The 131,500-nt window shown below is 46.9% G+C and overlaps 4 protein-coding genes and 1 long non-coding RNA gene across 17 annotated transcripts in view; 3 read left to right on the forward strand and 2 right to left on the reverse strand.

Annotated features, from left to right (window-relative positions):
• Positions 1-327, forward strand: part of PLA2G3 (phospholipase A2 group III) — a 5,252-nt gene extending 4,925 nt beyond the window's left edge. The window contains exon 7 of the mRNA XM_047827249.1: positions 1-327. This exon is cut by the window's left edge and continues 185 nt beyond it. Coding sequence (XP_047683205.1) covers positions 1-20 — 20 coding nt within the window. The 3' untranslated portion in view covers positions 21-327.
• Positions 328-1,152: 825 nt separating this feature from the next.
• On the reverse strand, positions 1,153-10,033 carry INPP5J (inositol polyphosphate-5-phosphatase J). 2 transcript variants are annotated; one of them, XM_047827239.1, is made up of 13 exons: positions 9,901-10,033; positions 7,109-8,262; positions 6,647-6,763; positions 6,407-6,515; positions 6,081-6,197; positions 5,570-5,745; positions 5,046-5,157; positions 4,796-4,905; positions 4,474-4,657; positions 2,427-2,564; positions 2,188-2,265; positions 1,967-2,071; positions 1,153-1,768 (listed from the first exon to the last, which is right to left on the reverse strand). In XM_047827239.1, the coding sequence occupies exons 1-13, from the start codon at positions 10,003-10,005 to the stop codon at positions 1,262-1,264; spliced, it is 3,012 nt and encodes a 1,003-aa protein (XP_047683195.1). In that variant the 5' UTR covers positions 10,006-10,033; the 3' UTR covers positions 1,153-1,261. The 2 variants fall into 2 exon arrangements, with proteins under 2 accessions (XP_047683195.1, XP_047683196.1); XM_047827240.1 differs by lacking the exon at positions 2,427-2,564.
• Positions 10,034-19,201: 9,168 nt separating this feature from the next.
• SELENOM (selenoprotein M) lies at positions 19,202-21,834 on the forward strand. Its single transcript, XM_047826585.1, has 5 exons — positions 19,202-19,520; positions 20,723-20,758; positions 20,942-20,976; positions 21,329-21,407; positions 21,485-21,834. Exons 1-5 carry the CDS (start codon positions 19,401-19,403, stop codon positions 21,641-21,643), a joined length of 429 nt encoding a protein of 142 aa, XP_047682541.1. The 5' UTR covers positions 19,202-19,400; the 3' UTR covers positions 21,644-21,834.
• Positions 21,835-21,989: 155 nt separating this feature from the next.
• On the reverse strand, positions 21,990-47,420 carry SMTN (smoothelin). Of its 10 annotated transcripts, none has more exons than XM_047827562.1 (21): positions 47,361-47,420; positions 45,802-45,905; positions 42,275-42,404; positions 37,591-37,739; positions 37,108-37,201; positions 36,943-37,021; positions 36,750-36,847; positions 35,521-35,841; positions 35,360-35,432; positions 34,678-34,770; positions 34,076-34,597; positions 33,714-33,886; positions 30,412-30,564; positions 30,249-30,324; positions 28,996-29,160; positions 28,836-28,898; positions 28,547-28,613; positions 27,441-27,614; positions 27,140-27,257; positions 26,399-26,550; positions 21,990-22,293 (listed from the first exon to the last, which is right to left on the reverse strand). In XM_047827562.1, exons 3-21 carry the CDS (start codon positions 42,326-42,328, stop codon positions 22,143-22,145), a joined length of 2,775 nt encoding a protein of 924 aa, XP_047683518.1. In that variant the 5' UTR covers positions 42,329-42,404; positions 45,802-45,905; positions 47,361-47,420; the 3' UTR covers positions 21,990-22,142. The 10 variants fall into 10 exon arrangements, with proteins under 10 accessions (XP_047683518.1, XP_047683521.1, XP_047683517.1 ...); XM_047827566.1 differs by lacking the exons at positions 45,802-45,905; positions 47,361-47,420 and adding exons at positions 25,288-25,453; positions 44,102-44,238 and having other exon boundaries at positions 22,150-22,438; positions 34,678-34,749; XM_047827563.1 differs by lacking the exons at positions 45,802-45,905; positions 47,361-47,420 and adding exons at positions 25,288-25,453; positions 44,102-44,238 and having other exon boundaries at positions 22,150-22,438.
• LOC125149033 (uncharacterized) lies at positions 44,265-118,687 on the forward strand. Of its 3 annotated transcripts, none has more exons than XR_007145786.1 (4): positions 44,265-44,514; positions 61,109-61,329; positions 67,302-67,420; positions 118,206-118,687. It is a non-coding gene; the product is annotated as an uncharacterized LOC125149033 (long non-coding RNA). The 3 variants fall into 3 exon arrangements; XR_007145784.1 differs by lacking the exon at positions 118,206-118,687 and adding an exon at positions 74,233-74,708; XR_007145785.1 differs by lacking the exon at positions 67,302-67,420.
• The last annotated feature ends 12,813 nt before the right edge of the window (positions 118,688-131,500 follow it).

The following is a 131,500-nucleotide window of genomic DNA, read 5'->3' on the forward strand; positions in this document are numbered from 1 at the left end:
ACAGGCAGCAGAAATCCTAGAACCACTGACCTCAGTTCCAGCTCTCCTGGGCACCAAACTGGACCTTGCTCCTGGCTCTGCTAGGCCCTGGGGGTCTTGGCCTACTCTCCATGTGTTAGATTGAAGCATAGCACAGGCCCTTGTGGACAGCTGGGAGGCTGGATGGGGGGAAGAGGGAGCAAGGCTGAAATGCTGGACCACGTCTCCTACTGTGCTGAGCAATCTTGAGCTGGTGATACAACCCCTCTGTGCTTGGATGTGGTGTTCAAGAGGCTCATTCTGGGGAATGGGGAAAGGGTAACCTACTACAGCAGCCTCAGGAGGTACTAGTAAGAGGTACATGTATCTTCAGGTCGCAAAATTAATACGTGTCTCAAGACCCTGCTCAGAGGAACCCCAGCACCTATCTGCTGAGGCCTGAGGCAGTAGGTCAGAGGATGGGATATCACAGAAGTGCCTGTGTCTGAATCCAGGAAAGAGGAGGGTGGCTAGAGAGGGCTTCCTAACTCTTATCCCTGGGGGATCCCTTCTCTTAACAGCTGCCATGCCCTTCCTGGCCCAGCCCTGGCCCAAATCTCTGTGTCCTTGAGCAAGGGGCCTCCCTGACTCTGAGCCTTAGTTTCCTCCTCTGAAAAAGCAGGGTGTAATCAGGACCTACCTCATAGGATTGTTGAGGATTAAGTAAACCAATACATGAACAGTGCTTAGCACCTTGTAAATGTTCCCTCCCTGTAACATAGAGCCAAACTGTGGTTAGGTGTCTGATTAGGAGAGGTTCACCTCCTGGAGGCCTCAGTTTGCCCATCTGTGAAAGGGGTCTAAGAATTGCACTGAACTCAATACCACAACTCAGGGTTGTGGTGCAGATTAAAAGAGATGGCATGTGTAATGTATATATACAGCTTGTGCCTGGTAATTGTCAGATCTGTCATCGTCTTCCTCTTTAGTCTGATCCTCTGACTACCCCGACCCCCAGACTGCTAACAAGTTAGGAAGGAGTCAGGAGTGATGCTGGAGAATTTAATTTCTAATTGATGACCTCCAGGATTGCCCCCCCCATCCCAGATGGGGGCCAATAGGGCTTTGCTGATTGTCACAGTTGAGGTGCCGGGACTCAGTTTGGGGGACCCCAGATGGCCACCCCTGGCCAAGACAGTGGCAGGTGCGGATAAAGCTGGAGCAGCAGCAAGAGGGACACAGGTGGGTTTGCAGAAGATTGGGGCACAGTGGGGACTGCCTGGGCCCATCTGCCCATCCATCCTCAGGGCCCCAGGCCCCCTTCCTCTAGCCCCTGCCGGCCCTGGGGACTGGGAGACAGGCTATGAGGGGCTGGGGCTTCCCGATTAGGTCCCCAGGAACCACCACCACCAGGGTCAACAGTCTCCAGGCGCAAGGCAGGCAGCAAGCCCAGGCTTCGAGGCACAGGTGGTGGGAAGGCCCAGGGACCAGGCAGCCCAGAGGGCCCCTCCTCACTACTGCCCCGGCTGCTACCATCATTGCCCCTGTCAGGGGCCATCCGAGGCAGGCGGCGGCTCTGGGGTGAGGGGCTGCGGCTGGCACCGCGGCGTTCACGGGACGAAGGCCGCAGGGCAAGGCCGGGGAAGCGGGCCAGGCCCGGGCTGCGGCTACGGTGTCTCTTGGACTTGCCAGGGCTGGGGCTACGGGACTTGGGTGCAAGCAGCTCCAGGGTACTGTCATCCTCGTCCTCTGAGCTGGCACTTGAGCTATCTGTGCTGCTGCTGGCCAACTCCGAGGTAGGCAGCGAGATCTGGGAGGAAGGTTGGTTACTGGTTTGTCTCACTCCCCAACCAGCCACTCAAGGCGTCTTGGAACCACTCCAACCCTGCCCATTGGCAGACCCAGGAAGGTTAGGCTACTTGTAGGAGATCATGGAGCAGAATGTGGAAACTGTGACATTTGAACAGGGGCTTTTAGTACCCCTGGTCCTTCAGTCTGACCTACTCACCTGGAAGGGCTCAGTGACACCGATGAGGATGCTGTGGGTGTGGCTATAATAGCCCAGTATGAAATCTCCATGGCCCTTGGGAAGTGACTCCTCACTGAAGGTCACCTGATGGGCCCAGGGCATAGGCCCAGGTTGGGGTCAGCCTCAAAGACTGACCAAGCCAAGTCCTGAGCCCAAGGGCCACAGGGACTTCCTCCCACTCTTCCCCTCCCCTTAAGTACCTGGTAGATGTTCCCATCCACATCCTCATGTTTGGCCCAGACATAAGCCACGTAGTCCTTACAGTGGCGGAAACCCACCTGGGGCAAGAGGAATCAGGGTTATGACTCCTATCACCTTACTCCAGTGGCCCCCCAGTGTAGCAACAAACTCTGGAGAAGCCAGTAATTCCCCCTGGGTACCCAGCTGCTCTTCCAGGCCCTCCCTTCCCTGAGTCACTGACCATCCCTGCCCTTCTCACCCGGTACAAGCCGATCCAGTCCCAAGAGCTGCGGGCGAACACTGTTTCTATGCGGTACCTCACCACAGCCTGCTCTGGCCGCACCCACTCATCTGCCACCTCCAGCCGCACTAGCGGCACGTCGTCCCTGTAGGCAAACTGCCCAGGGGCAGGGGGAACATCAGGGGAGACCCTCGAGTATCCCATGTACCTAGGGCCCTTGGGCCTGAGTCAGCAAAAATAGGCTGAGATAAAGGGCCTTTGAAACCACCTTACAGACTGGGAAACTGAGGCAAAACAGGTCTAGGATAGGGACGCCTGGGTGGCTCAGTCAGTTAAGCATCTGCCTCTTGATTTCGGCTTAGGTCATGATCTCATGGTTCATGGTTCAAGCCCTGCAGCGGGCTCTGTGCTGACAATGTTGAGTCTGTTTGGGATTCTCGGTCTCTTATTCTCTCTCTCTGCCCCTTCTCCCCGCCTCTCAAAATAAATAAACTTAAAAAAAAAAAAAAAAGAATAGGTCTAGGATAAATGCCGGGCTTTGTACCCTCCAGCCCAGGGCTCTTCATGCCCATAGCCTCGTAAGGGAGTAAGAATACAGCTTTGAAGTGAATAGTGTAGCCCTGTTTCTGTCATTGCTCTTTCTCTGTCCCTCAGGACTCAGATGGTGTGTCAGCCTCCAGCTTTTGTTTGCTCCCTTGTTTATGTGGTTTCAGGTTTCCCTCACTCCTCAGTTTTTGAGCCAGGCTGTTCCAGAAGAAACCAGCACATCTTCTCCCTGTCCCTAGGTTCCTAACAGAAGGTTTGCCTGGGGTGGCCTCTTAGAAACGCTCTCCAGGGCCTTGTAGGTCAAAACTCCCACTAAGCCCCGTTCTGATTGTGTTGCTTTGGATGAGAGACTTAAGTTCTCTGAGCCTCATTTTCCTCACCAGTAAAACTAGGAGGAGAATTTAGATATCTCAGGGCCTACTAAGGCATTCAAAGGGATGACAAAGCCACAGGGACTAGCACGTATTAGGTGCTTGACAGGTAACATTCTGCAAGTGTCAGAGTCCTTGATGAGGAGGGGAGGTCAGGGTACCCAAAAGGAGTGGCACTCAAAAGTCACCCAGAAGGAGTGGTTCTGAAGGTGAGGCTCCTGACTGAAGGTTAAACTTCATACCCAAGTCTCTTACCAAAGATTATGGGAGGCCAGATGTGGGCAGATTTGCATTCCCAGCTGAGGATACTGGCCAATGGCCCACTGACTGACCACATGACAAAGTTACCAGGGAAAACATTCTCTGGTCTGCAGGGTTCGCTCTTATCAGATCAAGGGAATCGGAGAGCCCAGAGTTGGGTTTCAGGACTGGACAGGCGGGATCTACCCTCCTTTGCTGCTGAGAGTATGTGCAGCTTGGGGTACATGCCTACCCCACTGGAAGGCCTCAGTTTCCCCCATAGAAAAACAGAGTGTTGGACTACATGGTCTCTCAGGTCCCATTCTGACATTCTAGCATTTCTCCTTTTGACTTTGCCAACCAGAGACCTCAACCCTAAACACAATGTTAAATTATAGTAACTAGAATTTTGCTTTGTATTTTTCATGTCTCTACTCCTCCTCCCCATTACTACCTCACTTATAGCACCTGGCACATAGTAAAATGATAAACAAATAATGAATAAATATGAATGAAAACTATATGGAGTCTGAATAAACATTTTGATTTTGCTGGTCTTATTATATGAATATATAAAGCAAATTTTAGCATAAATTGCCCTAATCCTTTCTCAGAACAGAGTTAGGGATTAGTGGAAAAGGCATAGACTCTGAAATTAGGCTAGCTTGGGTTCAAATCCTAATTCTTCTGTTTATCAGCTGTGTGACCCTGGTATGATGCTGTGTCTCTGAGCCTCAGTTTCCTCATCTGAAAATGGAGATCATAACCCACTCCCACTCTGCTATGATGAATGGATGCTGCTGAAGGCAGGTGCAAGGGATTACTGGTGGGCCATGGGGATGTCCCCATGAAGGGATGCTGAGCTGGACCTGGGGATGTCATGAGGGGAACATGAAGCCAGGACTCACCTGCAGGATGAACTGAGCAGCCACGGGCTTGTGATCGCTGACTGTGTATTCCATGTGGCTACGGTAGCTGTACTGGGTCACCTTGAGCCGGTGGCTTTCCCGTCCTGAAGGGCTGGGACCCACACTTGGAGCCTTGACCTTCCACAGGATACGGTCTGTCCAGGCTGGCTTCCGCTTCTTGGCACTGCAGTGAGCAGGGGTGACCCAAGTTTCAGGGGATAGGGTTTGAGGCATAGCCCCCAGCCTTACTTCTTGCCCTGCTTTCTTCCCTATCCAGACGACTTCAGCCCACGTGTCCACCTCGTCCCAGTGCTGAGCTCACCTGGTATCATATTTGTTAGTACCCACATCAAACTTGAAGGTGGGTGCAAAGTTGAGGGGCCCCTCCTGGAAGCCCTTCAGAATGGGCCAGGTGTTCTTGGCCATGTTGAGCTGTGAAGGTCCAAAAGGGCAGAATTGGACAACAGCTTGGACAGGGTAGGTGAAGGCAAGGGCAAGAGCTGAGGATACAAAAGTGTGTCCAGTCATGCTCTGTGTGCTTGGTGTTTAGGGTGTGGGCTGGGATTCTATACCTGGTCCTTCTCCCAGAGCTGGTGGAGCTGATCACTGTCAATGGCAAACTTGACAAAGTGCAGGTCATAGCTCTCAATGCGGAAGTTGAGGTCCCCAAACCAGAACACGAGGCTGTTCAGGGGTGGGGGTCAGGAGGGTCCATGGGGTGAAAGATCCTTCTCTACCCCCATCCAACGACAGCACTGGATGCCCCTAGTGATGATGCAGTGGGTGGAGTGGGTGGCAGCAGATCTACCCTGCCAAGGAGCAGCAGGGGGATGTGGATCTAGAACAAAGTTAGGTTCTGGGGCCTTCAGCAAGGCCCCACCCCTCACCAAAGCTCCACCCAGCAGGCTCTGCCCCACCATCAAACTTACCAGCATTCGTGTTCCTAGATGTAGTTTAGGTGGTCACCCACCCCCATAGGCTCTGCCTCTCCCCCACAAGGTCCACCCAGGCTGGCCCTCAGGTTCCTGTGGCCAAGTATTTGTACTCTGTCTTCTGAGACCCACCCTTCCTTCACCAGCCCCGCCAGCGCCCATACTCGTGATCCAGGATGCCATGTGCCCCGGGCCCCTGGAACTGCTGGAGGCTAAGGATGGTTTGGAAGTTGTCCTTGCGCTGCTCTGCCTTGTCCATGTGCGCTGGCAAGTGGCAGTTCAGGAAGCAGAGCATGTGCCCGAAGGCCGCCAGTCGCACGCTCACTCCACCCTTGTTGCCCTTGGGAGACAGGGTGGAGTGAGTCAAGGGTGGGGCCTAGGCAAATAGAAGAGGCACTGAGCGGGGCAAGAGAGGGGTGAGGCCAGCCAGCCCTTAGAAAAGGCTTAGAGAGGGGTGGGTTCTAGGAAAGGATCGGAACACTGGGATGGGTCAGGAACAGAAAGAGGGCTGGGTCTAGAAAATGGTGTGGGGTGTTGGGCGGGGTTGGGGAGAAGTAAACCTCAGGGTAAGAGGTGGACAAAGGGGAGGGGACCTTGCCTATGCTTGGGGGACCAGGGAACTAATCTATAGACCCCTTGGGGCCTTGTCCCCTCCAGGGCTGTTCCCATGCTCACCCAATAGCCTCCCAGGCCAGTGCGTGTGCAATCAGTCTGCACATCTCTCAGGAAAGGCAAGTGGTAGTACTTGGCGAACAGCAGCAGGATGACGCCCTGCATCCGCACAGTACTCACCTGCGGCGAGAGGCAACGTGGCTGAAGGACCCCACACAACTCTCCCGCCCTACTGTGCCCTTTCCCCAAGTCTTTCAGATCTGCTCCTCCATCCTCCTATTTCACAGACCTGGCAACAGAGGCCCAGCAGGCCCCACGGTGAGTCCAGACAGAGCAAGGGCCAGGAGTCCAGGGGTCTCCACCCTTCCAGGGGCTGAGGGAAACATTACCAGCACGAAGTTGAAGGGTGCCAGCGCGTCCATGAAGAGCTCACTCCACTGGTCTGTGAAGAGTGCGTCCTTGAGCCGCTTGTTGATCATGGAATTCACTTCCTGCAACCTGGTGGTGGGGTCAGGGTGGGAGATGAGGTCGCTATGGGTCTGGGAGTGCCCTAGAATACCCTCCCATGGGCAAAGCTCTGGGAGGCATAAGGGGTTCAGGAGCGGGGTCCACATGCCCTGCCCCCTCACCCAATGGCAATCATGTCCGACCCTTCACTGTCATCGCCACCGCTGCCCAGGTGGAGGAGGGATGTGACGTCGTCAGGGGGCATGGCGGTGCCCACGTTCCACGTGACCACAGTGATCCTGGGGGTGTAGGAGGGGTTATCACTGGGCACCACTCCCTCATCTTCAACCTCCCTCCCACAGGGCTCTTTCTGGGGAAATAAACTGAGGCAGGTGTGGGTGTAAGCTCTCAGAAGACTGTGGGCCCAATATCCCTCCTATTAGATTCTCCCGGAGGGAGGCAGGGGTGGGCAAGTCCCTTAGCAGGAGATGCTGTCTTCTAAAGATCCCACAGTAGGCACAGCACCCGCAAGGAGTCTTCCTCAGGGAAATAAACTGGGGCAGTGTAGGGTAAGCCACCCTAGAAGAATGGCTAATTTTGGAGCTCAAGCCCCACCAACCCTCCTCGGGAGAGGGCCCCCTCACCAGAAGCCAGGGTCGCTCTTGCAGGTAGGCCGAGCTGACCAAGAGGATGATGAGGTGGATGTAGAAGGGGAGGTGGTGACCGGAGCTGGAGTTTCTTGGGGCTGAACACTGGGGCTCAAGTGTCCACTAGGTCCTGCCCCCTGGGTGCTAGGCCTGGGGAGGGCCATCTCAGGGGCTGGGGGCACACAAGGGGAGCGGTTGGGAGAGCGGCTGGGGGAACGACTGGGAGACCTGGGTGGCTTGGGCAGAGGTGGGGGCACAGTCTGTGCCGAGGAGGCCCCTGGCCGGAAGGTGGGGGATAGAAGTCCTGGGGAACGGGTAGTAGGCTCTGGAGGGCTCTGGCTCACATCCAGAGGCAGGGTCTGGGGTGGCCGGGACAGGACAGGATCCTCAGGGCTGCTGCGGGGGGCCTCAGGACGGGCTCTGAATGAGGGGGAGATTCGGGGGTCTGGGGGTGTTTGGATCAAGGATGTGGAGCCCGAAGGACCAGATGTCTGAGCTGAAGGCTGGAGATGCCCTTCAGAAGAGGGGAGAGGTTTAGGGGCTGGGGCATCCCTCTGTTTAGCGGGTGTCCATCCCACAGAGGCTGGGGTTGGTATCACAGATGCTGGAGCCAGGGCCTGTTCCTGAGAAGATGACAAAACTGGGGAAGAGTTGGAGGGGGGCTGTGGTGTCTGCTCCTCAGATGCCAGGACCAGGCTCAGGCCCGAAGCAGCGAGTGCTGGCTTGGGTCCCACGGAGGCAGGTGGCACCTGCTTCTGGTCCCTGGATGTTGGAGCCAGCCTGGGCCCCAGAGTGGCTGTGGGAGGCCTTGGCCCTGCTGAAGCAGACATTACCAGCTGCCCCAGGGATGTTGGAGGCAGGACTGAGCCTGAGGTCACTGGAGGAGGCTTCGGCCCAGCTGGGGCAGACATGACTAACTGACCCACAGACGTTGGAGCCAGGTTGGAACTGTGGCGGGCAGGAGCTGTTTTCTGCCTGCTAGGGGTAGACAGCGGAGCCAGGATGGGTCGGGGAGACACCAGAGCCAGCCTTGGCCCCTCTGTGGAAGGTGGATTAGCTGCTCGTGGCCCCACAGGTGCTAGAGCCAATCTTGGTTCGGAGGGTACTGGGGCTGCATTCTCCTTCGCTGGGAGCTGAAAACTTGAGTCCACCTTGCAGAAGACAAGTCAAAGACTTAGGGTAGCCCTAACCAGGGGCTTGGGCCCCAACTTCCATAGAGACCCCGGTCAACTCCATCTAGCTAAGAAACGCACATCTTTGCAAGGAAGTTCTTCCTAATTTCTCACCTCAATCCATTCTGCTGTGAATCACCTTCATTTTCGGAGGAAAGAGGATGCAGAAACTTATCCCCTCCCTCAAGTCTGACACCTCTCCTAGATGGGGAAACTAAGACCCCAACTCAAAGGAGGCAAGGTGTGAGCCTGAACCTAAGGGTTATCTCCTTGCCTTCCTGGCTGACACCAACTCCCTGGTCATGCTGGAGCGTTGGATGGCTGAAGCCATCTTCCCTTGGCAATGCTCCTTGCATTTCCTGCTGCTCTCCTGGCTAAGGGGTACTGACCTGACACCCCAGATCTGTCCTCTCTGGACACTTCGGGTCTAGCTTATTAAATACCCCTCCTTCCCTTCACAGCACCCAGGAACCCTCAGGTTCATCGCTGCCAAGCATCCCAAACTCCTCGGTCGTGCTCCTGTTTGTCCTCCTCATCAGTACCCATAGTTCCATGTAGGAGCAAGACCCCAGGACTAAGACTGGCCATGTCAATTCCAAGCCCAGCTCTGTGTGACCTTAGGCAAGCACCTCTCTGCCCAAGACCTCAGTTTTTGTCTGTAAAATGAAGGAATTTGGTGAAGGATCTCTGCCCACACCTTGTTCCTGAGAAGCCTTGGTCTCATAGTCTCTGCATTTATGACCCCAACATTTGCTAGGGTTTCATTTGAGCCCATGGAATCATCCATTCTCATCAAGTGTGATTCTAACATTCAAAGTCCAGGATTCTGTTGATCCTGGCATTGCACTTCTCTGTGCCCAAATTGTACCTTCTCCCCATCTCCCCTACCTTTGAGGACAGGCAAGCATGTACCCTCTTTTTGTCTGGCAGGTGGAGTGGGGGGACATGAGGCCCTGCTGGGACCTTCTCCCCCTTCCCATCTGTCCTCTGTTTCTGATGCCCCTGTCTCCAGAAGACGGGATGAAACGTCCTTTGCCAGGGAGAGCAGAAGGTTTACACTCGCCCTGAGGTGGCCCCATTCCTGCCTCCAGACATGCAGCTTTGTCTGTGTCCAGTGTCCTTCTCGGTTCAGAGAACCTGAAACTCTGCCTCCACCTTCCTCCCCAAACTTAGCTCTTTGAGGCTGCATTTTGGGCATCCTCCTTGGCTCCAAGTGTCCCCCCAACCACCACACCGCCTCCAGCACTAACAACTTAGACATCCCAGATGTCACCGTTTTAGTCTTCAGGGACAAAGACAAACCTCCTCATTTTGCATTGCTTCAGAGAGAACAAGCAACTTGCCCAAGGTCACACAGCAAAGCTGGAGCACAGCTGGATTCCCTGACACCCAGTCTAGGGCTCTCCTGGGGGCTCCTAGCTATGGCTAACTCCATCTCTCTCTGGGTGTCCCACCACTGCCCTCTCAGCCCCCAAAGTGTCCTGTTTGCCTAGCCCCTGCTTGGTGGGCAAAGGAGAGTGCCAGCCCCTCAGCCAGGGGCACCAGGGTGCCTGCGGTGTGTGGGGGTGTGTGGGACCAAGGATCAGGGATGGGAGGGCTAGGTTTTAGGGGTCTTACCTTGGAAGGTGCCTCAGTTTGAGAAACCCCATGGGGCATGGGCAGGGGGCGCAGGCCAGCCCGGGTGCCTGGCCTCTTGCTGCCACTGCTGCTCTGGCCCTCCATGTCTGCAGCCCCTAGCAGCCCGGGCTCCCTCGGGCTCTGGCTCTAGCTCCTCCGCTCCCGGGAACCAGTGATGTCATCAGCCGTTTCAACCTGCTGAGAATTTAAAGACACAGGCACCCACTTCCCAGCCTAGAGGTGGCCTACCTTCTGGGAACCCTTCAGGCTGACTGCTGAGGCTGCAATGGCCATGGGGCAGGGTGGAGAGTGTGCCCATTGGCCTGGCTTGGTTCCCAACTGGCAGCATGGAGGGGGCTGTCTGTCTGCCCCGTTCTCCTGCCAGTAGGTCTGGTTGGCCCTTATTCAAGAGTAGGATATTGACACACCTGAGGATAAGGTAGAGACAGGTAGCTCAGAGGTCAGCACCCATTTCAGGATGGCAGAGGCACCTGAATCCCTGCCATGATCCTGCAACCTTCTTGACTCCCTGCCAGCCCAGAGCTTGCCTTGGCCCCCACCTTTGCCCCATTTTCGGGCCTTGGTGCCCTCCCCAGCCTGGCTTGATCCTTTCCATCCCAGAGCCAGACACTCAGGCTCCAGCCACTGGAGTCCCCTCCCATTTCAGCCTCAGCACCACCCCCTGCTATCCTGCAAACACTTTGTCACCAGCCCAGGTTGCCTCCACAGGCCAGCCCCTCTCATCTTTCTTCTCAGGCACTCACTGGGTGTGGTTTGGGTGAGGGACTAGCTCAAGGTCACCTGGTGAGCTGGGGAGGTCTTGGGAGTTTCAGTGAGGAAAGGGAGTTTTCTCAGTGACCCAAGACCCGCAGGAACCAATTGGGGTATCTGGGGGTAGGGAACTAGGGTGGAGAAAGGCCCAGCAGTGGGGGAACAGACTGGCAGGTCAAATATAGGCTTGGGAAACTTAGAAGGCCAAGACCCAGCACGGGGTCTGGGGAAGTGTTTGCTGAATGAGCGGTTGACTCAATCACTGAGAAGAGTGAATGCGTGACAGGGCTCGGAGGTGGCCAGGGAGGATGGTGGGCCCTCTGCTTCTGCCTCTTTCCCTCTCTCACTTTTATCTGCTAAGCAGCCCCTGAAATCCTGATTCCTCTGGAATTGCTCGACTGTTCCAAGAGGAGTGATCTCACTCAGTTTAGGAAGAAAAGGTGCAGCGTTTTGTACCCAGAGCTCTCTGTTGGTCAACAGTCACCTCTGTATCCCCATGGGACTACGTGGCCCCTGTGTGAAAGCCATGTGGACAGATGCCTCATCCCCTTCTCCTGGATGGGCTTCCCACCTCTGCTTGACAGTCTCTGGGTCTAGTCTGTGTTGCCAGACCAGCGTCTCTGTGAGGCTGGGATTGCAGCAGCAGAGGCCCGGGTCACGTTAGGGCCCTGGAGTAGAAAGGATCTGGGGGTGATGAAGGGTGGTGGAAGTGATGGTTACCGGGGAGGTGGCTGTAGTGGTGGAGATAGTGATGTACATAATTATGATGTTGGAAGTGGAGGACTGACACGGATGATGGAGATTGTGGCGATGGTTCATATAAATGGAGGTGGTGGAGGTGATAAGGGTTATAGATGTTGGCAATGGTTGAGGTAGTAGAATGAAGGGAGGGTGGTGATGGTGATGAGGGTGATAGTAATGGGTGAAGGAGAGGTAGGGGCAGGGAGACAGTGGGGGGTGTTATGTTGATGGAGGAGGAGATGGTGGTAGAGCTGAAAGTGAAGGTGGAGGGGGTGGTGAAGGAAGAGGTGAGAGTGGACATGGTGGTGGTGCTCAAGCCACTAAAGAGGGAAGGACAATTTGAACTTAACCCTGCCCGGTCCTCTGACTCCTATTGTACAGAAAAGAAAGCTGAGGCCCCCATGAGTACTAGCCTCGGATATAATCCCGGAAGCAGGGCGGGGGCAGGGACTGGGATCTGTCATAGGGCTCAGCCATCCAGGGGTAGGACAGGGGCATCAATGTCCTTCGGAAGCCAGGCAAATATCATGCAAATGAGCAAGCAGAGCGTTCCTGCACACTGTGGGACAGCCCAGGATTTTCTATCATCTTCTCTCCCTGAAGTCAGATCCCATAGGGGATTTTGTTTCTGGCCCTGCCACTGACTTACCTGGGGAGGTCACTCCGGTTTCTGATTTGTGTAAGGGAGATAAAAATGATAGATACCACCTAAGATTGCTGTGAAGATACAAGATAACAACATATGAAGTGTTTAGCATGGAGCCCGGCACAAGCAAGCTCTCAGTAAGGGCAGCTGCTCTGAAGTTATCATCACCAGTGCCATCATCGTCATCAATATCACCATCATTATCTGCTCCAACCTGCCCATTTGGTTGATCTGAAACTGATCACTGGTGGCCCAGTGTTAGTTACATTCCTGGGGGGAAGGGAAAGGGGCTCTGAGACCCAGATGTGGCTTTACCAGGGGAAGGAGGCGGGGGGGGGGGGGGGGGGGGGCGGACCCTGGGTGAGAAGGGAGCAGGGTGAGAGCTATATTTGAGCTCCTGGTGTGATGACTCAGGAGGTTGATAACAGGCTCTGGGGCTCCAGGCGGCAGGCTGGGGGCAGCTGCCAGGGAGAACCGCCCCCCTGGAGACGGCTGTCTCCAAAGGCCCCTCCTGGCTCCCTCCTTTCACTCTAGGGAGTCGGGGTGGGGGGTGTACTAAGGCAGAGGGTACATCTTGTCCAACCCCCTCTTGGAAACTCTTAGTGCTACACTTCAGGCTGTTTAGGTCAGGAATAGGAAAGGAGGGAGCTGATGATTGACAAATTATCTCACTTACTCTCCATAGTAACCCTGTGAGGTTGGTAATAAGATCCCCATTCACAGAGGAAGAAACTGAGCTCTAGGGATTACACAGCCAGTAGGGGTCAAAGAGTAAGGTTCCTGGGGAGGGAGTGACTTCCTCCTGGGGAGGGAGTCACTTCCGTAGAAGTGACTGTTGAACACCTTCATTGAAGGAGAGTCAGTATTGCCAAATTGGAAAAAGGAGAAGTGTCCTGGGAAGCAGAGGGAGGAGCAGGGACAAAAGAATGGAGTATGGAAGGTCTGGGCTATGAAAGCGTGCAAAATTTGGATATGTGCCCTCATAGTCCTTTGGCTCAGAGTAAATCCACCATAAGCAGGGAAGGCAGACTTTCTCTTTCCTATTCCTTTTCCTTGAGCCACCTCTCAAGGGCACCTGAGGATGGTAATGGTACAAAAGGTGTGCCCTCCTTCCTTTTGCTCCCTGACCACCCTGACTGAGACCCACAGTAAGGGAAGTCACACTGTGGCCACTAGCTGATAAATCTCTGGAGATGTACAGTGTGCCATAGGGTATTATAGGAAGGTGGAAGAGGTAAGCATTAAGGAGGTCTTCCCTGAGAAGGAAGTATACAGGGCACAGAAGAACATTTCTCCTCCCTTCACTCCAAGGTTCCTTACTGGTACTGAGTGCCACATGTTATGTCATTGTCTCCTCATTCTCACCCTCTCGAGAGCACAGGTGTCATCCTCACCTCCCATTCTGCCCCACAGGCAATGGGTTCAAGGAGAAGGAGTGACTTTCCCAAGGTCACACAGCTGGAGCTGAGCTCAGGCATCCCTCCTCCCTCTCTTTAGCTCCCCCTCCTCCCAGACAGCCCAGCACCCGCTGTCAGCTGCTCTGAAGTGAGTGGCTATTTTTATTCTGGTGCGAGGGGATCTTGGGCAGCAGAGCCATGTAGGTTAGAAGGCTCTAGGACACCGGCTTCGGCAAGGAAGGGGAGGCTTACTGCAAGAATATAAACTTGCTTGGGGGCTGTTGTTTCCTGCAGGCTGACCTGCCCTGGGCTCCCATGTATCCAGAAATTGCTTTTCTGGAGTTCAGAACTGTGCATAGAGCCAGACTAAACCCTGGCCCTGATCCCAGATCCAATTTGAACCCTAATTTTGGTGTTAACTGAGCCCTGATCCCATGCCAAGACTAAGCCTATACCTTACCTTGACCAAAGTCTTAGATTGAACCGTGACTCTACACATGTACTAAACCCAATTGGGGCCCAAGCCTGATCCAACCCCTAAGGCTGATCCCAGTTTGAGACCTTGATTCTAGACCCAGGTTAAGCCTTGATCCTCGCCTAAGACTGAGCCATCGTCACAGACTGAATTCTAACCCCAGTCTAGACTAACCCTTGATTTAAGACTGAGCCCCAACCCCAGGTCTAGACTGAGCTCTGAGTCTAGTCATTAACTAACCCCTGAACCTGGTGGCAGATTGAGCTATGGTCTCAGACACAGACTGAGCATGGAGCAAAATCATTGATTGAATCCTGACCTCAAAATGAGCTCTGACCCCAGGTCACACAACTCTGGTGGCACACTAAGCCCTGGATTCAGACTGTGCATGGAATGTGGTCAAAGGCTGAGCCCTGAGTGTAGTCATAGACTGAGCCTTGATCCTGGTCACTGACTGAGGCCCAAGCCCAGTTATTGACTGAGCCCTGCCCTGACTCCAGTCCCAGATTCAGTTCTAAACTTGGCCTTAGGCTAAGGGCTGCCCAGACCCTGAGTCTGACCCCATCAGAGACAAAACCCCAAACCCAGACCCATCTGAGGAAAGCTGCTAGCCTAGATTACAAAATGCCACTTAAGGGCATGGTTTACAAGCAGAGATCTGTTCTGGGAGATCCTGGGCCTCCCATGGGTACTGATGCCAGAATGTTCCCGGTACTGTTATGGCCAGTGTCTCTACCACTGGTTCTACTGGCTGGCTAGTCAACCCTCAGCAGCCCAGGCTGTGGCCCTTCTAGGCCACAGCATCTAGGCTAATGCAATGAGAGTGGTTTGGTGGCATCTGTCCAGTGAACAACATGGGCCCATGAGGCACTGAGGTTTGGCTCTGTCAGCAGAAAAGCCACAGGCTCCATGGGACCACTGGCTTCAGCCACTCTGAGGCTCTTGCTGAGGTATGGGGTAAGGTTGAGGGAACCCATGGCATTTGTCCCATTATTTTTGTAAACAATGTTTACTGTTTATATTTAGCTAATACATATTTATTATGGAAAATATGGGGAAAAGTATAAAGGAGGAAAAATTCACCCTGTAATTTCGTCTACCAAGAGATGACCATTTTGACTTCTTGGGGTGTTTCCTTCTAAATTCTGTTATTCGGTCTAGGCATATGTATCTTTATATGTGTATTTTATAAAATTGGTTGGCTACTCTGTTGATGCTACAACATCCATTGGAGCCCATATCCTTTTTTTTTTTTTAATTTTTTTTTAACGTTTATTTATTTTTGAGACAGAGAGAGAGAGCATGAACAGGGGAGGGTCAGAGAGAGGGAGACACAGAATCTGAAACAGGCTCCAGGTTCTGAGCTGTCAGCACAGAGCCAGACGCGGGGCTCGAACTCACGGACCGCGAGATCATGACCTGAGCCGAAGTCGGCTGCTTAACCGACTGAGCCACCCAGGCGCCCCGCGGAGCCCATATCCTTGATAGGCTTCTGGAATGGGTCTCAACTGGTTAAGCCAATGAGCGATTTCCATTCCCCTAGCCATATGATTGGATCATGTATGGACTAGTGAGATATAAGGAGACTTTTGCTAAGGGAAAGAAAGCTTGCTTTCTCTCCTGAGAAGTTTACCAAAAAATATCATCTTCCCTTAATTAGATATGAATAAAGAAGCCTGTGGTCCTGTTGGCAGCCATCTTGACACCATGCAGGTAACTGGCCTAATGACAAGCTGACACTATGGAAAGCAGAATGGAGAGAGATCAGGTCTTGGTGACTTTATCAACAGGATCAAAACTCACCTGAAGCCCTCCTTGCCATTAAATTTTTTTGTTATTTGACCCAACAGATTTCATTTATTGTTTAAGTCAGTTTAACTTGGGGTTTCAATGACTTGCAGCCCAGAGCATCACAACTCCCAACTGATATTACTGTGTTATAGCTTGATTTTTTTAATACCATAACTATGAACATTCTCCATGTCATTCAACACTATGCTGCATCATTTATTTTTTTATTTTTTTTAATGAAATTTATTGACAAATTGGTTTCCATACAACACCCAGTGCTCATCCCAAAAGGTGCCCTCCTCAATACCCATCACCCACCCTCTCCTCCCTCCCACCCCCCATCAACCCTCAGTTTGTTCTCAGTTTTTAACAGTCTCTTATGCTTTGGCTCTCTCCCATTCTAACCTCTTTTTTTTTTTTTTTTCCTTCCCCTCCCCCATGGGTTCCTGTTAAGTTTCTCAGGATCCACATAAGAGTGAAACCATATGGTATCTGTCTTTCTCTGTATGGCTTATTTCACTTAGCATCACACTCTCCAGTTCCATCCACGTTGCTACAAAAGGCCATATTTCATTTTTTCTCATTGCCACGTAATATTCCATTGTGTATATAAACCACAATTTCTTTATCCATTCATCAGTTGATGGACATTTAGGCTCTTTCCATAATTTGGCTATTGTTGAGAGTGCTGCTATGAACATTGGGGTACAAGTGGCCCTATGCATCAGTACTCCTGTATCCCTTGGATAAATTCCTAGCAGTGCTATTGCTGGGTCATAGGGTAGGTCTATTTTTAATTTTCTGAGGAACCTCCACACTGCTTTCCAGAGCGGCTGCACCAATTTGCATTCCCACCAACAGTGCAAGAGGGTTCCCGTTTCTCCACATCCTCTCCAGCATCTATACTCTCCTGATTTGTTCATTTTGGCCACTCTGACTGGCGTGAGGTGATACCTGAGTGTGGTTTTGATTTGTATTTCCCTGATGAGGAGCGATGCTGAACATCTTTTCATGTGCCTGTTGGCCATCCGGATGTCTTCTTTAGAGAAGTGTCTATTCATGTTTTCTGCCCATTTCTTCACTGGGTTATTTGTTTTTCGGGTGTAGAGTTTGGTGAGCTCTTTATAGATTTTGGATACTAGCCCTTTGTCCGATATGTCATTTGCGAATATCTTTTCCCATTCCGTTGGTTGCCTTTTAGTTTTGTTGGTTGTTTCCTTTGCTGTGCAGAAGCTTTTTATCTTCATAAGGTCCCAGTAATTCACTTTTGCTTTTAATTCCCTTGCCTTTGGGGATGTGTCGAGTAAGAGATTGCTACGGCTGAGGTCAGAGAGGTCTTTTCCTGCTTTCTCCTCTAAGGTTTTGATGGTTTCCTGTCTCACATTTAGGTCCTTTATCCATTTTGAGTTTATTTTTGTGAATGGTGTGAGGAAGTGGTCTAGTTTCAACCTTCTGCATGTTGCTGTCCAGTTCTCCCAGCACCATTTGTTAAAGAGGCTGTCTTTTTTCCATTGGATGTTCTTTCCTGCTTTGTCAAAGATGAGTTGGCCATACGTTTGTGGGTCTAGTTCTGGGGTTTCTATTCTATTCCATTGGTCTATGTGTCTGTTTTTGTGCCATATGCTGCATCATTTAAAACAACTGTATGATTTTCTATCCTTTGGAGGTAGCATCACTTATTTAACTCATTCCTTGATGTGACATGCTTAGGTTGTGACTCCAGTTTTTCACTATTATAAACAGTGGTTTTGTGTTTTTTTTAAATAATATATATTTTTAATATTTTAATTTTATTTTTAAGTAGTCTCCACAGCCAATGTGGGGCTCGAACTCATGACCCAAAGATCAAGAGTTGCATGCTCTACTGACTAAACCAGCTGGGTTCCCTTGCTTGTTTGTTTGTTTGTTTTTCATACATTAAGAGATTTATTGCAAAAAACTGGCTTATACAACTGTAGAGGTGGGTATGGCACACCTGAAATCTGTAGGACATGCCAGTAGTCTAGAAACTTCTGGGCAGGAGGAGCTGCTGCAGTCCATGGGTGGAACTTTCTCGTCCTCAGGGAAACTCCAGTTTTGCTTTTTGTTCCATAAATCCATGCCTCAAAACGCGAAAGCCGGAAGGTACAGGGAATCCAGTGCCCAGCGACACTCAGCAGCTCCTCCCACAGACACCACTGCCCATGCCTTGGGCACCAGAATTTGAGCCAGAGCATGGACCCCAAAGTCCACAGCTGGGTAAACAATGTTTTGATAACCTAACAATTGGTCCCTTCTCTGATGATTACTTTGGGCCAAATTCTGACAAGTGGAATGACTGGGTAGAAGAAATGCTTTTAGGGTTTTGATTTGTTGAGTCAAATTGCCCCTCGGAAAACTTGGATGAATTCACATTTCCACAGCAGTAAATAGAGTGTTAGACATAGCTTATCATGTCAATAGTCTGGACAAAACTAATTATATTTACAGCCCCTAATGTATTTACAAAGAATGGGTATTAAATAACAACTCTAATCCTATTATTATTATATCTTTACAATCAATTCAATGAATGTGAAATAGCAGGGTATAAGCAAAGAAACCTGACTTCATCCATTAGGCTCAGTGTCTAGGGCCCATGACACTTTTAGAGATTATGAATATGTTTTAATTTTCATTTCTTTTAAAATTAAAAGAAAAAAACATATAATTAATCCAGTCAAGATTGTATTCATTTTTTAAAATCAAAGCAGTTGTAAAATGCAATATTTAATGGATATTTATTTATTTATTTATTTTAATGGACGAAAAGGCCCAGGAAAGCAGAAATGCCTAAGGGTCTATGAAAGTCATCATGCAGCTTTGGCTTGATGTTGAGAAGGATTCTGATTCCCAGTATAGATTTAACAAGAAAGAGCACGGTGATTAATTTGCTGTATCTGCCTCAGGCTTAAAGAGGGGAGGTGGTGTCCTTATCCAGTCATCTTTGGTTTGATGAGATGAGTACAGGGATGTTTCAGGTTCAAATCCCAGATCCACAACCTCATCGCTCTACTTTTCTAAGCCTGTCTCTCAACTTGCAAAACAGAGTGCACAGGACCTTTATGAGGTAAAAAATGAAATAATGAAAGCTAACAAACAATGTTCCCGGTACTGTTCTAAAGAGCTTTATGTGTATTAACACTTTTATCCTCCCAGCCCCTACAAAGTACGTAACATTGCACAGTCCGCCATCATGTGTACTCCAGGGGCTTGAAACCTAGATCAGAATTTCATCCAAAGCAATAAAAGACACAAACAAGAATTCCTCAAGCCTCAGTTTCCCCCATCTTCGAGTCGAGTGGTTGGCCCAGAAACTCCCTTGTCTACATCCCTCCCGCGCCCCCTGCCGGTGTAAGGGAGCATTGTCTGGCCTCATCCTGCCGTAGCTTCTACTCTCTCGGCAGGCAGAGGGAGCGTGGACACTCTTGGGGCTGGAAAATTAGAGGCCTGAGGGCCAGAGGAGATTTCGGACCAGAGAAGACCCAGAACCTCGCTGGGAGAGAGCTAGAGGCCCCTGGGGAGGAGACCGACAGCTAGGGGCGTGGTCCCTAGCTGGGTGGGGCCTTGAGTGGGGGCGGGGCCAGCCGGTGGACCCAGACGTGGCGCCGGAGCCCAGCGGTTCGCCTCGTTCTTGCGGATCATCTTCGGCCCGGTTCCGATGCACCTCCCGCTTCCTCCACCGCCCCTGCTACTGCTTCTTGCGGCTCTTGCGGCTGCCATCACCACCTTCCGGCCCGACTGGAACCGCTTGCACGGCCTGGCCCGAGCCCGGGTAGAGGTAAGTGCGCTGGTCCCTAGCTCAGGGACCACTACCCACAACCCTGTGGCCTTTTAGCCTTGGAATCACCGCTCATTTTGACCCGACGACCCTCCCGACTCCCAAATTCCCCTCAGGGCCAGAACCATCCCTCCCCTCTCCCCAGCCTCAGGACGCCCCAGCACCCACCGTGGCAGCCCCCAGACATGCGATCTTGCGGCCTGGAAATACGAACTCCTCCCCAGTTTCCCATCCGGCCGGCCGGACAGCGGGTCCCCAGACACACTGGCCCTGTCCCCTAACTCTACTCCGGGCCTGTGACTCTTCTAAACTTACCCTCTGGAGCCCAACTTTACATCCTCCCATTATTCCAGTTTTTACTGGAATTCCTCCCCCACCCCAGTTCCGGTTGTCTCTCCCTTGCCTGAGGGAAGGAAGACTCTGGGCGCTTGCCCCACCACGCAAAAGCCAACTGCATTACCAACACTTAACTCAGCAGTAGTCCCTCATCCTCCTCTGTGGGGAAATTACCCGTCAGAGCCCCTGTTTTGTGTGTGACTTGAATCATCACAGATCCTCTACGGGCCTTAGTTTACTGTCTGACAAAAGGAGGGGGAGGAGGAGGGAAGACTAGAATGGGTGTTCCTGGGGTCTGGCCTCCTGCTGGGAGGTGGCACTCTCCCTCTGGGAGTGCTGGGGGAGAGCACCCACCCTCCCATGTTGGGGAAGCAACCAAATGGAGGGGCAGTTCTTCATGGGGTTAGATAGGGACCAGATGGCAGGTATCTCTAATGGGATCTCCCAGGGCAATTCTGAGCTGTTTACTTCTGGTCTGCCTTCACCCTGAGGCTTTAGGGGCCAAAGACCAGGCCCCGGTCTCTACTGCCTGAAAGAAGTAGAGTAATCATTTCTTTTGGGCATTGATTGGGAGTGAGTCAACAGTCAGTAAGGTGTGCAGGCAACAGCCCCAAGGCCGGTAAGTGCCCTTTGGGTCTCTGGTCTTGCTCTTCTCTCTCCTGATGTTCATAAGCCTCAGTTTTCCCCTCTTTACAGAGTTCCCCCTTTTGCCCCTAAGGAACCTCCATGTCCATACCTTGGGAGCTGCTGTTCCAGGGGTAATCCATAGCCCCACCCAACTCTGGGACGAGGGTAAAATGGTCTGGAGGGTGTGGTTGGGGCAGACATGAAGGACTTCTGACCTATCCCTTTTTGTCTCCCTCCAGACCTGTGGGGGATGACAGCTGAATCGCCTGAAGGAGGTAAGTTTGAAGGAAGGGGTCTCCAGCTCTGTCACCACTGAACTTGAGGGGAGGGTAACATCCTAAAGATTGGGTGGGGGAAGTTCCCTGGGATGGGAGTCAAGGGCATGTGACCTTAGCAGGCTTCAGTTTCCTGTTGGTGTTTGAAGGTGGTTGGGGTCTGATGCTCTGGTTCTTCCCCAGGTGAAGGCCTTCGTCACCCAGGATATCCCTTTATAGTATCCTTTTCTCCGTTCTGGGGGAGGGAGAATGGGGAGGAGGATCTGGGAGAATCTCCTTCCACTTAACTTTACAGATAGGGACGACAAATGGTTTTCATCTGACAGGTGGAATTGATTGATAGTGACTGGCCAGAGAATTTCTAGGTGGTAGGCAAGAGAAATTGACTAGTGATGGTTGCCACTGACACAGAAAAAGAGGGCCCTTTGCTGCTTTGAACTCTAATTTCCTCACATGTAAATGTGGATCCCTACCCTACCTGGGCTAAAGAGGCAGCGCTATTCACTTTCTGTTCGTAGGTGGGAGACCCCACCTGCCTCAGGTCACCACAACCTACCTTAACAACTCCAGTCACAACATGGTAATGAAACATCTCCCAGGGGCAGACCCAGAGCTCGTCCTGCTGGGCCACCGCTACGAAGAACTGGAGGTGAGGCCTTGGAAGCCAGATGGGGGGCGGGGCTAAGGGCGGGGCGAGGTGCACTGACCTCCCTCTTCTACTTTAAGCGAATCCCACTCAGCGAAATGACCCGCGAGGAGATTAATGAGCTTGTGCAGGAGCTCGGCTTCTACCGCAAGGCGGCGCCTGACGAACCTGTTCCCCCAGAGTACCTGCGGGCGCCTGCCAGGCCCGACGAAGGCGCTCCGGCCCGCGCTGACCTTTAGGTCCCGGTATGCGGGCCCGCTCCCTCCCTCGCCTGAGCCCTGGGGACAGAATGAAGCGCTCAGCGTCCCGGGAACACCTCCCTCGCTGAGGGCCGACGCCCCGTCCCAGAGCCGGCAGAGATGGAGTTGGGGGTTCTTGCTAACCCCCCTTTCTTCCCTCCCCAGCTCAATTAAATCCTCTTCAGCCTTAACTGAGACTCCTTCTTTGTTGCGGGAGGGTGGGGAATAGGAGCCCCCCTAAGACTCCCAGCATCCCCAAATACTTGGCTGCTGGAGTGGGGATGTGTGCACACCTTGCCAAGCTACCCTCCATTCAACCCCCAAGACAGGCTGAGAGGAGTCAGGGTCGTTGAAAACCAATAATTTATCAAAACGCAGCGTGTGTATGCGGGGCAAGGTGTCGCGACAGACAGGGCAGCAGTGGGCAGGCGCAGAGGGAGGGGATGGTGCCTGGATGGTGGGGTCATCTTGCCGTAGGCTGGCTGTGCCGGCAGGGAGGCTAGACATTCTTGCCGCGCAGGCGCAGCTCGTGGCGCCTCAGGTGGTTGTAGAGCGACTGCACATAGGTGAAGACGCACTTGGGGTCGGGCTTCTTGCCCATGATCATCATGTCCTCCACCTCCACCAGGGGCACGCAGTCCACCAGCATCCTGCAGGAAGGGGGCACGGGGGTACTTGTCAGCGCTGGCCCCGTTTCCTGTGGCTACCTTCTATCCGGAGGTCTTTTCACTGCTTGCAGCCTGTTGGTCTTCCATAAACTCCAGATTCTCGATTGAGTGAAGGGATAAAAGCTTTCTGGGAAGACAGGAAACCCCAGGGCCCACTGACCCAAGCCTAGAAGTATCACCATGGGGAGCTAGGCCTAGCAGGTGTGGGTGGAGATGGGAGGAGAGCCATGCCCCATCCCACTCCGGGCAGGGTCCGGGTCTCTACCCCTAGCCCTGGAGGTTCCTGACTCCAGACCTCACCGGTCTCTCTGGAGGGCCACCTCCTGCATACCCTCAATGGCACACTCCAGCTGGCAAAAGCCTCTGCGTTGGGCCATTGAATCCAGAGGGGCCTTACCAATGGCACATCTTTCTCTGCAGCCAGGACCCGCCCCAGTGACCCTCTGGGCATCTCTCAGATGCCTGGCCTGGTACCTCCTGTAGAGAGGCCTGGGAACCCCTGTCCTTGCCCCAGGGGACAATCCTGCTACAGGAGATAGAAGACAGTGTGTGTGTGTGTGTGTGTGTGTGTAGTTCTTTAACCCTTACCCCCCTCCTTGGGTAGAGCAGGAGAAGCAGATGAGGGTCCCAAGCAATACAGACAGGACACCTACAACACGCTCAAGAGTGGGACCATCCATCTGTCATCCTCCAGAGTTCCAGCCATACTTTACAGAGGGAGACTGAGTCACAGAGCAGAATTCATTTGTTTCAGTTCCCATAGCTTGGTAGGTACAAGGCTCGGCCTCCTGGGGCTTAAGTGCCCCAGCCCTGGGTGTTGACACCTGTCTGGAGCCTCTCTTCCCTACTGAAGAGTCATCTCCCCACTCTGGGGTGAATGGACTGCAGCTACTAAGCAACTGACAGCCCCAGAACTCTAAAGCTAGAGTTTGCTCTCTGGCTCCATTTCCCCTCCTCTCCCAGAGCAAGTCCTCTTCTGCCTTGCCCACTCCCATAAGTCCACGTTAACTGAGTTTCCTTTGGCAGGGAAAGCATACAGGGAAGAACAGCTCCTATCGGTAACACACCAATGGGCCCAGGACTACCTTCCATCTTGTGCCTTCAAGGTCAAACCTGGGACCATGGTAGGACTGGAGCCTACTCCTAGCTCACCTGGACTCCTTCATAAAGAAGCTTGGGAGGCAGAAGACCTCTGTTTCAGTCCACACTGTACCCTTGATCACCTGTGTGTGCTAGATAAAGCCCTGCCCTGTTCTGTGACTCAACTTTCCCATCTTTATAGCAACAAGTTCTCTGCCTCATTTGAGACCTTGGGAGCACTTAGATGAGTGAGGGGGTTTCTGACTCTGTTGCCGATGTGCTATGTGCCATTGGCGTCTTTGCCCCAGACCGGACTTATTTTCCCAGCTATACTATGGTGAAGAAGGCAGCCTCTCTGTGCAGTTTCTTCAAACTGTGGCTATCTCTTCAGGGATCCTGGGCTCCCCAGCGTGGAGCTCCCTCCCACCTCTGGTGTCTTCCCTGGAGACCTTATAAAGCCATTGTTTACACTGGGGCTCACAGCTCAGGGCTTCAGCTGCCCCAGTGACAGGCCAAACAGAGGGCAATTCGAGCAACAGCACGGCTGAGTCACACTTTCCAACTGGATCAGGGCTGGGCTGGGCCCCTTTCCCTCCAGGCCAGTCTGCTGGGCAGCAGCTTGTAAGTCCATATATGACCTGGAGACAAAACCAAACCCATCCTCCTCTCACCTGCACGGCTTATCTATGGGTGGATGTGTACACATGTGGGCTACCCCCCACATGGCTCCAGGCCCTGAGGGGCATCTGAGTACATTCCTAGCTCTGTCCCTGACTCATTTGGGGAATCCCCTCCCTCTGGGCCTTTGACTTTTCTTCTCTCTGAACAATGGGTGGGAAAAGTGATGGGGTAGAGAAAAGAGCCTCTAAGTGGGGAATATGGAGTTCTAGTTTCCAGCAGTCTCTTGACCTAAAACCTCCAAGACTCTGAGCCACCTCTCTCCCTTCTCTGAGCAACTTGTCTGGAATGGACAGTTAGCCCAGGACCTGAATTCCTACTGTAGACATGAGGTAAGGTAACTAGAGAGAAAATGTCATAGCTGATTTGAAGACCCAGAACCCTAACCAGAAACATCTTCCTGTTATACTGGCCCTGCTCTTGAGCTCTCCAAGGAGTGTGGCACCACCAATTCCCCAGTGACCAAACCTGAGGCCTAGTAGGCTTTCTTGAGCCTCCTTCTCCCCCTACCCCCAATCTGAATCCATCAGTCAGCCTCTCCTACTTCTAAGTTGCTCCAGCTATCTAGCACATTCCTTCACCACCCCCATCCCTCATCCAGACATTGTTCTAGAATGCTAACCAGACCCCTTCTCTGTTTGGAAATCTTTTATGACTCCTGTCTTTAGGAGGAAGTTCAAACTCCTGTGGCCCCTTCTCCTCTTCAAGCCCAGACTAAACTTCCTTCCCTTCTGCCCTTCATATGCAGACTAAACTTCCTTCTCTTCTCCCTTCAAACCCAGACTAAACTTCCTTCCCTTCCTGAGTATGTATGCTACGCTCTCCATCTCTCTCGCCCCCAGCCCTGTACATAGACTCACCCTGCTGCCTGGGACTCCCTCTCCCTCCTCTGGCCTGAACTTGTTATTCAGATCCTAGCTTGGTTTGCACTTTTTTCAGATAGCTATCCTGGACCTGTAGGCTGGGTCAGGTACCTCCTCTGGGCTTCCTTCCTGGGCTTCCTCCATCTCAGTCCTGCTCATGTGGGTCATCACTGCCCCATTAAAAGAATGGTCTTGCCTGCTAGGCCCTGAACTACCAGAAGACAGGGCCATGTCTGGCTCCTTCTGGCTCTTCTCGGGGTCCCCTTGCTTCTCCCACCCACCTCCCAGTCTCTCTCTGGGCCCCTCTGAGCAGATTCCAGCATACAGTGCAGGTAGGCGAGGAGGCGTTTCTCACCGTGGGGCCCCTGAGCAGGGGTTAGGACTTTTTGGTTTTTACCAGCCCCTTCTGGACCAGACAGCGGTAGAACTCCTGGATGTACGTGTACACGCACTTCCAGTCAGGCTCTCGAAGCCGCACCATGTCCTCTGTGTCCAGGAGCTGCGGGCAGTCCGCATGGGTCCTGGGGAGGGTAGGGGGCCGGGAAGGGGCAGGGAGGCAGGGCCCAGGAGAGGAGAGGGGGAAGAGGCAGAGAAGAGAAAGGGGAGAACACAGAGACACACACATACACATACACACAGAGACAAGAGTTCAGTTACGTTCTCAGTGCTGCAGTCTGCCAGCCCCCCCCGCATGCCTCTTTCCCATTGTGGATGTGCCGCTCACTACCCATCACTAATGGTGTGCAATGCAGACAGGGGTGGGGGGCCAGACCAGTCACAGGTGCAGAGAACTCTTGGGGAAAGCGGGAATGGGGTGGGGGGCAATGGCGTTGGCACTGAGGTTGGAGAGGAGGGCTGTGCCCCAGGGAGGGGAGGTGAGGGAGGCGTGAAAGGAGGTGGGGGAGGAGGAAGAGGAAGAAATCTGGGGGAACCAGAAAGAGAAAAGGAGAGAAGGAAAGACAGATGGAGGGTGCTGAGGGTGAGGTGAGCAGACGGGGCAACGATTCCAAAGTGGAGGGCTTGCTAATGTCCTATATAAGCCTTTGGCAACACCTATATAGGCTGGACGGGCACGGTGCCCAGGCCAGGAGCCTCCTTTTGGAATCTCCAGCCGGGATCCCGTGGGAGCAGGAAGCTCTGGTGATAGTGGGAGGACAGAGAAAGGGAGAGAGAGAGGGAGTAAGGGGCAGAGGGAGGATGGAGGGGATATGGACAGGGCCACCTGGTGGGCCTTGGCCGGGGCTGGTAGGCGGGCCGGCGGCTCCTTCGTTCCGGCGGGCACCTGGCACACTCAGCAGCAGGTGGGCAGGGTGGAGAGGACAGGGGCTTTCTGGGGAAGGGGGTCTCAGCCGCTGTCTGACAGTGCAGCTGGCCAGCTTCAAGGGGCCTTGGGGCAGCTGGGCCTGGCCCAGATGCCCAGTCCCAGATGCCCAGCTGACACCAGCAGGACTGGGGCCCACACTTACTCAGCAGATGAGAAGGCCACCTCAAAGTTCTGACGCCGGTTCTGTGGGCTGAGCTGCCCATAGTCGAATGCCTCAGGGAAGAAGTTGTGCACCAGGGCACAGAAGGCCATCCCATCACTCCAACTTGAGGAGAAGTTCTGGATATCCACGTGCTACGTATGGGTGGTGGGAGGACTGGTCAGCTTCCCTATGAGTTCTCTGCCCCCAGCATTTGGCATTCCAGGCATAGGGCAACTGGGGTCAGAGAGGCCCTATAGCTTGCCCAAGGCTGCACAGGGGATGGGCAGTGGGAACATGAGCATCCTTTAATTAAGTTTGTCAACTCCCTTGTCTACTACTTACAGTCACAGAGCAACCAGGAGACCCAGCACCACCCAGCTAAGACCATGGTTATGTCTCCTTCACTCCTTTCCTTACTTACAGGAATTTACCAAGCCCCCTCACCTCCACCCCTACCCCCAAGAGCAATGAGGGGGGACTCGGAGGGTGAGGTCTGGCTCTGAACTAGGCCCTCATTAGGCCCTCCCACTTAATCACTTATTCTTGGATCTAGGGTACGTTGTATGTCTTCCTTTGAGCCTGTTTCCTCATCCCAAAAGAGGGCTTCCATCGTCCCTGCCAGGTATGGGGACTATGAAAAGCACAGGGGGTGAGGAGTTCTGTAAGAGGGAGGTGCGGAGCTGCAGGGTGGGGGTTGGGGGTAGGAGAAAGAAGCCGGCTGCCTGGCCTTGTAGAGCTCACCTCATAACCACGTGTCTTTGCTCGGCACCAGTCCAGCAACATCTGCTTGATGCTGTTGGCATTGGGGACCCCAAAGCTGGTGGAACGCTGCACGGCTGCACGGGGTCCACCAGGGCTGCTGCAGGGGCACGTCAGGCAGGTCACAAGGCGTGCTGCCTTGGTGGCCAACCCAGTAGGTTCCAGGCCCCGCCTTCCCTGTCCTTCAGGCCCCTCCCAGCTCTGCTCCCACAGCGCTTTCCCGTTTCTGGCCCCGCCCCATGCACTAATTAGGCCCCGCCCAGCCCTGCCCACTGTCGCTCACCCAGAGGCGCCTTCCTTCTCCAGCTTCTCAATCATGGCCTTGCGCGCCTGGGAGGCTGAGGTCTTGGGCAGGCTCTGCGCCTTCATCAGCTCTTTCTTTTTCTCTGCTTGGCGTTTCTCGAGTGCGGCCAGGCTGCCGGGCCGTGGGCTGGCCTCATCCTCGCGGTCGAAGATACTGGGGAGGATAGGGGGGCGACTGTTAGGCCGCTCCTGAGCCTCAACCCCCAATTGCCAAGGGAAGGGACTTGTCGTACTCCAGACTCTACACTCTGTGGTATATCCACAACCCACAACCGGTCCTCAAGGGAGTCGTCCTTATCACGTCTATTTTACAGGGTAGACTGAGGCTCAAAGGTGAAGAAGGTGGGAGCCACTCTTTTCCTTCAACAGACTTGGCCCTGGGGGCAGTTCTCTGAGAAGGCTCACTGCATGATCAAGTTACAGATGAGTTCAGATTCTGGGCACTAGCAACTAATAATACCTACCAGCATAATCATCATCATCATCATCATCTTATGTCTATCGAGCCTTTCCTATGTGCCATTTTAAATTTCACAAGGAGGGAGGGACCCTTATTTCCACCAAAGATGAGGAAACAGGCCCCTGGCCTCAGGTTTCAGAGGGCATGGAGGGCAGTGCACGAACACAGGTCTTTCTGAGTCAGAGTTCTTGGACGCCTGTGGTTTCCAGTATGAATTCTGCTCCTAACAGCCTTGATACACTCTGTATGATAGAGGTGTACTCCTCCCTCATGGGGCTAAAGTGCAAAGGTGCTCTGTGACATGGGATGTGGTCTGCAGACACTGAGAAGTGGCAGTGCCACCAGGCAGCTCATTGGCAGGCAAGCCTCTCTAAGGGCTCAACGCTATCACTGCCACTAAGAGCTGTGAGACCCTGAGCAAATCTCTGGCCTCCTCAGTGGTGTGGCTGAGGAATAGGTGAGATCATAAGGGGAGCAGGAGTGGTCTGACTCCTACTCTGACTCTCCCTGGCTGTATGCTTATCACCTTAAAGCACCTTGGTCTACCCCTCTGCAGAATGGGTATATAGTGAGGTCCCACGTGGCACTGACTCCTCTGTGGTCTAGGGATGGGTACCTATGCTCACCTGCCCATCTTCTTGGATGATGAAGAGGAGAAAGTCTTGGTTTGCACCATAGTATGGCCACCACCATCTGCAATAAAGGGGAAGAGGAGCAGGGTGAGGGCTTGGGCCTGGACATCAGGAGATGGGGCAGGGGGCTATTGTGGGGGGGATGGTGGTAGCCTCAGGCAGAGAAGAGAAAGTGACTGCTGGACAGAGAGACACACAGATGAAGGTACGGAGAGAGAGCTTGAGGATGAGTCTGAGGAGGTGGGCAGGCAGTCAGGCACAGGGCGACACCAGGCGGCCTTACTCTCCGAGCGCCTCACAAAACTCGACTCCACCGTGGTGGTGCGGGCCGTCCGTGTGCCATCATCTGGAGGGGCAGGGGATGAGAGGAAGAATATGAGCCATGGGGCCAGTGGGGTGGATATATTCCCACCTGGAGCCCTGAGCCTTGCTTGGCCTCTTACTGGAGTGGACGAGCCGCTCAGTCTTGGTGACAGTGCTGACAGCTGAGCCATCGGCTGCCCGCTGACTGTGCCTCGTGGTGGTCTCAGTAGCTGTGTTGCCACGGCCCTCCCCTGGCCGGGCCCGTGCCTCTTGTAGCCGCCGTTCCCGTTCCTTGTCCCGCTGGTCTGGGTGGGGGATGCCCCATGCATGCCCAGAAGGGCCACCCATCACCCACAGAGCACATATGCACGGGCACACAAGATGGGGTGGGGGGGGGCAACTTGTTAGAAATATTGAAGACACAGGGGACAAGGGCCCTCTCTAGGAGTAGCTGAGGGTAAAGGGATAGCTATAACTTGGCAGGGGGTGGGGGAGAGGTGGTGTGTGGCAATGGACTCAGGCAGAAACAAAGGGATATGGAGGAGCTGAACTCAAAGGGGGAGTATTTGGATCCAAGAAGGGAATTTCTATGGGAATGAGTAGCTTCCAGAGTGAATATGCAGATCCAGCGAGGAAGTAGCAGAATTCAGGGAGGGAGAAGCTGAGTGAGGCTAGTAGCTGAGTGGGTCTTTAAATGAGTCTTAGGTGGGAGAAGAGCAGCTAGAAGAAGAAATATCTAGATCCAAGGAAGGAGTAATTGGAGGTACCTGAGAAGTAATTCAATCCGGGGAAAGAGTAGTTGAGAGAGAAGCTGGCAAAAGGGGTGACTGGGCCTAAAGAAGTAGGTAGGCGGGCATAGGAGCCAGGTGGCCATCAATGGGGCTTGGAGGAAGCAGTTAGATTCAGAGAGTATCTAGAGAAGGAAATAAATCTAGAATCCAAGCAAATGAATAGCTGGGTCCATGGAGGAAGTAGCTGGGCTCAGAGAAGGGGAAGCTGGGTAGGGGCAGAGCTACAGTGGTCATCAGTGGAACTCAAGGAGAGAAAAGCAGCTGCTGGGAGGAGTATCTGGATTCAGGGAAGGAGTAGTTGGCAGTATGTGGAGAAGCAATGGGATCCAAGAAGGAGTAGCTAGGAGAGGGAGTACCTGGGTCTGGGAAGGAGAAGAGAAGCTGGTTGGGGACAGTATAACTGGGGTGGTCAGGGGGAGAGATGTAGCTAGGGAAGGGAGAAGCTGGATCCAGGGAGAAGGAGGCAAGGGAACATTTGGGTCTAGAGAAGAAGCTGGGTAGGGCAGGTACTGAACTAGCATGTCCATGAATGGACCCCAGAGTAAAGGGAGCAGCTGGGGAATGGAGCAACTGGATCTAGGGTGGGGCCACAGGCTCTCTACCTCTCTTCTTTTGTCGGAGCTCACGTAGCGCAGCCCGGATGAGCTTCCGCTCCTCAAAGTCTGTAGTCTGATCCAGCTGCAGATAGAACCCCTGTCATTACCCACCTGGTGCCTGCTGGTCCCTGCCCCCTGCCAACCCCTAGTCCACCAGATCTGGCCATACCATCTTGTCCAGGATGCTTTCATCCTCGATGGCCATCAGCTCCTCAGTGTTCAGGGGACTCCGCGTCTCTGGTGCTTGGTCTACCCGGGTCTGCTCAGCACCGTTAGCCACTTCCACTTCTGCAGACGGGGGCTCTGCTGGCTCTGGCTCCATCTGTAGGGTGGGGAGTGGGCATGGACTTTAAGGAGGGGTATGGACAAAACCAACCATGCCCATGCCAATGGTTAGGGGACCAGGCCCTGGGTCTGCTGGCACAGCCTTGGAAATAACTACTAACCAGTCAGACTGCCTGTGCAAAGATGGTCGTCTGGTGTCAGACTCAGAGAAGAGGCACTGACAGCCTTGTTGTAGGGCTTCCCGTGTACGTGGAATTGCATTAATATAATTAACAGTGTCAATAACGGTGATTTTCATTTGGTAGTAAGCATTGTATAAGCACTAGGGATTTTACTGTCCTTATTTAACACAAGGGAAAACTGAGGCTCAGGGTAGCTGCATGACTTGCCCACAGTCCTAGAAGTGTGATGTAGCCTGGGGTCTGAGCTGAGCTTATCTCCTAAACCTGAGTTCTTTCTGCTGCTTCATTCCCAGCCTCCTCCCAAGCAGGCTGTGCTCTGTCCTGGAAGTTCCCAAGGCCTGAGCCCTCCTGGGCCAGTGCCCAGGCAGCACATGCCACACACACATACACACACACACACACACACACACACACACACACACACACACACCCCAAAGGGGCTGGACCAGGGCCCTTGGGCTCCTGACCAGGTGTCTGACTGGGACTGCCCAGAGCCAAATCCTCTCTGAAGCTTGCTCCTGCTCCCTGCTCCATACTGGGAACTACCCTCTAAAGGGCCTGTGGCCCCAACCTAGCACCCTACCCCTCCCAGGACATCTTCTAAGCACTTGCAGACAAGCCCCCAGCCCAACTATCACAGCCCCTCTCCTCCTGGCAGGGCCTCTCAGTCTGCTGTAAGGGTAAGGAGAGCTGAGGTGGCAGCTGCTCTAGGGAGACTCAACCTGACTGGGGCATAGTAGGGGTGGGGGTGGGGACTGGGCCCTGGCCAGGGGCTGCTAGGGCAGCCACCATGCATGCCTCAGGGCCAGGAGCCTGGCACTCTCTTGCCTGAGTGTTAGAGCACTAGCACTCCAGTCCCCTCTGCAGATATGTAAACTGAGGCTCAGAGAAGGTAGTGGCACACCAAAGGTCAGTAAGCAGGGGCAGAACCTGCTCAAAACCACCCCTGTCCCCCCAGCCCATAGGGACTTACGAGACTGGTGCTGCGGGCAGGGCCAGCAGAGGAGCGGCGGCGGGTGCTGAAGGCAGGTGGGTGGGCCACAGGGGTCCCGGCATCCTCAGCCGCCTGGAAGAGGGCCTCGGGGTCGGCAGCAGCCAGGAGCAGCTCACTGGGCTCCAGCTCAGGCTCAAGGTCAGGCACAAGTGGGACCCCCAGGCGCAGGCTCAGCACCTCCACCTGCCTGCCCAGTGCATCCAGCCGCCGGCTCAGTGCTGCTGTCTCCACCCGCAGCTCTTCAGCTGCCCGGGCCACTGGCTCCATGGCCGAGGCAGCTGCCTCAGCTGCCTGGGTCACTGCCGCCCGCCCTGCCTCAGCCACTGCCCGCAGCTCTTCCAACGCCAAGTGCAATCGTTCCTCAAGGGCTGCAGCCAGCTCAGACCCAGGCCCTGGTACCCCCGGCATGGTGATGGCAGAGGCTCTGTGGTGGGATGACGATGGGGACAGTGGTAGGGACAGTTGCCTCTGGCTGGCAGTGTCAGAGTCTTTGCAGCTGGCCTGAGGGCGAAGGCAAGGGCAGTGGGCCTGCTCCGCCCCTGATGGCCTCCCAGCCTCCCAGCCTGCCACCCGCCAGCTGGGGCTGTGGCCCAAATAGAAACCTATTCTGGGCTCCTTGTGGAGGGGGTTGTGGGGGAGGGGTGGCCTGTCCAAGCAGGCAGACGGCCAGGTCTGGTGCTGGCCGTGCAGAGATCACAGACTGGCAACAGAGCAAAGCTGCACAGGTTCTGAAGAATTACCTAGGCCAGGGCCCCATGCCCCACAGATGGGGAAACTGAGGCAGGAAGCAATAAATGGGCCTGCCTGGGCTACCATTTGCATTAGCTGTGAGGATCCAGTCTGCCAGACTCCAAGAGCCTGCACTCCTTTGCCTTCATGCCATGCTGTTTTAGAAATCCTTGAACAAATGGAGGAAATGGAGGCACAGAGCGGCGGGACTTTGAGCAATCTGCTATAACAAGCATCTCGTCCCTGAGATAAATATCCTCTGGCCTGTCTGTGGTGCTTGGATACAACCACAGACTTTGAGCACATTTTAGGTACTTTTCTGCTTTCCCTTGATTCTAGATGGGGAAATTGAGATGCGTTAGTGGTATCACATGCAGGGCTCACTGTTTCACCTCCCACCCACCCCAAGGGCCTCAGCTACCATCCCCTCACTCTCTTGGCAGAGAGCAGTTAAGTCCTGCTCTGTGGGGGTAAGGGTGCTTTCTTCCCCCCACCCTCTCCCTGTTACCCCTGAGAAGGCCCAAAGCTGGCTCTAGCCATCTCACCTCAACCAAAGTCCCATTCAGTCCCTGGTACAGCACAGAGGACATTACCTGGGCAGTCAGGCGGCCCACTGGGGATCCCTTCCCCAGCTGAGCTTCCAGCCAGCTGATCCCAGGCTCAGGAATGAATAATGGAGGGATGCGGCGTATTCAGTTCCCGTGGCACCTGTTAGGCTGCTGCCTCACCTGACTGGCATCCCCTGCCTGTCCCCCCCATCAATGTTTCTGTTCAACCCCCCCTCCCCCAGAGATGTTGACGCAGATGGTAATCACTAATCTCCAATCTCCTAACAGGCTAGGCTGATCTTGGATGAGCAGATCAGCAGCTTTGCTTCTTGGGGCTGAGCTCCAGTATGGAGTAGGAGCAGGGGCACTGGAGCCATCAGAAGAGGGGGCAAGTCCTCACCATCCTCTCTGAGCTTGAATTTTCCCATCTGTTCATTAGGAATCAACCAACCTATTTTGGACTAAAGACCAGAGATCAGCATGTGAGAAGCTTGAGGCCAGTACAGAGTAAGCTTCTGACACACCTAGTGGCTTGGTACACTAGGGTCTGCCTTTAGCTCTGCCACCAACTGGTTCTGGACTGTAGGTAGCCACCTTCTCTCTCTGGGCCTCAATTTCCCCATGTGTTCAGTGGGGGAGGAATGGAGCAGAGGAATCCTGCTAGCCCTACATCCTGAAGCAGTTTATATAAGATTGATGGATGGTGACGCTGGTGGGGTAAGAAGGGGCTCACCTTAATGCCGCAGCCTCCCCGGCTATCAGGGGAGGCATGGCTGAAGCTGGTGACGTGAGTGACGCTACCCAGGCGCGCCAGGGTCCCAGGGCTGCTGATATGGGTGATGGTGCTCTTGCCCCCACTGCTGGTGCTAAGGAGGGTGGGAGGCGCCCGTAGTCCCAGTGTCAGTTCTGGAGGAGGAGAAGGGCCACTGTTAGATCAGCTGGGGTGAGGGCAATGCCAGCCAAGGTTAATGGTGCCCCTTGCTCCCAGCACATCCTTTGGAGACACCCTGAAGCCTGACCACAGCACTCGTTCTATATGCAGAGCTGTCTGCAAATGCTCATCCCCAGCAGTGGGGAGACAGGGGGGAGGCCTACCTGCCCTCTGGTTGCCTGTGGGCAGCAGCACTCGGCCTGTGGATGCCTGGCCACGGCCATCCTTGATCTCGATGGTGAATGTGGTCTTCATACTGGCCCCTGGCTCGGCAGTGCCGACAGGCACAGGAAGCAGGGCACTGGGCTCCTCTGAGCGGGCCACAGGCCCCCCTGCTCTGTTTTCAAGGGGCCTGGCAGCCAAGCCCCGCCTCCCGGGGCCCTCCTCCCGGGGGCAGCTCTGAAGCTGGGCCAGGGGCCTGGCTGTTCCTCGTGGCTCCTTGCTGAGTCGGGAGGAGGTGTCGCTGGGGCCCCGTGAGGAGGAGCTGTTGGAAGAGGAGGCAGGAGTAGTGCTGATGTGGGAGGGGCCCAGGAGTCTTGTGGGGGTCGAGGGACCCAGGACCAACCGGGGTGGACCCTCCTGAAGCCCAGCAGCCATAGGAGAATCAGATGTGAACTTGCGCACACGATCCCGCACGGAGCCAGCCCGCTGGAATGAGGAAGGTCCACTGGCAAGAGTGGTGGGCTCTAGAAGGGACAGGAGGGTTATCAGTGACTGGGTGGGACAGGGACTGCCCCAAGTCTGCAATAGTGGGAACAGGTAGTACCTCGGTTCTGGGCTGGCTGGCAGGGACTGAGCATGGACAGGGAGCATTGGCAGGGACGGGGTCCAGCCAGGTCTGGCAGTTTGGAGAGATGGCCAGGTGGGGAAAGACAGAGGAGAGTGGATATGGAAGTTCCGCCTCTCATAAGTCTCTCCTCCACACCTCCTCAGCTTCCCAACCCCTTCCTGTATTCCAGCCTCCCCGTCCCATGTTGCACTTCCCATAGCTCCTGGCCTCCCCACTCAGCTGTATCTCTCTTATAGGCTCCTCCTTCTTCTCCTGCACTGACCCTAGGATGACTTGGACACTCCTGGGGGCTTGGGCTAGGCTTAGGCTGGAGGAAGGGTGCCCAGATCCTTCCTGCTGATGGGGATACAGGACCCCCCCCCCCCCCCCCCCCCCCCACCGTCCAGCACTGCCCATGGCCTCAGCTGGGAGATGGGCGCACTCCCTTATTGGGGAAAAGAATGTGCCTGAGGCCCGTTGCCTTTCAAGGCTGCAGGGAGGCCTCTGGCCATGGGATGGGGGTTGGGGAGGGCCAGGCTGGGGGTGGGGACACTTCAGGGCAGTGGGAGGAGTGTTAGGGACTGCTTCCTCTTGAGGAAGCTGAAGCTGTCTAGGCATTAGAGCCCATTTTCCAGACAGGGAAGGGGAGGCCTATAGCTACCCCTATGGGGACCCTCACCTGCTCTCTTTGTGTCGGAGGGACCTTTGGTGGGGCCTTGGACAGCTGGGGGCTCTGTGGGGCCAGGCAGGAGCTGCAGGGGAGACATAGCATGGGCAGGGCCTGACTCCCAAACTGAGGAGCTCACCTGCTTGGCATCCCTGTCCCTCATCCAGACTCACCTTGTTGACCACCTGCCTCTCAGTGCTGGGGGTGGCTGGCAGCTCCTGGGGCTCAGGGCTGGTGGCCCTGGGTGGGCTGGAGGGTGACTCGGGGCTGCCCACAGCCTCAGCAGCAGGACACCGGGCCTCAGAAGGCTCTAGTGGAGGCTCAGGAGAAGCAGTGGTAGGTGAACTGACGGGTGAGGCAGGTAAGCTGGGTGTGCCCCCAGGTGGGGCCTGCACCAGGAGTGTCACTGTGGTCACATCTCGGCTGGTGCCCTGGGGGGTTGGGGTTGGCTCTGGGATCTCTGCCTGCTGCTTCTGTTTCTCTCGCTCTGGCACCTGTGGGAGACCCACAGGATGCAGTCAAGGCTCCCCAGGCTGGCAGGTGCCCAGGGCAGGGCATGCAAAGCAGAGGGGTTAGGCATAGCTTCCTGTGGGCACACCTGCACATGCAGGGGCACTGGCACACCATGGGAGGCCTCTGATACTCACTTCCTAACCTCCTGGCACTGCCTGGTCAAGCGTGGTTCAAAGAGGACTAGATACTATGCCAGGGGTTGGGGATGACAGGAGACCTCCTGGGGACTCCCAACCTTAACAGATCCCTGGAGCAGAGGCCTCTGACCCCTGATCCTGGCCTGGTTAATCAGAGTGTGTGTGTGTGTGGGGGCAGCTTGGGGCGGGGTGGCGGGGAGGGGGAGTCCTTCAAGAACTGGGACCAGCGGCCTCTGCTGGCCACTGAAGGAACCTCCATGGCCCGACCTCTCACCCATACTCCCTGGAGAACAGTGCTCCACAGAGTCAGCTGGGGTGTGATATGTAGAGTCAAGCTAAGGATGTGGGCTGTCTGGAGGGAGAAGGACAGCCTCAGGCTAGGTTTAAGCTAGGGAGGTCAGGTTCAGATCTGCATTTCAGGGAGATTGCACTGGCTACTGAGTGGAGGCTGGATGGCCATGATGGGGTGAAATGTAGTTATGGAAGCAGGCAGGCCAGCAAGTTGGTAAGGGAGACACACTCAGGAGCTGTGTAGACAGTCTGGCTTTGAGGGGAAGATACAAAGTCTGGATTGGGGGACATGTGGCCAGAGGTTATCCAAGAGACTAGGCAGAGGTGTGAGATAGTGTCCCCCAAACACCTCCCCACCCCATGAGGTACCAGTCTAGCAAAGACAAGTAGGTGCTCTGTGCTGCTAGTATCTGTGGGTACAGGACACTGGGCTACCCGCCCACCTTGCTCACATTCCTTACCTCACACCGTTCCAGCCTGTGTGCTGCCCGCCCCTTGCTCTCTTCTCTTGAGCCACTGTTGGGACGCCCGCTGCACAACCTCCCAGCCAACGTGGCAGCTGGAAGGGAAGGAAAACATGTCAGGTGAGTGGCCAGCAGGTGCTGTGGGTGGCATGCAGCAGTACACAGGGTAGGGCCAGGGCAGGGCACATACCCTCAATCTCCTGGGCCCTTATGCGGCGGATGGCAGCTCGGATCAGCTTGCGTTCCTCATACTCACCAGCACCTCGCAGCTATGGGTGAGAAACAGGCTGCAGGTGCTGGACTGTGGAGTCCAGGTCTTCCCCTGCCCTGCCACATCCCCTGCCCTGGGCCTCACCAGTGCAGTCAGCTCTTCCACGTCATTCATGGACTCCAGCCGCCCTGCCAGCCGCGCCAGAGCAGCTTGCTGCTCCGCTTCCTGCTGCTGAGAGCTGCAGGGACATCATGACTATAACTCCTACTGCCATAGCCAAGTCATGGAGGATGTGGGCTGAGGGTAGGGGCAGGACAGGGTACACAGAGGAGCAGGTAGCTAAGCACACCCTCTGGCTACATGCTGGCACATGCATGCCCATGTACGTGAGCACTAATACCACAGGCTCAGACATGTTATCTACGTGGGTGTGTCCAGGACTCCATGACTGGTGAGTGGTCCATGCCCATAAACATCCCTGTATATTCCATATGCCTGCCTATACTGCCATTTGCACACCCACATGGGCAGCGGACACACCTGTGCTCATGCCTGCCTGCACAACACAAGCCGAGCCCTGGCACATACTCCTCCCACCTGCATGACCATCCCTCCCTGGCCACTCACTGCAGCCAGTTCTCCTTGTTGTCCTGCCGCTCAGCACGGAAGCGCTTGGATGCCAGGGCCTCCTCCTCACGCTGCAGCTCCTGCCGCTGCAACTCCCGGATGGCTGAGCGGATGCGCCGCCGCTCTGCCAGATCCGCTGTGACCTCCAACTGTGGGGCAGGCGGGGGTGAGGGGCAAATCATTTTGGCTGCCAGGGGCGGAGGGCGGGCACCAACTGCCCACAGCTTGGCCTGGGCCACAATGAGTGGTCTGTCTCCACTCTCTCTGCCACATGTCTGTCACGAGCCTGCCCTCCCACCCATGCAGGGTCTCAGGGAGACCTGGCTTATGGAACCAGAGCTCTTGGACAGCCTACTGTGCACTATGGTTCACAGAGTGGGCAGCCAGCAACTGCCCATCTGTGCCAGGTGCCAAGCCAGGCACTCCTTCTTGAGACTCAACTCCTGTCACTCAGAGTCCTTCATCAAATTCCCAAGGGCCAGGGAGTATTGCAGGAAGAAGGAGGCTACCCTACAGGGCCCCAACAGTGTCCCTGGGAAAGGAAGGGTGATTAGGGCAGATGGAGTCCACCCTGTGAGCAAGGAAGACTCCCATGTTCTAGTCCCAAAGCACTATAGTCTTGCTGGGGGTGGCAGCCTCATCCACACTGGACTGATGGGAAAACTGAGGCAGGGCAGGTGCTCAGGAGTCCTATTTTATTGCTTGGCTGGGGGCTATTTTTTCCTGCCTGTACTGGCCCAGCGCTATCCACCGTCAAAGGGGCCAAGGCCCAGAGTAGGAAGGTCAGTCCCTCAGATAATAGAGCTGCATTAGAGTCTACCCAGGGCCCTAGAGAGGGCAATGAGGGACAGGTGCTCCCACCAGCTTCTTAGCCCCTTAATTCCTGGGAAATTGGAGATGGTTGGTTTAACCACTCTCAGGAAAGGGCACCTTTTCTGGGCAGAGTCAGTCAATTCTGTTGCCTCCCCTACACTGCTACCACCCACCTCCCCAGCCCTATCTCAAGAGAGAGAGGACTGGCACAGGGACCCCAGGAAGATAATAGCTGAGATAAATCCCCGGTATGGGCCTGAGCCAAATAGGAGCAAGTATAGGCAAAGTGATTTCCTCTGTCCCCACTCCCCAAATCATTCAGGGGGAGGGTCCAGGAATCCTCTACTTCCTTTCTTTATAGCTCCTCCCCCATCATTCCTTCCTGTTCCCTGGTGGGGGTCCAAGTTACAACAGGGTGCATGGGCTGGCCCAACTCTGCCATCACTTGTCCCAGTCTGAAAAGAGTAGGGAGAGCCCCGGGGGACAGATCCCTCCATGGTTCCTTCAGGCTCCACATTGCTGAAGAGCTATGGGAGGGTCCCTGAGGCTCAGGCCAGAACCCCCAGCTTGCTCCAGCTTCAGTCCAGTCCTGGCTGGGTGGTCAGGAGTATGTCCTTAACCTCTCTGTGTCTTGTTTTTCTCATTTGCCAAATGGAATTGGCAATTTTCTCATTTGCCAATCTCCCACCTCAGGGCAGTGGATGGGGATGGGGGCAGTGACTTGGTGTCCCCCCTTCATAGCTGTACATGCAGTAAACATCACCCCCTCCTTGGTTCCAGCCACTCAGAAGGAGAGAGAGGCAAGGGCAAAAGAGTACAAGATACGAGATATCAGTAACATTGAGAACCTATCTAACAGGTCCTGTGCTGAGTCCACAGTTTGTCCTAATCTCACAGAAATCCTAGGTACCTTATTACTCCCATTTGACAGGTGAAGAAACTGTGGCTCAGTGGGGAGAAGTCATTTGCTAAAGGCCAAATGACCCGAGCCAGGATTTGAACCCAGGTTTCTCGGACTCCAGAGTCTGCCTTGGGTTGAAGATAGCTCTGTTGCTGGGGTGTGTCTGCCATGGTGGGTACCTCAAGGACCTTGGCATACTATGTTAGGAACCCTCTCTAGTCTAGACTAGAGATAGACCAGAGGGTAGAGACAGAGACAGACAGAGGGTAAAGAGGCTAAGAGATAAAATGACTAGCCCTTTGTCTCCTGGGTACCCCTTCCCAATGCCCTGGGTTCCAGAGACTGGGTTCTTATCTCTGAAAACAGCCTGATGTGGAAACTTGGCTACCTCTGTAATCCCTAGGAGCCTCACTATCCCCATCTGGAAAGAAGTCCCTGGTCCCTGTCTGATACTCTCCCCAAGTGGGTGGGATGGGGCTGGGGGAAGGACAACCTCATTCCACTGATCATTCCCCAGCATGACCTTTCCTCTTTGGGCCTGAAAGCAAAGGCCTGCCCACAGTAACCCTGCTGTGCATCCTATATTCCCTACCCTCTCGGGCCCCACCGTTGTGTGTGGAGGGGGCTGTGGGAGGGAGGGAAGGAAGTACAAAGCGCCATTGTCCACCAGAGGGAAGGGGAAGGGGATAGGGCGGTTTCTGAAACTGCCCAGTGAAATTCTCCCGGGAGGAAAGAGGGCACTTCCTCCTCCTGGGGGGGGGGGGGGGGGGCGGGTCTCCGGGCCTTTCTGCCCTCGCCGTTTGGGAGTGGGGGGTGGGGTCTGACCCGCTCTGGGTCTCCCTGGGCCTCGGTCTCCTCACTAGCACAATACAGGAGACTTTCCAGGCATTCGCTCAGTCCCATGGGGGACGGGCCGGCAGTGGAGCGAGGCCTCGCCAGGGGGCGCTGAAGGTCCGAAGGCTCCGGAACCGCCCGCCCTCCCAGGCAGGGCACGGCCCACGCCTCTCCCGGGGAGCCCAGCACTAGGCGCCCAGTCGAGAGCCAGACAGGAAGCCCCCCGCCACCGCCTGCTTTAATGTCTCTCGTTGCGGAGAAGAAATCGAAGTTCACAGAACTTAAGCAGCTTCCCTAGGTCACCCAGCTAGGGAGCGTCGGAGCCTGAACTTGAACCCGGGACTGAGGAGGAGGGCGTCCGGTATGTGGCGGAGGGGCACGCAGCGTGCCTGTCCCCAAGTGCCCCCATCCCGCGCAGGCACCCCCGCTTCGTCCACAGGAATGTGCGGGAGCGTAGGCCGGAAGCGGCTGCCCGGGTCCCCAATCGGCCCGAAGCTGGGGCGCCGGCCAGCTTTCCCTTATAAGGCCCGACCCCGCGGGGAGGGGCCCGGCTTGGGACGCCGCCGTTCTTGCCACGAGGCCGGCGGGAACCAGGCCGGAGCTCTGGGCGGGACCCTCGGCAATGCCCGGGCGAAGTAATGGCGGGGCGCCGGCCGTGGAGGAGCCGGTCTGGGGGTGCGAAAGACTTTGGGCGGTTTTGCCGCCCCCGGACGAGGGGCAGCGAGTGGTTTAGTCCTTTCCCAGGGAGGGGGCGGGGCTGGGCCGATTACAGCTACCGCTCTGGCTTCTCTGAAAACCCAGCACCCAAACTCTGCATGGGGTTAGGGAGTGGCGACTGGAGAACCCTGAGCCTCCTAGAGATGGAGATGCGCGGGGACCTGGCTTTCTTTCTGGAACGCTCTGCGTCTACTACCCCCATCTGACTTCCTGACCTGAGTGGTGGGAACCCCTGGGAAACCAATCCACCACACAGCTGGCTGTGGCGATGGCAGACACCCAGAGAGTCTAAGGTGCTGGTCTGACTGCCTTGGGTAGGTTATGGCAGCACTGGACACTGTCGAGTGACCCCTGCGTCCGGAAGAATGGTATGGGGGTGGGTAGGTCACTTGCTTTCTCTTAGGAAAGGTACATCTTTAATCCCACTCCCCCTCCACTGTCCACCCTCACAAGGGTCAAGGGCGGAGCTGGGAGGGTGGGCGCAGAGCTCTGGCCCCTCCAGTGCTGCAGCTCCCTGCCTTTGATCGTGGGTACATGTCTGCCCTCTTTTGTTGCCCTAAAGCCTTTCTGTGCATGGCAACGGGGGAGGGGGGAGGCTATGGTTAGATAGGGCCTCAAGAAAGTGAGGAAAGAGTGGGCCCATCCTTCTTCCACCCTAAGATCTGGGCCCATGCCTCATTCCATCCCCATGCCAACTCTAGGACCTACATATATGTTTGCACACATCTCCAGCTCCCATTTTACAGGTAAAGAAACTGAGGCTCAGAAAAAAATGACAGACTAGAAGTGACAGAGCTTATAAGGGCCCCCAAAGCCTGTCTCTTTTTATGGGCTCTTCTGACGTTGACTTACCCAAGATATGGTCCCCCATGGCCCTCTTTGGGGTTTGTTTGGATCCTGGCACTCTATCTTCCTAGCAGGGTGCCCTAAGGGAGGTTATTTCACCTCTCTGAGCCACAGTGTCCTCTTGGCTTTTGGAGCTGCTGTGACCATTCTGTGAGATGGTCTAGCACCCAGCCTGACCCCTACTGTGCCCTGGCATTTTTAATCATTGCTGCTACTATTATCATTGGGCCAGCCTCCAGGGGTGGACACTGCCTAGGCTGTTGCTTGGGAGAGAAAATCTAGCCTCCCCACACCTGTGGTTACACATGGGCGAGTCCTCAGCAGTTACTGTTTAAACAGGTGGTAGCAGTGGGGGGACTGGGAGGGACCAGGCCTCAGCACCTGGCACAGACAGGCACATGCTACTGGGTCCTCTGCATCAGCCATGCATAACAGGTTTAGCCCTGTTCCCCTGAGCCCTCATCCTCACCCCTCCTCCCTCCCCTCCTCTTGTCAGCTGAGAGGTAGCCTGGACAGGCCCTGCCTCTGACCTGGCTTGCCTGTTATCACAGCAGGGATGATCCGGCCACTTACCAGCTTCCGCAGGGCTCCTTCGTCCAGCCCAGCTAAGGCCTCATCTGCCATCATGATGGCTCCTAGCTCTGTCCGTCCCCTCCTGGTGAGATCCCTGGTGCCTGTGGCACCTGACACCAGCTCAAGGAATCTGCAGGGGACAGACATGAATCAGGCCTGCTGGGACCTCTAGAAACCACAGGCACTTGGGCCCTGTGCCTCAGTTTCTCTAACCCATGATAATCTGTTGGTGTCCCATTCTTGCTACCTGTGGCTGCTGGCTGGGGTTGCTCTCTGCCCTAGGGTGGTATGTTGAAAAACTTAAACCAAGTGTGGGAGTCCCTGGTTCCAGCACAGCGAACTCAATGCCAGCCTGCTGTGTGGCCTAAACTGGGCCCTCACCCTGTCTTAAGCATCAGAGAGCTTAGAGGATTGAGAAGGTCCACCACAGCGGTGCTCACCACCAGGGGGTGCCTGCTAGACTCATTTCCTGCCCCACCCACCCATCCCCAGGGCCTGCCCAGCCCCCACTCGGACCAAAAGCTCAGTCTCTGTGGGCTGAGCCCATATCCAAATCCTTGCTACCACTTGCCCTCCTTACCCCAGGTGATTTAATCCATCGGAGGTAACCTCCTGTCTTCCAGTTCTTGAGGGCAGCCCTCTATACACACTCCTCTTTTCTCCTCCCCTTCCTGCCCTCCCCCTGATGCCAGTTACCCAGACCTCATGAAGCCAGGTGTCCAGGCAACCGGCTCCTCCTGCCAATTTACACACTTAGAATCGAATTCCCCAGCTAGAATGGCCTACAGAACCTGACACGTCCAGCCTCTGGATAAGCAAACTGAGGATTGGAGAGGGCGGGGATTTGTCACAAGGGGAAAGTAAGATTCCAAAGACCCAAAGAGCAGGAACGGATTTAATAAAAATCTTGGCCACTTCTGGCTTCTGAAGCCCCCTTCCAAAGTGCCCCTAGGGGCTTTTTTTGCTCCATCATTGCATCAAAATGGCCCCCTAAATCCTGGCCCAACCTCCTAGTGCAGTTCCTTCCTTCTTCCTGCAGCCCTCATGTCTATGGAATTTGAGGGCCCACAGCCTGACACACCATAGGTGCTTAGTTAATGTATGGTGACTGAAATGGCCCCAGGATTGCCACCCCCCCCTCAATGATTCATCTCTCAGTCATGCCTTCCCCCTCCCCAGAACAGTCACTTGTCGAGTCACCCCATCCGGTAAAGGGGTCTGAGGGGGGGCTCCTAATTCATACAGTTGGGGTTCTTCAGACCCTGCCAGTTCAAGTCTCTGCTTGCTTGTCCCATCCCCTTAGGCGTGGGTGGGTGTCAACCACCCATCCATCTTTCATCTGGGGGGGGGGGGGTCCTTGCCTCTAATCTACCTACTTTGGGGTAACCCCAAGGGTGTCACTCAGCAATCACCAGACTTAGGTTCCATGGACACTGAATTCCCCCATGTCTACTGAAGGGCAGGGGTCGCTAATGCATAATCTAGGACGCCCAGGAAGTCCTTAGGGACTGCCGCTGCTGCGGGACAGGGCTCCCTGTCATACAAATAGTCTGGGGTCTCCGGGGATTGAGAGAAGCCTCAGAGTAATGTGGGACCTTCCCCAAGGCGTGTGCCCCCATAGTCTAGGGTCCCTGGGGGTTGTGGAGCCTCCTGGAGGTCCGTGATATCCTTTCCCGCAGTCTAGAACCTTATCTCATGGCTTAGAGCCCCCGTGGATGGGTGGGAGCTTCCACGTCTGGGAGTCCCAGAACCCTAGTTCAGATATCCGGGTTCCACCCCCAGGACCCGTCGAGGGTCCTGGTGCCGCCCAGAGGCCTGCACACCCACCTCTCAGTCCGGCCCACCCGTCCGGCGCGGGCTCAGGTTAGGTCACTCGGGATCCGACAGATAGACTAGGAACGGTCAGGCGGAAGGCGCCGCGACCGGGATCCCAGTCCCCCTCAGCAACCGTCCCCGAGATTCTGCAAGCGCCGCCCGTCCAGCCGCGCCAGCGGCCCTGCCAGCCCTGCCCCGAGCCGTCACGGCAGCCAATCCTTGGGAGGGTCCCGCCCATCCTCGTGCCCCATTGGGGAAATTCAATTTGACGACCACGCCCCTGTAGCAGGCCCCGCCCCTCGAGGGCAGGACTGTAGGGGCTTGTAGTCTTGGGGCCACTGCCGCCGGGGCCTTGGCTGGTTGGGCGGTAGTCGGCAGGAGGACGCAGCTTTGCACTAAAGTCGGGGAGGGCGCCGAAAGCCGGGGTAAGTGGCTCGGGATCGTCCGTCTGAAGATTCGCGGAATCTTCAGAACTGCCCCTCTCCGCCATCCTCTTTGTTCGTGAGACCCTGTCCCTTCCCCCGACTCCGCCCCCTTCTCGCGTTAGCTTTTGGGCTTGGCTGCCGCCCAGGCTGCTTTTGGGACACCTGGTCCCGGCCACCTCAGAGCAGGGACTGTGACCGGCAGCACCTCGACCCTATGTTGGTGCATCACAAAGAACATCTTAGGTGGAGCAGGATCAATCACAGGAACTTTTCCCCAGTCGATACACCTTTGAACGGACGTTTCATTCATCTGTCATGCTTTTCCCTCCCCAGCCCCCTGAGGGTGCGCTTCTGGTTGCGCTAGTCCTAAATGGGGAATACAGAGTCCATGGTCTCATTCAACAAATGGGGGAAATTGAGGCCCAGACAGAGACAACATGCCCAACACCTGGAATCAGCCAGAGGACCCAAGAGCTTAGACCCACTGGGGAAAGCCACTTCGTGTCGTGCTGGAGGCCCAGGGCCCTCCCACAGATCCACAGATCCAGGGTCATTGGACCCTGCCTGTTTAAGGAACCCGGGAGGTGGGGTCTGGAGTCCTGTATGTCAAATAAAAACAATACCAACACATTTATTTTGCACTTGCCATGTACCAGGCATATAATCCCTATAACGACTGTTTTGAGCCCAACTGTTAATGCCCCATTTTACAGTTGAGGACGACAGCTGATAGGTAGTGGAACTGTGTGATTCATACCAACACCTTTTAAGTCCAGAATCTGCTTTTACCCATTGTGAGGTGGGGTTGTGGGGGAGTGGTTTCAGCGTACTGTCCCAGCAGAGCCCCACAGCCCTGCTGTCCAGATCCTCTGGGACCACCCATCCCACCTCACCCCCATCTAGAGAGACTCCCAGACTCTTAAAAAGTGTCATCTTCTTTGATCCCCACATCTTGAGAGGTGGTTCCACTTTCCACATGGGAAGACCAAAACATAGAGAGGGAAGAGACTTGTGAAGGTCATACGGGAGGAGGAGCAAACAGAGCCCAATCAAGGCTAAGTTGATTCTACTTCAAACCTGGGGTGCCCCTTGGAACAGCCCGTTAGGGTGGGGCACACCTAGGCTAGCTGGGATTCTCAGGGCCTGCCTGAGAATGTGGCTGTCTGCTCCAATGAATGGCTTGCTTCGAGCTAGTCCCGCCCCTCACCCCTCGCCCCTTCCTGCAGGCTGGGAGGAACCACACAGTTGAGTGTGCTCCCACCTACTTAATCTGTCACGCGTGCTCACCAGGTGTTTGCAGTAAGGAAGAGATGCTTGGGTCCTTCCCTGCCGTCAAGCCCTCAGGGCTGGGGTCCTCTTCCAGACCTACCTGCCTGATTCTTCCTTCCTCCCTGTAAAGGGGGGGGGGGGGGGGATAGTGGTGGTGGTGAAACAAAGATCAAAGGGTAGCCGCATGCAGTGCTGGAGAAGCTTTCAGCCACAGTTTAGGAAGGAGTAAACAACCCATGAGGAGGGCCTGGCATTATCTGAGTACCTGCTGCATGTCAAACACAGGGTTTGCCCTATTGCAAGTTGAGCACTGTGCAAGACAAGTATTACCTGGATTTTACAGAGAAGGAAGCTTAGGGAGGTGAAGGCACCTTGGGCTGGTAATAGCACTCAAATGAGTGGAATTCTGCCTCATGCCTAAGGCCCTTTCCTCCATCTTGCTGCCTCTAGGATGGGGGAAATCCTGGAAGACTTCTTGGAGGAAGTGATGTGCAAACCGATCCTTGAGGAAGGATGCATAGAAATTCATCACCCAGAGAAGAGGGGGAAAGGCATTGTGGTAGGGGAATAGTGTGAGTAAAGGACAGGAGGTTTGTAAGTAGGAAAAGGAGGAGAGATGGGTTGTGGATGGAGCAAGAAATGGAGATAAGGGTCATTCCATCTGTGAAGGGCCCTGAATGCCAGGTGAACAGAGTGAACATATCTTGTAGACACTGGGGAGGCCTGGGCCTCATTCTATCCATCTGAAAAAGGATGGGATTGGACTGGCCTGCTTCTGGTCCTCCCGAGCAAGGGGCTATAATAGAAAGGGTCCAGATCCCTCCAGATCTAATCCTGGACTGGCAGAGCAGAGAGTGGCTGGAGCAGCTCAGGGGCCAAGGGTAATATTTTGCTCTAGTGCTTGAGTCTGAGAATAAATGTTTTACCAAGCCAGCAGTGCCAGATCCCTGAATTACCCTGGCTTCCTCTCCGCACCCCGCCACCCCCCCCCCCCCCCCCCCATCCAGGGTCCTGCAAAAACAGCCAAGGCCTGGGATCAGGAGGCAAGAAAGGTGATGGGTCTTAGCCCTGACTCTGCCCCAGGCAAAGATTTGGTCCTCTCAGAGCCTTGATTTTCTTATCTGCACAATGTAGGAATTATGGCCTGAGCTCCCTAAGTTCTCTCCCCCCAGACTAGACAACATAAAATACCAGGACTTTCAGGGAGACCCCACCTTGGGATACGTTCACAAGTACCTGTGAGGCCAGCCAAGGCCAGAACCTTGGGTCTATGAGGGCATCCGGGGGGCTGCTGGTTACAGGGAGGGATGTAGGGTTAGGCATGGGTTGGGGTTGGGCCTGCTGGTGGGGTCTCACAGCCTAGTCAGAGTGGGGGAGACACAGTATCTGGACCCTAAAAGCTATACAAAATGAAGCCCTCACTTGCTGTTTGGCATGCTGCGGGGATGGGGAAGGGCAACCTGGTGAAGGGAACAGCATGAACAAAGGAAGGGAGGTAAGACTGTGAGGATTTTGTTGGGGAAAAGTCAAGCAGGTGAAGCTGGAGCATGAGGTCCTTGAGGACAACTGGTCCTTACTGAGGTTGGCAGGATCCAAGGGCTGTGACCTTCCTCCTCATGGGCAGAACTGGAGGCCCCCATGATCATGGCCAGCAGCCCCAGGAGTAGGACTGGGGACCTGTTTGGCAAACCAGTTTGACAAGGCTGTCTCCTCTATGATGTCATCCAGCTGCTGTGTTCTCTGAGCGACAGTGCCAGATAAACTTCTGGGCTTGGAGTAGAAGGGGGCCTGGCCTTAAGTGCTGAGGGATGGGAAAGGAATGACTCTTCCTTGGAAACTTGGAGGCAAGTGGGCTCTGGGAAGGAGAAGGAGGCCTGAGATGCCCACTGTGCAGTGATGAACCCCAGGAACTCAGCCTCATGGAAAAAGGAGAGGATTCTGGATGGGCTGGCCTGGACCTCTTGTGATTTCTGGGAGTTCCCTGATGCCTGACATCCATCTAGGTTCATGACAGGGGCTCCATGGGTTGGAGCATGGCTCTAGATCACCCTTATAATACATGAGAGGCTATTTTGTTATTACCAAGACCCTCACAGCTTGAGCCCTGTGAGGTAGGACCATCATTATACAGAAGAGGAGACAGGCTCAGTGAGGCCAAGCCTTGCTAGCACTTCATGCAGGATTTGAACCCAGAATCTTTATTCTTAACCATAGTACCCTGCTTTTTGCCATTTGGGATCTGTACCTGCCCACATGGGCCCTTATCCTATTTCTTAACTATTCAGCATAGCTGCTGCATCTTGGCATCACAGAATCCTAGATGCCTGCGTTATGATCCAAATAGATAATCTGAGTCCCAGAGAGGACAAGGAACAGGCTTCAGGTCACATAGCAATTTGGATGTGGAGCCACTCTGCACCCCAGATCCCCAGCATCCCAAATCTCTTATTTCCCCCTTGGCTTGGCACGCCCAAGCATGAAATAACAATAGCTGGCACATATTGAGTGCCTATTATGTGCCATTCACTCATTTAATCATCATCACCACCCTGTGCAGTAGGTGCTAAGATTATATCCATTTGATAGATAAAGAAACTGAAGCTCAGAGAGGGAAGGTCACTTGTCCAAGTTGACACAGCATGTTGGTGGCAGGGCTGGGATTTGAACCCAGCTGTGTGTCCCTTTCTCCTTGATGGACCCAATAGATCTCATTGAAAGCATGAAGACCTCTATGCCAGAGCGTAGATGGCCCCTTTGCAGGCTCCAGAGGTGAGCAGTGTCCAATTCATAGTTTCCACGCAGACCTGGTCTCTCTGGAGTGGGTAAAGTGCTGAGGCTGTGGAAATGTTCTGAACCTTCCCAGAGGAGGCGGCCACAGTGGGAGGGAGTGTTTGGTGCAGACCTCAGAGCCAAGTGTAGACGTGGCAGCTGGACCGGCTGCAGGCGAGGGAGGGCAGGCGGGGTGGGGCCCAAACCCAAACCGGCCTCCAAGCAGCTTTCCCAGCCATCCGCCAGCCAGGCCCAGCCCTGCCCACCCTTCTAGCTCCCCATCTGGATTTGAAAGGAGGACTCTGGGCCTAATAATAGCTGAGTGGCAGCAAAGGCAATGCCTGGAGCTGCAGCCAGTGGATTGCTAGGGTCCCCTACTGTCTTGTGCTGGCCTGAAACAGGTTTCAGGACTTTAAAAATAAAAGCGAGTGCTTATGAAGTATATGCATGTGCCAAGCTTTGTGCTAAAGCTTAGCTCACAGTAACTCACTTATTCCTCATGGCCACTCCAATAAGATAAGACTATTATTAACGCTATTTGATGGATAGAGAAACTGAGGCACAGAGACTTAAGCAACTCTCCTCTAATGATTATGGCAGCCTCTAATTGCTGAGCATATACATGTCTGTCCTGGATGCTGCACTAAGCATTTTCTGTGTATTTTCCCATTTGAGGTATTGTGGGAAAATCATTTATTTTTATGAGGAAAAAAAGACCCAAAGAGAAAAGGGACTTGCCCAAAGTCATGTGGCTGAAGGGGGAGAGTTGAGACTCAAACCCAGGACTCTCAAACTCTAACCCAGGACTCTCAAACTCTAGGGAAGTTAGGACCTTGGCTTCTGGAATCAGATAAACCTGAATATGCTGGGACATCACTGCTCCTTAGCTGTGTGGCTTTGGAAAATTGCATCACCTGCCTTAACTTCTGTTTTCTTCTCTGTAAAATGGGGGTTTGGTTGAGATGATACTAATACCACCTGCCAGATAGTCGGCTCCCACCTTGAGGATAGTGGGTTGTTTACATCGTGCATTTACATTATGTATTCACTCATTCAATTCTTTTTTCTTTTTAATTTTATTTTAATGTTTATTCACTTTTTGAGAGACAGAGTGTGAGCAGGGTAGGGGGCAGAGAGAGAGGGAGACACAGAATCGGAAGCAGGTTCCAGGCTCTGAGCTGTCAGCACAGAGCCCGACGCGGGGCTTGAACTCATGAACTGTGAGGTCATGACCTGAGTTGAAGTCAGACACTTAACTGACTGAGCCATCCAGGTGCCCCACACTCATTCAATTCTTACAGCAGCCTCCATGGTGGGGACTCTTCTTGTACCTGTTTTATAGAAGAGAGAGAAATGTGAGGCTCAGAGAGGAGAAGGGACTTGCCCAGGACAAACAGCAAGAGTCAGGATTGGAGGCCAGTGCTGTGATTCCAGAGGCTGAACTCTTCTCTCTTTACAGTTTTCTTCCTGATACTGAGGCACAGAGTGGGGTGTGGGCTATGCCTGGGTCACACAGCAAAGTAGGTCTTTAGGGACATCTGATGTATGAAGGCCAGGAGGGGAAGGATCATCTGCTAGCCCCAGTTTACTGCAGTCACAGACGCTTCAGGCTTGGAGCTCAAGATGTTCTGTAGTCTCAAATTTCTGTAAGGATGCCCTGTTCTTCCAAAGGCTAGAGCAAGTTCCAGATTTTGGGACCTCTTCCCCCAGGAGGCTAGGGTGCTAGATTCTAGGTTCAGCTTGCAGAGGTGGAAAGGTTCCTTCTGGACGAAGAGGTCCATTTCTCAGAGTCACTAGCGAACCTTGGGGCTTGAAGAGTGCTTCAGGCTTTGCTTAAATCCCAATTCTTCCATTCACTATCTACTTCATCTTCCTGGGCCTCAGTTTCCTTGTCTTTCAAATGGGGGCACTAATACTTCCTGTAGTAGATAGTTTGCAAAAATTACTTCAATGCGGAGTGCCTGGGTGGCTCAGTCCATTAAGTGCCTGACTTCTGCTCAGGTCATGATCTCATAGTTCTTGAGTTCGAGTCCTGAATTGGGTTCTGTGCTGTCAGTGCAGAGCCTGCTTCAGATCCTCTGTCTCCCTCTCTCTCTGCCCCTCCCCCTCTCAAAAATAAACATTAAAAAAAAAAACAAACTTCAATGCTTTGCCTCCCTGTAAGCAAGCCCATTTGCAATGTGACCTTGAAACCCCGTCCCATCAGGAGAATCTATTTCCTTACCCCCTGCATCAGGGCTCAGCCATATGACTAATTTTGGCCCATAGAATTCAGGGAAGTTGACACTGCCAGTTCTGAGCCTGGACTTTAAGAGATCCTGTAGCTTCTGCTTGTTCTGTTGGAACCTTCTCAGCTGTCACATGAACAAATCTGGGCTGTCCTGCATGAGGATGAGAGACCACTGGAACAGGAATGAGTTGTCCTAGCTGAGGCTGTGCTAGTCAGTCGCCAGCTGATCCAACAGCTGACCACAGATGAATGAGTAAGCCCAGCTAAGACCAGAAGAACCTTTGGCTGAGCCCAGCCCAAATTGTCAATCCATGAAATCATGAGTTAAATAAATGGTTACTGTTTTATTGCACTCAGTTTGGGGTGATTTGTTATGCAGCATTGCTGTAGCAATTAATAACTGGCATACGGTTTTTATTAAGTTTACTTATTTTGAGAGAGAGAGTACAAATGGGGGAGGGGCAGAGAGAGGGAATCCTAAGCAGACTCCACACTGCCAGAGCAGAGCCTGACACAGGGCTTGAACCCATGAACTGTGAGATCATGACCTGAGCTGAAGTTGGATGCTCAACCAACTGAGCCACCCAGGGGCCCCCAGTTTTTTTTTTTTTTTTTAATGTTTATTTGTCTTTGAGAGGTGGGGGAGGAGTAGAGAGAGAGGAAGACAGAGGATCTGAAGTGGGCTCTGTGCTGAGAGCAGAGCCCGATATAAGACTCGAACTCACTAACTGTGAGATCATGACCTGAAATGAAGTCAGATGTTCAACTGACTGAGCCACCCAGATGTCCCCCCCCCCTTTTTTTTTAGTTTATTTATTTATTTAAGTAATGTTTACACCCAACGTGGGGCTTGAACTCATGGCCCTGAGATCAAGAGTCACATGCTCTTCCAACTGAGCCAGCCAGGCCCCCCCTGGTATACAGTTTCATTCAGTGTAATTAATGTAACAAACTGAAAATCTCAGTGGCTTAACCCAAGCAGAGTTTATTTTTTACTCACATAAAGTCTGATAAAGAGCAGCCCTCTCCCAACCCATTTCTCTTGGTAGTCACCTCTCTTCCAAGCAATGACTCCTTCAGGCCCTCCCTGGAATCCATTTTTGAATCTTCTGCATGTGGAAAGGGAGCCTAAAAATCAAATGAGGCTCACCTACTCTTAATTGCTTTGCCCAGGGGTGACATGTCATTTCATTGGCCAGAATGTAGCCACGTGACTCTACTAACTGCAAGGGAAGATGAGGATGCGCCCTTCCTTTGTGCCCAGGAAAAGGGAACATGGTGGAGAACATAAAGCATTGTTTCTGCCACAGTCTCTCTCTCACCAGGCTGTCATGAAGGGTCAAGCAGAGACCTAATATCTAAAAAGAATTAATTCCAGGGGTGCCTGGATGGCTCAGTCGGTTGAGTGTCCCACTTCAGCTCAGGTCATGATCTCACAGTTCATGAGTTTGAGCCCTGTGTCAGGCTCTGTGCTGACAGCTCAGAGACTGGAGCCTGCTTCGGATTCTGTGTCTCCCTCTCTCTCTACCCCAACCCACTCACATTCTGTCTCTGTCTCTCTCAAAAATAAACATCAAAAAAAAAATTTAAAAAAATTATTACCAGCACCTAGCACAGGGTGGTTTAAATAAGGGACAACTTATAGGTGAAGAATCTGAGGCTCAGAGAGGTTGAGGAATTTGCCTGAAATCATACAGCGAGCCAGTTAGTAGCTATTTTGTGGTAGTGAAGCATTCAGGACAGATCTAGAGTTGGGCAGGTCTGGGTATAAGTCTCAACTCTCACTTCTTCACTGTGTGACATTAGGCAAGTTACTTAGTTTCTCTGGGCTTCAGCTTTCTCATCCCCAAAATGGGGAGAGGAATAGTTCCAACCTCATAGGGTGGGGTGAACATTCAGGAGCTTATGTGCGTCAAGAGCTTAGCTTAGATCCTGGTATGTGGGCACTGCCTAATAAATGTGAGCCACCTGGACAGATGTGATGTTATTTCTAATCTTACCTTGCCAGGGTCAGCACATTTATTATGTTTTGTGCAAATTCTGTCCCTTCCTCCTACCTCTTGTGGTGTGTGTGAATGGTTTTATTTACTTGGTTAAGAGAAGAAAAAATTCCCTCGGTTGTATATTAGTCACTCAACAAACCTTTATAGCACAAAGCCCCCAAGCATCCATGTCTATTCTGCTGACAGAAGTCTAAAATGCCCTCATTATTGCTTCCTTTAGACTACAGTTTGGCCCTGTAAAATTCATTCCCTTCCCAATCCACTTCTAGGATTGTCCCATCACTGAGAAAGGGGCAGGGCAAGAGGGTCTGGAGCTAATGGGCTCCAGCTGGGGAAAGGCCAGAGCCAGAGCAGACCCTGCTGGGTGTGTGGTCTGGGCATTCTGAAAATGTCTGCTCACACAGAAGGAAAGGTCCAAGATGGGAAAGAGGTGGCCTCCCCTCCTTCCCCATTTAACCCATCTCTGAGCCTCCCTTTGCAGCCAGCCAGTCAGAGGTTCGTGAGCATATGCTGAGACTTGACAGGTATTATGGAGCTGACAGTCTGTGACTGGAGTTTGAAGGGTAAGAGAGTGGGGGGAGGGGGGTGGGAATGAGAAGGGAGAGGGGAGCAGGAACCAGACCAAAGGGTCCCTATGGGTGGTACTAGCCATATAATTGGTGGGTCTGGTGCAAAATGAAAACATCAAGCCCCTTGTTAAACAAACAAACAAACAAACTATTAAGAATTTCAAGATGGTAACAGTAGAGCATTAACCCAAGCATGGGACCCTGGGGAACTGCACAGATCATACACCTGTGAAGTTGGTCCTGCCTATGGACCACAGTAAGAAGGACTTCAATGTGAGGACTGTAGGGAGCCATTGAAGGCTTTTGAGCTAGGGATGATAAGATCTGATTTGCATAAGCTTTAGTTGCTGTCTCACCACACCACACCTGGATGATATGGGACCCTCTTCTCGGCACTGGTGGCCTGATTGATTTTCCTGAAATACTTTACTCAGAATGTCATTCCCTTGCTCAAGAACCTGCAGTGGCTTCTACCCCCTAATCAGATCCAGCCCAAACTCCCTACACAGACACTCAAGGTCCTTCATAATCTTTCCTCACATGATTTAGTTAACCTGTTGCTAACACAGGCTGTGTGTGAATCCCAGAGATGATGAACTAGCCTGAGGACACAAAGTAATTACAGGAGGGCAAGCCAGGACTAGAACCCAGGTCTCCTGCCATTTGCCCATCCTGCCTTGGAGAAGTGTGAAACCTCACAGTGTGCTTTGTAACCCCCAACCTCGCACAGAACCTTGCAATATGCCTGTGGCAGTGAGTTCCTCCTGGAGCACATCTGCTCAATATGCCTGTGGCAGTGAGTTCCTCCTGGAGCACATCTTTGCCAGTAAGGGTGTTCCAGAATCCGGGATGTAGGTAGCATCCTTCCTCACTCCTCTCCATCACCCTTACACCTCTAGATATTCACCAAACCTCACTGTACCCATGGTGCCCATTGGGCCAGGTCCTGCCCATAGACATGTGTCTGGCCTACAGGGCTTTTAAAAAGCTTTTTGGGGCCGCCTGGGTAGCTCAGTCGTTTGAGCGTCTGACTCTTGATTTCAGCTCAGGTCATGATTCCAGGGTTGTGGGATCGAGCCCCACCTTGGGCTCCTCACTGAGCATGGAGCCTGCTCAAGATTCTCTCTCTCCCTCTGCCTCTCTCCCCCGCTTGTGTGTGCTCTCTCTCTAAAATAAAATTAAAAAAAAATTTTAAGGGCACCTGGGTGGCTCAGTTCGTTAAGCATCTAACTCTTGATTTTGGCTCAGGTCATGGTCTCATGGTTTGTGAGATCGAGCTCTGCATCAGCCTCCGAGCTAAGACTGCAGAGCCTGTCTGGGATTCTCTCTCCCTCTCCCCATCTCTCTCTTCCCCTCCCCCGCTGGCGCATGCACACACACACACACACACACACACACTCTCTCTCTCTCTCTCTCTCTCTTTCTCTCTCTCTCTCAAAATAAAGAAATAAACATTAGAAAAAAATAAAAAAAACACTTTTTGAATTTGTTGTTGACCTTTGAAAATCGGGAAATTTCACAGGGTAATCTGCATTTTTATTTCTCCCTCTTCTCCAGCCTGGGTCTGCATTCCCCCAGGGTAGCTGCTCCCTTCTGAAGTGAATCCTCCAAGGGGTTCTGCCCTAAGTCCCCAGTGGACCTGTGGAGATTGGGATCTTGGAAAGAATGCCTTACACCCCACCAAAGACCAGTCAGGATTCTGGAATCTGACCAATCAGGTGGATAACTCCCCCTTCTGGGGGCGGGGTCAGGAGAAGTAAACCCAGCCAAGTCTCTGCCAACAGGAAGGGGGTTCGCCCTGACCCCCTGTCCTGTCACTGATGTGGGTGGGAACTTGTAATGGGTCAGCTGGTTGACAATTAGGGAGTAATTAGTTACCAGCTAATTAATGCACAAGACAGCTAAGGGGCTGGGAGGAGAACAAGGGACTGAAGCTCAGAAAGGAACCTCAGGTCTCTTTCTGGAAAAAAATATATTTTCAATGTTTTTATTTTATTTTTGAGAGAGAGAGAGACAGAGTAGGAATGGAGGAGGGACAGAGAGCAAGAGGGAGACACAGAATCTCAAGCAGGCTCCAGGCTCTGAGCTGTCAGCACAGAGCCTGACGTGGGGCTCAAACTCAAGAACTGTGAGATCATGACCTGAGCTGAAGTCAGACACTTACCTGACTGAGGCACCCAGATGCCCCTCTTTCTGGAAAAATATTAAGAGAGGGCAATAAGGAATCCCCAGGGTAATGTTTGAAAACCCCTTTTATGTTGTTGAAGAAGATTTAAATGTCCCCCTACAAAGGACTTGGTTCTTTTGAGAAGCAGATGGCTCTAACCAGGCTGTGGTGGTTGGGGCTGGAAGATAAGGAGTGGACTGAGGGAGAGTAAACCTTTCTGACCTTGGGGGGCAAACTGCTTTGTGGTATTTGGAAAGGTTCTTTGTTTGCAAAAACTAGAAACCTCCTTGGATCACATTGACCAAAATGAGACTCTGCTGGAAGGCCATCAGAAGTGGTATCAAGATTATAAAAATTTCAAGGTAGAAACAACAAAGGTGTTGTTTCAGTTCAAATTGTTTTCTGCTTTCCAGACCTCCTTGTGATCAGCCTGTTGGTTAGAAGTAAACACTTCTTGCATTCAGAGTGTGGTCTGTGGACCAGCAGCTTTGGCATCTTCTGGGCAGTTGGTGGAAACACAGTCTTAGGCCTCACCCCAAACCTACCGAACCAGAATCTGTATTTCAAAAAGATTTTCAGGGGGATTCATGTGCACATTGTAGTTTGGGTTTGTGGCCACAAGAATCAACTGGGTGATAGGAGGGAGGAAGTCTCTTAAACCTGAAGGTTACTAGGCCTTTGAGAAGAGCTGTTGCCTTAGTGGTCTACAGGGGATGGTGTTTCCCAGGGCCCACTGGGGAGAGGTCAATAAAATTGGCAAATAGTCTTGAGCTGCTGCCACAAATTCCTGCCCAGGTGTTAGTGGGGCAAGAGTCCAACCTACAGCAGCTTGCGTCCCAGATGTTAGATGGGTGGGAGAAACCCAGGCCTGTGACTTGTCCAGGAAGAAACTGCTCAGGACCCTGGAGGGAATGCCCTGTATGCTGCTGGGTCTCTACTTAGAGGGCTCTATTTTGAGGTGCTCATCTGCTTGGCTGAAGGAAGGCAGAGGGTGGCTTGTGCTGATGTCAGAGCTGGGGGCTTCAACCTTCCTTCTTTGCTCTGGGCAAGCAGTTCCTAAAAGCTGCCCTTGGGACAGAATGGGAGAAGCAATATTGACTTGGTCCTATAGAAGTTCCAAAGCACTTTCATCCTCTATCATATTGATCTTCATAATGATCTGGTACAAAGAACCAGCCAAGCATGGATGGCTCCTGTCTCTGAATTCGGGGCGCCTGGGTGGTTCAGTCAGTTAAGCATCTGACTTTGGCTCAGGTCATGATCTAGCGATTCGTGAGTTCAGGCCCCATGTTGGCCTTTGTGCTGACAGCTCAGAGCCAGGAGCCTGCTTTGCATTCTGTGTCTACCTCACTCTCTGCCCCAACCCTACTCCCACTCTCTCTCTTTCTCTCTCTCAAAGATAAATACACATTAGGAAAAAAAATTAAAAAGGTTGAATTCAACCTCAGGAGTGACTGTGACAGCTAAGGTTAGTGAGACCTGCGACTTAACTTGTGCCTCTTTCTTGGTTTGCTAAAGTCTTGTTCTCAAATTAGAAATTAGGAGGTTGAGTCAGGGGTGAGCTCATCCTTTGGCATTATGAAGTTGTTAATTTAAAGTATGCCCATCTTAGGGGTGCCTGAGTGGTTCAGTCTGTTAAACATCTGACTCTTGACTTTGGCACAGGTCATCTCACCATCATGAGATCAAGCCCCATGTCAGGCTCTGCACTGGGCATGGAGCCTGCTTAAGATTCTCTCTCTCCTTCTCTTTCTGCTCTCTCTCCTAAATAAATAAATAAATAAATAAACAAATAAATAAATAAATACGTACATACATAAATGCATAAATAAATAAAGTATGCCCATGTTAGAGCTCTCTGTAAGAGACAGGTATCCATCCAAGCTTGTTCAATACTCTGTGGGGTGTGAGAGTTTCCTTTTCAGGGCCAACACATTATTGGAGGAAGGCAATTCCTACTTCTTCCACTTATTTCTATGATGGAAGAAAGGACCTCCCACCTGCCACCCATGGGTCCCAGGTGTCACTCAACACCTTGAGGCACCTCCCAAAATTATAGACAGAGATTCTGGAGGAAATTGTCAGTCTCTACAGGGCTCACCTTTTGTCTCCAAAACTTATTAAATGACATCACAAATAAGGCTTGGCAAATAGGCTGAGGGAGTCTGGTCAGTGAGAACAGACAGAAGCCTGCAGGCATGGATGCAGGCAGGATGGAAATGAAGACCTATGATAGGTGGAAGTGACAACAAAGTGGAGATCCCCAGAAGGAGAATGAACAATCCCAGCTAGCATTACAGAACACTTTCAACAAGCATGGTTCTCCTTTATCCTTGGCAGCCCTGGGTGGTAAGACAGAATTATACCCATTTTACAGATAAGGATCCTATGGTCTAGCAAGGTCATGGGGCCATACATAACCAAGCCATTATCTTGGACCAGTGCTTAGTGGGTGTACAGTTGATGTTTGCGGAATAAAAGTAGAAAGTGTACATTTGATAGCACTTTTTGAATGATGAGAAATTTATATTTTTGTGTAGTCTTAACTATCTCCCCCACAAGATGCTTACTAATTACAAACGGGCCCTTTTCAACAGAGAAGCTTTCCAGATGCCTCCTTAAGCAAGTGATCGATGTTAACATCACTGGTAATAAATCACGTTGACAGAATGTAGCCCCTGAATGATGCACTAAGAAGGGTACAGCATTGCTTCTGTGGCATTCTTGCCAAAAATGCATAATCTTGATCCAATTATGAGAAAACATTAGACATTCAAATTGAGGGCTATTTTGTAAAATGACTTACCATCACTCTTCAGTGTCAAGGTTACAAGAGAAAAGAGGGATTGGGGGAACTGTCACAGATTAGAGGAGACTAAGCAGACATAACAATTAAATGCAATGTGGGATTCTGGATTACAGCAAAAGTAAAACTGGCAAAATTCAAACAAGCTCTGTAGGTTAGTTGATAGTATTCTATTAGTGGTAATTTCCTCGTTCTGATTGTTGTATCAAGGTCGTGTAAGATGTTAATATTAGGGGGAACTAGGTGAGGGGTACAGAAGGTGAAGACTTTAGCAGAACTCTGAACTACTTTTGCAACTTTCTATAAGTCTAAAATTACTTCATAATAAAATATTTTATAAATTTGATGTATGAATTATATCTCATTTTTTAAAAATAATAAAAATCTTGACAAAGTAAAGCATTAATATATAGCTTCTTCAGATGACACCTTCTCCTCTACCAGTACTTATTATTTTTCTCTTTGAATTTGAAATGGCGTTTAGAATCTCTGTATATTCCACATATTCTCAGCTCAGATCTTCTTCCAAGAAGGTCTACTTGATCTCCACAGCTAGAATTCATGTCGTCTTCCCTTGAACTCCTGTGATACTTTATCTGCACCTTTATTAGGGCATTTACCATCTCCACAATGAACATTTATGGTATTTTCCGCCCAGCCCTCTGGCCTAGATCTTCTTCCCTCTTCTGACTCCAACCATGACTTTTCATGGAAGCTGCCATGTTTTTACAGACCAATCCCAAGCCACAATTGATTGGTTCAGGGGTAGACACCTGACTCAGTTGGGCCAATCAGACACTTTCCGGGATCCCTCCCCTCCCCCTACTGGAACTGAGAAGTTAATTGATCTGTCTATGATGGCATGAGTTATGAAACACGGAAGCTGTTAGCCATCACTTTCTCTGCTACGTGGGGGAACCCTATCTGCCACTAGAGAGAGAAGAACGGTAACAGAGAGAAGCAGAGAGCGAGAGTGTAACCGAGAGAGACCTAATTCTATTTGTTTTTGGAGTTTTCTGTCCTTGCCAGGTGTAGGTTGGTTGGTTGACCCTACTGTCTACTACATAATCCCTAGAATCCAATCTACCAATAAAATCCCTTCCCCAAAAATCTGTATTAAGGTAGCCAGGATAGTTTTATGTAGCTCTCAACCCAAAGACTCCCAAAGAATATAGCTACTCTGAATGATTTCTGCAGATGTTTTCTCTCTCCCACTCATCTGGGAATTGCCAAATGCCCACTTAGATACAGTTTGCATCGGCCTGCGGCTAGGGAGAAAACTAGAACAATGTGGTGAGTTATAAAGGTAATTTTTTTTAATTGCTAGATTCTGAGATTAGTCCTTATTAAATTTTTTGGTGAGAGTAGAAAGTAATGCTTTATTTTTCCTTTTCTTTAATGTTCTTTGACAAATAACAAAATGTGGCCGCATTTGGGGAGAACACTTTACTGGGATGTAAAATCCCCGAGTCTGGGAAGCACCCAGGTAATGATTCCTCTGGGGCAGAGTTCTCGCCTGGATTTCAGCACAACACGGCTACCGACACATGGTAGGGCAAGAGGTACCTCCGAAACGAATGAGATGAGCTAATGAGTTTAGAAAGCTGTTCTGGTCTCCTGCATGTCACGAGGGGATGATCTGATTCAGAACTGTTATAGCTTGTTCATTCACTTCATTCTTTTATGATTTTCAAATCAGGCCAGATTTCCTTATCTATCTGCAAAATGCCCTACTAGTCTTGCCTGACCTTTCCTTTCAAGTGGGCCTCAGATTCATTTTCTCTTTTTTTTTTTTAATTTTTAAAATATATTTTATTTTATTTATTTTAGAGAGAGAGCGTGAGTAGGGGAGGAGGCGGAGGGAGAGAGGGGCGGGGAGCGGGCTAGAGAAAATCTTAAGCAGGCTCCACGCTCAGCATGGAGCCTGACATGGGCTAGATCCCATGACCCTGGGTTCATGACCTGAGCCAGAATCAAGAATCTGAGCCACCCAGGCACCCCCATTTTCTCTTTTATCCTTACATCTGTCTAGAGGTGGCTTGACTGGGAGGAGAGGTGAAAGCTCTCTTCTCAAAACGTGGAGGGTCAGCTTACTGTGATGGAGAGAGCACTGGAATGGGAGTCAGCATTGCAGTCTAATTCCGGTTGTCCCTCTGGCTGGTTGCTAATTCTCAGGCAAGTTGCTTTAGTTCTCTGAGCCTCGGTTTTCCCATCCATAAAATGGCGGTGCTGTCTAGCCTACCTTCTGCATGGGGCGGTTAGGAGGGCCTGAGCAGGCTTTGTTAGGCTTTGGCAGCAAATTGGAAACTGGAAAAGGGGAGAATTGTTTTATAGGGGCAGGTGGAGGTATTTGAGTAGGGAAGTGATGATATGATAGAAATGGGAAGGTGGGGAAGTTGCTCCGTACTTCCTAGCTATTCCTAGCTATGTCTCTTACTTGCATGTGACCTCGCTTCTCTGTGCCTCAGCTTCCTCGTCTGGGGATAGCCACGTCCCACAGTCAGAATCCTGTACTGGACACCAAAGAACACATAGAGCTGGTGAGGGAGAGAGAGGCACTCCAGGTGGAGGAGACTGTAGCAAAGGCTTGGGATCAGAAATTATTGAGGCACAAATGAGAAACACTGGTCTCACATGTTGTGTTTCATGGGTACAATAAAAATACTTCTCTATCGTGATGAGAATTAAGCAAGATAATGCAGGCAGAACCCTCAGCACAGACTGGCACATAGCAAACTCAGTCATGGCGCTCGTCCTTACTGCTGTCATTTTATTTTACAGGTAAAGGAAACAGAATCTCTGGAAGGTGATGTGGCTGGCCTAGTCACACAGTTATCAGAGTCAGGCAGGATTTGAATCCACATCTTCTTGACTCTAGAGGCCAGGCTCTGGACAACTGTGCTACAGTCGCCTGTTTGTGGGGCCTCTGCTCCCGACCCCAGCTGTCTGCCTGACTCAGCAACTGTGGGTGGCCTTACTCCCGTGCGTGGGCAGCAGAGCTGGTAAGAAGCCTCCCAGTTCCTTGAAAACCAAATATGGCCATACCAGGCCCTCTGAGGCCTGACCCCCAGGCTGGGCTTGCTCCTGCCTGCTCCTCTGGGCCATGGGGCCTTACTCCCCATACAAACTGCTGGGTTTGCCCCAAAGGACTCTGGGAGAGCCTGTAATCAGATCCCCTTCCTCATAGGATCTTGTTGAGCAAGTGAGACCAGTGTCTTGTCCATGCTGTAATAATTCCTAACTCCAAACCTTTGCTCAGGGAGTTCCTCTCTCTAACCAGCTCTTGTGCTTTTGTTGGTGCCCAGTGTGAGGTCAGGAATAGTTACTTCCAGACTGTGTGACTTAGAGTAAGATACTCATCACATCCATCCATACCTTCCTTCCTTCCTCCCTCCCCTCCCCTTCCCTCTTTTTCCCTCTCCTTCCTACCTTTTCTCCTTCCTTCCTTCCTTCCTTCCTTCCTTCCTTCCTTCTTTCCTTCCATCCATCCAGTGGGTACCTACCTGTGCCAGACACTTTATATATAGTCTCTCCTTCCAGACTAGAAGCCTTGCAGACAAGGTGCCAGGAGATAATTATTCAACCAATATCCTTGGGCAAGGCTTGTCTTCACTACAGTCCTGATGAGGCTCTTGTTATCACCTCCATTTCACAGTTGGGAAGACTGACATGAAGAGAGGGGAAGTCCAAAGGATGCCCAGTGGAGATGGGTGGCACTGAGACTTGAACTCTGATCCATTGGACTCTAGAGGCAGTTCTGCCCAACTCTTTTTTTTTTTAAATTTTTTTTCCAACGTTTTAATTTATTTTGGGGACAGAGAGAGACAGAGCATGAACGGGGGAGGGGCAGAGAGAGAGGGAGACACAGAATCGGAAACAGGCTCCAGGCTTCGAGCCATCAGCCCAGAGCCTGACGCGGGGCTCAAACTCACGGACCGCGAGATCGTGACCTTCTGCCCAACTCTTAATGGACGGACAGACTGTGGTGAAGGTCAGGTCCTAGGGGAGGGCTGGGACCACCTCTTCACTTCTTAGCTTCTGAGTAGTTCCCTTAACCCAGAGCCTTTTCAATGCAGCTATCCCTCACTCACTTTCCCTACTCCAGCCTCTCCATGGCTGATCTGATACTTGCTAGGGAGACTAGAAAGGATTAATTCTTTCCCTTGGTCCCCCATTTCTGAGCCTTTGAGAGTGCCTGTCCTATCTCATAGCTTGCAAATCCTTCTCAAGGTCACCAGCATCCTTACCTCAGCGCTGCAGAGTAAGGAGGATCTTCCCCATGGTTCCAATAGGGGAACTGAGGCCCCTGCACTGGTCATATGTTACATCAGGGTGTGGCCCAGCTGGGCTTGGAATCTCTTGCTTCAAGGAGCTGAGCACAGAATTAGCTGCTAGATCTTTCTTGAAGCCTGGTATGAAGTGTTTAGAGTCCAGAAGATCCAGCTCTGCTTCTCACTAACTGTGCAGCCTTGGGAGAGTCACTCCACTTTTCAGAACCTTATCTTCTCCTCTGACAAATGGGGATAGTGCTGGTACCCATTTGAGAGATATTGAGAGGATGGAAAAAAATAATGCTTGTAAATCACTTAGCACAGTGCCTGGAACATAGTGGGTGCTCAGACAATGAGGTTATTACTGTGCTTAGTGCCTAACATAGAACATCAGATCAGGAGGGCTATCCAGGCCAAGGGTAATTTACTAACATTCCTTTATCACTACTATGTGCCAAACACATTCATCAGGACACAATCCCTATAACTCAGTGCCATTTTACAGATGAGGTGACTGAGGCTCAGAGAAGGAAAGTGACTGGCTCTAACTCCCTGTCCAGTTAGAGGAAGAGCCTGGGCCTGGACTCAAGTCTGTGTCTATAATGTCAGCTTTGTTTTTCTGGATTCTCCAACCTTATCATGTGAAGACCCAGAGAGGAAAAGGGAGTTACTCGGGGCTCCACAGCAGCTGGGAATAGGTCAGACCACACCGGGGAGGCCTTTTCCATCCTGGCAGCTCTGCACAGGTCTGGGTAATTCTCCAGTTCTAGGATTAAGACAGGAGCTTACTACACAGTCACAGTCCTCAGAAGGGTCCCAGAATCTGGTCCACAGTCTCAGGCTAGCTGGCAGATCTCAGCTTCCCCAGAAGCCCCCACTCTACCCTGTGACCACCCCTTCCCCACCTCCAGCTTTCAACTTCCCCCCCGCCCCGCCCCGCCTTTTTTTTTTTTTTTTTTCCAATCAATTGAACCTTCTGCCAAAGAAAACTCGTTGATGCCCGCAAACCAGCCAGCCGGGGAGGAGGCTGCTCTGGAATGTCAGAGGGGGGTCACCAAGCTGTTTGTGAGCAGGCCAACACAGAAATGTGAGCAGCTACCTTTTTTGGGGAAAGTCAGAACTCCCTCTGTGGGAAAGGATCCAGGGAAGACTATCTCAGAGGCTCGGGCCTCAGTTTCCCCTTGATCAACACCCCGGCATTTATGGGGTATGAGTAACTTCAGCTATTGATTCAATAGCTGTTGGTTGGGTGACTGCTGTGTTCCAGGCACTGAGCTGGCAGCTTGGGACACAGCTGACACAGAGCTAAGCCCTGTGCTCAGGGAGGACTTTTCAGCAGAAGGCAGTGTCTTAGTACGTCTCCCAATGAACAAAAGGCAGGTGCCCCAGGCCTACAACCCCTGATCAACACTCTTGGGGCTGGTCAGGTTTCAGAACTCAGAATTTTGGGGGTTTTAAAAGGTGAGCTGGGGGCGTCTGGGTGGCTCAGTCAGTTAAGCGTCTGACTTGACTCAGGTCATGATCTCACAGTTCATGAGTTCAAGCCCTGCATCGGGCTCTGTGCTGACAGCTCAGAGCCTGGAGCCTACCTTGGATTCTGTGTCTCCCTCTCTCTCTGCCCCTCCCCTCCTCACACTCTGTTTCTCTCTCTCTTGAAAATAAATAAACATTAAAAATTTTTTTTAATCTGGTGGGGCCTGGGCCCACCCATCTCCAATCAAATATATGAATATTGCTGTAGTGAGAAGTTTGAGTCTAAGTGGGGCCCCAGGTTTGGCCTCCACCTGAGTTTTCTTCAAATATATGGAAAAGCCCTTGGATATTTGGGCTTTGTGGACTGTAGAGTTGAAGACAAGGGACTGAAGCCCTGATTCATCTCCCCATTTTCTCAGATGAGAAAACTGAGGCTCAGGGCAGAGGAGTCACATACCCCAGGCCCTCGAGCAAGCAAATGGTGCAGGTGGGTAGAATGCAGGTCTCAGTGACTCCACATTCAGAGCTTGTCACCAGCAGGGACCCTGGCTGGGAGAGAAGCAAGGGCTGAGTAGAGGAGGCTCCCTAGCCAAACCTCAGCAGCCCACCAGCCAGTTCTGCCAGGAAGGAGTTAAGAGCAACCTGGGTCTCTGCCAGGCCTCTGCACGGCGGCTCCTTGCAGGGCCTGCCTGTCTGGGGCCTGTTTACCAGGCCACACTTGCATCACTGGCTTCAACGTGCAGTGCAAACACACTCACATTCTTGGGTCATGAGAAATGCACAATTATAATGACATCATGCCCAGAGAGAAGATTTTTGCCAGCCTCCCTTCTGCCCACAGTCAAAGCTGTTTAATTAGCACTCTTAACTGGAACTCTTGTCTTCTTGTAAAAACCAACTGGAAGAATTTATGGGTGGGGGTGATGGGGGTTGGAGTGAGTATGTGTGTGTGTGTATGTGTGTGTGTGTGTGTGTGTGTGTTTTAAGGATAAAAATAGCTCATCTGGGACTCCTTTTGGGGTATTTGTGAGTATCAGTGCACCACTGTTTATATTAAATCTATGTCACCCTGGACATTTTCGTCTGAATTTGGCTTGGAGACGGGACGAGAGAAACCACCCATGTCTTTTTGTTCCTTTTTGGGAAGGAGACACGTAGGCCAAGTAAAAGGGCCCTTGGAGACGATTTAGACCAACCATCATTATACAGCCAAGGAAAGGGAAGCCCAGAGAGGGGAGGGCCTTGCTTGAGGTCACACAGTGAGGCTCCAAGTTCTCACACCACTCATGCACTTTGCCACGCTGCCCGCAGCCCCTACTTCGGCTTTATGAGTTGGTTTTTCAGGGTGTTGAAAAGAGAGATACCTCTAGCTAGAGCTTCCTGGGTATCTTTTGAGATCAAAATGGAGGAAATGGTGGTGTTGGGGGTGTTGGTGTTGGTGTTAGGTGGATGCGGAGGTGGCCTGGGAGCAGAGGAGAGAAAGACTGGGACCACAGAAAGCCTCAACCTCACCCTCCTGCTCTCCCCCACCAAAAGGAACCTACCCTAAGCTTTGAAACATCTGTTCCTCTTCCAGGCACCCCCAGGCTTCCTTTAGCTCCTCCTTCCTAAGAAGTGCCACCTCCTCACTGGCTTCCTTCCATGACCATTGAAGACTTATTTCCCACCATGGGAGCTAGATTTTTAGCAAATGAAAATAGAAGACACCAGTTAAATTTGCCTTTCAGAAGGGCACCTGGGTGGTTTGGTTGGTTGAGTGTCTGACTCTCGATTTTGGCTCAGGTCACGATCCCAGGGTTGTGGGAATGAGCCCTGCATCTGGTTCCACGCCACTGAGTGCAGAGCATGCTTGAGACTCTCTCTCTCTCTTTAAAAAAAAAAAAAAACTGACTTTCATATAAGCAACAAATAATGTTTTAGTAAGAATATGTCTCATGCAATATCAGGATACCTGGAAACCTTAGTCCCCTTCATCTTTATCATCACCATTGTGGCAGATAAAATGCTTCCCCACCAGCCTTCCCTCTCTTTCCTCATTAACTGAACCCTGATTTTTGTCTGGGGTGGGATTGTATCCCAGGCTATGAGTCAATCATGATTAGTCTAAGCTAGTCACAACAATCCTGTTCTCTTTTGCCTTTCCAGACTCCCTTGCAGTCAGGAATGGTCTGGTGGCCTTAAAATATGTCTGTAAATTTTTTTGACACCCTCCTTTTGAAAAGGTGAAAATTCACCCCCACAACCTTGAATGTAGGCTAGACTTAGCGACTCATTTCAAAGAGTGACTTCTGAGGGTAGGTCATGAAAACCATTGTTGCTGTTACCTTGCTCTCTTAGATTACTTGCTCTGGGGGAAATTAACCACCATAGTGTGAGGACACTCAACAGCCCTGTGGAGAGGCCCACATGGGAGGAACTAAGTCCTGCCACTAGTAGCCAGCACCAACATGCCAGGCATGTGAGTGAGAGACCTGGAAAGTGGCTCCAGCCCCAGTCAAACCTTTGAATGTGGGCCAACATTTTGACTTGCAGCATCAGCCAGAGATATCTTTGTATTAATCATATATTTTTTAAGATTTGATTTATTTATTTTTTAAACATTTATTTATTTTTGAGGGAGAATGAGCATGAGCAGGGGAAGGGTGGAGAGAGAGAGAGAGAGAGAGAGAGAGAGAGAGAGGATCCAAAGCAGGCTCTGTGCTGACAGCAGAGAGCCTGATGTGGGGCTTGAGCCCACAAACGACAAAATCATGACCTGAACTGAAGTCAGATGCTTAACTGACTGAGCCACCAGGTGCCCTAAGATTTTTAAAGTAATATCTACACTCAATTTGGGGGTTGAACTTACAACCCTGAGATCAAGATTCACATGCTCTACCAATTAAGCCAGCCAGGCACCCCTGTATTAATCATATTTTAACTTTTCTATATTTTATGATGTTTAAACATCTTTGGGGGGCCTTGCTGGCTGGGAAAAGACTGCCCCACCCAGGGCTAGCTAATTCCTAGAGACAGTGAGCCCACCTTTTATGCACAAATCAACCAATCCTGAGTCCATACCCCCCTGACACTTCTTCATCTAACTCATATACCAAGCTAATATTTCCCTTGACTTAGATCATCCCAAAGCCAGGTACTAGGCAACTAGGGACAGCCCCTGTGCCCCGGAGCCCACTGGAATTACCCAAACTACCCAAACATTACCCTGCCTTTCCTTGCCTATCCCACAGAAACCCTAATGAAGGTTATGGCCTTGGCTTTCTCTTGCTCCTTTCTGCCTCCTGACCAACACTGGTGCTTCCGCCTATGGCCCCACACACATGCTGTGCCTCTTGTTTCTAGGAGAACTGTGAGTAATGTTAAACTTTTCTTTCAGTGGCATCGAACTCTCCATGTCATCATGTAGTCATCTTTATAAATGAAGACACAGGCACAAATCACCCCTAAGAGATCCTGATTCAGAACCACCAAACTACACCATCCCCAACTGACCCACAGAAACTGAGAGATAGGAAAATATTTATGGCAGTGTTAAGAATCTAGGTTTGGGGTTATTTGTTCCCCAGCAATGGGTAACTAATATGAACGGTCATGTAACCTAGTTCTGACTAGTAAGACATAGGGAAAGTATGCTAGGGTGCTTCTAGGAAGCTTTCCTCATAAAAGGATCAAAAGGGAGAGGAGAGCTCAGGGGTATTACCCTCCTTAAACAAGGATGATACTTATAGAAATGACAGCCATCTTGGGACCGTGAGGCCCTGAAAATAAGGTTAGAGGAGTGAAAAAGTAGAAAGGACCTGTGTTGGGGCACCTGGATGGCTCAGTTGGTTAAGCGTCCAACTTTGGCTTAGGTCATGATCTTGTCGTTTGTGAGTTCGAGTCCCACATCAGGCTCTGTGCTGACAGCTCAGAGCTCAGAGCCTGATGCCTGCTTTGGATTCTGTGTCTCCCTCTCTCTCTGCCCCTCCCCTGCTCATGCATGAGCTCTCAATCTCTCTCTCTCTCTCTCTCTCTCTCTCTCTCTCTTTCTCTCTCTCTGTTTCTCTCTCTCTCTCTCTCAAAAATAAGTATTAAATTTTTTTTTTAAAAAAAGAACCTGTGTCTTTATAACATCATTAAGCAGGTGGACTAACTCTATGCCCACCTGCATCCAGATTTGCAGACAAGCAAACAATCAATGTGGTTATGGTTTAAGCTACTGTATCCTATAACTTGCAGCTTAATGCATCCCTAACCAATATGGTCCGCATGCACAATAGCAGCTCACTTAACTGGAGTAACTTGTGCAATGACTTCATCTATCTACAAGCTGAAATGAAGCTAAAAGGCCAACTGAGTACCAAAACCAACACCACAATGTCCATACCAAGCACCTTACTCTCAGATAAGCTTTCCCTCACGTTTACTCATAGCCTTTTAGCTTTTACTTTAGACACAATTCTAACAAGCATTCCTAAGGTGTCTTCTTGGGCCACAGTAGCTTGGAAATCAAATTCAATTCAATAATCAATCATTTGCTATTGTGCAAAGCACTGTGGGAGGCCCTGCTTGACACTGTGTATCCATGAATGAGTTTTAAGAGAGTGAACAACATGATCTCATTGGTCAAAGTAACTTGGCCTGTAAAGTAGAGACCAGAGCGAGCCTGGAAAAAAGAAAAAAGTTGCTAGTGAATGCCAATATATTAAGAAAATATATGTTTAAAAGTATTTTTCCATGGAAAATTCCATTAACAGGACAAATCACTATAACTCTTCTTAATTGTTGCTAATACTGGTTTTCCAAAATACTCCACATACTTGTATGCTTTAACTTCCTGAATCCCTTAAAAGTTTTCACAAGTGAAATAGTGTGCCAGGCCTGGATCTGAGTTCAGAAGAAATGCAGAATGTAGCAATGCTAAGATATCCTGGTGCACAATTATTCTACCTGTATAGATGGGAATCTGAGGCCCAGGGGGAGGGAACAGCCCGGAGTGGCACAGTAAACTAGTGGCAGACTGAGGACTAGAACTCAGAATTCCGAACTTTCCCTTTCTCCAGTCAGTGAGGAAGGTAACAGTCATTCTCTCAAACCACCCAGACATTTTCTTTGTAAGGAGGAGAGTCTTCACCCTGCGCTGTCAGCTTCTCCCCACCACCCCCCACCCCGAGTCAGGAAGCTCTGCCTGCCCCGGATTTTCCTGTGTGTGGGAAAGAAACAGAATGGGCAGATAAATCCTCCGAGGCTTGTTTTCAAGTACATGAGGCCCTCTCCCTGGCCTCAAGGCCCTGGCCAAGATGACCAATCCATTGACATGTGTTTTTGTGTGTTTCTAAAAGTAATTCAAAAGGATGTCTGTGCATCCCTGAAGCACAAGGCTGGACATGGTAGGGGAGGAGAGTATGGGTCATTGTTCCTGAGCATGGGGAGCTGCCTTGGTTTGGGTCCTCCCAGAAGCAGACCCTAAAACAAATATTTAAGTGTCAGGAATCTATCTGGGAAGTGAACCCAGGGAATCCCTGTCAGGGAGTGGGGAAGCGAGACTGGGAGTGGAAGTGAGCCAGTAGGGGAAGCATTATCAGGGCAGTTACTGTGGTGAACAACCGGAGCTCAGCCCTACTAGGGACCTCCCAGAGACCATGTAGGCCATACCTTAGCCATCCCAACCAAAGGGTTAGGGAGCTGGGTTGTCTATCCACCAATTTTCTATCCTTCGATGGCCAAGGGCTACTTCTGGGGGTGCCAATTCTTGGCACCTCCAGTGTGCTCCTGAGGCCAGAACAACACCATCAGGCATTCAGTGAGCAGCCTTTGGTGGGTAGAGGTGATCGTCCATGGGATAGGGGCTATGTCTGCTCGAGGAGTTGACCACTAATTAGTTTTACATTCACAGGAAAAGGTGGACACAGGCCTAGGAGACACGTCTCTCCCTCTGGGGAAGGATGTGAAGGGTGTGTACTGCAACAGCAGGGGCTTTTTCCTGTCCAGGCTTCCATCACCCCTTTCTTCTCATGTCAGGGAGCCACATTTCTGTGATAGTCAGCTAGTATACATGAATATCCATCTCTTTCTCTTTGAGGCCCAGCTAGACCATACTTCCCAGTCTCTCTTGTAGTTAGGAGGGGCCATGTTCTCAGACAATGAAATGTGAGCAGAAGGGATGTGCACCTCTTCCAGACTTGGGCCAAAAAGCCCCTCCACATACTGTCCTTTTTCTTTCTTTCCCTTTCTGTGGCCAATTTAGAGGCCAATGGTAGAACGTCTTTAATGATGCTTTGGAGGAAGATGATATCATGCAAATTACTACACAAATCACTACTGCTATTTGGCGTTAGCTCTAGGAGGGAAAAGGAACTAGGAAGCACTTTGCCTCTTGATCCAGGCAGAAGGAACAGCATGGGCAAAGGCCACGGGGCAGGAAAGAGAAACCCAAAGCAAGCCAGTGTAATGAGCACTGGGAGCGCAATGAGGGACAGTGACATGAGAGGAAGGTGCATGATCCTGATACAAGATTAATGGGTTTGTGGGAGGTTATTTGATGGGTTTGGGACAGACACAGCCCTGGCAGCCTCCCCATCACAGGGGCAGAGCATCAGTTTAAGAAACCAGATTGTAACTAGGAGGGGCTGAACCTAGTAACTTAAAATTTGTGTGTGGCTTAGATAGTCATGGAGTTGAGTCCCCTGTCCCAGAGTCAGGGCCCCCTGCCCCTCCCAGTGAGGGAAGGGCTTTTCTGTGTTCCAGTCACAGCTCAGCCTCACCTTAAAGGATCATTCCCAGGTCACCTAGCCTGAATTTGGTGAGTCTTGAAATCAGGTGGCCCAGAACCTCTCTTGGGCTGAGTTCCTCTCATCCTACACAAATGACTCTCCAATATCAGACCCACAGGCTCTTCTTGTGGGCTAGCCTGGGAACCTCACCACATTGTTTTGTTAAACCTCAAGTGACTGACTTACTAATGAAGTGTTGGACCAGAGCTGCTTGCCTGACCTCTGGGGCTGCTTTTTGCCTGCCCCACCCCCTCCCCCAAAGCAATGTCCTCTCGGGAAATGCAGCTGACCCAGCTGCATCCGTGGGAAGGCCTGGCCCCCACACCTCACCCTCCTAGCCCTGCTGAGGCCTCAGGAAATGACCCTTTTAGCAGCCACGAGCGATCCAGAGGACAATGACAGAGGGACGGAAGCCTGTTTGTCTCAGCTAACTTGTCCCCTTGGGTGGATGCCAGCTGCTAGAAATACAAAACTGAAGATTCAGTGGGAAAATATATTTTTTAAAAAAAACAGACAATCCTATGGGCTTTAGCCAACTTCTGAGGCTCTGAAGGATTTTGTTTTCTTTAATTGTGTGTGTGTGTGTGTGTGTGTGTGTGTGTGTGTGTGTGAGTTTAAAACATATAAGGCTCAGAGCATCAAAGACTCTAAAGTTTGGAAGATCAGCTGTCCCACCCAAGCTGCAGGCCCCCCTGTGGCATCTGTCTTCTTCGTGTGGCTGGGCCCCACCTCTCCACACCATTGTTAATCACATCACTCGGCTCTGGCACTGTCCCCACCCCACCTCCACTCACCACCTAGAAGCCCAAGAGTCCTTCTCAAACCCAAATCAAGTCACCCCTTCTAGGGCTCTGCAGGCCAGCTCTGCCTCAGCTCCAAGGGGCTTCCTCACCACCCTCTTTGAAACAGCACCTCTCAATTGTTCTCTCTCAGAGCACTCATTTTTGCACTTAACCCCATCTGGAGTGATCTGGTTTGTTTACACATGCCTGGTGCATAATACATATTCAGTAGATGTTGACTGACTGAATGTTTTTCAGTGGTAGTTGCATTCAGATCAGAGTTGGCTCAGAGAATCCAGTGTTCATTGTATTGCAACAAACATTTTTATTGGCTACAAACTGCGCCAGGGCCGGGAGGCAAATCAATCAAGAATTCCACTCATTTATTTACTCATTCATTTAGAGGGTAGAGCCCTGTATAGGTAGTGATTCCATCTGGGGGGGGGGGGGGCGGTGCAGAGAACAGCTGGAAAACTTCATGGAAGAGGGGATATGGATTTTCCATCAAAAGAGAAGCCAAATGGGATGGTGGACTGTCCAACTTGAAGGAACTGTCTCGTTTGGAAAGTGTGAATGTGAATGTGTTTAAAAAAGGAAGAGAATCATGGAGTGTGGAATTTGATTTATTCCCACTTTGGACTGCCAGGGAAGGCAGAGACCTGGTTTTATGTGGGGCTGTAGAGGGGATACTCAACCTTGTTTGCTGAAACAACGGAGGGATGAATGTAAAGGGCTGAAGTGGGGAGGGGGTGAAGTTGTTCTGTTGCCGTGGAGGCCTTGAATGGCATGCTAGGCAGCCTGGGTTTTCCTCTATGGGCAAGAGTCTAATAAAAATAATGATTTTGAGAAGCCTGTTTTAAGGCTGATGTCAGTGACTCCTGAATTCCAGTTCTCTAGTGATGCAGACTACCACAAGATGCTTCTGGAAAATACAGTTGCCTGGGACCCATCTTGGGAGAATCTGATTCTCTGTAAGCTGGAGTTGGGGCCTGGTCATCTGCATTTTTATAACCTTTCCACACGTTCTCATCATTTACCAGGTTTGGTGACCACTGAGGCTCAGAGAGGCGAAGGCATGTGTCCAAGGTTACCCAGCCAAACAGTGGTAGGTGGGGGGCCTTTGACCCAGGTCCATGTGGCCCTCCGTGTTTACCTGCTTCATCTGCAGCCTCCCTCTGGACTAGCTCCTTTCTCCAGTTTTCTTTTCTCCTGGATGCAAGAATCTGGGCCAGGGCTGAGGCTGCTGGCCCTGTTCTCCCTTCCCCTCCCCACCCCCAGCCTCAAAGGTCAGGTACCTCCCAGCCTCCTGCGGGCATGTCCATTTATGGCTCTGTTGTTCCAAAACGTGGCCAAATTTATAAACTCCCCCTTCCCGGAGACACGAAACAATTTGTGCAGAGTATAGTGCGGGGGCAGAGCTAGGAGCTTCATCCGGGGCTTGGACTGCAGCCCTGGCCCAAGCCCAACAAGCTTTGGCGTTGGCCAGGCTGCAGTCCCTCCCTGGGCCTCAGTTTCTCCACCTATAGAGCAAAGGAACTGGACTAGATCATTCCTGAAGTCCTTTCTAAGTTTAGACACATCCAATTTACTGCTTACAAATGACAATTTCCTAAATCCACGGGCCCAGTAATTGTAAAAGATGGGCTGGAGGATGGACTGTAGCCTCTAGGCTCTTTTGCATTGCTTCTTTTCTTTCTTGCTTGCTTGCTTGTTTTAAGTTAAAAAATTATCCAAGGAGGGGCGCCTGGGTGGCTCAGTCAGTTGAGCATCTGACTTCGGCTCAAGTCATGATCTCACAGCTGGTGGGTTCGAGCCCCACAATGGGCTCTGTGCTAACAGCTTGGAGGCTGGAGCCTACTTCGGATTCTGTGTCTCCTTCTCTCTCTGTCCCTCCCCTGCTCGCACTCTGTCTCTCTCTCAAAAATAAACATTAAAAGAAATTTTAAAAGTTTTTTTTCAATGTTTATTTTTGAGAGATAGAGACAGAGCATGAGTCGGGGAGGGGCAGAGAGAGAGAAAGTCACAGAATCTGAAGCAGGTTCTAGACTCTGAGCTGTCAGCACAGAGTCCGATGCGGGGCTCGAACCCACAAACCATGAGATCATGACCTAAGCTGTTAATTGTCTGGCACTTAGCCAACTGACCCACCCAGGCACCCCTCATGTTTTCTTTTCTTTAATTTTTTTTTTTTTTGCTAATATTCCATTGTACAGATACGCTACATTTTGCTTGTTCATTTGCCAGTTGGTGGACTCTAGGAGTGTATCCAGTTTGAGGCTATTAGGAATAATATTGCTATGAATGTTTGCATACAAGTCTTTATGTGGGTATGTGTTCTCATTTCTCTTGGGTGGATACCTCATTCCCAACCTTTTAAACTGCTGTGGCATCCTTCAGTGGAAGGACACACTCTGGTGTTGTAACCAGTCCTCCATCAATGGACATTTAGATTGTTTGCGAGGTTTTTATTCTCACAAACCCTGCTGCTCTGTGCTTCTTTGCCCTCCATCTCTGGATGCATGTGCAAGAAGAGAGATGGTTGGGTTATAGAATATGTACATTTTACATTTGTTGAATTGTTCCCAAATCATCCTCCATGACACTTTTGCCTTCTCTTGTCTTCAAAGGAACAAGAATGGCATGTGTGAGAGAATCCACTATAAAGTTATCACCACAACCCCTACCCTTCCCATTGAGCCAGAGGGACTGGACAAGGAGAAAGGCCACTTCTGGATAAAAGTCCCTAGGTGTGGCAGTCACAAGATAACTGAGGTCAAGCAGGAGAAAGCAGAGGCTGTTATAAGGACTAGAACTCTTCCTCCCAAGTTCTCCTTTGCAAGCATATAGGTAATGAGCTCTCTGTCACTGGAAATATGCAAGTGGAACCTGGCCAATCATTTGGCAGAGGCTGTAAAGGAGCTCTCAAAATCTGATGGGAAACTGGGCTGTATGGCTTCTGAGCAGCAGTTTGTCTAAGGGGTTAAGAACATGGGCTTAGCTGGCCGTGGCCTCTGGTTTAAACCCCAGCTTTGCCATTTCCTAGCTCTCTTTCTTCCATCTTCAGGTAACCACAATTCTGACTCCTATCATCACAGATTTATCTTGCCCATTCTAGAAATTCATACAAATGTCATCACACTGAACATTCTCTTGTATCTGGCTTATTTCATTCAACATTATGTTCATGAATTCCTGAGGGTTTTTTTTTTTTTTTTTCAACTCTCCCTCCATCCAGTAGGGGACACTCACCAACATTTCATCTTTCATTAATTTCTTCCATCATTGAGTCACTCATTCAACAAATATTTCTTGAGCCCTTGCTGTGTGGGGAGGGCTGGCCAAACAGAGTAACCCATGGCAAAGACTGATGAACTCTGGGTCTCCCAGAATGTTCTTTGACTCAAAACTATTTTGGATACAAATTACAATGGTGAGAGCCCTACTCTGAACTACTGCAGTACCAGGTAGTATCCCCAATAGACAGAGGCCGCACAGCTCAGGCTCTGGCATCCATACACGGGCACTTAGTAGGTGCTTCATAGAAAGTGGCTACAACTTTTCCCTTGGCACAGAAGCACTGTAAGGAGCAGAGACCTCCTCTTTTCTTTTTTTTTAAAGTTTGTTTATTTTGAGAGAAAGAGAGAGCACACACGTGTGAGTGTGAGCCAGGGAAGGGCAGAAAGAGAGAGAGCAAGAGAGAGAATCCCAAGCAGGCTCGTGGTGTCAGCAAAGAGCCCAACAGGGGGCTCAATCCCACAAACAGTGATCATGAGCTGAGCCAAAATCAAGAGTCAGGAGTCAGAAGCTTAACAGACTGAACCACCCAGTCGCCACCCTCTTCTTTCCTAATCCTTCACCGGACCTATATGTCCGGTACCATTTCAATCTACATTTGCCAACGAGGAAAGGATGCTCAGAGAGGTGAGGTAGCTTTCCTGAGGTTGCACAGCTAATGAGTGGGTGAGCCTGAGATTCAAACCCAGTCATGCTGAGTGTCAAGTTTGAGCTTTCACCTCTGCTATGGGGAATCAGCTGATGCCTCCTCGCCCTTCCTTTAAGCCAGAATCACTCTGGACAAAGGTTGTGAACTTTGCTTTGCCATTTCTTGTTGTCTTTCTTCCACTTTTGGGGGGGGGGGGTGGTCAACCCAGGATGTTTTCCTGGTCTTGGATTTTGTCTGTTTCAGCTTAAAATCATATTGGAGAGGGTAGGGAGAAGCAGAACTCACCAACAGCAACTCCTGCCCTGCCCAGCACCCTGGGCCTGGGTTCTAGGTGATCTCACTGCAATTTTTCCCCCACCATCCTGCTTCTTGCAGACTGTCTACCTTGGGATCCCCCTGGACCCTCACTCTAAGGTTCTATTAAGTGATCCCTAACGGCAGCATTTTCCTAAGTGATAGGCACAAGATTATACATCTGGGCTAGTTGTTACCAACGCCCTGACTCACCCAGCTCATTCCCGTGAGTGAATGAGCCTTTCATTTTAACTGCTGGCTTTTAAAGGGCCACGCATCTGCTTTTCCAGCCATGTAAAAAAGAAAAACGTGGTTCAAAGAAGTAGTTAAGTTTTCTCCATGGGAGCAAATTTTCCAGGGAAGAAAATGTCAATCTTATAATACAATTGAGTGGCCTTCAAAAAATATTTTTTTAGCACATGAAAGTGGAGCTTCTGTGATAGAAGGAGGAGGGTTTTGATTGCTGAGTGACACAGGTTCCCTCTCACTCCTTAGCTACCCACTTCTCTGTGACACTTGATGTTTCCACTGGATGTGGAACCCAGTTTGGGAACCTCTGAGAACACCCTGGCCCAGGAATCGAACCCTGGGTCTGAGCCCCAACGTCATGCTTCATTAGTATGTAACCTCAGAAAAGGGAGTGGCTTCTCTGGACTCAGTTTTCCCATCTGGGAAATAGCACAGTTGTACTAAATATAAACTTCTTTCTAGTTCCAAGATTCTGTGTTACTGGGGAAAATTTAGTATGAAGCAGTAAACTGTTGGAAATACAGACTTGTGGAAAAAAGAAACAAAGTTCTCTTGTTTGAGGACATCCAGTAAGAAACCAACAGCTATAAAAGTGCTGTCTAGGGTCGCCTGTGTGGCTCAGTGGGTTAAGCATCTGACTCTCTCTCTCTTTTTTTTTTTATTTTTTATTTATTTTTGAGACAGAGAGAGACAGAGCATGAATGGGGGAGGGTCAGAGAGAGGGAGACACAGAATCTGAAACAGGCTCCAGGCTCTGAGCTGTCAGCACAGAGCCCGATGCAGGGCTCGAACCCACGGACCGCGAGATCATGACCTGAGCTGAAGTCGGCCCCTCAACCGACTGAGCCACCCAGGCACCCCTCTCTCTTGTTTTTTAATGTTTATTTATTTTTGAGAAGGGGGAGGGGCAGAGAGATAAGGAGATAGAAAGTCTGAAGCAGTCTCCACACTCTCAGTGGAAAGTCCAATGTGGGCTTGAATCCATGAACTGTGAGATAATGACCTGAGCCAAAGTCAGACACTCAATTGACTGAGCCACCCAGGCACCCCAAATGCTTGACTTTTGGTCATGATCTTGTGGTTTGTGGGCTCGAGCCTCACCTTGGGCTCTGTGCTGACAGCACGAAGAAGCTTGCTTGGGATTCTCTCTCTCTGCCCCTCCCCAGCTCAGGTGAGTGCTCTCTCTCAAAATAAATAAATAAGCATTTTTAAAAAGTGTTTTCTTTTTTTTTTAATTTTTAAATGTTTTATTTATTTTTGAGAGAGAAAGACAAGAGTGTGAGCAGAGGAGGGGCAGAGAGAGAGAGGGAGACACAGAATCCAAAGCAGCCCCAGGCTCTGAGCTGTCAGCACAGCACAGAGTCCGATGCCGGGCTCAAACTCACAAACTGCAAGATCAGGACCTGAGCTGAAGTCAGACACATAACCGACTGAGCCACCCAGGCACCCCCCCCCCCCGCCAAAAAAAGTGCTTTCTAAGTAGAAGTGCTGTGGGTCTCCTTGCATGAATTGGTAAATAAAGGTCAACAGTTTCATTTGCTTCATTATTAGAAAGTAGGTTAATGGGTGCCTGGGTGGCTCAGTCGGTTAGGTGTCTTGACTCTTGATTTTGGCTCAGGTCATGATCTCAAGGTTCATAGGTTCGAGCCCCATGTCAGGCTCCATGCTAACATCACAGAGCCTGCTTGGGATTCTCTCTCTGCCTCTCCCCGATTCATGCTCTCTCTCTCTCTTTCTCAAAATAAATAAATAAACTTAAAAAAATTTTAAGAAGTGGGTTAAGTCAAATCATTATGCCGTATAGCTTAAACTTATTCAGTGCTGTACGTCAATTACATCCCAATAAAACTGAAAAAAATGGGGATAATATTAAAGTGTTGAGAAAAATAGTACTCAGGAAAAATGTTCTCATAAATCAATGCAAAAAGTCACTAATGTCATTACCATATGTGGCAAGGGGAAACACTCTAGGGGGAAAAAAAAAGAAGAAAGTAGGCTAAAGTTGTCCCCTGCTATCCATCTGTGTAAATGATTTGTCAGTAATCCTTCTCTCATGCTCATTATATGAAACATACTAAGTAATGAAAAGTCAAACAATATTAATATAGGAAGATACTGAACATCAGACAATTTAAAAAAGAAACATGCACTGCAGCCTGGATAACCAATTATTCCTCTTTGCTTAGATTGATTGGTTTCTTGGGACACAGGGCTTCTAGTGCTAAAACCAGGAAAATCCCAGGCAGACTGGGATGAGCTGGTCACCCACCTGACATATCGCAGTTACTTTGTGCTAGACACTGTTCTGAACATTTTTCACATATTAACTTCTTAGATCTGCATCACACCCTTATAAGGGAGGTGCTATTATTATTTTTTTTTTAATTTTTTTTTTCAACGTTTATTTATTTTTGGGACAGAGAGAGACAGAGCATGAACGGGGGAGGGGCAGAGAGAGAGGGAGACACAGAATCGGAAACAGGCTCCAGGCTCCGAGCCATCAGCCCAGAGCCCGACGCGGGGCTCGAACTCACGGACCGCGAGATCGTGACCTGGCTGAAGTCGGACGCTTAACCGACTGCGCCACCCAGGCGCCCCGGGAGGTGCTATTATTATCTCTAGTTTGTAGATCCTCAGGGGGAAACTGAAGCTCAAAGAGGTAAGTGGCTTTTCCAAGGTCACACAATTGGTTGGAGGCATAGCCAAGATAAAAACCCACCCCATAAGTCTCTGATGCCTGTAACTGCTAATATCACATCAACTTGCTCCTAAATTGTGTCTTTGGCAAATCGCAGAGCTGTGGCCAGTCTGTGACCAAGGCCAGCCAGGTACTCGGGAGACCCAGGCCTATCAGCTTCTTTGTATCCTGGCTTCCAGCTTGGTGAAATAAGGGGGCTGGTTGGGAACATTTTTTGTAAGCAGGAGAACTTGTCAGACAATCAGGACCCCAATATATAAAACAGACCATAGTCACAAAATTTACGTCGTCAGCATTTAGCTGGAAATTCTTCATGGTGTACAGAATTCCTGAAACTCTGCTCCATAGCCTGAGGCTTTCAGAAACAGAGTGTGAAAACTTGTGGCTTAATTGCTCTCTAAGGACTTTTGGGGCTTCAAAATTAAATCCAACGTTTAATTGAAACATTTCATTCGTTCATGCCACAAAAATGTTTGAACTGCGGAAGATTTGCCAGGTGCTGGTCCAGGCACTGGGGCATCAGAGATGAGCTGGACCAGGATCTCTCCACTCTGGCACTATTATTATTTGGGGCTGGGTAATTCTTTGTCTTGTCTTGTACCTTGCAAAATGTTTAGCAGCATTCCTGGCATCTACTCACTAGATGCCAGTAGCTCCTGCCCAGTGTGACAGCCTAGAATGTCTCCAGACACTGCCAAATGACCCGGGGCAGGGGGTAAAAAATCAACCCTGGTTAAGAATTACACAGCTAAACTTATAAAGATCTCTCATCTCGTGATCTTATGTTCCCTGGGGAGAGACAGACAGCAAACATTTAAAAAGAAATGTGTGGTAAAGTGAAAATGGTGTGATGAGACAGATGTTATTGGGGACCTTCTTCAGCTGGGTGAGCAGAGAAGGTATCTCTGAGAAGATGATATTTGATCTAGAACTGGAATGTGCAGTGGGAAGGAGCCAGTCATGCAAAGATCTGAAGAAAGAGTGCTTCAGTCAGAGGAGGGACTGAGAGCAAAGGCTGAGAGGCTGGACAAAACTTGGCTTGATTAAGGTACAGAATGAAGGCCAGTCTGCTAGGAACATTGAGGATCAGGGCAGAGGCAGGAGAGATGAGCTGATGGGGTATGGAGGACAGGTAGAAATGGGAAGGATCAGTTCATTGAGGGCCTTACAGGTCAAGGGAGGGAGGTTATTTTTAATTATGACCATCTGCGATATGCTCCTGGGATAGGTCTGGGACACAAATGTGAATAAGATATCCCATAGAGGATGATACAATTAATTCTATCTGGGGTGAGTCTAGGCAGGCTTCATGGTGGAGGCGACATTGACGTTCACTTGAAGGATGAACAAGAATCCATTATGTGGAGAAAAGGGAGCAGTGTAAATTATTTCCCACACACTATGCATGCGATTCTCTCTATGCAAGTTGTTAAATTGCTGGCTTCTGGGTCCTATCCCCAGAGGTGCTAGGGCCCAGGAATCTGTATTTAACACAGCATTGTAATGATTCTGATACAGGTAGAGGGGACCCCACTTTGAGAATACTGCTCTGTCACTTTCCTATCACTTGTCTGGCGCTCAGCGGAGTATGAATGTCTGGACAAGATTGTTCCAGTTGGAAGGCATTTACTAGTCTATTGTGTACCTGGACTCAGGGATAGAAAAGAAAGGCAGAAGGACCCAGTCTCTGCCTCTCTATGTCCCCAGTTATCCCTTCTCTTGTATGAGGAAACAGAGACTCAGAGGGGATAAATGACTTCCTCAAGATCACACAGCTTAGAAGAGGCCCATCTGGACACCAAATTCAGGCCAATGGACTCCCCAGTCCACTTCTCTTTCCCCTCCACTAGCCATATTCAGGATGTTCTTCCCTGGAGATTTATCCATACACCATCCATGAAGCCAGTGTCTACTGATTTGAAAATCAACTCTGACTCACACCAGAGGGAACGGATCAGTTCATGGAGCAGGCCAGTTGCCAAAAGACTGGGGAGGAGAATGTACACAGGGTGCCTCACACAAAGCTGTGAATGTGCAAGTGTCCCAAATGCTGGTTGTTTTTCTTCCAACTTGACACACATGGAGACGAAGGAAAAATATCCCACCAAAAATGTTCAGACCACAGGAAATATGTTGGCAACTGTCAGAGGTGTGGACAGGGGCTCTTGCAAGAACAGGCTGGTATGAGGCGGGAGCCAGAGATGAGAGTGGGCCTGACTGCTGGGAGTGTGACTAAGGGCCTTCCTTCCCTGAAATCCAACCTCCTTTCCTTGTTAAACCGGGTGTCTTTGCAGCTGAGACCACACCAGATCTGGAACTGGAGCTGTGTGAGTGGGTGATAAGCATGTAATTGTGTAAGCTTGCGATCAAATGAGTCTGTAATTGTGTAGCAACTGGAGGAGTAATTGTGTTAGCACACGAGTGTGTAAGCACGTAAGAGGTACATGTGCAAGGAGATACGTGTGTGGCATGTAAGGAGGTAAACACATAAGCTGGTAAGTGTGTCAGGATGTAATTGTGGAACGAGGTCAGGGAGGAAGCACCTAATGTGTGGGCAGAAAGTTTGTAAATAAGTAAACATGTAAGCAGGCAATCATATAAGTGGATTAGCATGTAAGTGGGTAAATGTGGAAGCATATGAGCATTTGGCTGCTGCTTGAGGTGAGACATGGAGCTTGCACACACCAAGCTGTTTTCTGAATTTCAACCAGATCATGGTTTTGGCCTGTAATGTGGTGAGGTGACAGCATCAAAGACTCATTCTAGAGTTTCTCCTGGCACAAAATAGCCTTAGGTCATTTGGGACATTATTTCTACTCACCACACCATCAGGCAGGGCAAACAAAGCTTCAGTCTCAGTGTGCTGTAGGGCTGGCTCCCCAAATTGGCCTTAGGTGTCCATGAAGTGATTTCAGGTGGTACAAGGATAAATACCTTTTATTTCCCTATCAATCATTACATGCATTGTAGAGGAAAACTTAAAACTGGTCCTCCAAACATATTAGCGTGGCCATTGTGTTCTTAGAAGGAGTTAAAATTGGTAATACATGTCATTCAGTTTTGTAACATGATTGACCTACTCCACAACTGTGGCCCATATGGATAGCTTCATTTGCTACCAGTAGGGGCAGGAGCAAAGTCTCAGCCATAATAACTTCCATTCCATAACCAGGGCACTGGTGGGCAGTCCCATCTATCCACAGTGGCAGCAGCAAGCAGCAGCAGCAGCAAAATCCTGTGTTTCCTTGCTTTTCTGGTATCCAGTGGCATAGGGAGTCCTAGGCCCAGCAGCATCTGCTCAACCCCACCACTGCCAGAAGGTCCTCGGTGACAGCAAGTGACCCAGAATAACACTTCTCCCCCACATATGGCACCATAAGGGATTGAGCAGGAACCTTAACATCACCAGAGGAGTGAAGCAGATTATTATAGCTGTACAAGGGCTCAGAAAATTAGGCTGCCAGTGGAACTCAAGCCCACAGAAATAGGCCAGAACCTACACGTGAACAGGGTGATTACCAAAATAGAAGATTTTAGTTGGATCAACAGCCCCCTAATACAATAACCAAAATGTCCAGGATGCAATAAAAAAACATCTGTCAGGGGCACCTGGCTGGCTCAGTGGGAGGAGTGTGTGACTCTTCATCTTGGGATCACGAACTCAAGCCCCACATTAGGTGCAGTGATTACTTAAATAAATAAAACTTTAAAAATCATCTATTATACCAAGAACTAGGAAAATCATAATTTGGATGAGAAAAGAATCTTAACACGTGCTAATTATAAGATGAAATAGATGTTTGAATTGTCTGACAAACAGGATTTTAAAGCAGCCATCATAAGAATGCTCCAACAATAATTATAAATACCCTTGAAACAATGTAAAAACAGAAAATCTCAACAAAGAAATAGAAGTTATAAAAAGAACCAAGTGGTAGCTGCAGAACTTAAAAACTACAATAACCAAAATAAAAGCTCATTAAGGGAGTGGACATGATAGAGAATAGAATTGTGAACTTGAAGACAGGACTATAGAACCTTCTCAATCTGCACAGCAGAGAGAAAAAGGACTGAAAAAATACATAAAAGACATCTGATAAAGGACTCATCCAAAATATGCAAAGAACACTTAAAACTCAACAATAAGAAGGTAAAAAAATTAAAATTTTTTTGATTAAAATTTTGTTTAAAAAATTGGCCAAACATTTAACAGACACCTCACCAAAGAAGATATAAAGATGGCAAATAAGCATATGAAAAGATCGTGCAAAATGGCAACCACTTTGGAAGACATCTTGGCAGTTTTTTACAAAACTAAACATACTCTTACATACAATCCAGCAATTGTGCTCCTTGCTATTTACCTAAAGGAGTGGAAAAGTATGTTTACACAAAAACATATACATAAACTTTTATAGCAGCTTTATGTATAATTGCCAAAAATTGGAAAGAACCAAGGTATCTTTTTGTGAGGAATGGATAAATAAATTGTGGTACATACAGGTAATGAAATACTATTCACCACTAAAAATAAATGAGCAATTAAGAAATGAAAGGAAAGACATGGTAAAACCTTAAATGCATAGTATTAGGTGAAAGAGGTCAATCTGAAAAATTTACATACTGTATGATTCCAACTATATGATATTCTGGAAAAGGCAAAACTTATGTGGACAGTACAAATATAAGTGGTTACCAGGGGTTAGGGGTAGGGAGGGATGAATATGTAGAGCACAAAGGATACATATTGTTATACATTTGTCCAAACTGATAGACTATTTAAAACCAAGAATGAACCCTAAGATAACTATGGACTTTTGGTGATAATGATGTGTTACTATAGGTTCATCAGTTATTAACAAATGTACCTCTCTGGTGAGGAATATTGATAAGAAAGGCCATGCATGTATGGGGCATGGCAAATAAGGAAAATCTATCTACCTTCATCTCAGTTTCACTTTGAAACTAAAACTGCTTCAAAAAAAATTTTTTTAAATATTGAAAAAAATTGAACAGAGACTCATGGATGTGTGGGACATGGATCTGTGGGACGATAACAAAGGATCTAACTTTCATATCATGTTCCAGAAGTGGAGAAAGAGTGTGGGACTAAAAAGGTGTTCAAAGAAACAATATTTGAAAACTTCTCAAATTTGGTGAAAGACATAAAAATATAGATACATGAAGCTTAATGAACCCCAAATAGGATAAACTCAAAGAGATCCACATCAAGGTACATCATAATTAAACTTCTAAAAACCAAAGACAAAGAAAAAAATAAAAGCCACCAGAGAGAAATGATACCTTACCAATAAAGGAATATTACCTTCAATGATAGCAACTTTCTCATCTGAAACCATAGAATCAGGATGTAAATAGCACAATATTTTTCAACTGCTGAATAAAATAAAAAAACTGTCAACCCCAAATCTTATATCTGGTGAAACTATCCTTGAGGAATGAAGGAGGAAATAAAACCATTCTAAGATGAATGAAAACTAAGAGAATTTGCTGCTAGCAGACTTGCCACTAAAGAATGGCTAAAGTTTATTCTCTCATCAGAAAGAAAATGACAGAACGTTTAGAAATTAAAGAGCAATGGAATGGGTAGAAATAAAAGTAAACTATCCTTCACCTCATGATTTTTAATCATATTTTATGATTGAAGCAAAATTTATAATATCATCTGATGTCGCACACAATGTATATAGAGGAACTATATAAGACAATTATCTCAAAAAAATGGAAAGGTAAAGGGAACTAAATGGGAAATATCATTTCTAGACTTCACTCAGTGTGGTAAATATCAACACCAGTGGGCTGTGATGAATTACATAATTATATGGTAATACCTAGGAGAGTCACTCGAAACACTACAAATATATAAATTTGTATGTTATACATTCTGTACAATATATTGCACACTTCATATGTATATTGTGTCTGTATTCAAAGCAATATACTCAAAAACATCATAAATCAAACTGGAACTCTAAAAATGTTACCTTTACCTAAATGTTTAACCTATATGAAGGTAGTAAAAAGCAACAGGATGAGAAACAAAGGGAAAAAACAGAAAACACATAATAAAATGGCAGACTTAAGCCTAACATATCAATAGTTACTTCAAAATTATGATCCAACTATATGCTGTCTATAAGCAATTCATCTTGAACATAGTGTATAGGTAGGTTGAAAGTAAAATGATAAAAAAGTTATATTATGCAAACATTAATTTTAAAAAGAAGGAATGACTATATTAATAGTCAAAAAATTAGAATTCAGAGCAAGAAAATCACTAGAAACAAAGAAGGACAATATTTAATGATAAAATGATCAATCCATGAAAAAGATATAGCAATCCTAAAGGTATATGCAACAAACATCAGAGCTCCATAATATACAAGCAAAAGTGATATAACCAGAAGGAGAAATAGATAAATCTACAATTATAATTGGGAATTTTAGCATATCATTCTCAGCAATTGATAGAACTACTAAACAAATCAGAAGAGATTTGGAGAATTGAACAACACCATCAACCAAAAGGGTCTAAAGGACATTTATAGAGCTCTCTACCTAACCAAAACAAAATATATATACCTTCCAAGTGACCAAGGAACATTCACCAAGGTGAACCATATCCTGGGTCATAAAACAAACTTAAACAAATTTTTAAAAATTAAAATCATACAGTGTATGTGCTCGGACCATAATGGAATCAAACTAGAAACCAGTAACAGAAACACAACAGGAAAATCTCCAAACTCCTGGAAATTAAATTAAACACTTTAATATAATTCATAGGTTAAAGAAGAAATATCAAAGGAAATTTAAAAAAATGTTTAATGTTTATTTATTTTTAAGAGAGAGAGACGGAGTGCAAGCAGGGGAGGGGCAGAGAGAGGAAAACACAAAATCTGAAGCAGGATCCACAAACTGTGAGATCATGACCTTGAGCCAAAGTCAGATGCTTAACCAACTGAGCCACCCAGGTGCCCCTACCAAAGGAAATTTTTAAAAAATATATAACTGAATGAAAATGAAAATATAACATATTAACATTTGTGGGATGTAGCTAAAGCAGTCCTGAGAGGGAAATTGATAGCACTAAAAAATCCTTACATTAGAAAATAGTAAAGATATTAAATTAATAATCTAAGTTCCCACCTCAAGAAACTAGAAAAAGAAGAGAAAAATAAACCCAAAGCAGATAGAAGAAAATAATAAATATAAGAGCAGAGAGAAATGAAATTGAAAACAGAAAAACAAACAAAAAAGAAAACAGAAAAACAATGGAGAAAATTAATAAAATAAAAAGCTATTTCTTTGGGGAAATATTTAAAAATTGACAAACCTATGGCAAGACTGACAAAAAAGAGAAATCAATATCAGGATGGAATGGGAGATATCACAACAAATCATGCAGTTATTAAAAGGATAATAAAAGAATACTACAAATAACTTCACTGAAGAAACAACTTCTAAGTTCAGAAACAACTGAACTTAGAAGAGATGAACTAATTCTTCAAAATCTATAATCTACCAAAGCTCAGTCAAGGTGAAATAGATAGCCTTAATAATGCTTTAATTATTAAAAAATTAAAACTTTAAATGCTCTCAAAAACAAAACAAAACCCTCCAGGCCTTGATGGTTTACTGGAGAATGTTACCTAACAGTCAAGGAATTAACACCAATTATGCACACTCTCTCCCAGAATATAAAAGAAAATTTTTCACTTCTTAACTCATTTTATGAGGCTAGTACTGTCCCCATACCAAACACAGACAAAAACAGCTCAAAAAGAAAAAACTACAGATCAGTATTTCTCATATATTTAGACACAAAAATTCTCAAAGAATTTTTAGGAAATCAAATCCAACAATGAATAAAAAGAATAATATACCACAACCAAGTGGAATTTATTCAAGGTATGCAAATCTGGTTCATTATTTGAAAATCAATTAATGTAACCCATCATTACATTTAAAATTGTACACTCAGGCCTAAGTCCAACAAAATATGAACAGAATATGTCTGATGAAAATTATAAAATTCTGAAGAAACAAATCAAAGGAGCCCTAAATACTTAGAGAAACATATCATGTTCATGAATTGAAAGATTCATTATTACAAAGATGTCAATTCTGCTTACATTCATCTATGGATCTAACAAAATTTCTATCAAAATCTCAGCAAAAAATATTTTTTTTAGACAATGACAATCTTATTCTAAAATTTATATGAAAAGGAAAGGGCTCAATTTTATTTTGTTTTATTTTGAAGTTTATTTATTTTGAGAGAGAGAGAGTGCCCATATGTGAGTGGGGGAGGGGCAGAGAGAGAGAAAATCCCAAGCAGGCTTCATGCTCAACTTGGAGTCCAACACGGAGCTCAATCCCACAACAGCAAGATACAACCTGAGCCAACATCAAGAGTCAGACACTCAATTGACTGAGCAACCCAGGCACCCCAACCAAAGCAATTTTAAAAAAGAACAAAATAGGAGGAATCACTTTCCCAACGTTAAGGCATACTATATAGCCACAGGACCTAATGCAGGGAATGTCAATGGAATAGTATAGAGAATCCAGAAATAGATCCACATAAATATGCCCAATTAATTTTTGACAAAGAGCAAAAGCAATTCAATAGAGGAAGGATAACTTTTTCAGTAAATGGTGCCAAAATGGCAAGAAGAAAAAAAGAAAAAAGAAAACCTCACACCTTATAAAAAGCAACTCAAAATGAATTATGAACTAAAGTGTGAAACATAAAGCTATAAAACATCTGGGAAAAATAAAACATAGGAGAAAATCTTTGAAACCCAGGACTAGGCAAAAAGTTTTTAGATTTGATACCAAAAACATTGATCCATACAGTATGTTAAGTGAAATAAGCTATTCACAGAAAGAAAAAAAAACAACCCTACATGATCTCACTTACATGTCGAATCTAAAAAAGTCAAACTCATAGAACCCAGAGGGTATAACAGTGGTTATCAGGGGTTGGGGTGGTGGGGTGGGGGGCATGGGGAGATATCGGTCAAAGGGTACAAAGTTGCTGTTATGTAGGGTGAGTAAACCTAGAGATTTATTGTACAGCATGATGACTATAGTTAATAATATTGGAAATTTGCTAACAGATTTTGCATGCTCTCATCACCAAGAAAACAGTAACTATGTGAGGAGGTAAGTTAATTAACTTCACTGTAGTAATTGTTTCACTATATATGTACATCAAAGCATCGTGTTGTACACCTTTAATATATACAATTTTTATTTTTATTTTTTAAATGTTTAGTTATTTTTGAGACAAAGTACAAGTGGGGGAGGAGCAGAAAGAGGGGGACAGAGGATCTGAAGCAGGCTCTGCAATGACAGCAGCTTTAGTGCAGCGAGCTTGATGTGGGGCTTGAACCCACAAACTGCTAGATCATGACCTGAGCCGAAGCTGGATGCTCAACTGACCACCCAGGTGCCCCACAATTCTTATTTTAAAAAGCATGGTCCATAATGGAAAATTGATAAATTGGAGCTTGCCAAAGTTAAAAACTTTTGCTCTACAGAAGACCAATAAGAGGATCAAAAGACAAATGATAGATTGGGAGAAAATATTTACAAACCACATATCAGACAAAAGAATAGTATCTTGAATATATAAAGAACTCTCGAAAACTGAACATTAAGAAAACCAAACACTCTGATTAGAAAATGGGGAAAAAACATGTACAGACATTGCATCGAAGAGGATATATACAGATGGCAAAAAGAAGCATGTACGAAAAGATGTTCAACATCATTAGACATTAGTGAAATGCAAGTAAAATCACCACACACCTATTAGAACAAAATAATACGGAATTATAACACTAAATGCTGGTGAGGATGTGGAGAAATGGGATCATTCATATTGCTGGTGGGAGTATAAAATGGTACAGCATCTCTGGAAAACAGTTTCTTTCAAAACTAAAAATGGACCTACCATACAACCCATCAATGAAAACTTACTTTCTTACAGAAACACGTATACAAATATTCATAGAAGCTTTATTCATAATATCCTCGAACTGAAAATTACCCAAATGTCCGTTAGTGGATGAATGGTGAAAAAAACCATGCTACATTCAGACCATGGAATACTACTCAGCAATAAATAAGTAAATAAATAAATAAATAAATAAATAAATAAAACAAAAACAAAAATAACCCTAAGAAACTATTCATACAGGCAATCATTTGGTTGAACGTCAAAGAAAGTATGCTGAGTGAAAAAAGTCAGCCTCAAAAGGATGTGTACTGCACAATTCTATTTATGTGACATTCATTAAATACCAGCTATAGAGATGGAGACTAGATTAGTGGTTGCCAGGGATGAAGGATGGGTAGGGAGTGGAGTGGGTGTGGCTACAAAGGAAGCAGGAGGTGGGGCGCCTGGGTGGCGCAGTCGGTTGAGCATCCGACTTCAGCCAGGTCACGATCTCACGGTCCGGGAGTTCGAGCCCCGCGTCGGGCTCTGGGCTGATGGCTCAGAGCCTGGAGCCTGTTTCCGATTCTGTGTCTCCCTCTCTCTCTGCCCCTCCCCCGTTCATGCTCTGTCTCTCTCTGTCCCAAAAATAAATAAACGTTGAAAAAAAATGTTAAAAAAAAAAAAAAAAAGGAAGCAGGAGGGAGTCTTATGATGGTTCAGCCACACATGCAGTAAAACTGCATAACACTACACACACATATACTCACATATACATACACAGACACAAGTGCATATCTGAATGTGTTCTGTGGATTATATCGAGATCAGCTTCCCGGTTTTGATATCAAAAGCATGGTCCATAAATTGTTAAATTATGTAAGATGTTGCCACTGGGGAGTCTGGGTGGAGTGCTTGGGACCTCCCTGTACATTTCTTGCTCCTTCCAGTGAATCTATAATTATTTCAAAATAAAAATATTTATTTATTTATTTATTTATTTATTTAATTTATTTTTGAGAGAGAGAAGCATGTGTGCAAGTGTGGGGAAGGGGGAGGCAGAGGGAGAAGGAAAGAGAGAATCCCAAGCAGGCTCCAAGCTCAGTGGGGAGCCCAACACAGGGCTTGATCCCACCACCATGAGATTATGACCTGAGCCAAAATCAAGAGTCAGATGCTTAACTGACTGAGCCATCCAGGCGCTCCTGAAACAAGTTTTTTAAAGTGAGTTGATTTAAATAAAATTATTTTTTTAAGTTAGTTTGTTTGATTGTTTGTTTGTTGAAGTGATCTCTATACCCAACCTTGGGCTCAAACCCATGACTCCAAGATCAAGAGTCACATGTTCTTTTGGCTGAGCCAGTCAAGCACCCTAATTTAAAGAAAATTATTGGGGCACCTGGGTGGCTCAGTCAGTTGAGCGTTCGACTTCGGCCCAGGTCATGATCTCGCGGTCCGTGGGTTCGAACCCCGCATCGGGCTCTGTGCTGACAGCTCAGAGCCCGGAGCCTGTTTCAGATTCTGTGTCTCCCTCTCTCTCTGACCCTCCCCTGTTCATGCTCTGTCTCAAAAAAAAGTAAACATTAAAAAAATTTTTTTTAATAAAGAAAATTATTAAGTGATGCCTGAGTGGCTTAGTCAATTAAGCGTCCGACTCTTGATTTTAGCTCAGGTCATGATCTCACAGTTTGTAAGATTGAGCCCCACATTGAGCTGTGTACTGAGTGTGGAGCCTGGTTAGGATTCTCTCTCTCTGCACCTCCCCTGCTCACCCACTTTTTCTCAAAATAAATAAATAAACATTTTTTTATTAAGTAAACAATAAGGGGCACAACCTACAGTTGCCAAGATGCCGACGTAAATGAAAGAAGCCCATTGGGCATAAAAAATAAAAAATAAAAACCAGTGAAAATAAAGGACAAAACCTACACAATCATCTCAATAGGTACAGGAAAATCTTCTGACAAAATCCAACACCTAGTAATAATAAAAATTCTCAATAAACTTAGAATAGAAGGTTACTACTTTCTTACACCGTACACAGAAATAAATTCAAAATGGATGAAAGACCTAAATGGGAGACAGGAAACCATCAAAATCTAGAGGAAAACACAGGCATAAACCTCTTTGGCCTTGCTATAGCAACTTCTTACTAGACACATCTCTGGAGGCAGGGACAACAAAAGTGAAAATGAACTATTGGGACTTCATCAAGATAAAAACTTCTTCACAGCCAAGGAAGCAACAAAACTAAAAAACAACGTATGGAATAGAAGAAGATATTTGCAAAGGACATATCTGATAAAAGGCCAGAATCCAAAATCTATAAAAAAACTTGTCAAACTCAACACTCAAAAAATAAATAATCCAGTTAAGAAATGGGCAGAAGACATGAACAGACATTTCTCTAAAGAAGACATCCAGATGGCTAACAGACACATGAAAAAATGCTCAAGATCACTCATCATCAGGGAAATACAAATCAAAACCACAATGAGATACCACCTCACACCTGTCAGAATGGCTAAAATTAAACTCAAGAAACAAGAGATGTTGGTGAGGATGAGGAGAAAGGCAAACCCTCTTACACTGTTGGTAGGAATGCAAACTAGTGCAGACACTCTGGAAAACAGTATGGAAGTTCCTCAAAAGGTTAAAAATAGAACTACCCTATGACTCAGCAATTGTACTACTAGGTATTTATCCAAAGGATACAAAAGTACTGACCCAAAGGAGGACATGCACCCCAATGTTTATAGCAGCACTATCAACAATAGCCAATTATGGAAAGACCCAAAATGTCCATCAACAGATAAATGGATAAAGAAGATGTGGTGTACATATATACAATGGAATATTACTCAGGCATCAAAAAAATGAAACCTTGCCATTTGCAATGACATGGATAGAACTAGAGTGTATTGCGCTAAGCAAAATAAGTCAGTCAGAGAAAGACAAATACCATATGATTTCACTCATGTGGAATTTAAGAAACACAACAGATGAACATAGGGGAAGGGGAGTAAAAATTAGGATAAAAACAGAGAGGAAGGCAAACCATAAGAGACTCTTAACTATGGAGATCAAGTTGAGGATTGCTGGAGGGGAGGTGGGTAGGGGAATGGGCTAAATGGGTGATGGATATTAAGGAGGGCACTTATGATGAGCACTGGGTGTTGTATGTAAGTGATGAATCACTAAATTCTACTCCTGAAGCCAATACTACACTGTATGTTAACTAACTTGAATTTGAATAAAATCTTGGAAGAAAAAAGAAGAATTTAATGAAAAACCTACGACTACCATCATTATGGTGAAAGATTGAAATGCCTTTTCTGCTAAGATCAGATACAAGGCAAGGGTGTCCACTTTTGCCACTTGTATGCAACATTGTACTGGAGGTTCTAGATAGGCATCAAGGCAAAAAGAATGAAATGAAATTAAAGGTACCTTTGGGAATAAAAAAGTAGACCTGTGTTTATTCAGAGATAACATGGTCATCACATAGAAAATCCTAAAGAGGGGCACCTGACTAGCTCAGTCGGAAGAGCATGAGGCTCTTGTGAGTTCAAGCCCCACATTGGGTGTAGAGATTATTTAAAATACATTTAAATTTTTTTTAAATCCTAAGGAATTTCCCTCCCATCACACACACAAACTGTAAGAACTAATGAATGGGTTTAGTAAAGTTATAGGATATAAAGTTAATATAAAGGAAAAAATAGTAGGGGTGCCTGGTTGGCTTAGTCAGTAGAACATGGGACCCTGGATCTCAGAGTTGTAAGTTTGAGCCCCATGTTGGGTGTAAAGATTACTTAAAAAATAAAATCTTAAAAACTTTTTTAAATGTTTATTTGTTTTTGAGAGAGACAGAGAGAGCACGAGGTGGAGAAGGGCAGAAAGAGAGCAGAACAGAGGATCCAAAGTGGGCTCTGCTGACAGAAGAGAGCCTGATGTGGGGATCAAACTCATGAACCATGAGATCATGACCTGACCTGAAGTCAGACGCTTAATTGACTGAGCCACCCAGGCACCCCTAAAAAATAAAATCTTAAAACAAAATTGTATTTGTCTACACTAGCAACAAATAATTTAAAAATGGAGTGAGAAAAATTATTCCATTCACATTAGCATAAAAAAAGAGAATAAAATGCTTAGGAATAAATTTATTAAAAGGAGTGCAAGATTATACACCAAAACTTACAAAACATTGCTGAGAGAAATTTAAGAATATTGGAATGTATGGAGAGGCATTCATGATCATGGACTTGTTAGGATGGCAATTTCCCCCAAATTGATCTACACTTTTAATACAATCCCAGTAAAATCCTAGCAGGATTTTTGTAGAAATTGTCATACCTATCCTAAAATTTATATGGAAATGCAAGTTTCTAAAATAGGCAAAAGAATTTGGAAAATAAAGAAGAGTTGGAGGACTTACACTGACCAAATACAAACTCAACTGGCAAATTGCTAGATATACATCAATAAAATAGAATCAAGAGCCCAGAAATAAACCCTTATGTTTATGGTCAATTGATTTGCAACAAACTGTCAAGACAATTTGATAAAGAAAAGGTAGTTTTTTTTTCAGCAAATGGTTTTGGTACAATTGGATATCAATATGCAAATGATGAATTTACACCCTTACCTCACACCATACTGAAAAATGAATTGAAAAAAGGTCACAGACATAAATTTAAGAACTACAGCTCTAAACCTTTTAGAAGAAAACACAGGAGAAAACCTTTGTGTTCTCAGATATGAACTAAAATAATGATCCACAAAAGAAAAAACTAAATTGGGTTTTAATAAAATGAAAAACTTTTGTTCTGTGAAGCACACATTTATAAAAAGATAAAAAGACAAATTACAGATTGGGAAACATATTTTTGAACCATATTATTTGATAAATAAGTTGTATCTGTAACATATAAATAACTTTTACAACTCAATATAATAACACAATACACTTTTAAAAAATGGACTAGAGGGGCGCCTGGGTGGCGCAGTCGGTTAAGCGTCCGACCTCAGCCAGGTCACGATCTCGCGGTCCGTGAGTTCGAGCCCCGCGTCGGGCTCTGGGCTGATGGCTCAGAGCCTGGAGCCTGTTTCCGATTCTGTGTCTCCCTCTCTCTCTGCCCCTCCCCCGTTCATGCTCTGTCTCTCTCTGTCCCAAAAATAAATAAACGTTGAAAAAAAAAAAAAAAAAAATTTAAAAAATGGACTAGAACCCAACAACATTAAATAAGAACTATACACTGTGACTAAGTGGAATTTATCCCAGGAATACGAGGTTGGTTAACATCCAAAAGTTAATTAATGTAATACATAATATCAATAGAATAAATAACAAAAACTACATGAATATCTCAATAGATGCAGAAAAAGCATTTGACAAAATCCAACACCTTTTCATGGTAAAAACATTCAATAAAATAGGAATAGAAGGGAACTTCAACATGATAAAAGGTAACTATGAAAAGCTTACAGCTATCATCATACTTAACACCAAAATTTCCCCTTAGGATCAGAAATAAGACAAAATGTCCACTCTTGGCACTTCTCTTCACCATTGTGTTAAAGGTTCTAACCAGAAAAATTAAGCAAGAAAAATAATTGAACTGGAAAAGAAAAAGTAAATCTGCATTTGCCAATGACATGATTTGTATATAGAAAATCCAAAGGAACAGGGGTGCCTGGGTGACTCAGTTGGTTTAAGTGTCAGACTCTTTGATTTCAGCTCAGGTCATGATCTCATGATTCATGAGATCAAGCCCTGCATCTGGGAGTTCTGTGCTGACAGCACAGAGCCTGCTTGGTATTCTCTCTCTCCCCTCTCTCTCTCTCTCTCTGCTCCTCCCCTGCTCATGTTCTCTCTCTCTAAATAAATAAACATTAAAAAAAGAAGAAAATCCAAAGGAATACATTAAAAAAGCTTATAGTAGGAAACAAGCTCAGCAAAGTTGCAGGATACAAGATCAATATGCAAAATTACCAATTGTATTTCTATACAATTGCAATGAACAATCTTAAAATGAAATTAAGAGAATAATTATATTTACAATAGCATCAAAAAGGAAAAAATACTTAGGAACCATTTAACAAAAGATGCACAAAACATACTCCAAAAAAAAAAAAAAAACATTGTTGAGAGAAATGGGAGAAAAATCTAAATATATGGAAAAAGATGTCATATTCATGAATTGGAAAGTCTATACTGTTAAATGGTAATACTCTCCAAAATGATCTACAGATTCAACACAATATCAGAATCCTAGCTGGCTTCTTTGTAGAAACTGACAAGCTGATTCTAGATTTCACATGGAATTGCCAAGAGTAACCAAAACAATCTTGAAAAAAAAAAGTTAGAGAACTCACACTTCCTAATTTCAAAACTTACTACAAAGCAACAATAATCGAGACAGTGTGTTACTAGCATAAGGAAGAACATATAGATGAATGAAATAGAATTGAGAGTCCAAAAGTAAACCCATGTGTCTATGGCCAATTGATTTTTGACAAGGATGCCACCAACGTCATTTAATGGGGAAATAATAGTCTTCAATAAATAGTGCTGGGACAACTGGATCACTACATGCAAAAGAATGAAGTTTGATTCTTATCTCACACCATATGTAAAAATTACTGAAAAATAGATCAAAGACATAAGTGTAAGAGCTAGAAGTATAAAACTCTTAGAAGAAAATATAGGGTTATAGCTCATGACCTCGGATTTGGGAATGGATTCTTAGATATGCCACCAAAAGCATGAGGAACAAAAGAAAAAGAGAGAAACTGGACTTCACCAAAATTAAAAACTTTATGCTTCAAAGTGGAACAGTTTAAAAGCATAAAGTTGAACAAAAATCAAAAGGGCTACCCTAATGCTTCAATAAGACTCGATTTTATTTTAAATGTTAATTTATTTATTTTGAGAGGGAGAGAGAATGAGAGAGCACGAGAGAGTGGGGGAGGGGCAGAGAGAGAGAGGAAGGGAGACTCCCAAGCAGGCTCCAGCTGTCAGCGTAGAGCCTGACACAGGGCTTGAAACATGAGATCATGACCTGAGCCATGCTTAACCAACTGAACCGCCCATGTGTCCCTCGAGGCTCTATTTTAAAGTAACATTTTTCCTCTCTTCTGCAAACCTCCCCTCCTCCCTTCTTAGCCTTTTGTTTGAAGAACTCAGTACCACCCTAAAGGCCTGACAGAGGCTGGCAGCAAGTACACGATTCCTGTCAAAACCAGCTAGATCCTGTATTTCCCCATAACACCCTGCCCCAGTCCCTTCCTCTCGGCAGGTGTGCAGTGTTTTGAAGGCCATATTCTGCGGCAGCCTCCTGTGCCTGGCAAAGCAATAAAGCTATTGTTCTTCTTTATCCCAAACTCTGTCTTCATGTTATATTTTGGCTCCAAAGCATGGAGGTCGGTTTTGGACAACAAATTGACAATGCAAGAAAATGAAATGAAAACCCAAAGAATGGGAGAAAATATTTACAAATCATATATCTGATAAGGGACTGATATCTAGAATATATAAACAATTTTTATAACTCAATAATAAAAAAAGCCCAATAACCCAATTTAAAAATGGGCAAAAGTGGCACCTGGGTGGCTCAGTGGTTAAGCTTCCAACTCTGGATTTTGGCTCAGGTCATGATCTCACAGTTTGTGAGTTTGAGCCCAGAGTCTAGCTCTGTGCTGACAGTGCAGAGCCTGCTTGGGATTCTCTCTCTGCCCCTCCCCTGCTCATGCTTGTTCTCTCTCTCATTCAAAATAAATAAACTTAAACAAAAATGAGCAAAAAACTTGAATAAGCATTTCTCCAAAGAAGATACACAGTCAATACACACATGCAAAGATCCTCAAATTCGTTAGTCATCAGATAAATGCAAATCAAAACCATGATTCACACTCACTAGAATGGCCATACTCAAAAAGTCGATAACAAGTATTGGTGAGAATATGAAGAAATCAGAATCCTTACACACTGTTGATAGGGATGTAAAAAGTATGCTGCTTTGGAAAACACTAGGCACTAAACAGAATTAGTGCATTACTCAGCAGATACACTTCTAGGTATCAACCCAACAGAAATGAAAATATGTCCACACAAAAATTTGTACATGAATGTTCATGGCAGCATCACACATAATAGCCCCAAACTGGAAACAATCCAAAATGCCCACCAATTGGTGAATGGATAAACAAAATATGGTAACAATGGAAAATTATTCAGCATAGAATATTACTCAGCAATAAAAAGTAATGAAATACTGATACAAGCTACAACAGGGATGAACCTTGAAAACCTTATGCTAAATGAAAACAGCCAGACACACATGGTCTCATATTATATGATTCCACTTAAATGAAATGCCCAGAGGAGACACATTTGTAGACATAGAAAGTAGGTCATTGCTTGCCCAGGACTGAGCTTGAAGTGGAGGTGAGTGTTTGCACTCACAGGGGAATGTGTTAGGGTTCTGGCAATATTCTAAAATAATTGTGGTGATGGTTGTATAACTTTATAAAGTTACCAAAATTGGTTTAATTGTATGCTTATCTTTGGTGAATTTTATTGTATAAATACCTCCATAAGGCTGGGAAAAAATCAGTAATGGGCCAAAAGTAGGGGGTGGGAGGCATATATGAAGCAGTTTTGGCAATATATAGATAGTTATTGAAGCTGGGTGATGGATAATGGGGAGTTGTAGTGGGTTGAATTGTGTCTCCTAAAAAGATATATTAAAGTCCTAACCTCCAGTATTGTTGATTATGACCTTATTTGGAAATAGGGCCTTTGCAGGTGTAATCAAGTTAAAATGCAGTCATACTGGATTAGAAGGGACCCTCAATCCTATGAGGATACAATGAGAGAGGTTTGGAGACACAGAGACACACAGGGAGAACCCATTATGTGAAGACAGAGGTAGAGATTGTTTCCAACAAGCCAAGGAACACCGAGGATTACTGGAAATCACCAGAAGCTAGGAAGAAGCTAAGAAAGTTTTTTCCCTAGAGCCTTCAGAGGGAGCATGGCCCTGCTCATGTTTTGACTTCCTCCAGAACTGTGAAAAAATTAATTTCTGAAAAAAAAACCTTAAAAAAATAAAATAAATTTCTGTTGTTTTAAGCCATCCAATCTATGGTAATTTCCAATAGCAGCCATAAGAAATGAATACAGAGTTCATTGTACTATTATTTCTGCTTTTCTGTATGTTTGATATAATAAAATGTTAGAAAAGAACATTGCGAGCCATCTCAGAGGCCTCCACGTTAGGAACATTATGGGTCGTAGTGACTATGACACATGCCTACAGAGGGCATACCCTCTGTCTAAACAAGACCTCTCAGCTCTGGTGATTGCAGCACTGGGGAATAAGCGTCTAGTGCTGCCAGGGCTTCCAATTTGTCCAAAGAAACTGGGAATCCGTATTTTTCTGTGTGATCTCCTAAGTTTGAAATGTTTGTGGCTAATTCAAAATCTTAAAAACTTGTGTGGCTTTTCATTGCAAGACATGGCAACAGTGTGTGTGTGTGTGTGTGTGTGTGTGTGTGTGTGTTTTAATCTTTCAAATCCCCTCCGAAAAACAAGAGTAGGATAGAGATGCCTAGGTAGCTCAGCCACTTGAGCATCTGACTCTTCATCTCTTGATTTAGGCTCATGTCATGATCTCATGGTTTGTGAGATCGAGCCCCTCGTCCTGCTCTATGCTGACAGCATGGAACCTACTTCGGATTCTCTCTCTTTCTCAAAGTAAATAAACATTAAAAAAAAAAAAGAGTAGGATAACCAAAGAGCACCCCACCCCCACCCCTTCCCCCACATATACCTTGTCCTTATTTGGGCCAAACAGTCCTTGTTTCAGCCAACTAAGATTTCTGCTGGTTGGATTTTATACTCAGTTAACACTGGAAATACTGGTTTCTTAAGTGCCTATTATGTGTCAAACACTATGAAGGCATTTTATAGGTTGTATTTCTTTTAATCATCATGAGGTAGGTATTACTCATGAGGAACTGTTTTTTTTTTTAAGTAAGCTCTACTCCCATTGTGGGTTTTGAACTCAGAACCCTGAAATCAAGATTGCATGCTCTACCAACTGAGCCAGCCACGCACCCCTGATGAGTAAACTGAGGCAAAGACTTTGCCTGTGCTCTATTCCACTATAACCCATGAATTGTTTTGAAAGGTCTGTATCAACTGGTCTCAAAAGAATGGGCCCTGGAATCAGATAGATCTGGATTTAAGACACAGCTCTCAGGGTGCCTGGGTGTCTCAGTCAGTTAAGTGTCCAACTCTTGATTTTGGCCCAGGTCATGATCTCATGGTTCATGGGATCGAACCCTGTGTGGAGCCCCACATCAGGCTCCAAGCTATCATCATACAAGCCACTTGGGATTCTCTCTCTCCTTTTCTCTCTGCCCCTCCCCTGCTAGTGCTCTTTCTTTCTCAAAATAAATGAACTTAGAAAAAAAAGACTCAGGGGTGCTTGGGTGGCTCAGCTGGTTAAGTGTCCAACTTCAGCTCAAGTCATGATCTCACCATTGTGAGTTTGAGCCCCACGTCGGGCTCTGTGCTGTGTGCTGACAACTCAGAGCCTGGAGCCTGCTTCAGATTCTGTGTCTCCCTCTCTCTCTGCCCTTCCCCCACTCGCACTGTCTCTCTCTGCCTCTCAACAATGAATAAACATTAAAAAAAAAAAGACTCAGCTCTCAAGTTTTTTTTCCTTGTTGATAACTTGATTTATTGCCATCATCACCACTGGTATACCCTCTATTTTTCAGATTTGGTCTTTCTGTAGTTGGCAATTCACTGCACCCTCATGAGACACAGGAGATAGGTCCAAATCTCTGGCCCCTGCCACTCACAGGGCATTACTTGGATCATCGGAGCTCTCTGGAGTCTCTTTATATTCCAGCCGATTTTGATTTATTTTCTTGTTCATCCTGTAGTAACAGACTATTATTGTTGGCTTTTCTGCTTTCTTTGTTTTTTTTGAATTCTGTTGAAGGCCTAACGTTGCCCTTGTGATTCCCTTTTGCACCTTGTCATTTCTTTTGTTGTTGGATTGACAGGAAATGTTCTGCTCCTTCCTTCCTTTGGTGCGTGGGGTTGGCCGTTTCATTCTTATGCTTGGTTGTTCTACATTTATGCTAGGTTCTTCCGGTGTGCACATCCCATCACCATATTTAAGCCTCCCAGTGATCTATCCCAGGGTTCCTGACCTCTATGTGTGTATATACACATACCCCCCCACCCTCCCTTAGGCAACAAGGAGCCACACCCTTTGGCTTTGGTCATCAAGGCACTGTTCCAGCCAATGGTAGCCCTGGGGTGGCTTCAACATCACAAAGCACTACTTTTAACATCTCTGTGGGTGGGGAGTTGATGCTGTTGTTGTTCCTTTGACACCCCTAAAGACTGGTCCCAAAATGACTTGCCATGCTTCTTTATCTCCCATATACAATTCTGATGGCAAACACAACATAGAGAGGGAGTTTCTTCCACTCATGCTCCATGGACACCCCTATTCTGTGGTTCATTCTGTTCTTCCTCACTCTTCACCATTACCTAGTATTTTGAATTTCTTACCTAAAATCTGTCTAAAGTAATAGGGCCATATTTAAGGCTATGGGATTTATTTATTTATTTATTTATTTAAATTACCCGTTGCTCATCATGACAAATGCACTTCCCAATCCACATCACTCATTTCACCCATCCCTCTACTTACCTCTCCTCTGGCAACCATCAGTTTGTTCTCTATAGTTAAGAGTCTCATCATCAGGGAAATACAAATCAAAACAACAATGAGATACCACCTCACACCCATCAGAATGTCTAAAATTAACAACTCAGGCAACAACAGATGTAGGAGAGAATACAGAGAAAGAGGATCTCTTTTGCACTGTTGGTGGGAATGCAAACTGGTGCAGACATTCTGGAAAACAATATGGAGGTTCCTCAAAAAATACAAAATAGAACTACCCTATGACTAAGCAATTGAACTAGTAGGTATTTATCCAAAGGATACAAACATGCTGATTTGAAGGAGCACATGCACCCCAATATTTATAGCAGTGCTACCAACAGTAGCCAAGTTATGGAAAGACCCCAAATGTCCATTGACTGATGAATGGATAAAGAAGATGTAGTATATATATACAATGGAATACTGTTCAGTGATGAAAAAGAATGAAATCTTGCCATTTGCAACAACATGGATGGAACTAGAGTGTAGTATGCTAAGCGAAATAAGTCAATCAGAGAAAGATAAATACCATATGATGTCACTCATACGTGGAATTTAAGAAACACAACAGATGAACATAGGGGAAGGGAGGGTAAAATAAGATAAAAGCAGAGAGGGATGCAAACCATAAGAGATTCTTAAATACAGAGAATAAGCTGAGGGTTGCTGGAAGGGAGGTCGATGGGGGGATGGGCCAAATGGGCAAGGGGCATTAAGGAGGGCACTTGTTGGGATGAGCACAGTGGGTGTTACATGCTCATCATGAGTCACTAAATTATACTCCTGAAACCAATACTACACTATATATTAACTAACTTGAATACAAATAAATTTTTAAAAAAAGATTCTGTTTTTTGGTTTGTCTCTCTCCTTCCCTCCCTCTGCAGTCTATGAGGAGATCTAAATCCTCCCATTTCCCTACTATAAATCCCTCTTATGCACCTTGAAGACCAGTTACTTCTTAACTATCACCAGGCAACTTTTCCACCCACCTCCTTTTCCCCAGTGTCCATGTAGATTTCTTCAGTTTTTGTTTTCCAGTCTGAAATCATTGCCTTCAAGCAGTCAAGACTTCAGTGACTAACCTTCTCCACTGCGTATCCTCATCTTGTTTTAAATCTTTCACTTCCAGTCCAGCATTCACCAGCTCTGTCATGGTCATCACTGCCATCATTCTCTTACTGCACTCTCCTTCCTATGCAGCAGCTGGGAACTATACATCGGGTTTGGTGCCATGCTCATGAAGCCTGGGTTCTTCAGCAGGCTGGTGGTATCAAAGATGATGACACCTCCCATGTGACTCGCTCTAAGCTTCAGCTCTGAGTCTTGTTGTGGGGATCCAGCTCCAAATCTTGCCCATGGTAGGCCACATCTCAGCTGTGCTTCTTTGAACTGGAGAGCTCTAGGCCCACTCTTCCATGGGCTTTGCTGTAGGACAGGTCTATGCAGTTGGCCGGCTCACAGTCCTGCCTTGCCCCCGCAGAGCTCCTGAGTTTTCTGGAGGCTCCGGCTCTGTTACAGAAACAAACGTCATTGAAGAGGTTCAGCTCAATGGATTCCCCTTAGAAGTGCACAGCAGCCTCAACATTTTCTACATTTCCTTCTGTTTAGGGACACTGTGACTTCTCAGCTGACAAGTTAAACACTATTTGATTGCGGGTAAGATACTAACATTCCAAGCGTCTGTTTCCTTGTGTGTAAAATGGAGATGATATTAGTGCTTAATTCCTGGGGCTAATGAAGAATGAAAGAGACAGTGTATGTCAAATGCTTAGTCTGGTTCCTATAAAGGCAACTGGGAACTAGTAAGCATAAGCTATCATTATTGTTATTGTTATTTTAAAATATTATTGATAGGTGCAAGGATTTGTTTATAACTCCCCCAGCACATTCAAAATTAATGATTACAAAAAAAGAAAAAGCAAAAGAAAAACCTAACTAGCACTAAACTTTCTACAAAATTCCCCTGTGAAGAAATCTTTTGGTTTCCTTTTCTTTCTTTCTTTCTTTAAAATGTTTTTTAACATATTATTTATTCTAGAGAAAGAGAGAGAGACAGAGTGTGAGCTGAGAGAAGGACAGACAAAGGGGGAGACACAGAATCTGAAGCAGGCTCCAGGTTCTGAAATGTTAGCACAGAGCCTGATGCCGGACTGGAACCCAAGAACCATGAGATCATGACCTGAGCCGAAGTTGGATGTTAACCGACTGAGCCACCCAGGTTTTCTTTATTGTCTTTTAAGGCAAATGGATTATAATAGTTGTTTGCCATGTGTACAAATAGCACACGTTCTGTAAAATGCCATGTTGCTTTCCTTGATGGATAACACCTGTTGCCAGGGACAGGCTTCTTCCTTTTCACCATGTGCTGGAGCAGGAACTGTCTGTCCAAGAGATTCCTGGCCTCTTGACTGTTTCTCCCTGTCTGTCCAGCAGATGGCCACTGGAGTTTTTGTTTTCCTTCCAGTTCAATGCTGCAGGACTGACTTTTGAGGGAATAAGCACGTTCCAGGGCAGAGTCTGATTTGCTCAGCTGGAACTTGATGTCCACCCCTGGGCCAATCAGCTGTGGTCTGGGAGGGTCATCTCTGTAGGGTGCTCTTGAGCACTGACTCTCTGAGAACAAGGGGCTTGGGTCATCAGGGCTGACAGGGTCATCCTGCTCGTGCAGTCAGACAAGAGTTGCTGGGATGTACAGGTTGATGCCAGAGATGACAACCATGGCTCCCTGGAGCACATCCCTGGGAGATGTTGTCAATAATTTTCTTTTTTGGATATGCACCAAGTTTATTAATGTATTAATTAATCTAATCCTCTGAGGATTAAGACTTCAAAACAGAAGAGAAAGATCTTCACTTTCTACATCTTTGTGTTTAGTTTTTTTTCTTTTTAATACACTTTATTTTTAGAACATTTTAGATTCATAGAAAAATTGACAAGATAGTATGGAGTACCCTGCATCTGATTTCCCTATTATTAACATCTTCCATTAGTATGATACATTTGCTTACAATTAGTGAATCATACTGATACATTACAATTAACTAAAATCCATACTTTATCCAGATTTTCTTAGTTTTCACCTAATGTCCTTCTTCTGTTCCAGGATTCCTCCAGGATACCACATTACACTAAGTTGTCATCTCTCCTTAGGCCCCTCTTGGCTGTGACTGTTTATCATATTTTCTGATTGTTGGTGACCTTGACAGTTTTGAGAACTACTGGTCAAGTATTTTCTAGGCTGCTCCACTGTTAGGCTTGCCTCATGATTTTGGGCTATTGGGAGGGAGACCACAGAGGTCTCCATTTTCATTACCTCATAGTAAGCATACACGATTTATGACTGTTGATATTGGCCTTGATCACATGGCTGATGTAGTGTTTGTCAGGTTTCTCCACTGTCAAGTTACTTGTTGTTCCCCTTTCTATATCGTACACTTTGCAAGGAAGTCACTATGCACAGACTGTGCCTAATGGGTGAAGACTGATGCTCCCCCTCCTTGAGAGCAGAATATCTACATAAATTATTTAGAATTCTTTTGTGTATTAGTCCTAGAGCTGCCAATAACAAATTACCACCGACTGGGTGGTTTAAAACAACAGAAATGTATTCTCTCAGAGTTCTGGAGTCTAGAAGTCTGAAGTTAAAGTGTCGGCAGGGCCATGTTTCCTCTGAAGGATCTGGGAAAGAATCCTTCTGTGGCTCTTCCAGCTTCTGGTAACCCCAGGCATTACTTAGTTTGTGACAGCATGACTCCAATCTCTGCCTCAACCTTCACATGGCCTTCTTTGTGTATCTCTGTGTCCTCTTCTCTTCTTATAAGGACACCAATCACTGGATTAAGGGCTCATTGTAAATCCAGTGGAACAGCTGAAGATCTTTAGCTAATTCTGTTTGCAAGTAACCTATTTCCAAAGAAAGTCACATTCTGAGGTTCCAGTGAACATGAGTCTTTGAGGGACACTATTCAGCTCATTCCATTCTGTGTAGAAGACTTGTCATCTTCTCTCCCTTTTCTTAATTTATTCAATCATTTATATCATTATAGACTAATGGATATTTATTTTTTGCTTTGTGTCATAATCCAATACTACTTTTTTTCTTGCTCAAATTGTTTTAGCTTTGGCTATCAGGAACTGTTTCAGTTGGTTCCTGTGACATATTCTCATTAATTTTTTTTTTTGAGTATTTCTTTACTCTTTGGCATTATATGATGATCCTGGATCATCTTGTGTATTTCCTGCACCTGTCCTAGAACCAACTATTTCTGCAAGGAGTTCTGGTTCCTTTTATTGAAGATCAGCATTAGAAACCAAGATCTGGACATTAGGCATTCTTGTGGCTACAGGAGTGTCATTTCTTTTAGGCCCTCTCAGCTGATAAAGCAAAAAATATTTGTGTTTTACTAGCTATAACTATATACACACATGTGCACACACACATCTATGCATTTTTCTATATATAGCTATATATTTATATATATATATATATATATAGAGAGAGAGAGAGAGCTGAACATGAGCTCATGTTGATGTATTCAATACCACATGGATCATTCCAGGTTTCTACCTTTGGTTATCTGTAAACTCCTATTCCAACACAGAAAATTGCCACCTGATACCCATTTATTTAACCATTCTATTCCAGTATTCTTATATCAGAATTGTTAACCTGTACCCACATAGGAAACAATAATATCAATAGAACAATGCTTCTGTGTATTTCCTTTTGCCTTTAAGACTGGACTTATTCCAAAGATTTGTTTAGATCAGTACCCGATCCCCTTCAGTGAAGTTGTTTCACCTACTCATACATTTATAGAGTCAAATTCTTTTACCATGGCCTGCCTTCCTTCCTAGGATCCCCCAACTTCCTATGTGACTTTTTAAAAATTTGCGGACATTAAGGTTCACTCTTTGAGTGGTACAGTTCTGAGTTTTGAGAATTGCAATAATGAATTGTATCCACCATTACAGGATCACAGAATTTCATTGCCTTAAAATCCCCTGTGCCTCATTATTCATCCCTCTCCACGAACCTCTGTGTGTACTTTTCCAACACCACAAGCAATTAACTCAATTAACTCAATTCTGACACTATCTGCCTGGAGACAGCTTAAGATCCCACAGGTTGAGGGTTCAGTCCTACAAGACACAACCTCCCACCCCCCAACTCTTCAGAAGCTAATCACAAGTCTGGGTTGTCATTTGTGCTTCTGACCAATTGGCTATAGATCAAATATTCCCATGACCCATCCGTGGGTTTTAGTAACTTGTTAGAGTGGCTCAAAGAATCAGACAAACATTTTACTTACCAAATTATCAGTTTGTTATAAAAAGATATAACTCAGGAACAGCCAGATGGGAGAGATGCATAGGGTAAGGTATGTGGGAAGAGGCCCAGAGTTTCCAGAAGGCATTCTGGAATTCTCTTGTATTTCTATGTGTTCACCAACTTGGCGGCTCTCCAAACCCTGTCCTTTTGGGGTTTTTTGAAGGCTTCATAATATAGGTATGATTGAGTTCAATATCAAGCCCTTCTCCCCACCCTAGAGGTGGGGGTGGTGGTGGGACTGAAAATTCTAACCCTTGAATCATGTGGTTGTTTCTCTTGGGAAGGAGCCCCCACCCTTAGGTTACCTAGGGGTTTTCCAAAAGCCACTTCATTCACATAACAAAGACACATTTTGTCACTCTTGTCACTTAGCAAATTCCAAGGTTTTTAGGAGCTTTGTGTCAGAACAGGGATGAAGACCAAATACTTAATTCTTTTTTTTTTTTTGTATTTTTATTTAATTTTTTTTTTTTTTTAAATTTACATCCAAGTTAGTTAGCATATAGTGCAACAATGATTTCAGGAGTAGATTCCTTAATGCCCCTTACCAATTTAGTCCATCCCTCCTCCCACAACCCCTCCAGTAACCCTGTTTGTTCTCCATATTTAAGAATCTCTTATGTTTTGTCCCTCTCCCTGTTTCTATATTATTTTTGTTTCCATTCCCTTATGTTCATCTGTTTTGTATCTTAAGGTCCTCATTTGAGTGAAGTTATATGATATTTGTCTTTCTCTGACTGACTAATTTCACTTAACATAATACCTTCTAGTTCCATCCACATAGTTGCAAATGGCAAGATTTCATTCTTTTTGATTGCAGAGTAATACTTCATTGTGTGTGTGTGTGTGTGTGTGTGTGTGTGTGTGCGCGTGTGTGTGCATACCACATCTTCTTTATCCACTCATCCATCGATGGACATTGGGGCTCTTTCCATACTTTGGCTATTGTTGATAGTGTTGCTATAAACATGAGGTTGCATGTGCCCCTTCGAAACAGCGTACCTGTATCCCTTGGATAAATACCTAGTAGTGTAATTGCTGGGTCGTAGGGTAGTTCTATTTTTAGTTTTTTGAGGAACCTCCATACTGTTTTCCAGACTGGCTGCACCAATTTGCATTCTCACAAGCAGTGCAAAAGAGATCCTCTTTCTCTGCATCCTCACCAGCATCTGTTGTTGCCTGCGTTGTTAATGTCAGCCATTCTGACAGGTGTGAGGTGGTATCTCATTGTGGTTTTGATTTGCCAAATGCTTAATTCTTATTATAAATCACAATATCTCAACTAGCATCCACTGATTATTTTACTGTCTGTACAGTGTTGTGTTGTCCAGCTGGAATCATACAATCATAGCCTTTTCATATCAGCTTCTTTCACTCTGTAATACGCATTTAAGGTTTTTCCATGTCTTTTCATGGCTTAATAGCTTATTTCTTTACATTGCTGAATAACAATCCACTGTATCAATGTACCGTAGTTTAGTTATCCATTCATCTATTGAAAGACATTTTGATTGCTTCCGGTTTGGGGGCAATTATGAATAAAGCTGCTATAAACATTTCCATGCAATTTCTTTGTGTGAGGTGTTGATGATAATTTTGGGGTGTCTAGGGCATCTAGCTTTATCCCCACATTCTCAGCTATAGGATGAGAAACATCATTTACGGGTTTGCAGCTTTACAGTGGTGGTTCTGAGGGTCTCAGTCTATTCCTTTGGCTTAGAGAATCCTTCTCCTTTCAGTCCATGGCTTTGACTACCCAGCACATTGACAACTTGCCTGTTACCTGCTCCAGCTTGTCCCCAGAGGGCTCACTAATGTCTCACTGCTTCCTACTCCTCCACCTCCTTTCCACAAATCTCAAAATGAACTCATTACTTTCTCTGTCAAATCTGCACTAGGTTCTTTATTCAATCACTTGGTGGGGGCACCCATCCCCCTAACCCCAATGCCCTCCTCTACTTCTCATATCCAGTCAGTTATCCAGCTGGAGGGTTCACCCTGAAGTCTCCTCCTCCTCTGTTTCATCACCATTGATGCCACCTTAGGGAAGGTCAGAAAGCTCTTTTGATCTTTCCTTTTGATCTTGGTGCTTTTGAATCTTACCTTTTGAAATTGGAGCTTTATTTATTTATTTTAATGTTTATTTTTGAGACAGAGAGAGACAGAGCATGAACAGAGGAGGGTCAGAGAGAGAGGGAGACACAGAATCTGAAGCAGGCTCCAGGCTCTGAGCTGTCAGCACAGAGCCCGACACAGGGCTGGAACTCAAGGACCATGTGATCATGACCTGAGCTGAAGTCAGACGCTTAACTGACTGGGTGACTGAGCCACCCAGGCGTCCCTGAACTTGGTGCTTTAGACAAACCATGCCATTTGTACCTCTGTGTCTTTTCATAAGCCCTTCCCTTTGCCAGTGTGTTGAGATTTGGGGGTGATGGTGGGGTTCGTGAGGTTCAGAGCCGATGGCCAAGAAAGATTCTTGAAGATGTCTTTGGTGCAAAAAGGTGATTTTATTAAAGCATGGGGACAGGACTCGTGGGCAGGAAGAGCTGCACTGTAGGGGTGGGGGCGGGATGGGGACCATTTTACGGAGTCAGGGGAGAGGGAGCTCCAAAGGGATTTTCATATGCTAAAGACTCACAGATTATTGAAGGCCTAGCTATTGTCAAGCTAATGTTGTTTTGCCATCTATCAAAGCATTAACATTAAGACAGTAGGGAGTTCCTGGGCTTTAGGCTGTTGATGGGATTGCCTTTTTCTTGTAAACTGCTTGAGACTCTATTCAGTTTAACCATTTTTCCCCATTTTCCTTTGTTTTTGGGCAGCCAAAATTCTTTTCCTTTGTTTTTGCCTGAGGAGTAACACATATCCCACTTTGGGGGGTGGTGTGTGTGCTAGCTTGTATTTTGCCCTCCATTTGCCTTGTGGTCCCTCTGTAATGCCCCCGATTTCGAATCCGAGAGACCACCAAGGAGCCGATACCAATGCAAATGCACGAGGGTTTATTTGCAAGCTTGAGCTTGGGCCCAAGTATACCCGACACAGCGGAGCAGGGACTTGGACCCCTAGGTTAAGAGGCGTAGCAGTTTTATAGGGGCCAGTGGCCAATGAGATTGTAACACACACAGAAAGTTGCATAGTCACGTCAGTCCACACGCAGGTAGCCAATTGAATTACAATTTACCCTATAGTAACTGTTTGAACTTGCCTATCACTCTGGTCAGAATTGGCATGCAAGTTTGGCGGGCAAAAGGCGGGGTTTAAGAATTGGCGCGCAAGTTTGGCGGTTAGGGGTTCCGCATTCCTATATGAGCCGATTTCCAGTAAGGGTGTGCTTAGCGGCTTGACTAGGGTGGGGGAGTGTCTTAAGCCAATAAGTAGGTCATATGGGGGTTATACATGAGATGGTGGGTGTAGCACAAAATGGAGTTAGTCTTGCTCTGCTTGTCCAGGGGTGGGGGGTTTTTGTTAAATTCCTTGGGTCCCACACCTCATCACGGTAACTTTTCCCTCCTTAACTCACTGGGCAATTCATACTCATCTTTCAAAATTCTGTTCAGGCATCTGGAAAGCTCTGTTTATCTTCTATTTGTACGCTTGCTACCAAAAGTGTGGTGTGCAAATGACCACACTTTTGGCATCACCTGGAAATTGGTAGAAATGCAAAATCTCAGGCTCTATTCCAGGAGACCTACTGAATCAGGGGTCTGCCTTTTAAATGATCTCTAGGTGATGCATGTGCCTGTTAAAGTTTGAGAAGTGTAGCCCACTTCTGACACTGCACTTTCATTTTGACATGAGTTGCATTATTTTGTAACTATTTCTGTCAGTTTTCCCCTCAAGACGTGAGTTCCCTGGGGGCACCTGGGTGGTTCAGTCAGTTATGCGTCAGACTTTTGATTTAGGCTCAGGTCATGATCTAGTGGTTCCTGGGATGGAGTCTCATGCTTGGGATTCTCTCCCTCTCTCTCTCTCTCTGCCTCTCCTCTGCTCAAGCTCTCTCTCTCTCTCAAAATAAATAAATAAACTTCAAAAGAAGAAAAAGGCTGAATTTCCTGAGCTCAGAGTCAGTGTCAGGGTCAGGGTCCATGTACCATTCAGGGACAAGCCTAATCTGTGGCAACTGAAATGGGGCCCAGATGTTTGTTTAACCTTCAGGGATTTTCAGACCTGGGTCCAAGCCCAGTGGCAAAAATTATAGAAGTGAGGTTCTTTTCAGCATTATTTTACTTTATCCTCACAAATATGTTACTAAACAATGCATATCCTTTCCCCACTCCCCACCCCACCCCCGCCCCCAGGATGAATTCATAAAAGAATAAATGGAAAAATGAACAAAGGTTTAGAGAGTGTTTATCATTATAAAAAACTAGAAGACTTAAATGTCCAACTAAATGCAACCATTAAAAATAGTATTATAAGAATATATATTAATGGAGAAAGATAATGTGCATTATATAAAGACTTATAAATCTTTATAATTTTTGAAAGTGATAAATTATGAATAAACTTAACAAATCCAAAATATAGAACTCTATGTGGGTAAGTATTAAAAGTAACAGTCTGGGGGCTCCTGGGTGGCTCAGTCGGTTGAACGTCTGACTTCAGCTCAGGTCATGATCTCAGGGTCAATGGGTTCAAGCCCCACGTCTGGCTCTGTGCTGACAGCTCAGAGCCTGGAGTCTGCTTTGGATTCTGTCTCCCCCCTCTCTCTATGCCCTTCCCCCACTCACCCTCTGTCTCTCAAAAATGAATACATGTTTAAAAAAAATTCTTAAAAAAAAACAAAGTAACAGTCTGTCTCCCAGCGACTGTTAACTAAAGGTTAACATCAGTTATCAGATGTTAATTTCTCGTCCACACATAAGGAGTGAAGTTATGTCCTAACATGGTGTTTAGTGATGGCTTCTAAAGTCAGTTCATAATGTAAAATTTTATTATTGTCAAAATTACCCCTAAAAGATTTCACATTTCATACAGTTCAGTATATGTGCTCTTAAGATATACTGTACCTTCTTTAGTAACTCCACCTAGTTTTCCTAAATCAGACCATTTTTTTCCACTTGAGTACCAGTTTGCATTTAGGGGTCAAGTTGCATTTCCATACACATAAATATACACATGTACACATATATCTCTATGTTTCTCTCTTTTTAATCTCCAAATCCTTTGAGTTATACCTAGGTAATTTAAATTGAACTCTTGTAGCCCATGTCTTGAGCATACTACAAAGACACAAGTTGTCTTTCCATAATGTCACCCTTATTCTATCATAAAGCAAGGTTAACGTAATTGTTAACCAGGATTCCAAACTCAATGACATTTCAGTAGGCATTTACCTTGGCTTCACACATGTCACACAAAGCAAGGCACAATACAAGCCAGCACAACAAGATACAATAAGGGGTAAGAAGTTAATGAACTGAATACCCAATTGGTCAGTGAGCCTGCAGTTGAAATGAGGACTCAGTCTGGTCCATGTCTGTTCTAGGATGTTATTGCTTATGTTGAAGCAGTGGAGGATCTCTATTATGTTCAGAGATCAATTGAGAGGAAGCTTTTTATTTTATTTTATTTTTACTTTATTTTGAGAGAGAGAGCATGAGCACGGGAGGGGGAGAGAGAGAGAGAGAGAGAGAGAGAGAGAATCCGAAGCAAGCTCTGTGCAGAGCCTGATGCATGGCTCAAACTCACAAACTGCAAGATCATGACCTGAGCCAAAACCAAGAGTTGGCTGCTTAATGGACTGAGCCACCCAGGCACCCCAAGAGGAAGGTTTGACGGAAGTTGCCTTTCAAATGCAGTCAGACATGGAAGGTTCAGCATCTAGAGAATCTGACAGTTGGCTACAAAAGTCCTCCCTCCTTTTTTTTTTTTTTTTTTTTTAATGTTTGTTTATTTTTGAGAGAGAGACAGAGTGTGAGCAGGGGAGAGGCAGAGAGAGAGGGAGACAGAATTTGAAGCAGCCTCCAGGCTCTGAGGTGTCAGCACAGAGCCCGACACGGGGCTTGCATCCACAAACCATGAGATCATGACCTGAGATCATGACTTGGCCTGTGCCCCAAAAGTCCTCCCTTCTTAAAGGAGTTTAATCAGCCCTGGGTCTTTGCAGACGATTTCTGGTTCTAGTGATTATCAGCTCTTGCTTTTTCCAGGCTTTCTTGGCTTTGCTGGTTGTCTGAGTGCCACCAGACTATGCTGGTTTCAGTGATATCTGGTCTTACTTGCAACACCCTTGGCTGCTTATGTCACTGCTTAACATGAGTTACGGCTTGACATGAGTGACTCCATCTTGCTCTCTATACCCCACAGACATGAAACTATATTTTTTCTGTGATTTGCTTTCTTTAATATTTTTCCAAGTCCCTTCATGTAAAACTACCTCAATATTTTTAATAGCTATATCATCACTTATGAGGATACAATACTTTAACCACTCTCTTCCCTTGTTGACAGAGCTTTCCATTGCTTGCCATTTTTTGTTATTATGAGCGATGTTGTGTGGAAATTAATAAAAGGAAACCTCATGTAGAATGAAGTCAGGGAGGTGCTTGGGTGGCTCAGTCGATTAAGCATCTGACTTTGGTTCAGGTCATGACCCCACAGTTCGTGAGTTCAGCCCCGCATCGGACTTTGTGCTGACAGCTCAGAGCCTGGAGCCTGCTTTGGATTCTGTGTCTCTGTCTCTCTCTGCCCCTACCTGGCTCATGCTCTTTTCTCTCTGTCTCTCAAAAATAAAATGAATGTTAAAAAAAAAAAAAAAAGAATGAAGTCAGGAAGCTGACAGGGGGCACTCTCAAGCCCTATCACTTCTCAATTGTAGACCCTACGGGAAGAGACACACCTTGCATGTGGATACTTCTTTACTACCCCAGCAGGAGGAAGGCTTTCTTCCTCCCCTGGCAACAGCTTAGTCAAGGAGAGACTGTCACAGCTCAGCCAATGAAAAGCCACTATACTTCAAACTTTATTTATTTTTGAGACAGACAAGCAGGGGAGGGTCAGAGAGAGACAGAGACACAGAATCCAAAGCAGGCTCCAGGCTCTGAGCTGTCAGCCCAGAGCCTGACGCGGGGCTTGAACTGATGAACTGTGAGATCATGACCTGAGCCCAAGTCACTAGTTTAACCAGATGAGCCACCCAGGCACCCCAATGGACTTTTTGTTTATAAGAGTCCCTCCAATCTCCCCCTTTTCTCAATAACAAAGCATTCCTCTTCTTTGTTCTGTGGACTTGCCTCTATGGTTTTGCCATAGCTTGTTTGTCCCCAATTGCAATTCCCTGCCTTCCTGAATAAGCCAATTTTTGCTGGTAAAATAACTGGCAGTTTTATTTTTAAGGTTAAAGTTCTCATGAGCATCCATTAAAATATATATTTGAATTTTTTTTATAAAATAACATTTTATGATTCAAAAATAATGCATATTTGTGATTAAATTTTTATTTATTTTTCTTTTATAATTATTAACTTTTTAAACATTTCTTTATTTTTGAGAGACAGAGAGAGAGCAGGGGAGGGGCAGAGAGAGAGAGAGAGGGGAGAGAGAATCCCAAGCAGGCTCTGCGCAGTAAGAGCAGAACCCGATGTCGGGCTCAAACTCACAAACCGTGAGATCATGACCTGAGCTGAAATCAAGAGTCAGCTGCTTAACTGACTGAGCCACCCAGGTGCCCCTGTAATTATTCTTTTAAAACATAACTTATTTTTAGGGTGGAGTGAATTTTGTTGTTGTTGTTGTTGTTGTTGTTTTGTTTTAGTAGGCTCTATGCCCAAAGTGGTGCTCAAACTTAGAACCCCTAGATCAAGAGTCACATGTTCTACTGACTTAGCCAGTCAGGATCATCTGTGGTTAAATGTTTAAAGAAAATTACAGAAATACAAACACATACAGATGAAAATAAAAAATCATCATTAATTTCTTTTTTTTTTTAATTAAAAAAAAAATTTTTTTTTTAACGTTTATTTATTTTTGAGACAGAGAGAGACAGAACATGAACGGGGGAGGGTCAGAGAGAGAGGGAGACACAGAATCTGAAGCAGGCTCCAGGCTCTGAGCCATCAGCACAGAGCCTGACGCGGGGCTCGAACTCACGAACTGCGAGATCATGACCTGAGCCGAAGTCGGACGCTCAACCGACTGAGCCACCCAGGCGCCCCATAAATCATCATTAATTTCATCACCATGACATATGGAGTCTCAGCTTTTTAAAATAAAACATTTAGGGGCGCCTGGGTAGCTCAGTCGGTTGGGCGTCCGACTTCGGCTCAGGTCACGATCTCGCGATCCACGAGTTCGAGCCCCGCATCGGGCTCTGGGCTGATGGCTCAGAGACCGGAGCCTGCTTCTGATTCTGTGTTTCCCTCTCTCCCTGCCCCTCCCCCGTTCATGCTGTGTCTCTCTCTGTCTCAAGAATGAATAAACGTTAAAAACATTTTTTTTAAATAAAACATTTAATTTATCTTACTAGAATTTAATAGAAGAAAAAGAACTGAAGTGAAACCAGAGTCTCCTTTTGCCTCCCTCAAATTCTTCTTTCTTTCTTTCTTTCTTTCTTTCTTTCAGTAGACTTCATGCCCAGTGCAGAGCCCAGTGTGGGGCTTGAACTCACAACTCTGAGATCAAGACCTGAACTGACTGTGATCGAGAGTTAGACACTTAATTGACTGAGCCACCCTGGTGCCTCCCTTCTATAGCTAAAAAGAGATTGTGAAATAGTAAGGATGAGAACGGTGTGGGTTTTTTTTTCACTTTTATTTTTTTGTTATTAATTGTTTTAATTTTTTAACTTAATTTTTTATTTTTTTAAATTTACATCCAAGTTAGTTAGCATATAGTGTAACAATGATTTCAGGAGTAGATTCCTTAATGCCCTTTACCAATTTATCCCATCCCCCCCACACACAACCCCTCCAGTAACCCTCAGTTTGTTCTCCATATTTATGAGTCTCTTCTGTTTTGTCCCCCTCCCTGCTTTTATATTATTTTTGTTTCCCTTCCCTTATGTTCATCTGTTTTTTCTCTTAAAGTCCTCATATGAGTGAAGTCATATGATTTTTGTCTTTCTCTGACTAATTTCGCTTAGCATAATACCCTCTAGTTCCATCCACGTAGTTGCAAATGGCAGGATTTCATTCTTTTTGATTGCCGAGTAATACTCCATTGTATATATATAGCACATCTTCTTTATCCATTCATCCATCGATGGACATTTGGGCTCTTTCCATACTTTGGCTATTGTTGCTAGTGCTGCTATAAACTTGGGGTGCATGTGTCCCTTCGAAACAGCACACCTGTATCCCTTGGATAAATGCCTAGTAGTGCAATTGCTGGGTCGTAGGGTAGTTCTATTTTTAGTTTTTTGAGGAACCTCCATACTGTTTTCTAGAGTGGCTGCACCAGCTTGCATTCCCAGGGAACCTTGTGTTTTTGATTAAACTGTGTTTACTTAATAGCTATAACTTTAAATTTCCATGTAATAAAACCTTCTCACCTGCCAAATGAAAATCAGAAGACAACTGTCATGGCTAAGGAGACAGTAAACACACACATACACTTTAAAAAAGATTTATTGAACAGGATAAGGATTTAAACCTGAACCCATTAGAAGAAAGCAATTGAGAAAGGCTGATCCAAGAAAAGATCCAATAAAAGTGACAGATTGCTTGTAGGGATAAAAAAAAAAAAAAAAGACATCCTGTGAAAATACTTATTCCTGCTAGTTTAAACTCAACAAAGTCAATCGTGAATTCAGAATATTAATCTTACTCCTCTATCCATTTTTTTTTTTTGTCCAATAAGGGATGGGCAGTTTCATACTTGTTAAAAAACAAACAAACAGCACTTTGCTATGCTTCAAACATGTACATTCAAGCACCTTGCTGAATGACCTGAGACCCAGGGGAATCTTGTAACGTTTTGGACTTATTCGAAATCAGATTCCTTCTATCCGTGATACCGAATTTAAGAGTGACCACGTGCAAACATGGTTTGACAATCTGCTTTGTGAACCAGCTAGACCATAAATCAGAATCTTGCCTTATTTGATGCATTCTTTTTTCCTGCCCTATTATTTACTTCAGTTTTCACTCAGAGAGACCTGTGGAACTTGCATTTGAGTGGCATGGCTCTCCTGTGCCAGGAAGGCAATAAAGTCAGCTTTGTTTTAGACTATTTGGTGATTTTGTTTCTCACTGTTTAAATCACAATCATTTGTCCAAAATCATGTGCATTTTAGCCTGACCATGATTTTCCAGTGTAGCTTGTATCTCACTCCTTACCCCACCTCCCTCCACCAATTTTTTTTAATGTTTATTTATTTTTGAGAGAGAGAGAGAGACAGAGAGTGACAGAGAGAGAGTGTGAGCAGGGGAGGGGCAGAGAAAAAGAGGGAGACACAGAATCCGAAGCGGGTTCTAGGATCTGAGCTGTCAGCACAGAGCCCAATGCGGGGCTTGAACTCACAAACCGGTGAGATCATGACCTGAGCCAAAGTTGGATGCTTAACTGATTAAGCTACCCAGGTGCTCCTTCCACCGATTTTCTTAACTACATCCTCCTTTTTTGGCAGAGAGTCTTGTATCTTCACTTAAAAAAATTTTTTTTTAATGTTTATTTTTGAGAGAGAGAGAGAGAGAGAGAGAGAGGGAGAGAGAGAGAGAGTGTGAGTAGGGGAAGGGCAGAGAGATGGAGGCACAGACTCTGAAAAGGCTCCAGGCTCTAAGCTGTCAGCACAGAACCAGATGCAGGGCTTGAACCTACCAGCTACAAGAGCATGACCGGTGCCGAAGTAGGACGCTTAACTGACTGAGCCACCCAGAAGCTCTTATCTTCACTTTTAAGGATTTTCAGATTTTTACTTAATTTGCACAATGACATCTATTTCTTTCCTACAGTTTTTGTCCCAAAGACAGCTAATATCCAATTCTGGTTTTGACAGATTGTATTGTAAGTCTGGTGAATAGCTGTTAGGTTGGATTTTTTTCAAACATTTTCTTGCTTTAGTTCCACTGTTCTTGGTTCTTTCTTTCTTTCTTTCTTTCTTTTTGAGAGAGAGAGAGGGCAGAAGTGAGTGAGGGGCAGAGAGAGTGAGGAGAGAGAGAGAAGGAGGGCTTACTTGAATTGGAGCTGGTGCTTACCTGAAGCAGGGCTGGAGCTCACCATGCAGGACTTGAACTCAGGAATTGTGAGAACATAACCTCGGCAAAAGTCAGATGCTTAAAGACTGAGCTACGCAGGCACCTGTTTTTTTTTTTTGTTTGTTTGTTTTTCCTGATAGTCTTTTCCCTGGACTCCTTTATCAGTTTTGGAGTACTTTCTCAAGTGTTTTTCTTCAGAGGGGGTGTATAAGAGAAAGTTTCAGAGTCCCTGCCTGTCTTCAGATATCTTTTGTCCTCACATTTGCTTAACAGTATGGCTGGAGAGGGACTTTCCTTTCAGAATAATTTCTTCCATACAAAGTTTCATGTAAGAAACAGAATTTTTATTATTTTAACAATTGGTGTCAGAATTCATTTAAGGGAGGGGACTGTTTCAAGGATGGGAAAATATATACTGTTAAGTTCTTGTGGATAGAAGAGAAGGGCAGGAGTGTTTGGGAGAGACCAGGGGGAAAAGGATATCAGCCACACTGCTCATTATGAGACAAGGCTGGAGATTTGAACTGGTTCCAAGAGAGCAGAAGATTGGAGGGGGTGCCTGTCTAATGCCCAGGATGTAATGAAATATATGGCTGATGTGGTGCTTTTGAAGAAATACGTCCATAAATTCTTTAATACTCCTGGGGCACATGGGTGGCTCAGTTGGTGAAGTGACTGAGTTGGTTAAGTGATCAAGAGTCAGTGACTCTTTTTATTTTTTTTATTAAAAAAAAATTTTTTTTAACGTTTATTTATTTTTGAGACAGAGAGAGACAGAGCATGAACAGGGGAGGAGCAGAGAGAGAGGGAGACACAGAATCTGAAACAGGCTCCAGGCTCTGAGCTGTCAGCACAGAGCCCGACGTGGGGCTTGAACTCACGGACCGTGAGATCATGACCGGAGCCGAAGTCAGACGCTTAACCGACCAAGCCACCCAGGCGCCCCAAGAGTCAGTGACTCTTGATCTCAGCTCAGGTCTTGATCTCCGGGTTAAGAGTTCAAACCTCGCATTGGTCTCTGCACTGGGCGTGGAGCCTACTTAAAAAATAACAACAATAACAAATTCTTTAATACTCCTCTCTTCAAGAGATAGAACTTAGTTCTCTTTCCCTTAAGTGTGGGCTAGACTTGGTGATTTGTTTCTAATGAACAGAAAATAAAATAGAAGTAATGGTATGTGACTTTGGCACTGTGGCTTCTGTTTTGATTATAGGATCTCCTCTTTCCTGCAATTCTTGCTCTGGGGGAAGCCACATAACGACATAGAAGTCTGACTATCCTGAGACTGCCATGCTGAGGCAAAGCCCAAGCTAGTCATGTGGAAAGGCAGCATCACAGAAAGTAACCCAACCTGCCTCCAGCTAGCCAACTGTTCTCAGCTCGGGTGCCATGCATGGACATGAGGGAGCCATCTTGGTCATTCCTGACCTAGAAGATACATCACAGAGAACAACTGAGGCCCCAGACAGATGGCCCTAGGTGAGCTGTTTCAGCCATCTATAGCCATATTAGGCACTCCAGTTGGTGTCCCAGATATCTAAGCACAGAGATGAATCATCCATCCTATATTCTGTGCAATTCTGACCCTATAGAATCATGAGTATATTAAATGGTTGTTATTTTATACTATGAAGTTTTGGGGTGGTTTGTTACATAATAATAAACAACTGGAATAATCACACAATTATAAATGTTAAACTAACTCAGGCATTCTTTTTTAAAATTTATTTATTTTTATTATTAAAAAATTTTTTTTTAATATTTATTTATTTTTGAGAGAGAGACAGAGTATGAATGGGGGAGGAGCAGAGAGCGAGGGAGACACAGAATCTGAAGCAGGCCCCAGGCTCTGAACTGTCAGCACAGAGCCCGACATGGGGTTCGAACCCATGAACCATGAGATCATGACCTGAGCTGAAGTTGGACGCTTACCGACTGAGCCACCCAGGCGCCCCTAAACTAACTCAGGCATTCTTAAAAATATCTTTACTGGGGCACCTGGGTGGCTCAGTCAATTGAGGGTCCGACTTCACGTCACGATCTTGTAGTGTGTGGGTTTGAGCCCCGCATCAATCTGGTTGCTGTCAGCCTGTCAGCATGGAATCTGCTTTGAATCTCCTGTCTCCCTCTCTCTGCCCCTCCCCGGCTTGCACTCTCCCATAAATAAATAAATCTTAAAAAAATATATTTGCTAAACTTTTTTTTTTTTTTTTAATTGCAGGAATAATACCTGTTTGTTGTATCACATTCAAATATAGGAGTATTGTTTAGGGTTGGGACCTTGTGGTACTTATCTCCATGGCTTCAGTACCTAGCTTAAGGCCTGGACTTCCAGAAGCGTGACAAATTTACGGGATAAATGATTCTTGCCTTCCTTTTCTCATCTCCTTCCTTACTACCTTCCCTCTCACATTCAAAAGATCAAACCCTAAAAGTTCTGAAATGGTGCACCAGGGGTCGTTTTAGCTGCTCTGGGGGCCAGGGGATAATCAGACCTCATGAATGGTGGGCTGGCCAGGTCTCAGGAGAGGGGTGCTGGCTGTTTCTATTCCAAGCCCCTCTGAGCACCCCTCTTGGTTAGAGGTTAGGTTGTGGATTACACGAACCGAACTTTCCCAAGATTTTCTAGAGTAACAGATTTGGGGATATAACAGCTCAACTACAATGTTATGAGGCATTTGAAGGGGGGAGAAATTTCTGGATGACAACAGGCTATCTGGCTTTGGGCATGTCACCCATTCTCTGGCCTCACTTTTCTCTTTATGAGTCCCCTTTGCCAAAGCCCAGCCTGGGAAAAACCTGAGGTCATTAAAAGTGGGGTCCGGCAGTCTCCCAAAATACCAAGAACAAGTTCACCCCTCCAATGCTTCAAATTCTTTAGAAAATGTGGGCTGACATTGTGGAAAGGACAAGCTACAAAACAGTCCGTACAGAGTGTTCTCTGTTCGTAACTTTATCTGGTCTCTCTGCATAGAACCAAGTTGGGGGAGGCTGTTTGCCAATATGTTATCTGTGGTTATCTGAGGGAGTGGGAGGAAATTATTCCTGGTAATTTTTATTTTCTTTTTGGTGTGCCTCCAGATGTACTACAATGAATATCTATTACTTTGCATAATCAAGAAATTAAAAAAAAATTTTAATAGACAATTTGGCATGTGTTCTTTGTCATGCTCAGTAGGTACACAAGCTCTTCTAGGTAGAAGTGAAAAAAAAGAGGGAGCCCTGTTAGTGGAGACTGTGATGTTTTCTAATGTATTAGCTTTCTTTCCATTGCTGTGTAACAAATGAGTTAGGGACTTAGAGAAGCACACATTTATTACCTCACGGTTTCTGTGGGTTGAGAGTCCAGGCATGGCTTGGCTGACTCCTCTTCTCAAGGACTCACAAGGCACCAGCCAAAGTGTTGGCCAGACTTCATTCTCATCAAGGGGCATGAATGGGGAAAAACCTGTTCACAAGGTCACTAAGGTTGTTAACAGAATTCAAGGCTGTAAGATCGAGGGCCCCAGCTTCTTCCTTTGTCTGGAGGCCACCCTTTGCTCCTAGAGGCTGTCTGTAATTTTTGCCATGTGGGCTTTCCCAACATGGCCACTTACTTCAACAAATCAGCAAAAAGAGCCGGTAGAGCAATTTTGCTAGCAAGATGGGGTTTTATATAATGCAATGAAATCACAGAGGGACAGCCCATCACTTTTGCCAGATGGTATTGGTTAGAAGCAAATCACAAGTCCCACTTCAGGGGGAAGTCCAACTGAAGCCAAATGGATTACTCAAAGGTGTTGTTATGAACTGAACGTTGTGTGTTATGAACAGAATCGTGTGGAAGCCTTAATCCCCGGCATGGCTGTATTTGGAGATGGGACCTCTACAGAAGAAATAAGAGGAGGTACCAAAGATCTCACTCTGTCCGCTCACACACACATTGAGGAAAGGCCATGTGAGGCTGTTGCAAAAAGGTAGTCATCTGCAAGCCAGGAGGAGGGCCCTTACTACAAACCAAATTGGCAGGTCACCCTGATCTCAGACTTCCAGCCTCTACAACTGTGAGAGAATAAGTTTTTGTTGAGTAGACCATCCAGTCTATGGTATTCTCTTATGGCACCCTGAGCTAAGACAGGTGTGAACGCCAGAAGGCACTGATCATAGTGGGGGCACCTTAGAGTTTGTCTGCCACAGTTAATATTGTGAAGTTGGCTGGAATTTTAAGTAAAAATTCCCAAAGCTTCTAGGTAACACACAGGATGTTAAAAAATGCAGACTGTTCTCAGTTTCTCATTCTGTAGGCCAGTGTGTGGCCTGGGAAGTTTTAATGAGCTTTCTCATGGTGACTCTAATGCTGGGGTAGGGAGTCCACAGTTGAAGGTTAGAGTCAACAGCTTCAAATCCCCAGCCCTGCCATTTCTTATCTATAGGACCTGAGATCAGTGACTTCTCCTTTCAGCCAAAGTTTCTTAATCTGATATAATGTGGCAAGTTACTGAAATAAAAAAAAGAAAAACACCCTCTAATGTCAGTAGTTCCTTTCTGCAGCTGAGCCCTAGCAAAAGGAGGCTGGAATTTCTGCCTTATACCCCCATCCCCTTAGTGTTTAATGTTTCAAGGCCATGGAAAATTTGAAATCAGAAGGGGGACAGGATTTGGAACATGTTCAAACATGGAAGTGACCTGGGTCTTGCTTGTCCTTGCATTGCTTCTTTTTTGGGGGAACTGAAATAAACCACTGGCAGTGAAGAAGGGGAAGGTCCAGGTGTATGTCTGAGGAACTGAGGTAAGGGCCAGTGTCCCTGGATACCAGAAGGAAAAGAAGTCCTCAGCCATAATGTCATGAGAAGGGGCAGAGAAGCCTCCATGTGGGGCCTGTTTTCTGACATTACAAAGAGCCCATGGCTGGGGTGGGGCTGTATGTGGGCAAGCTGACTCAGGGCAGTATTAAACGACCTATAGAGAGATAAAGACTTAAGGAACTTTTTGCACTAGGGCTAGGGAATAAAACTCACACCAGAAAGGTGTCAAATTAGATGATGGTGTAAACTGCAGAGCACAGCACCTGGCACGAACTAAAGGTTTTTTCTTAAATGAAAGTTATTATTCTATTATGTGAAAATCTCCTGGTTTGAATGCCTATAAAACTCTTACCTCTGTTATTTATCCACCACCATGGGTCCCACTGATTTCCAGGCTGAAAGAGATCTGTCATTTAGAGGATGGGGTTTTGGTTAGAAATCTGAGTAGAAGACCACCTACAAGATGAGTGACTCAGGTTTTCCTCCTCTGTAATGACTAGAATATTCTGAGTATTAACTGAGTTAACAGGCAAAGGGCTTAGTTCCATTCTTAGCACTAATAAATGATAATTACTAGTACATATTATAATATTGATATACCAAATGCTGGCCAGAATTGGCAGACTGAGTGGCATGGATGTGTTTCAGGCTGTTAACCAAAGGGTATTTGAGAGAAATATACCACCAGAACCAGATTCCTGGGCATGGGGCCTGCATGCATATTTAGGACCCCATACTTAGAAGAGTCCTGTGCTCAGGAGGGCCTCACATTGGCTTAATGCTCTGCTGCTGCCATCTTGAAATTCTTTTTTTAAAAAAATGTTTATTTATTTATTTATTTTTGTGGGGGGGAGGGACAGAGAGAGAGGGAGAGAATCCCAAGCAGGCTCTGTGCTGTCAGTGTAGAGCCCAACATGGGGCTCAAACTCACAAACTGTGAGATCATTACCTGAGCTGAAATCAAGAGTCAGATGGTTTACCCAACTGAGCTACCTAGGCACCCTGAGCCATCTTGAAATTCTTAATAATTTTTGAACAAGGGCCTTTGTCTTTTCATTTTGCACTGGGGTCCACAAATTATGTAACTGGACCTGTAACACCACATTTTGACTCAAGTTCATAGTAGTAACCTGCATATAGTTTTCAAATTTCTTACAGCCATTTTTCTTATGTCTCTATATATCTTGAGCACCCTCCTCCATAAAAAATTTCACAAGGTAGGGATAGAAGGTGGACACAATAGGATTAGGAAAAGGGGGAGAACCAGAGTTGGGGACAGTATGTGAGGATCTTCTCCATATCAACTTGGTACACAGAGATGTGTAAAAGGAAGTTGGTTTCTTGAAAGGCCCATATGTGAGGAACATGGAAGCTTGACTCAAATTTTCTAAGTGGAAGATAGACCAGAATGAGAGAAGCAAGGGAGGGGGAACAAGCAGGTTCTGCTTCTCCCCCTTAGGCCCAAGGACAAGCACAGAAAGTAAAGCCAAAAGTACCTACTTATCATAAAACAGGTCCAAATAGGCAAGGTCTGGCTCTGGAGGACAAAATATGATTAGAGTGGGGCTCTTTGCTTAAAAGAGGGGACTGGGAGAGGTATCTAGGCAAAGAGCCATAAATATAGCCTGAGCCCTCGTTCCCTTTTTGGGTGCCCAAGGCCCGAGGAAACAGCAATCCATTTGGCGAAGCGCTAAAAAAAACTTGGTATCAACTTGCTTGTCAGCCAAGGCCAAGGATGCCTGCTTTTATAGACTTGAGGTTTCTTGAAATTTTCCACATTTACTTTTGATTACTGAAAGATTTCCCATCATTAGAGAAAATGAAATATCTCAGAGTGGCTAGGGGTTTTGCTTTGGGGCAGGGAGTGATAGGAAGAAGCCATGTAATTACTTAGATCCTCTGTAGGGACCACAGGAGGTTTGATGGTCTCCTGCCACAGGCTGCCTTTCATGGAGACCCCAGCTGAGCCCTGCCTTTGGGATGGCTTTCTGGGCTGTCTCAGCTCAGTGGTGATGGCGGCAGATATGTGTGGGTGGCCTTGGACTCTAATTTCATGCTTGTTTTGTCATAAACTTTTCAAAATTTGTGGTATAACTGATCACATTGTAAAATGAATTTTGTAACATACACACAACAATATACTTCAGCATAATTGTGCTGGTCACAATGCAACCAAAGGATTTAAACATGTTAATTCATAGTACGCTACAGGCAATGTGTTCTGAAGATGGGACAGAAGTTAACACCATCTTGAGGACTGTAGTCATTATCTTTTGACCATGTCAGGAAATCTTTGTGGTAAGAGTGAAGTGGGCTTGATGGTCCTCCTATCATCCTCTCCCTCCCTCCCACCAACTCCGCAGTCTTTGAAGCCCTGATCTGTGTATATCTCCAGAGTCCTGGACCATCTAAAACAGCATCTGAAGTTGAATACCTTCTCTGGGAAAACTATTTTCTCCCCAAATCCAGACAGTCCCAGACATCTTCTGAACTTGAGAAATCAGAGTTCTTGTCCAAAGAAGCCTGGCATTGAGTCAGGCAAACGTAGCTGGATGTTTCTGTTCTGTTGCTTTTGCCCCAGGAGAATGACAATAACAAGCCTGGGGCTTCCCGAGGCCCCTCAGTGCTTGCCACTTGATGAAATTTGGCTTTGGCCAATTTTCCCTGACCTAATGACTAGGTCTGATTTCAGCTACTTTCCTTAAGATTCGAAGTCCTGGCAGTCCAGGATGGCAACCTGGGATAAAGCCATAGGTCTTCTGGGATAGTCAGAATTATACCTGAACAGAAAACAGAAAAATACCTTTTATTCTTGTTGGTGTGAATGATCAGGATTCTTAACTGTGACTTAAACCTGCTTGTTGTTGTTGTTGTTGTTTTAAACGAGGAGCAGTTGGGAGTGCTGAGTCTCAATGTGACAGTGAAGTGGTGAGCCACTCATCTGTCTGGAGCATGCCCAGATTGGCCACCTGCTCTGACAGATGAGGAAGAACATGTTTCTATCAATGAGAATTGAGCCTCCTTAATCCAGGCTTTCTGCCACATTTTCTAACAGGCCAGCTGGCATGGGTGGCATCCAAGGACCTCAGCCCACAAGAGAAATGGAATGTGACATGTTTTGCTGCCACCAGCACTCCCAAGAGTGATAGGGCAAATAAGGAATTGATTTTTCTTATAAAAGAGATTGAATATGATGGCATGTATGCCATTGACACTGGCAAGTTGAGATTAAAAAGATGGCAGGGGAATGGCTGGCTGGCTGAGCTGAGAGGCTTCCAGGCTATTGTTGCCTTAATGTTACTACTAACAACAACTGCCATTTACTAAGGGCTTATTGGGTGCCAGGCACTGTGCTCAGTACTGTGTGTCCCAATCCTCACATTCTTTGAGATTGGGACTGTTGCTATTCTTCCTTTTATGAATAAAGAAATTGGCTCAGAGAGGTTAAGCAGCTTGCCAGTATCTTCAGTTCTGCCAACGCAGAAACTTCTGTGGCTCAATCTACTGGAGTTAACAGGTTCTAAGTTTCTGCCTCTTATGGACTGATCTCATAATATTTTCTAAACATTACATGTCAGGTGCTGGTAATAAATTGAAATGGGATGGCTTAGTTAGGACTTTGTCCATTTCATGAAAAGAGAAGACAACTCAAATGAAATAGGTGAAAGTTGGATTTACTGGCTTGCAAAAAAAGGCCAGGGTTAGTTTAGCTTCAGGAATGGCTGGACCCTGGGGGGACAATATCTTTGAGGATGCTCTTTCTTAGGCCCCTGTGCATGTTCCATTCTCAGGCAGTCTCCTTAAGGTAGCAAGATGGTTACCAGCAGTACCAGACTGATAGCCTTACAGTTCTTAATTTGGTGGATCCAAAACAAAAAGAAATGCCTTTCTCCATTGTTTAAACACCCCCGCCCCCATCCTCTCACCTCTCAGAATTAACTTCTAGTTTCTATACGATTGGTTTGGCTTAGATCATGTGTTCATCCCTTACGTAAATACCCTGATCAAGGGGCTGCTGGGCTCTGGTCAGTAAGTCTTGGTTATGTGCTCACCCTGGAGCCAGGGGTAGTTAGCATACAAAAAGTCCTGGAGGGAAATTCAAAAGAAGTGGCGATGGATAATGAGAATACAAAAGCAATAGATGTCCACAGCAGTGGGAACTCCGGGAGCATAAAGAATGGGCACCTGGCTAATAAAGCAACTGATTATGATGGGAGACACAGCCTAGTTCTTGACCTGACCAGTCATCCACCTAGGGCACTGCACTTTTTGTCAGTCCAGCTAGGGGGCAGATTGCTTCGGTAGCATAAAAATTAGAACAGATGGACTGAGAAGGTACTAAGAAATATTCCCATCAAAGTATTTGTGGGCAGATTAGGTTCAGCTGTGAAGGAGAGAAACCCTCAAGTACCAATTAGGTAAAGAGGATAGAAGCTTTTCTTATAAACAAAGCCCAGAGGTAAACAGTTCAGGCATATGGTGGCTCCGTATTCATCACAAACCTAAGCTCCTTCTAGCTTATTGCTCCATCACCATTCACACACAGCTCCTTCTCCTTCATAGTCTATGACATGCTCAAGTTCCAGCCGCCAAGCCCACATTGCAGTCAGCAGAATGGAAGGAAGAGATGGGCACACATTCTTTTATGGACAAGTTGCAGCAGTTGCTCATGCCCTATTGGCTAAAATGTAGTCAGTGGGCTATACCTACAAGCAAAGGAGGCTGGGAAATGTGTTTATTCTGGGCAGAACAGACACAAGGAGACAACCAATCTTAGAACGTGGCACCTTAATGAACAGCTCTTTGTTGCACAGAGTGGCCTATCCAAAGGCTAAGGACCTGTCACTTGGAAACCAAGCACGTTCAAAAAGCAACCCTAAATATGTAAAATGTAACTAACCATATTCTTTGTTGCCCTTTGATGATCATTCTTCGATTAGCATATTTTAATTACAAAATGTCCAGTTGCAATTTAATTACTTCTTTAAAAAATATATTTAAATTGGGGTGCCTGGGTGGCTCAGGTGATTAAGCATCTGACTTCAGCCTAGGTCATCATCTCGCTGTTCCCGGGTTTAAGCCCCACCTTAGGCTCTGTGCTTACAGCTTGGAGCCTGTTTTGGATTCTGTGTCTCTTTCTCTTTCTCTTCCCCTCTCCCACTCACGTTCTGTCTCTCTCTGTCTAAAATAAATAAACGTTAAAAATTAAAAAAATATATATATATTATTTCTTAGAAAGAAGTTCGTTTTTTATTTTAAAAAGGCATATATTTCCCACAACTAGTGAAACAATGCCAATATGTAGAAAGTACTAAATTTCTTCAAACTCTTCAGTTTACACCTAATAGTCTGCTGTGTGTCCACCTTTCTTTCATGATCATTTATTCACTGAGACATTTGTAGGTTTTGTTTTCACAAAAAGGGGCTCACGATATACATTATTCTGTAACTTTGTCTTTTCACTTAAACATATCATGGACATGCCACAAGAGCTAGAAATCTCACTTATTCTTTTATACAGCACCATAATACTCCAGAGCGTGGCTGTTCTATAAATGATTCAACCATTCCCCTTTGATGGACTCTCAAATTGTTTCCATTTTTCTGTTACCACAGGCTGTGTTGCAGCTAATGTCTCCTACTGATGTCCTTGTATCTCAGTGCTTTTAGTTCTTTGAGACAGTTTTTCAAAGTGGGACTGCTAGGTTAAAAGATGCATTTAAAAATTGTAATTGATATGGCCAGATTATTTTAAAAGACTGGAACAATCCACATTCGCACCAACAATGTACAAAGTTGTCATTTATCCTAATTATTGCCAGCACTGATCATTGTTCTTTTAAATTTTGCATCTGATTGGCAGGTGACCAATGGTACTGGGTTTTGATTTACATTTCACTGACCAAGTGTACACTTGATCCGCTTTCATATGCTTATTGAAATGCCAGAGAGAATAATGGTTTGAAGCATGGACTCAAGAGTCGAATTACTTGGGTTTGTGTCATAGCTCAAGACGTGGGACCACCTATTGTATGACTTGGGCAAGTTACTTTACTCCTCTGAGCCTGTTTTCGTAGCTGTAAAATAAGGACATTACCTATCTCCAAGGGTAAATAATACTTGTAAAGTGAAACAATGTCTACCGCATAGCAAGTTCTAAATAAATGGTTAGTGATAATTATTGATCTTTTAGATTTCTTGCATTGCTATTGGGATGACTGTTTTGTAGTAATCAATACGTAGGAATTCTCTGTATACTAGGGATATTAATTCTATTTCTGTCACTTGTGTTGGAAAATTTTTCCCATCTGTCAGGTGTCTTTTATAGAACCAAGACTTGTTCTCCCCAAAGTTGCTCATGTAGTCAAATATGTCTATAATTTCCTTGAGGGCTTCTAGATTTTGTTTTGCTTATGATTCCCCATCATAAGATTACAAAGTCTCCTAAAAATGCTTCCAATATTTCATTTTAGCATTTAAATTTGTAGTCCCTCTGGCATTGTGTATCTTTTGAGTCAGGGATTTGGTTGCGTTTTAGGCATTTACTGTAGTTCTATATAGTAGTAACATATGATATTTAATTTAGAAACTTCATGGAAAGAGATATTTGGAAGAAAATATAGTATTCACAGAAATAGGTAATCAATTGGGTAGTTTTTTTTTTTTTTAGTCTTTTAATGTTTATTTTTAGGAGAGAGACAGAGCACGAATGGGGGAGGGGCAGAGAGAGAGAGAGAGAGAGAGAGAGAATCTGAAGCAGGCTCCAGACTCTGAGCTGTCAGCACAGGTTCGAAGTGGGGCTCAAACTCATAGACTGAGAGCATGACCTGAGCTGAAGTCAGATGCTTAACCAACTGAGCCACCCAGGTGCCCCAATTGGGTAGTTCTGAATACCAATGGGTTTTGATTTTATTCTTTTAATGGAATCTTCTCTTTACATACATGGAATCCTGGGTGGTCAGTTAAGTGTCTGACTGGCTCAGGTCATAATCTTGCAGTTCTTGGGTTTGAGCCCCGTGTCAGGCTCTGTGCTGACAGCTCAGAACCTGGAGCCTGCTTTGGATTCTGTGTCTCCCTCTCTCTCTCTGCCCCTCCCCTGCTGTGCTCTGTCTCTCTCAAAAATAAATAAATAAATAAATAAAAACTAAAAGAAACCACATGGAATCCTTTTTTCATATGAAATATTATAGGAAACTCCAATATATGAAGTTGAGCTGTTCCTGTTTCAAGTGGTGAAAGATAAAAGGCTTGAGTTAAGATAACAAAAAGCCTTGTAAACATGGATAAAGTTCCAGAATAAAAATTGAGATTTTATTCTGAAACAACTGGAGAACCATTAAAAGGTTTTAGGCAGGGAGTGACTCAATCAGATCTGGGTATCAAAGATTACTCCAGCTGCTCTGTAAAGAACAGACTATAGTAGGACAACAGCAGAGACAGTGACACTAGAATGGCATCACAGTAGTCCTAGCAATAGATACATTGGACAAGGATGATAGAAGCAGACAGTTTTAAGGTATATTTATTTACATGATACACCAAGAGAGTTTAATGACTAACAGGGATGTCTGGGGTGACAGGGGAGAAGAAAATGACAAGAATAATTCCTGTGTTCTGGTTTGAGAAACAGATAAATGGGTGGTGCCATTTATCAAGAACAGAACACTAGAAGAGCAGATTTTGAGGGGGAAAATGATGGGGTCAGTGTGAAGTATCTGTGTGTTCATCAAGCAGAGGGACATCCAAATGCCAGGTGGACTTTCAGATCTAGAGCTCAGGAAATGCATCTGGGCTGAAAATAGGACTTTGGAAGTTATCAACATATAGTTAGACACCAAAGCCATGGAAATTGAGATTTTTCAGAGTAGGGCAAGGAAGCCCAAGACATAGGAGGGGCACTGATTCACTTGGGGTTCTCTGACTGTAAGCAACAAAAATTGACCCTGGCTACAAGGGCCTCTGCATATAGTTATACAGGGATATCTTTCGCAGCCATATGTAACAGCCTGTACGGCCAATGGAATTTATTGGAAGGATATAATAAGGCAGTTCCCAAGAATTAGAGAAGCTTAACATTCAAGAAAATCAGGAAATCTGGGCAACTGAGGAAGTCTCAGTAACATGAACTCATATGCCCCTTACAAATTATTTTCTGGTAGCATGGGAGAAGGGCAGTTTCCCAAAGGGAAGGTGAAGTGCTGCTTTCAAAGGAGGAAAAAGGCACTGGGCAGATGAATATAGCTGTCCATTATGTTACATCCTTTGGCTGTCCAGAACATGCATTCTTCAACATGAATAATTTTATAAATGTTTCCATTAAATATACTGTAGAAAATGGATTCTTCTCCCCCAGGAGAGAACTTAAAAATAATTTCCATGTATCACATTCAGTGTCAAACCTAAGATTTCTGGGTGATAGTCTCCTTCAGTTATTAAACTAAGGTGTGCCTTGAAATGTACAACTTATGCATCTGCTGGCATATTTAACCATCACCAACACACCTGTATACATTAGTGAAAAGACACTGCCAGTAGAACAGCTTTCTTATCCATTTAAAATTGTTCTATTGTCAACAGCTACCTGGTTATCCAAATTTTGCTGTCACTAGGCACATGCTTCCAAATGACAAGGGGGAAGTACCTGTACTGGCTCCTTTGCCAATAAGAATTGCTCATTTCCCCCACCCTGGGACACAGAGCAAGTTTTTGCTGCTTGTATTTCAGTCTCAGTTCCAGATCTTCCATGTTCCTCAGGGTCTGAAGCTTAATTCCCTGGTATCAATTCCTGTTATCATTCAGTAATTTGGATGCAAGCAATACAAACCTGCTTTAGCTAACAAATGAAAAGGGAACATATTTTATGGATACATGGGGGTCTATAAAAATCAAAGTAAAACTTGGGATAGCTGGGCCTTGACAACAGGAACCAGGGAACCAAGAGGGATGTCTTTGCACCAATTCTGATAGAGTTTCCTTGGAACACTACCATTAGAATGACCCGGCTCCTGATTTTGGGTCACCTAAGACTCAAAAGTCATCCCAAAGAAAAGTGGGGATCTATCACTAAAGGAAAGGAGAAATGACTCAGGGGAGGCAAAAATCAATGGATGACCATTATACTAATATTTAAATGATGGGGAGAAGAAAATATCTACAGTGGAGCATAGCCAGAAAGGCAGGAAGAAAATGAGAAATGTCACAACACCTAAGGGAAAAAAGAGTGCCAAGGTGTGTTGGGAGCAGTCTGCTGGAAGTTCACGGAAGAGGTACATGTACTGGACTTTGCAATAAAAAGGCCACTATTGAACTTGACTGTAGTGAGGTTAAGAATAATCAAGGATTTCAAAGAAAATGTGATTTTTTCTCTCCTTCTACCTACCCAGTGTGAACACTGCAATAAGCCTTAGTAGATCAATATCAGTTAAGAACTGGTAATCACTGATGAACACTGATACTATGATATCCTGATAGTCCAAATACACTCATTTAAAGAGATAGGCTTAGATAATTAAAAAAAAAAATTACTGAATTCTGAGTTCCTCAAACAAGGTACAATGACCTTGTCAGTTTCAGTACTGGATGATGAATATATTTATCTAAATATTCACTAACATGAAGATAGGTATTTTATATTATTTGACAAAATAGGCTTGGTGGTAAGTAACTTGCCAGAGTCAAACAATAAGCAATAAATTTAATTTTTAAAATTCTTTTATTTTAAATA

This window comes from Prionailurus viverrinus, chromosome D3, assembly GCF_022837055.1.
Source record: "Prionailurus viverrinus isolate Anna chromosome D3, UM_Priviv_1.0, whole genome shotgun sequence".
In the NCBI taxonomy this organism is placed as follows: domain Eukaryota; kingdom Metazoa; phylum Chordata; class Mammalia; order Carnivora; family Felidae; genus Prionailurus; species Prionailurus viverrinus.

Coding starts and splice junctions, on each gene's coding strand:
- INPP5J (XM_047827239.1), bottom strand. CDS start 10,005: ATGGAGGGCCAGAGCAGCAGTGGCAGCAAGAGGCCAGGCACCCGGGCT. Junction 6,198..6,406: donor CACCCTTCAACTTCGTGCTG/GTAATGTTTCCC, acceptor CTCTCGCCGCAG/GTGAGTACTGTGCGGATGCA. Junction 2,072..2,187: donor TGGATGGGAACATCTACCAG/GTACTTAAGGGG, acceptor TGGGCCCATCAG/GTGACCTTCAGTGAGGAGTC.
- SMTN (XM_047827570.1), bottom strand. CDS start 42,328: ATGATGGCAGATGAGGCCTTAGCTGGGCTGGACGAAGGAGCCCTGCGG. Junction 30,565..31,682: donor CTGCCCGCAGCACCAGTCTC/GTAAGTCCCTAT, acceptor CCCACCCTACAG/ATGGAGCCAGAGCCAGCAGA. Junction 27,258..27,440: donor GAGAAGGAAGGCGCCTCTGG/GTGAGCGACAGT, acceptor GTGCCCCTGCAG/CAGCCCTGGTGGACCCCGTG.